At 45.0% G+C, this 116,319-nt stretch overlaps 5 protein-coding genes across 11 annotated transcripts in view; 1 reads left to right on the top strand and 4 right to left on the bottom strand.

The window, feature by feature from the left end:
• Positions 1-7,781: 7,781 nt before the first annotated feature.
• LOC106560230 (phospholipid phosphatase 3) lies at positions 7,782-51,852 on the bottom strand. 2 transcript variants are annotated; one of them, XM_014122871.3, is made up of 7 exons: positions 51,214-51,852; positions 33,676-33,830; positions 29,548-29,640; positions 29,243-29,430; positions 29,013-29,070; positions 19,904-20,080; positions 7,782-10,330 (listed from the first exon to the last, which is right to left on the bottom strand). In XM_014122871.3, exons 1-7 carry the CDS (start codon positions 51,317-51,319, stop codon positions 10,202-10,204), a joined length of 906 nt encoding a protein of 301 aa, XP_013978346.2. In that variant the 5' UTR covers positions 51,320-51,852; the 3' UTR covers positions 7,782-10,201. The 2 variants fall into 2 exon arrangements, with proteins under 2 accessions (XP_013978346.2, XP_013978344.2); XM_014122869.3 differs by lacking the exon at positions 33,676-33,830 and adding an exon at positions 33,026-33,183 and having other exon boundaries at positions 51,214-51,850.
• A 9,954-nt stretch (positions 51,853-61,806) lies between these two features.
• LOC106560227 (5'-AMP-activated protein kinase catalytic subunit alpha-2) lies at positions 61,807-82,770 on the top strand. Of its 2 annotated transcripts, XM_014122865.3 has the most exons (11): positions 61,824-62,035; positions 64,763-64,904; positions 67,113-67,206; positions 69,908-70,052; positions 70,613-70,700; positions 74,886-75,110; positions 75,335-75,497; positions 76,468-76,650; positions 76,929-77,084; positions 80,265-80,391; positions 80,637-82,770. In XM_014122865.3, the coding sequence occupies exons 1-11, from the start codon at positions 61,936-61,938 to the stop codon at positions 80,903-80,905; spliced, it is 1,692 nt and encodes a 563-aa protein (XP_013978340.1). In that variant the 5' UTR covers positions 61,824-61,935; the 3' UTR covers positions 80,906-82,770. The 2 variants fall into 2 exon arrangements, with proteins under 2 accessions (XP_045543594.1, XP_013978340.1); XM_045687638.2 differs by lacking the exons at positions 74,886-75,110; positions 75,335-75,497; positions 76,468-76,650; ... (1 more) ...; positions 80,265-80,391; positions 80,637-82,770 and adding an exon at positions 74,116-74,197 and having other exon boundaries at positions 61,807-62,035.
• A 906-nt stretch (positions 82,771-83,676) lies between these two features.
• On the bottom strand, positions 83,677-106,717 carry LOC106560229 (uncharacterized). 3 transcript variants are annotated; one of them, XM_045687635.2, is made up of 19 exons: positions 106,213-106,717; positions 105,976-106,076; positions 102,692-104,154; positions 102,374-102,564; positions 101,317-101,490; positions 100,716-101,106; positions 100,437-100,573; positions 94,231-94,256; positions 93,860-94,042; positions 93,164-93,323; positions 91,070-91,252; positions 90,489-90,570; positions 90,224-90,258; positions 87,932-88,001; positions 87,773-87,844; positions 85,492-85,523; positions 84,711-84,744; positions 84,448-84,553; positions 83,677-84,325 (listed from the first exon to the last, which is right to left on the bottom strand). In XM_045687635.2, exons 2-18 carry the CDS (start codon positions 105,982-105,984, stop codon positions 84,469-84,471), a joined length of 3,327 nt encoding a protein of 1,108 aa, XP_045543591.1. In that variant the 5' UTR covers positions 105,985-106,076; positions 106,213-106,717; the 3' UTR covers positions 83,677-84,325; positions 84,448-84,468. The 3 variants fall into 3 exon arrangements, with proteins under 3 accessions (XP_045543591.1, XP_013978342.2, XP_082813031.1); XM_014122867.3 differs by having other exon boundaries at positions 105,976-106,717; XM_082956905.1 differs by having other exon boundaries at positions 85,492-85,520; positions 105,976-106,717.
• Positions 106,718-109,897: 3,180 nt separating this feature from the next.
• Positions 109,898-116,319, bottom strand: part of LOC106560226 (disabled homolog 1) — a 108,857-nt gene continuing 102,435 nt past the window's right edge. For 2 of the 3 annotated variants that reach the window (XM_014122857.3, XM_014122864.3), the window contains 2 exons: positions 115,295-115,397; positions 109,898-113,042 (listed from right to left, as the gene is read on the bottom strand). In XM_014122857.3, coding sequence (XP_013978332.1) covers positions 115,317-115,397 — 81 coding nt within the window. In that variant the 3' untranslated portion in view covers positions 109,898-113,042; positions 115,295-115,316. The remainder of the gene's footprint in view (positions 113,043-115,294; positions 115,398-116,319) is intronic. The other variant, XM_014122862.3, reaches the window with a different exon arrangement.
• On the bottom strand, positions 109,899-111,061 carry dyhc (Dynein heavy chain). Its single transcript, NM_001141150.1, is given in 1 exon segment — positions 109,899-111,061. A coding segment is annotated over 1 exon segment (555 nt). The 5' UTR covers positions 110,893-111,061; the 3' UTR covers positions 109,899-110,337.

Below are 116,319 nucleotides of genomic sequence, written 5' to 3'. Positions count from 1 at the left end.
AAGGCGGAGGGGGGTCTGGTGGTGTGTAATGGATTGAGAGGAAATCCATGTGGAATTCCTGGTCTCTGGTAGTGTTTGGAACTGCTGGTCTGCGGTCAAGAACGTTGAGTTCATCTCAGCCTATGCTGCCCTTCAGTCCTTTGACTTTTTGGCCCTGATGGAGACATAGATCACCCCAGAGAGAACTGCTACTCCAGCTGCTCTCTCTTCATCCAACAATGTTTTCTCTCATAGTCCAAGAGCATCTGGCCATTGCGGTGTTGGCACAGGGCTACTCATTTCTCCTAACTCGAGATTTTCTATTTTCTCCCTCACTCACCTGTCCATCTGTTCATTTTAATTCCATGCTGTCACTGTCAATTGTTCCCTCAAGCTTAACATTGTTGTCATCTATCGCCCACCAGGTGCCCTTGGAGAGTTCCTCAATGAGCTTGACACCTTGATAAGCTCATTTCCTGATGATGGTTCACCGCTCTTCGTACTTGGCGACTTTAATCTCCTGAGTTCTGCCTTCGATTCATTTCTTTCTAACTCTCTCTTTCCCCTCCTTGCCTCTTTTGACCTCACCCTTTCCCAATCCCCTCCAATTTACAAGGCAGGCAATACACTTGACCTCACTAGAGGCTGTTTGTATACTAATCTCACTGCAACCCCCTCCAGGTCTCTGATCACTACTTTGTTTCCTTGTCTGTCTCCCTTTCCTCCAACGCGGGCAGTTGAGTGAAAATGGAGGAAAACTAAACTTCCGAAGGACCTATTATCCTTTCACTCCCTCCTCTCTACCTTCTCTTCCTCTGCATCCACTGCTAATTCACATTTCTATCACTTTAGGCTTCTTCCTCTAACTCTATGAATTTATTTTCCACCGTCTACCCTCCTTAATCCTCCACTCCCCCACTCCCTCTCTGTGAACAACTTTGTCAACAACTTTGAAAAGAAGGTTGACAACATCCGCTCCTCACTCACACAGAACTACCCTACACCTTGTCCTCTTTCTTCAGATAAAATCCTGCTACTATTGAGATCTGGTCGCCACACAACCTGCTCTCTCGACCCCATCCCCTCCTCCCTTTCTACAGACCTCCCTCTCTACAGACCTTTTCCCATTCCTAACTTTCCTCATCAACTCATCCCTGACCGCTGGCTGCGTCCCCTCTGACTTCAAAATGGCTCGAGTTGCTCCCCTCTTTAAGAAACCAATACTTGACTTATCTGATGTCAAAAACTATAGACCTGTATCCCTTCTTTCTTTTCTTTCAAAAATACTTGAGCGTGCTGTCTCTGATCAACTGTCTAACAATCTCTCTCAGAACGATCTTCTTGACCCTAACCAGTCAGGCTTCAAGACGGGTCACTCAACCAAGACTGTTCTTCTCTGTGTCAGAGGCTCTCTGCACTGCCAAAACTGACTCTCTTCTGTTTTCATCCTCCTAAATCTATCCGCTGCCTTCGACACTGTGAACCATCAGATCCTCCTCTCCACCCTCAGGGCTGGGCGTCTCAGGCTCTGCACACTTTTGGATTACGTCCTACCAGGCAGGCCGCTCCTACCTGGTGACATGGAGAGGATCTGTGTCTGCACCACATACTCTGCTTACTTCTGGTGTCCTCCAGGGCTCAGTTCTAGGCACTCTCTTCTCTCTATACACCAAGTCCCTCGGCTCTGTCATATCATCACATGGTTTCTTCTATCATTGCTATGCGGGTGGCACTCACCTACTTTCCTCCTTCCCCCCCTTCTGACACCCATGTGGCAAAATGCATCTCTGCGTGCCTGGCAGATATCTCAGCTTGGATGTCGGCCCACCACCTCAAATATATACAGATTAAAAAAAAAAAAAATGTTTTAAACTAGACAAGATTAAGCTGCTCTTCTTCCCATCACGGTTGACAACTCCACAGTGTTGCCCTCCCAGAGTCTAAAGAACCTTGGCGTGACACTGGACAACACCCTGTCGTTCTTTACAAACATCAAAGCAGTGACTGACTCCTGCAGGTCCATGCTCTACAACATTCTTAGAGTATGACCCTAAATCAAACAGGAAGTGGCGCAGGTCCTAATCCAGGCACTTGTCATCTCCCGTCTGGACTACTGCAACTCGCTGTTGACTGGTCTCCACGCTTGTGCCATAAAAGCCCTGCAACTTATCCAGAATGCTGCAGCCCACCTGTTTTTCAACCTTCCCAAGTTCTTCCATGTCACCCACTCCTCCGCACACTCCACTGGCTTCCAGTCGGAGCTCACATCCATTACAAGACCATGGTGCTTATCTACAGAACAGCAAGAGGAACTGCCCCTCCCTACCTTCAGGCTATGCTCAACCCCTACACTCCAACTCGAGCACTCTGTTCTGCCACCTCTGGTCTCCTGGCCCTCCCGCTCAGCCCAATTCAAGATCTTCTCTATCCTGGCACCCCAATGCTGGAACCCTGAAGCTAGGACAGCAGAGTTCCTGCCCATCTTCCAAAAGCACCTGAAACCCTACCTCTTCTAAGAGTATCTTAAATAATACCCCTCCTCACTTCGACCCCCCCCCCCCAAAAAAAAATTGTTGTGTTACTACCCTTTTTTGGTTACAACATGATTCCATATGTGTTATTTCATAGTGTTGATGTCTTCACTATTATTCTACAATGTAGAAAATAGTAAAAATAAATTAAAACCCTTGAATGAGTAGGTGTGTCTAAACTTTTGACTGGTACTGTATCTGCGTGAAAGCCACTCAAACCCGCCCACCTCCCCACACACACACAAACACTACATACTCCTGAATAATGCAGCTCATATGACAGCCTGAAAATGAGCCTATAGACATTGTTGAGTCATTTAAAAATGAATTAACCCAGTGGAACCTCAGAACCTCAATCTCATTCTCCAGCTGGGCCGTCTCACAGAATGTTCCCTGTGAACACTGACAATAACATGGGACTCTATAGTCATATACTGCAAATATAGATGCATATACCTACACAGCTTATTGTGAATCCGCTGAATCAAATTCAATGTTTGTCTGTACAGTGGAGTAGGGTTGCAGTCTGTGTGTATGATGGTGTACGGCCCAGTGTGTGTGTGTCCACTCAGCAAATTCCTGCAGGGGAGGAGTACCCCCCCATAGGACCTACTGCAGGGACACTACATAAAACAGACTACACGCGCATACGCACGTACACACGCACATACCACTTAATCTGGGACATCATAGGAGGAGGACTGTATTTCAAGGGCCTTGTGGGGGTCTAATATAATACTAAATCTACTGTGATTTCCAGAAGCGCAACTTTGGTTTTAGAAGTGGGGGGGAGATAACCTGGCAGGGGGTCTGGGGGTCCTCCCCTATTATTGTAATGGTGTCTCAGCCACTTTTTCTTTCACAATGCAATTGTAATGGTGGGGGGGGGGGATACAATTTGAGAATGTGGGGGACTCAAGTTTCACCATTGTCATGCTGGAGGGTCATGTCAGGATGAGCCTGCAGGAAGGGTACCACATGAGGGAGGAGGATGTCTTCCCTGTAATGCACAGCGTTGAGATTGCCTGCAACGACAACAAGCTCAGTCCGATGATGCTGTGACACACTGCCCCAGACCATGACGGACCCTCCACGTCCAAATCGATCCTGCTCCAGAGTACAGGCCTCGGTGTAATGCTCATTCCTTCGACGATAAACGACAATCTGACCATCTCCCCTGTTGAGACAAAACCGCGACTTGTCAGTGAAGAGCACTTTTTGCCAGTCCTGTCTGATCCAGCGGCAGTGGGCCGGTGATGTCTGGTGAGGACCTGCCTTACAACAGGCCTACAAGCCCTCAGTGCAGCCTCTCTCAGCCTATTGCGGACAGTCTGAGCACTGATGGAGGGATTGTGCGTTCCTGGTGTAACTCGGGCAGTTGCTGTTGCCATCCTGTACCTGTCCCGCAGGTGTGATGTTCGGATGTACTGATCCTGTGCAGGTGTTGTTACATGTGGTCTGCTACTGCGAGGACGATCAGCTGTCTGTCCTGTCTCCCTGTTGCGCTGTCTTAGGCGTCTCACAGTTTGGACATTGCAATTTATTGCCCTGGCCACATCTGGAGTCCTCATGCCTCCTTGCAGCATGCCTAAGGCACGTTCACGCAGATGAGCAGGGACCCTGGGCACCTTTCTATTGGTGTTTTTCAGAGTCAGTAGAAAGGCCTCTTTAGTGTCCTAAGTTTTCATAACTGTGACCTTAATTGCCTACCTTCTGTAAGCTGTTAGTGACTTAATGACCATTCCACAGGTGCATGTTCATTAATTGTTTATGGTTCACTGAACAAGCAGGGGAAACAGTGTTTAAACCCTTTACAATGAAGATCTGTGAAGTTATTTGGATTTTACAAATTATCTTTGAAAGACAGGGTCCTGAAAAAGGGAAGTTTCTTTTTTTGCTGAGATTATTAGGTCTGCCTACTGCACAAACCTCATTCCTACAGAATTGTTTTTATTAGGTTAATGTTACATTTGTCATGTTTTGAGCGGTAGACCTCGGCTTGCTTTTTGACTGCGAAAGTGATCTTTACTCAGAAAAGGTTTGTGACCACTGCTCTATAGCAACATCCAGGGAATAATTGAGTATAGAAGGTTTCTGTGTCAAAATCTTAGGAGACTTTGCTCAAAGATTTACTTTACTGAATATAGCCACGGCTACTGTAACTCAGGGGAGAGAGAGAGGGGGGTGAGAGAGAGAGAGAGAGAGAGAGAGAGAGAGAGAAGGAGTGTGTATATAGGTGGGCACAAAGAGGCTGGTGTGGGTGTGTGTGGTTGTGGGTGTGTAAAGGGGTGTGTAGGTGGACACAGAGAGTCCATTTACATGGAGATGACATAATCACCTGTTGACCCCTTGTACTGCCAACATCTGCTTTATTAAATACCCTCCTCTCTCTTTTTCCCTCCTTCCCTCTAAGAAATCGGAATACCATTCATGCTTGCTTTGTGCATCTGTGGATGTGTTTGCATTTGTGCTTGTTTGTGCATGTTTAATATTCATGTATTTCCTATGTCTGCCTGATGACAAGAATTACATCCAACAGCAGTTACAGTCCATCAGTAGATTTCTCCAAAGTGATGTTGAACTTAATAGTAAGGAGATCATCTCTCCTATTCTGTTCTCTAACTTCTTGGCCTGCTGGATGGTGTGAATGTGTGTGTGTTCCTGTGTGTGTACAGTATGTGTTGTCTCTGTCAATCCTCTTCATGTCTGTTTCAGATAACAGGATGTTTTCAGATTTATGTCTGAAAATATCCATCGCTGATTAGAAATGATAGAATATAATTTATAACCAAACCCACTGTGCTTTTTTTATTAATAAAATATTTTATATATTAGATTAAGAAAACAACTCTATTTAATGTATTTTGGGAAAGCAGAAGATTTAATTTCCCCACAAAGATCCTCCATTTGGAACAGCATCTAGGCTAAACCAGATTATTATTAATCCTTCATGTTATTGTTAATCACAGATCTCCCCCCTACGCATCCAGTCTGTCAGAGAACGGAATGAGAGCATGGAAACAATTCAACTGTCTTCATTATTATCTAACACCTCCACATATCGGATTTACTAAAACTAGCTTAGGACCTTCTAATACCCTGTACATTTCATCATGAATATGCCTGTGGAAGTAGATCAGCCAGGTCACCCGTGATACAAGTCAGTATTTGACGTTCATCCATGTCTGAGGAATCGTCCACTAGAGGCAACAGTGAGTGTTTATACCATCAAGTAGGCTTGGGTTTTGCTTTGGGCATTGTTGACGGGGATGGCGGATTGGCGCAAGCATCTGCCTCTGAGAATCTGCCTTTTAATCATCATCTGCCTATGATTCCAAAGGTTGCAAGTTAGAATCCAGCGTTAGACAGTTGTTTTTGTTATTTTTGTTTTACAGCTATCCCAAACCTTAACCATTACTTTATTCATTCAGCATTAATGCCTAACCTTAAGAATTTGGACTTAATGCCTGAACTTAACCCTAACCTTAAAAATTCAGACTTAATGCTTAAACTTCACTTTGAAATTGACGTTTGGAACAACCTCGAAATTTGACGTTTGAGAAACGTGGATGAACGTCTAATTCTGATGTGAGACTGTGAGAGCTGGTAGATTAGATGTGTTTAGACTGGTGTTGTCTTCTGTCTGGTCTGAAAAAAACCATGTTAGATGGATGCAGGTGAGTGGTGGAAGGTTATGGTACAATGTCCTCTCAGAACCTGGGTTCTAACACCACACTGTCCTCTCAGAACCTGGGTTCTAATACCGCACTGTCCTCTCAGAACCTGGGTTCTAATACCACACTCTCCTCTCAGAACATGGGTTCTAATACCACACTGTCCTCTCAGAACCTGGGTTCTAACACCGCACTGTCCTCTCAGAACCTGGGTTCTAATACAACACTGTCCTCTCAGAACCTGGGTTCTAACACCGCACTGTCCTCTCAGAACCTGGGTTCTAACACCACACTGTCCTCTCAGAACCTGGGTTCTAACACCGCACTGTCCTCTCAGAACCTGGGTTCTAATACCACACTGTCCTCTCAGAACCTGGGTTCTAACACCACACTGTCCTCTCAGAACCTGGGTTCTAATACCACACTGTCCTCTCAGAACCTGGGTTCTAACACCACACTGTCCTCTCAGAACCTGGGTTCTAATACCACACTGTCCTCTCAGAACCTGGGTTCTAACACCACACTGTCCTCTCAGAACCTGGGTTCTAACACCACACTGTCCTCTCAGAACCTGGGTTCTAACACCACACTGTCCTCTCAGAACCTGGGTTCTAACACCACACTGTCCTCTCAGAACCTGGGTTCTAATACCGCACTGTCCTCTTAGAACCTGGGTTCTAATACCACTCTGTCCTCTCAGAACCTGGGTTCTAATACTGCACTGTTCTCTCAGAACCTGGGTTCTAATACCGCACTGTCCTCTCAGAACCTGGGTTCTAATACCACTCTGTCCTCTCAGAACCTGGGTTCTAATACATCTATTTAGTTATTTTCAGTTGTCTTCAGAGAACTCTCTCGTCAGCTGAAAACAGACTTTACTGCAGAGAAAATGACATTGCCTGTTACTGACTCAGTCACACATGCTGCCGTCTCCTCAAACACACATGCTCTGCCAAAGTGTGATGTCAACTCCTCTGAGCCCTGTCGAGTTCACTGTGTATGTGTGAGTGCAAGTTACACCCATATGACCTAAACATCCATATGACCTAAATACTTACAATTACAGTACTTGAGGCCTGTTCGCCAGGGTGTCTGTGTCTGAATGAAACTGATGGTGGTGTCTGTACTAAGACATTTTCCCTTCAAGAAAAGTATAAACACTGTCTTTGAAAATGGGAGGTTCTTCACTTGAGTCCAGCTCCTGTGCCAAGTTAGATGTGCGTGGAATACTGTACTACTTTCGGTAACACGTCACTTAATGTTGTTCAATCATGACACATCCATAACAGTGTTGTCAATATCTTACCACACTATGTCATAATGTTAAGAAATATATAGGTCATGACAGGCAAATATACTTTTTAAGTTGCTCCAATTGACCTAAGCTTTTATAACATTGTGGTCAAGTTTTGAAACGTGTTATGACACTTAAAGATGCTCTTTAGACACTGTTATGGAGTTGTCATGAACAACACTGTGTTACCCTATTACCTTATATGTTACCCTATTTTCCTGAGACCCAGTTGAGACATGAAACTAACACTACAGATCATCAATATACTGTAAAACCATAGAGTCAAGACAGGACTCCACACAGTTGTGTTCATAATGGGCTTTTTATTTAGAACCACATCTAGTAGAGCTAAGTACATTTAGCAGGACATTTTTTTTGCTAATATTTATTTTATACAAAATGAGACAATACAAAAATACTGATAGTGAATTTTAAGAAACTTGTAGGTGTGTTTGTTTTCAATGTGTATTAAAAAACATACTATCACAAATCTACAATATTTTAGTTAACTAAATACAAAAATCTGTCAATCAATGCTTTTTAAGCAGCACTTGGTAGATAACACAGGTTGTGGTTTCATAGTGGACAATAGCTAAACATAAGAAATTATATCTTATACAGTTAATTTTAGTGAACTATACATTATTTATATATTTATAAAATGAAAAGGGTTTTCTTAAATGATAGGACGGACTAAACGTGATTAGAAAGTGGTGATGCTGAGAAGATGTCTTAGGTTCTGTCCAAAATGGCACCCTATTCCGTATCTAGTGCACTTATTTTAGCAAGAAGAGCATTCTACAGGGCAGGGTTTCCCAAACTCTAGCTCTAGCACTACACAGCTGATTCAAATAAATCAAAGTTAGATGATGAGTTGGTTATTTGAATCAGCTGTGTAGTGCTAGAGCAAAAACCAGAACGTGCACCCGGGTGGGGGGCCCAGGACCGAGTTTGGGGAACCCTGCCATAGGCAATAGTGGGCCACTTGAGATTTCCCCTAAGTAAACTGAGCTGTAAAATAAAATGGCTGATGGGGATAGGTTTGTTAATTACATCACTGGACTAGCACTGAACATGTTAAAGATCCATCATAGCAGAAAATAAAAATATTCAATCCACAGTTTTCTAATATTCTCCGGACAGGGTCTCATCCCTCCATCCCTGGCCCTCTCTGACACACACGTACGCAAACATAGTGGTACACACTCTTGGCACAGACAGTGGTGTGTGTGAGGGGGGTTCATGCTATACACACTACCAGGAGGATTAATTAAAACAAACACAGACACAGACATAATCACACAAGACATGCAAACCCTCACACACACACACAAAACACAGTGACACACAGGACACATACTGCCAATGAGTGATTGGGTGGGCCAGAGCCCCTCCCTGCCAGCGGAAAGAGCCCCTATCCCATAATAATGTGACAGCTTAGCTGTCAATCAACCCTACGTCCATGGCAACAGACCACACCTCCACCTATGCAGCTAATCAGATGGCAGCGTGGCACAGCCACACCCCCACACCGAGTGACAGGTGGCTGAGAGATATTTACCTCCCCCTCCCTCCATTCTTCCCCACCTCCCCCAAACTAATACTAATCAATATCTCTCCTTTACCCTCCATCGTTCATGAAACCCTTCTTCATCTCACCCCCTCTTTCAGAAAACATCATCTCAGGTTAGGCTACTCAAAGGGGCAGTTATAAGAGGCTTGTTGAGCGGACAACTAGACTAGTCTAAACTTCTATACCTGGAGTTAGAAGCTAGAGGTGGATTTCATTAGATTTTTATAAGGATCTTTTTTTGTCCTCATTTGGACTAATATTCCAAGAGTCCTTAAATGTGTCTGGTTCCTCTCCAGGTCTCTTCCTTCTGTTGTAGTAGTCAGTAGCTGGCATTGGACAAGTTAACTAGTTATAGGTTAACTTCAACCTTCTACGTAAGCATCAACAAGCGTTCTTATAGCTGGTCCATCTGGTGATGAGTGGTGATAATCGACAGTAAACTGGATTCTAGTGCTGTAAGTTATTCTACTCTATATTGTTACTCACATACTAGATGTGTCATGTGCTAGTAATATTGCAGTAATATAGTTCCTATTACTAAGGAAGTTGTTATCCTATGTCAAGGCCTCAGACAGAGACAGCTAATATGTCTGTCTTTTTCTCCTTCATTCATTCATTCATTCATTTATTTATTTAATTTTTTTTCCCTTTGTGTGGATACATTGTGTTCCGTTTCAACAGCTCTGCACGTCTGTCTGTCTGTCTGTCTGTCTGTCTGTCTGTCTGTCTGTCTGTCTGTCTGTCTGTCTGTCTGTCTGTCTGTCTGTCTGTCTGTCTGTCTGTCTGTCTGTCTGTCTGTCTGTCTGTCTGTCTGTCTGTCTGTCTGTCTGTCTGTCTGTCTCTAACTTCTTGTCTTTTAGCTTTTGATTCTTTTCTTTTTTCTCTAACTTGGGCTCAAATCAGAATAGTAGTAATAACAATAGTAGTAAAGAGTCTGGATAGTGGTTTCTGCAGGGCAGGACTCAAATAAAGCACTACTCCCTAAGTAGTGCACTACTTTGCACCAGCGGGTGTGATAAGTAGTGCACTATATAAGGAGCAGAGTGTGATTTGAGATGCGACCATAGTCTCTCTGGTCGCTACATTCTACTGTCCAATGGGCGGTGAGAAGCGCTGTGATAGGCTCCTCGGTCAGGGGAAGGGGCCTGTCTCACACCATGTTGTGGTGGTTGTTCCGCTCGATGATGTCAGCAGGGGGGAGGAGCTCCTTCTTGATGGGGGAGGGAGGGGGCGAGGCAGGCTTCTCCTGCGGCTTGAACAGGTCAGATACATAGAACACCTGGGTGGGGGAGAGAGAAATGTTAAAGTACTATACCTACACATAATAAGCAGCTAGAGTGAGTAATTTGACCAGAGGAAATTACTGACTATGGCTCACAGTGACAGCCCTACATCATCATCACCATCATCATCATTATTAGGACGAGAACAAAGGGAGCCAGGCTTAAGATGGGTCTCCTTTACTCACCCCTTTCCTCAGCCCTCTTTCCAACCTCTTCCTCCCACTGTCTCCCCCTGTCTCCCCCTCAGGTAGTGAGCTCACTGTACACTAGCGTGGGACTTGAAAGGCAGAGGGAGGAAGAGAAACCGAATGCCAGCTTCTTCCTGAGGTCATCGCTCTCTCCTCTCTCTTCAGCCCTCTGCTCCCTCCCCCCTCACTCCACCCTCTGCCTCCTCCTGAGTCTCCCGAGAGGGAAGGAAGAGATATGGGACTCCTGATGACGTCATTGGCCAAACAGGAAAGCGGACAGGTTGGGCAGGAAGTGGGCCTATGGAAAAGGCTCTTAACAACAGCATAGTCTCTTCCCCTCTCATTCTCTCTCTAATTCTTCCCCTCTCTCCTCTCCCTCTTTCCCCCTCCTTCTCTCCTTCTCTCCCCCTTCCTTCTCTACACCTGCATTGCTTGCTGTTTGGGTTTTAGGCTGGGTTTCTGTACAGCACTTTGAGATATAAGCTGATCTAAGAAGGGCTATATAAATACATTTGATTTGATTTGACATCCAAACAGGCTGAGCTGATGGGGACAGATATAGAGGTCATGGGACAGATTCCAGACAGCCTGCTGTCAGAGCATGACCTTTAATGACCTTTACTAATGACCTTTGACTGAGTCATGCCATCATTATAGGGAGACCCATAATAGACCCTGTCAGCTCAATAAAACATAAAGATCACTAGAACAACAGGCCCTGTGTGTGTCTGTGTGTCTGTGTGTGTCTGTATGTGTGCGTGAGTAAGTTCGTGCATACAAATGTGAATTCATATATGCAGTGTGTGTAGCAGTGTTGTGAGCAGAGTGGTGAATGCTATCATACAGTGTTTCTGACCACTACAGTTAAAGATGTGGGCAGCATTCCAAACCGCTGTTCTCACAAGGACGTAGGCATCCAATCACAGCAGGCCTTGTCCACCTGCTGACCTCTAACCCCTGACCCCTGGCTGGCTGAGGCCTCTCAGCACGAGGCTTCCTGTGCACACACTCACACACAAGCACGCACGCACACAAACACACCACCTCCCAGCATATTGTGTAAGAAATGCAGACTCAGCAACAGACACCAGGGGAGGGAGGACTGTGCGCTCCTTAATGTGGCCCTACTGTAAACATGCCAGTGGAACATTTAAAGGGGGGATACTGTCTCAGGGAAGTCCTCCCTTCATCAGATCCCTCCATCACTGAGTACAGCCTGGGACAGGTATGTATTTTCCCTACAGAGATTGCCATCATACTATAGTTTTTAAGAACACTACCAGTCATATTTAGAGTCCTCTGTCACACAATGTGACTCATGAATACACTGAGTCAGACAGGACATTACATCGTGATATGGCAGGAAGTAGGTGAGTGTGCCTAAACCTAACAGGCACGGCTCGACCTCTGGCTACTGGTGTACAGAGAACACAGTGCCCCACACAAACTACCTGCCCTCCAGGACACCTACAGCACCCGATGTCACAGGAAGGCCAAAAAGATCATCAAGGACAACAACCACCCGAGCCACTGCATGTTCACCTCGCTATCATCCAGAAGGTGAGGTCAGTACAGGTGCATCAAAGCTGGAACCGAGAGACTGAAAAACAGCTTCTATCTCAAGGCCATCAGACTGTTAAACAGCCATCACTAACACAGAGAGGCTGCTGCTTACATACAGACTTGAAATCATTGGCCACTTTAATAAATGGATCACTAGTCACTTTAATAATGGCACTTTAATAATGTTAACATATCTTGCATTACCCATCTCACATGTATATACTGCATTTTATACCATCTATTGCATCTTGCCTATGCCGCTCTGTCATTGCTCATCCATATAAACTCAACAAAAAAAGAAACGTCCTCTCACTGTCAACTGCGTTTATTTTCAGCAAACTTAACCTGTTGGGGCTAGGGGGCAGTATTTGCACGTCTGGATAAAAAAAATTACCCGATTTAATCTGGTTACTAATCCTACCCAGTAACTAGAATATGCATATACTTATTATATATGGATAGAAAACACCCTAAAGTTTCTAAAACTGTTTGAATGGTGTCTGTGAGTATAACAGAACTCATTTGGCAGGCAAAACCCTGAGACATTTTCTGACAGGAAGTGGATACCTGATGTGTTGTATTACCTTTAAACCTATGCCATTGAAAAACACAGGGGCTGAGGAATATTTTGGCACTTCCTATTGCTTCCACTAGATGTCACCAGCCTTTACAAAGTGTTTTGAGTCTTCTGGAGGGAGATCTGACCGAACAAGAGCCATGGAACGATGATGGCCCATTAGACACCTGGCGCGCGAGTTCATGTTGGGTACCCTCGTTCCAATACGTTATAAAAGAGAATGCATTCGTCCACCTTGAATATTATTCATGTTCTGGTTAAAAAAGGCCCTAATGATTTATGCTATACAACGTTTGACATGTTTGAACGAACGTAAATATATTTTTACCCCTCGTTCATGAAGTGAAGTCCGGCGGGCTTAGATCATGTGCTAACAAGACGGAGATTTTTGGACATAAATGATGAGCTTTTTTGAACAAAACTACATTCGTTATGGACCTGTGATACCTGGAAGTGACATCTGATGAAGAGAATCAAAGGTAATGGATTATTTACATAGTGTTTTCGATTTTAGATCTCCCCAACATGGCGGCTAGTCTGTATCGCAACGCGTATTTTTCTGGGCGCAGTGCTCAGATTATTGCAAAGTGTGATTTCCCAGTAAGGTTATTTTTAAATCTGGCAAGTTGATTGCGTTCAAGAGATGTAAATCTATAATTCTTTAAATGACAATATAATATTTTACCAATGTTTTCTAATTTTAATTATTTAATTTGTGGTGCTGACTTGAATGCCGGTTATTGGAGGGAAACGATTTCCTGAACATCAACGCCACAGTAAAACGCTGTTTTTGGATATAAATATGAACTTGATAGAACTAAAAATGCATGCATTGTCTAACACAATGTCCTAGGAGTGTCATCTGTTGGAGATTGTAAAAGGTTAGTGCATAATTTTAGCTGATTTATGGTTTTGGTGACGCCTGTCTTTGAATTGGCACAACATTACACACAACTCTTGTAAATGTACTGTCCTAACATACTCTAAATTTATGCTTTCGCCGTAAAACCTTTTTGAAATCGTAAAACGTGGTTAGATTAAGGAGATGTTTATCTTTCAAAGGGTGTAAAATAGTTGTATGTTTGAAAAATTTGAATTTTGACATTTATTTGGATTCAAATTTGCCGCTCTTGAAATGCACCTGCTGTTGATGGAGTGCACCACGGGTGGGACGCTTGCGTCCCACCTAGCCCATAGAGGTTAACATGTGTAAATATTTGTATGAACATAACAAGATTTAACAACTGAGACATAAACTGAACAAGTTCCACAGACATGTGACTAACAGAAATTGAATAATGTGTCCCTGAACAAAGGGGGGGTCAAAATCAAAAGTAACAGTCAGTATCTGGTGTGGCCACCAGCTGCATTAAGTACTGCAGTGCATCTCCTCCTCATGGACTGCACCAGATTTGCCAGTTCTTGCTGTGAGATGTTACCCCACTCTTCCACCAAGGCACCTGCAAGTTCCCGGACATTTCTGGGGGGAATGGCCCTAGCCCTCACCCTCCGATCCAACAGGTCCCAGACGTGCTCAATGGGATTGAGATCCGGGATCTTCGCTGGCCATGACAGAACACTGACATTCCTGTCTTGCAGGAAATCACGCACAGAACGAGCAGTATGGCTGGTGGCATTGTCATGCTGGAGGGTCATGTCAGGATGAGCCTGCAGGAAGGGTACCACATGAGCGAGGATGTCTTCCCTGTAACGCACAGCTTTGAGATTGCCTGCAATGACAACAAGCTCTGTCCGATGATGCTGTGACACTCCGCCCCAGACCATGACGGACTCTCCACCTCCAAATCGATCCCGCTCCAGAGTACAGGCCTCGGTGTAACGCTCATTCCTACGACGATAAATGCGAATCCGACCATCACCCAAGGTGAGACAAAACCGCGACTCGTCAGTGATAAGCACTTTTTGCCAGTCGTGTCTAATCCAGCGACGGTGTGTTTGTGCCCATCGGCGACGTTGTTGCCGGTGATGTCTGGTGAGGACCTGCCTTACAACAGGCCTACAAGCCCTCAGTCCAGCCTCTCTCAGCCTATTGCGGACAGTCTGAGCACTGATGGAGGGATTGTGCGTTCCTGGTGTAACTCGGGCAGTTGTTGTTGCCATCCTGTACCTGTCCCGCAGGTGTGATGTTCGGATGTACCGATCCTGTGCAGGTGTTGTTACACGTGGTCTGCCACTGCGAGAACGATCAGCTGTCTGTCCTGTCTCCCTGTTGCGCTGTCTTAGGCGTCTCACAGTACGGATATTGCAATTTATTGCCCTGGCCACATCTGCAGTCCTCATGCCTCCTTGCAGCATGCCTAAGGCATGTTCACGCAGATGAGCAGGGACCCAGGGCATCTTTCTTTTGGTGTTTTCAGAGTCAGTAGAAAGGCCTCTTTAGTGTCCTAAGTTTTCATAACTGTGACCTTAATTGCCTACCGTCTGTAAGCTGTTAGTGTCTTAGTGACCGTTCCACAGATGCATGTTCATTAATTGTTTATGGTTCATTGAACAATCATGGAAAACAGTGTTTAATAAACCCTTTACAATGAAGATCTGTGAAGTTATTTGGATTATTATCGTGTAGTGGAGCTGCAGAAGTGTTGATCTCCACTTTCTGGAGGATCGAGTTTTGAAATCAGTGGTATTAGAGTATGATAGCTAAATAGATGGAGAAAACACCTGTTTACAGATTACATCTTCAAACTAAGGGCAACCATGGCATGGCATCCATGACAGGGAGACTCATCCATCATGCATGTTGATGTATACAGGTAAGATAGTCTAACGTTAGCTAGCTACATTTTCAGATCTTACACGTTTCTCATTTTGACAGAAAGTGGTTTCAGTCAACCTAAAGTGTACTGTTAGCTAGCTATCTAACGTTAGCTGGCTGGCTCCCTAGCTAACGTTACGTGTATGACGTTATTACTTGTATCCCAGAACCGTTTGCTTTGCAAGTTAGAGCCTAATGTTAGATAGCTAACATTGAACCTGGTTGGTTAGCTCCCAGCAGATTCATGCAGGGTAGTAATGACATGATTTGACACTATGTTCATTGTTGTTTAACTAGATAACGTTAGCTGGCTGGCTCGTTAGCTAACGTGACATGTGTGATCTAATACATTGTTTAGCTAGTTAGGTTCATTGTATTAAGATAAAGTGTACAACACCCGTTGAATATGGCTGGTGTCAGTAAATGTCAGCAAAAAAGTGTAATGAAATTGTTGCCAGCAGAGCTGGTAAGGCTGTTTTCATGTAATTCAGAGGTAAACAAAACATTGGCCAGAGCGTCAACTGTGCGCTCTGAACGCTCAGAGAGCCAAAATGAGATGGGTGGGGCTAAACATAATGTTAAATTTCACTGCTATGCGGACGACACACAGCTGACAATTAATCTGGATGCTTGTACAGTCGTCTCAAATAAAACTGTGAAGGACCTCGGCGTTACTCTGGACCCTGATCTCTCTTTTGAAGAACATATCAAGACTGTTTCAAGGACAGCTTTTTTCCATCTACGTAACATTGCAAAAATCAGAAACTTTATGTCCAAAAATGACGCAGGAAAATTAATCCATGCTTTTGTTACTTCTAGGCTGGACTACTGCAATGCTCTACTTTACGGCTACCCGGATAAAGCACTAAACAAACTTCAGTTAGTGCTAAATACGGCTGCTAGAATCCTGACTAGAACCAAAAAATTGGATCATATTACTCCAGTGCTAGCCTCCCTACACTGGCTTCCTGTTAAGGCAAGGGCTGATTTCAAGGTTTTACTGATAACCTACAAAGCATTACATGGGCTTGCTCCTACCTATCTTTCCGATTTGGTCCTGCCGTACATACCTACACGTACGCTACGGTCACAAGACGCAGGCCTCCTAATTGTCCCTAGAATTTCTAAGCAAACGGCTGGAGGTAGGGCTTTCTCCTATAGAGCTCCATTTTTATGGAATGGTCTGCCTACCAATGTGAGAGACACAGACTCAGTCTCAACCTTTAAGTCTTTACTGAAGACTTATCTCTTCAGTAGGTCCTATGATTAAGTATAGTCTGGCCCAGGAGTGTGAAGGTGAACGGAAAGGCTGGAGCAACGAACCGCCCTTGCTGTCTCTGCCTTGCCGGTTCCCCTCTTTCCACTGGGATTCTCTGCCTCTAACCCTTTTACAGGGGCTGAGTCACTGGCTTACTGGTGTTCTTCCATGCCGTCCATGGGAGGGGTGCGTCACTTGAGTGGGTTGAGTCACTGACGTGGTCTTCCTGTCTGGGTTGGCGCCCCCCCTTGGGTTGTGCCATGGCGGAGATCGTTGTGGGCTATACTCGGCCTTGTCTTAGGACGGTAAGTTGGTGGTTGGAGACATACCTCTAGTGGTGTAGGGGCTGTGCTTTGGCAAAGTGGGTGGGGTTATATCCTGCCTGTTTGGCCCTGTCCGGGGGTATCATCGGATGGGGCCACAGTGTCTTCTGATCCCTCCTGTCTCAGCCTCCAGTATTTATGCTGCAGTAGTTTATGTGTCGGGGGGCTAGGGTCAGTCTGTTACATCTGGAGTATTTCTCTTGTCTTATCCGGTGTCCTGTGTGAATTTAAATATGCTCTCTCTAATTCTCTCTTTCTGTCTTTCTGTCTTTCTCTCGGAGGACCTGAGCCCTAGGACCATGCCTCAGGACTACCTGGTATGATGACTCCTTGCTGTCCCCAGTCCACCTGGCCGTGCTGCTGCTCCAGTTTCAACTGTTCTGCCTGCGGCTATGGAACCCTGACCTGTTCACCGGACGTGCTTGTTGCATCCTCGACAACTACTATGATTATTATTATTTGACCATGCTGGTCATTTATGAACATTTTAACATCTTGACCATGTTCTGTTATAATATCCACCCTGCACAGCCAGAAGAGGACTGGCCACCCCTCATAGCCTGGTTCCTCTCTAGGTTTCTTCCTAGGTTTTTGGCCTTTCTAGGGAGTTTTTCCTAGGGAGTTTTTCCTAGCCACCGTGCTTCTTTCACATGCATTGCTTGCTGTTTGGGGTTTTAGGCTGGGTTTCTGTACAGCACTTTGAGATATCAGCTGATGTACGAAGGGCTATATAAATACATTTGATTTGATTTGATTTGCTAAAGCTTAAGAAGGTGTGAACGATGCTGAATGGGTGTAGACAAAGAAGAGTTCTTCAATATATACCAAAACATTCAAAGGCCATTTTCACAAAAGTGAGTTTACAAGTTTATCAACTTTCAAAGCAGAATTACTTTCCTTTTGTTACTCAAAAATGCAGTGTATGATATACCATTTTGTAGCTCTGAGTCTCTACTTTTATCCAATGTAAAAAACGAAATTTCAAATTTTGCTACATAAGACCGAAACCAGGTGGTGAGTCACATTTTCTTAGCTTACAGCTTATTTGAAAATGTATTAAATTGTTTTTTTCCCTCAGCAAGCTACACACAATACCCTATAATTACAAAGTTTTAGAAATGTTTGCTAAATTATTTAAAAATTAAAACAGAAATATCACATTATTCAGACCCTAGGTACTTTGTTGAAGCACCTTTGGCAGCAATTACAGTTTTGAGTCTTCTTGGGTATGACACTACAAGTTGGCCAACCTGTATTTTGGGGAGTTTCTCCCATTCTTCTCTGAAGATCCTCTCTAGCTCTGTCAAGTTGGATGGGGACGGTTGCTGCACAGCTATTTTCAGGTCTCTCCAGAGATGTTCGATTGGGTTCAAATCCGGGCTCTGGCTGGGCCACTCAAGGATATTCAGAGACTTGTCCCAAAGCCACTCCTGCGTTGTCTTGGCTGTGTGCTTAGGGTTGTCGTCCTGTTGGAAGATGAAGATGACCCCAGTCTGAGGTCCTGAGCGCTCTGGAGCAGGTTTTCATCAAGAATCTCTCTGTACTTTGCCCTCGTTCATCTTTGCCTCGATCCTGACTAGTCTCCCAGTCCCTGCCACTGAAAAACATCCACACAGCATGATGCTGCCACCACCATGCTTCACCATAGGGATGGTGCCAGGTTTCCTCCAGACTTAACGCTTGGCATTCAGGCCAAATAATTCAATCTTGGTTTCATCAGACCAGAGAATCTTGTTTCTCATGGTCTGAGAGTCTAGGTGCCTTTTTGGCAAACTCCAAGCGGGCCGTCATGTGCCTTTTACTGAGGAGTGGCTTCCATTGGTTGAGTGCTGCAGAGATGGTTGTCCTTCTGGAAGGTTCTCCCATCTCCACAGAGGATCTCTGGAGCTCTGTCAGAGTGACCATTGGGATCTTGGTCACCTCCCTGACCAAGGTCCTTCTCTCCCGATTGCTCAGTTTGGCTGAGCAGCCAAATCTAGGGAGAGTCTTGGTGGTTGCAAACTTCTTCCATGTAAGAATGATGGAGGCCACTGTGTTCTTGGGGACCTTCAATGCTGCAGAAATGTTTTGGTACCCTTCCCCAGATCTTCCCCAGATCTCCCCCTCAACACAGTCCTGTCTCGGAGCTCTACGGACAATTACTTTGAACTCATGGCTTTGTTTTTACTCTGACATGCACTATCAACTGTGGGATCTTATATAGACAAGTGTGTGCCTTTCCAAATCATGTCCAATCAATTGAATTTACTTCAGGGGGACTCCAATCAAGTTGTAGAAACATCTCAAGGATGATGCACCTGAGCTCAATATCGAGTCTCAGATCAAAGGGTCTGAATATTTATGTAAATAAGGTATTTCTGTTTTTTATTTTTAATAAATTAGCAAAAACATCTAAAAACCTGTTGTCGTTTTGTCATTATGTGGTATTGTGTGTAGATTGATGATGATTTTTATTTAATTAATCAATTTTAGAATAAGGCTGTAACGTAACAAAATGTGAAAAAAGTCAAGGGGTCAGAACACTTTCCAATGGCACTGTATATATATATATATATATATAACTGCAATACTGCTTGGTTTTTAACTCTCAACAGTTTCTCGTGTGTATCAAGAATGGTCTACCACCCAAAGGACATCTAGCCAACTTGACACTGTGGGAAGCATTGGAGTCAACATGGGCCAGCATCCATTTGAAACGCTTTCGACACCTTGTAAAGTCTATGCCCTGACAAATTAAAGCTGTTCTGAGGGAAAAAGGGGGGAGGGTTGCAACTCAATATTAGGAAGGTGTTCTTAATGTTTTGTACACTCTGTGTGTGTGTGTGTGTGTGTGTGTGTGTGTGTGTGTGTGTGTGTGTGTGTGTGTGTGTGTGTGTGTACTCACTATGCAGTAGGCCACCAGGGCGCCCTGTACAAAGCCGGCCAGTACGTCTGTGGGGTGGTGCTTGTGGTCGGAGACGCGTGATAGGCCGGTGTAGAATGCCATCATCAGCAGCGTGAACTGGAGGAGGGGGCGGAGCAAACGGGCACCTCGCCAGGTGAACCTGGACTGGAGATAAAACTGATGGAGGGATGGAAAGAGGTTGAAAGAGAGAGAAAAAGGGATTATTATTTTAATGCATGACCACAGAAAGACATTGAGCAGTAGGCGTTTGATCTTACACAGACAGATTTATAGTAAACATCTGAAGCTGATATGTATATCTGTATACCATCAGGAGAAATGATTTTGTAAAAGTGAATAAGTGTGAACTATATTGTGGTATATTACTGAGATGAGTGTCTTTAGGAAGTAGTATGACAGATGACAGGGACTGTGTTCTCTCCTCTCCTCTCTTCTCCTCTACTCTCTTCCCTTCTCCTCCACTCTCTTCTCCACCCATCTCTTCTCCTCTACTCTCTTCCCTTCTCCTCCCCTCTCTTCTCTTCTCCACCCATCTCTTCTCCTCTACTCTCATCTCTTCTCCTCTACTCTCTTCCCTTCTCCTCCCCTCTCTTCTCTTCTCCACCCATCTCTTCTCCTCTACTCTCTTCCCTTCTCCTCCCCTCTCTTCTCTTCTCCACCCATCTCTTCTCCTCTACTCTCATCTCTTCTCCTCTACTCTCTTCTCTTCTCCACCCATCTCTTCTCCTCTACTCTCTTCCCTTCTCCTCCCCTCTCTTCTCTTCTCCACCCATCTCTTCTCCTCTACTCTCATCTCTTCTCCTCTACTCTCTTCCCTTCTCCACCCATCTCTTCTCTTCTCCACCCATCTCTTCTCCTCTACTCTCTTCCCTTCTCCTCCCCTCTCTTCTCTTCTCCACCCATCTCTTCTCCTCTACTCTCATCTCTTCTCCTCTACTCTCTTCCCTTCTCCACCCATCTCTTCTCTTCTCCACCCATCTCTTCTCCTCTACTCTCATCTCTTCTCCTCTACTCTCTTCCCTTCTCCTCCCCTCTCTTCTCTTCTCCACCCATCTCTTCTCCTCTACTCTCTTCCCTTCTCCTCCCCTCTCTTCTCTTCTCCACCCATCTCTTCTCCTCTACTCTCTTCCCTTCTCCTCCCCTCTCTTCTCTTCTCCACCCATCTCTTCTCCTCTACTCTCATCTCTTCTCCTCTACTCTCATCTCTTATCCTCTACTCTACTCTCATCTTCTCTCTTCCCCTCTACACGCATCTCTTCTCCTCTACTCTCATCTCTTCCCTTCTCCACTTCTCTCCTCCCCTCTCTTCTCTTCTCTTCTCTTCTCCCCTTCCCCTTCTCGCTCCATGTTACAAACACCTTTAAATGTGTGAGTGTGTATTATTCTGTGTGTATTATTCTTGTCCTGATCACACAGACCAGACTGTGTTCTGATAAATGTTCCTCCTTCAGCTGTAAAAAAACCCATGACCACTGACTAAACCCAACAGAAACGCACACGCACTCCGGTCCATGTTCAACACCCGTTCAGAGTGAACTCTCTCCCCCCATTAGAATAAACAGCAGACAAGCGGATGTGCCCTCTGACTCAGTCAGCTTAGCTGGGTTATATTTTACACCAAAGCACAACCAAAACAGGAATGCAAACGGCCAAGGCCATTCTCAATCACACACACACACACACACACACCACACACACACACACACACACACACACACACACACACACACACACACACACACACACACACACACACACACACACACACACACACACACACACACACACACACACACACAAAGTGAGTTCAGGCCTGGACCCTTGGACTTCCTGTGTTTCTTCATCTCCCCTCAGACTCAGACCTGTACTTCCTGCTTCATATGGCCAGAGACTGGGTGGGGCAGTCTCCGGCAAGGTCTCTCTCACTCCCTTCCTCACCCCCTCTCTCACCTCTCCACTCAATTCAATTCAATTCAAGGGGCTTTATTGGCATGGGAAACATATGTTAACATTGCCAAAGCAAGTGAGGTAGATAATATACAAAAGTGAAATAAACAATAAAAGATTAACAGTAAACATTACACTCACAGAAGTTCCAAAAGAATAAAGACATTACAAATGTCATATTATGTATATATACAGTGTTGTAATGATGTACAAATGGTTAAAGTACAAAAGGGAAAATAAATAAGCATAAATATGGGTTGTATTTACAATAGTGTTTGTTCTTCACTGGTTGACCTTTTCTTGTGGCAACAGGTCACAAATCTTGCTGCTGTGATGGCACACTGTGGTATTTCACCCAGTAGATATGGGAGTTTATCAAAATCTGGCTTGTTTTTTAATTCTAATCGGGTTTGTTTTTTAATTCTACTCTCACCAAGTTCCACTCTCACCAAGTCCTAATTAGCTGACCTAACAATAGCCCAGTCAAACCCCCCTCCTCCCCATAAGGCTGTAAAATTCCCAGCGGAGGTATGGAGTAGGCTGACTGGCTCTTCCTGGAAGACAAGCTCATCATCATTGTTGCTCATCATTGTTGTCCTCGAGGAAGGAGAGGAAGGTACCCTCCCATCCCTCTCTCCCATCTCTCCCACACTCTTTCTCTTTCTCTCAGGGATGTTTATAGTTCGGGGGGAGGGTAAGGTGAAGGAGGGAAAAGGTATTGAGCTACTGGCTGTAGTTCCAGTTCTGGTCCTGGAGAGCTGCTGGCTGTAGTTCCAGTCCTGGTCCTATAGAGCTACTGGCTGTAGTTCCAGTCTTGGTCCTGGAGAGCTGCTGGCTGTAGTTACAGTCCTGGTCCTATAGAGCTACTGGCTGTTGTTCTAGTCCTGGTCCTATAGAGCTACTGGCTGTAGTTCCAGTCCTGGTCCTATAGAGCTATTGGCTGTTGTTCCAGTCCTGGTCCTATAGAGCTGCTGGCTGTAGTTCTAGTCCTGGAGAGCTGCTGGCTGTAGTTACAGTCCTGGTCCTATAGAGCTACTGGCTGTTGTTCTAGTCCTGGTCCTATAGAGCTACTGGCTGTAGTTCTAGTCCTGGTCCTATAGAGCTACTGGCTGTAGTTCCAGTCCTGGTCCTATAGAGCTGCTGGCTGTAGTTCCAGTCCTGGTCCTATAGAGCTACTGGCTGTAGTTCCAGTCCTGGTCCTATAGAGCTACTGGCTGTAGTTCCAGTCCTGGTCCTATAGAGCTACTGGCTGTAGTTCCAGTCCTGGTCCTATAGAGCTGCTGGCTGTAGTTCCAGTCCTGGTCCTATAGAGCTACTGGCTGTAGTTCCAGTCCTGGTCCTATAGAGCTGCTGGCTGTAGTTCCAGTCCTGGTCCTATAGAGCTACTGGCTGTAGTTCTGGTCCTGGTCCTATAGAGCTACTGGCTGTAGTTCTGGTCCTGGAGAGCTACTGGCTGTTGTTCTAGTCCTGGTCCTGGTCCTGGAGAGCTGCTGGCTGTTGTTCTAGTCCTGGTCCTGGAGAGCTACTGGCTGTTGTTCTAGTCCTGGTCCTATAGAGCTACTGGCTGTTGTTCCAGTCCTGGTCCTGGAGAGCTGCTGGCTGTGGTTCCAGTCCTGGTCCTGGAGAGCTGCTGGCTGTTGTTCTAGTCCTGGTCCTATAGAGCTACGGGCTGTTGTTCCAGTCCTGGTCCTATAGAGCTGCTGGCTGTAGTTCCAGTCCTGGTCCTATAGAGCTACGGGCTGTTGTTCCAGTCCGGGTCCTATAGAGCTGCTGGCTGTAGTTCCAGTCCTGGTCCTGGAGAGCTGCTGGCTGTAGTTCCAGTCATGGTCCTGGAGAGCTGCTGGCTGCTGTTCTAGTCCTGGTCCTATAGAGCTACGGGCTGTTGTTCCAGTCCTGGTCCTATAGAGCTGCTGGCTGTAGTTCTAGTCCTGGTCCTATAGAGCTACTGGCTGTAGTTCTAGTCCTGGTCCTATAGAGCTACTGGCTGTAGTTCTAGTCCTGGTCCTATAGAGCTACTGGCTGTAGTTCCAGTCCTGGTCCTGGAGAGCTGCTGGCTGTAGTTCCAGTCCTGGTCCTATAGAGCTGCTGGCTGTTGTTCCAGTCCTGGTCCTATAGAGCTACTGGCTGTAGTTCCAGTCCTGGTCCTATAGAGCTGCTGGCTGTAGTTCCAGTCCTGGTCCTGGAGAGCTCTGGCTGTAGTTCCAGTCCTGGTCCTGGAGAGCTGCTGGCTGTAGTTCCAGTCCTGGTCCTGGAGAGCTGCTGGCTGTAGTTCCAGTCCTGGTCCTGGAGAGCTACTGGCTGTAGTTCCAGTCCTGGTCCTGGAGAGCTGCTGGCTGTAGTGCCAGTCCTGGTCCTGGAGAGCTGCTGGCTGTAGTGCCAGTCCTGGTCCTGGAGAGCTACTGGCTGTAGTGCCAGTCCTGGTCTTACTCACACTACAGCCAGTAGCACTGCACGAGAGAAATGTTCTTACCACAGACTGAGGAATGTCTCACTAACACTCATCCATCAGAAGACTATTGTGTTTCTGCCCTGAGAAAAACTACTATAAAAAAACCACTAAAGATTTTTTCTAAACTCCATGACTGACTGAGAAGACATGAAGCCACAGTTTAGTGGTTTCTTACAGAAGAATTCTACTCAAGAAGAGAGACTGCTTTCTCTGACTAACTTAATCACTCTGGGACAGATATAAAACACAACTAGGAAATAGAGAGAGATAAAGAGATGTCCTGCCATCATTCCACACCACAACAGAATGTCTGTAATATTGTTGTTTACTAGCCCTCAATTATAAAAAAAAAAAGGATCCCTGGGCTGTGTGCTGATGTGTGTGTCGCTGTTTGTGTGAATGTGTGTGTCACTGTCTGTGTGAATACTGTACAAACTGCCTGGTCAGTTTATATTCCCTAGGAAAGTTGGCTCTTATCTCCTCGCTCTCTTCTTGCTCTCTCTGTGACTTCACCACTAGATCCACCTCCCAGAAAACGTGTTTGTGGTTTGAATGTCAAGCCTGCGGTCTGGAGGCACACCTCTCTTCTTCCATCCCTCCTCTCTTTTAGACTCCCTCTCACCATTCTAACAGAGGCTGTCAGAGAGAGGCAGGGAAATACCCAGTACTCACCACAAAATACCGCACAATACTCTAGGAAGCATAGGCCAACAGTACACACCCAAAAGCTTGACAACCCAGCTCAGCCAAGCTCAGCCTTTCCAAGCCCAAAACACTGAGCATAGTTGTGGAAATATCTGCAGACTTAATAGAGTGGAAGAGGAGATGGGGGGATAAAGAGGGGAGGTAGAGACAAAGAAAGAGAGGGGGGGAGCTGGGGGGTCAGTGTATGTAATTAGTGTGTTGGAAGCGTGGAGGCCCGCTGGGGTACGAAGACAGACCAATAGACCACAACAGGTGGAGATAGGGAGAGAGAGAGAAAGAGAGGAGAGAGAAGGAGAGAGAGAAGGACAGAGGAAGTGTGTTCAGCTGTTAAGAGGAAAACAGGTGGAGTACATCCATCCATCCCTCTAGGGAGAGGCGGAAAGAAAAGAACTCTTCAGAATGTCTGATTAAACTATGAGCAGGAAGGAGGGAGGGAAGGAGGAGGGGTTAGTGGGGGAGTCGGGATGATGAGGGGATAGAGGGGAACAAAGATCTTTTTCATCAGGCAGATGAATCCTGAAGCTCATTAACCCTTTACACTCGTGGGAATTGGCCTACATGGATAGGGCTAAATTGAAATGTTTAAATTTTTTTACAGAAGGAATATGAAATGCATAACCATGGTAGCAATTTTACATCTACTGTACTTTTTGCTGCATTTGTTGATAACGAAATCTGAAAAAAACTCTTCATACATTCAGTAAGATGATAAGAATATTCCTGGATAATGTGGGGTAGGATAAGTGAGAGGACTAACTGGTGTCTCCAAGTGGTCACACACCTCTCCAAAGTGTACACAGTTCCTAATCAATTTCTATGCACTTTTATGACTCAAGAGTCTTCAATTATAAGGTGCTTTTTTATTATTTTTTGCTCTCCTAGCTGTTCCGTTGAGGAACTAGAACAAGCACACTTGTAGTTGTTTTGGTTGGAACACAGCCCTGCATCACACAATTACTGTTGTTGTTTACACAATCCACAAACGGTCCATTATAAATTGCTGGGTCAGGAGGTGTCAAAATGAGTAGACCAAGGTGCAGCGTGGAATATGTTCATCTTGTATTTTAATGCCCAAAAATGAACACTTTACAAATAAACAAAAATGACAGCCGTCAGGTACTTACAACAAAACAGAAAGCAACTACCAACAAAAAATCAAAGGAAAAACAGGCTGCCTAAGTATGGCTTCCAATCAGAGACAACAATAAACACCTGCCTCTGATTGGAAACCATACCCGGCCAAAACATAGAACACAAAACATAGAATGCCCACCCACCTATCACACCCTGGCCTAGCTAAACAGAGAAAACACAGCTCTCCTAGGTCAGAGCGTTACAGTACCCCCCCCCCCCCCCCAAAGGTGCGGACTCCCGGCCGCAAACCTGAACCTATTGGGGAGGGTCCGGGTGGGCATCTATAATTGGCGGCAGCTCTGGTTCGGGGCGTAGCCCCCACACCGCCCGCTGATTCCCCCGCTTCTGTGTCGCCGGAGGAACCAGACCGTGGATCAACGCTGGAGGCTCTGAACTGCAGACCGCCGCTGAAGACTCGGGGCTGCAGACCGTCGCTGAAGACTCGGGGGCTGCAGACCGTTGCTGAAGACTCAGGGCTGCAGACCGTCGCTGGAGGCTCTGGACTGAGGAGTGTTGCTGGAGGCTCCGGACTGGGGAGCGTCGCTGGAGGCTCCGGGCTGAGGAGAGTCTCTGTAGGTTCCGGACTGGGGACCTTCGCTGCAGGCTCCGAGCCATGGATCATCACTGCTGGTTCCGCGCCATGGATCATCACTGGAGGCTTTGTGCCATGGATCATCACTGGAGGCTCCGGGCCATGGATTATCACTGGAGGCTTTGTGCCATGGATCATCCCTACAGGCTCCGGGCCATGGATCATCACTGGAGGCTTCGTGCCATGGATCATCCCTACAGGCTCCGGGCCATGGATCATCACTGGAGGCTTTGTGCCATGGATCATCCCTACAGGCTCCGGGCCATGGATCATCACTATTGGCTTCGTGCCATGGATTATTACTGGAGGCTTCGGACCATTGATTATCACTGGAGGCTTCCGACCATTGATTATCACTGGAGGCTTCCTACAGGGAGCTGGAACCGGTCTCACCAGACTGGGGAGACGCACTGAGGACCGCGTGCTCAAAGCAGGCACCGGCCATACTGGGCTATGGAGGCGTACTGGAGGAAGAGTGCGCGGAGCAGGCACAGGACGTACTGGGCTATGGTGGCGCACTGGAGGAAGAGTGCGCGGAGCAGGCACAGGGTCCACTGGGCCTTGGAGACACACTGGAGGTCTGGCGCTTAGGGCTGGCACAACCCGTCCTGGCTCGATGTTGACTATAGCCCGGCAAGGGCGGAGTGCTGGTACAGGACGAACTGGGCTGTGCTGGTGAATGAGGGGTACCGTGCGTAGAGCAGGTGCAGGATAACCTGGGCCGAAGAGACGCACTGGAGGCCAGATACGTTGAGCCGGTGCACTTCTCCCTGGCTGCCGGCCAACTCTAGCACCGGGCTGTGAGTACGCACTGGCAACACAGTGCATATCACCGCATAACACGGTGCTTGCTCGGTCACTCGCTCCCCACGGTAAGCACGAGGAGTTGGCTCAGGTCTTAACCTCGCCTTAGCCAATCTACCCGTGTGCCCCCCCAAAACATTTTTTTGCCGCTGCCTCTCGGCCTCCTGTTGCTTGCCTAGCCGTTCCTCCCAGTATCGTCGTTCCGCCTTCGCTGCCTCTATCTCCCATTGCGGACGGCGATACTCCCCAGGCCTTGTCCAGGGTCCTGCCCCATCTAGGATCTCCTCCCAGGTCCACTCCTCTGAGCCATACTGCTTGGTCCCGCTCCTCCTCCTGGAGAGTGCACGCTGCTTGGTCTTCTTGTGGTGGGTAGTTCTGTCACAGGCATCAAAATGAGTAGACCAAGGTGCAGTGTGGAATATGTTCATCTTGTATTTTAATGCCCAAAAATTAACACTTTACAAATAAACAAAAATGACAGCTGACAGTTCCGTCAGGTACTTACAACAAAACAGAAAGCAACTACCCACAAAAAAACAAAGGAAAAACAGGCTGCCTAAGTATGGCTTCCAATCAGAGACAACTATAAACACCTGCCTCTGATTGGAAACCATACCCGGCCAAAACATAGAACACAAAACATAGAATGCCCACCCACCTATTACACCCTGGCCTAGCTAAACAGAGAAAACACAGCTCTCCTAGGTCAGAGCGTGACAGAAGGGCATCATTTCAAAGCTTGTTCTATTGCTAACATGACTAGCTAAGTTATAAAATACAATATTACAGTGTTAGGCTTTCACAAGACAATTCAGGGAAACAGATCGTAATTTTGTGGCGAATAGAAAGGAGTCATGAGTGAATTCAGGTGTTTCTGCCGTGACAAATTTTCTTCACAGTAGACAAACATAGGCTCATTCTGTTCAGAACAACCCAGGGAATGAAACCATGTCATTACTGAACATCAAACATAGTGATCATAAACATTGATATGAAATTTGTTTTATGACATGGAAATGTGAAGGGCACATTTGGACTCAAAGCAGTATTTATTATAATCATCGTCTCATCTTTACAAATACATTGAGTCCTCTTAACTTACAGCTTTTCCCTCACTCAGACAACAACACAATGTGCTATAGCTGCCCAATATGCTAGAGGAATAGAGGAAACTTCTTGTCGCGTCCAGTGCTAAAGTTCAGAACAGCCAGTCAAACCCATACAGAGCTGTGAAGCGCAGAACCTGAGGTCTGACGTCATGTTTTACTATACAGCCACTGTGTTCCAATTAAGTCAGTGCCAAAATCTGCAATTTTCAACCCGTATACAGATATGAGTGTAAAGGGCTACACCTACTTCCCATGATGCCCTCTGTCATCTGCACCACTCCATTGTTTCTGTGTACCACAGTGTGCGTGTCTAATGTATGTGTGTGTGTATGTATGTGTGTTACTCACAGCCAGGTAGAGCATAGTAAACATGGAGAAGGAGGCATGTCCTGAGAAGAATGATTTCCTGGTAAAACAAACAAGCAAACATGAGTTGTGTGTGTGTGTGTGTGTGTGTGTGTGTGTGTGTGTGTGTGTGTGTGGTGTGTGGTGTGTGGTGCGTGCGTGTCTGTATGTGTGTGTGTGCCTCTGTGCACGTGTTTGTGTGCATGCATACGTGTTTTGGTATGTGTACTGACCTGGCTTCCTGTACTTTGCTCTCAGGGCCATTACAGGTGTATGAGGTGATGTATCCGAGGGAACAGTTGATGGCTGACCAGTCAGGGTTACACACGTCCAGGAAGTGCGGTCTCATCCTGCCCACTGACACCTTGGCGATGTCTGTGAACGACTGACTAATGGCACAGCCAAATATAAACACTCCAACCTAGAGATGCATTACAACCATTAGTACCATATAACCTTCATATTAAAACAAGAATATTCTTGAAATGTATAATTTATTGTCCAGTCTCTACCCACCCAGACCTCTACTAGTACTCACCTGTTTGTAGAGAGATGAGACATAAGGGTTCCCAATGAAAGACCTAGATCCCTCCCTCAGATGGTGAATCCTGTAACACTCTCCTATAACAATCTGTAGAGGAGAGGAGAGGAGAGGAGAGGAGAGGAGAGGAGAGGAGAGGAGAGGAGGATTTGAGATGAAGAGGTGAAAGGAATTGAACATTACAAACAAACTCTTGATCGGGTTCTGATGAGTGATTTTATCAACTATCATGCAGTTAGGTCAAACACATGCACACACACACAGTGACAATGTGTAACTAAGCATGCACATGTTGATTAAGTGAAGACAGGGATAAAACATGGAGGATGAAGACAAGATGGAGAGAAAGACATTGAGGATAATGAATGAATAATGGAGAGATGGACACATTGAGCATGGCCTGCCGTTCCCTGGGGCACGACTGATATGATGTCTTTAATGATGCGTTATGACAGAGGAGCTGATGGAAGGATGGAGGAGGGGATGAGATGGACAGATGACACCTCTAACAAAGACAGAGAGATATCAGAGATTCTATCTATGGCTCTGGGTTAACATTGTCACACGTCATGTAGCGCAACGGCCGTATGTACTGATCTGGCACCGATCTGTCTGATAACTCACAAACAACAAGCAGACAAACTAGCTACCGTATGGCTTGCACTAGGCTGGAACAAGTTTGCTCAGCTGATCGAGCATGGTTTGTAGTAGCTAGTGCATCATAACTACCGAGAGCAGAGTGATTTTCAGAATAAGGAACTAGTGTTAGGTGTTAGTGTTAGGCGATTAACACTGTCTCAGAGTCCTGCAGTGATGTTGTAACACTGTCACGATCGTCATAAGAACTGGACCAAGGCGCAGCGTACGTAGCGTTCCACATGTTTATTAAGTGAAACTCAAAAAAAAAAACTATAAATGAACACGTGAAGCTATGGAGTGCTCACAGGCAACTACACATAAACAAAACAAGATCCCACAAAACACAGTGGGGAAATGGCTGCCTAAATATGATCCCCAATCAGAGACAACAATAAACAGCTGCCTCTGATTGGGAACCATACCAGGCCAACATAGAAATAGAACAACCTAGATTACCCACCCTAGTCACACCCCAACCTAACCAACATAGAGAATAAAAGACTCTCTATGGTCAGGGCGTGACAAACACTAGAGTTCTGGCCTTAGCTTAGTGGGTTAACACTGTCTCAGAGTCCTGCAGTGATGTTGTAACACTAGAGTTCTGGCCTTAGCTTAGTGGGTTAACACTGTCTCAGAGTCCTGCAGTGATGTTGTAACACTAGAGTTCTGGCATAGCGTAGTGGGTTAACACTGTCTCAGAGTCCTGCAGTGATGTTTTAACACTAGAGTTCTGGCCTTAGCGTAGTGGGTTAACACTGTCTCAGAGTCCTGCAGTGATGTTTTAACACTAGAGTTCTGGCCTTAGCGTAGTGGGTTAACACTGTCTCAGAGTCCTGCAGTGATGTTTTAACACTAGAGTTCTGGCATAGCGTAGTGGGTTAACACTGTCTCAGAGTCCTGCAGTGATGTTTTAACACTAGAGTTCTGGCCTTAGCGTAGTGGGTTAACACTGTCTCAGAGTCCTGCAGTGATGTTTTAACACTAGAGTTCTGGCCTTAGCGTAGTGGGTTAACACTGTCTCAGAGTCCTGCAGTGATGTTTTAACACTAGAGTTCTGGCCTTAGCGTAGTGGGTTAACACTGTCTCAGAGTCCTGCAGTGATGTTTTAACACTAGAGTTCTGGCCTTAGCGTAGTGGGTTAACACTGTCTCAGAGTCCTGCAGTGATGTTTTAACACTAGAGTTCTGGCATAGTGTAGTGGGTTAACACTGTCTCAGAGTCCTGCAGTGATGTTGTAACACTAGAGTTCTGGCCTTAGCGTAGTGGGTTAACACTGTCTCAGAGTCCTGCAGTGATGTTTTAACACTAGAGTTCTGGCCTTAGCGTAGTGGGTTAACACTGTCTCAGAGTCCTGCAGTGATGTTTTAACACTAGAGTTCTGGCCTTAGCGTAGTGGGTTAACACTGTCTCAGAGTCCTGCAGTGATGTTGTAACACTAGAGTTCTGGCCTTAGCGTAGTGGGTTAACACTGTCTCAGAGTCCTGCAGTGATGTTGTAACACTAGAGTTCTGGCCTTAGCGTAGTGGGTTAACACTGTCTCAGAGTCCTGCAGTGATGTTGTAACACTAGAGCTGAACGTTTCTAGCAGGGGGCGGGGTGGGGTACAGCCTCCCAAGAGACACGGTGGTACGCCATCTCATTGCGGACCCCCTGGAACTCTGAATGCCCACACACAGCCCTCTATGTAACGCCCACCCACCCTCTCCTCTCTCTGCCTCTCCTCTCTCACTATATTGCTCCTCAGATATTGACTTGCCCTCCTGTCAGCCTGCTAGAGATATACTGCACCTCTAACATTCTCCATATATACCTATATCTATTCTCTCTCCATCTCCCTCCACACTGCCTATCTCATCCCATAGTGTAGACAGAGTCTGTCAGGGAGAGAAGGGGAGGAGTGTGTGTGTGTGTGTGTGTGTGTGTGTGTGTGTGTGTGTGTGTGTGTGTGTGTGTGTGTGTGTGTGTGTGTGTGTGTGTGTGTGTGTGTGTGTGTGTCTGTCAGAGTGGGACTGTGCCAGAATCCCAGAAGACACCACTAATGATATACAGATGTGTAAAACACTCCAATTTGCCCACACCATGAGCTGTGAGAACACACACACATACCCACACACATATACTCCTGGTTTGAAAAAGCAGAAGTGCTGAGCTGGTAGCTAGAGTGTACCACCATCAGGATAGACTCCAACAGAGCACAGCCTGGGGTCTCATATAGTAGAGGGGGCTAGCACTTGGGGTGTGTCTGGTGTGTGTGTGTGTGTGTGTGTGTGTGTGTGTGTGTGTGTGTGTGTGTGTGTGTGTGTGTGTGTGTGTGTGTGTGTGTGTGTGTGTGTGTGTGTGGGGAAAGGGCACTGGGGCACCAAGCCTAGAGGGCAGGCAACAGGCAACAGGTAATGTAATGTATCGCATCAACAGCTCAAACCAGGTGTGTGGTTCACATACACACACACACACAAACGCACACATGTACACACACCCTCCCTTGATCATCAGAAGAATGGAAATTGGTCTATATTCAGTGTGGAGCGAGTCAATGCTGTTATGGCGATGGAAAATGACTTCACACAGAGCAGACAACATATGAAAATCACACACACACACAAACAGAGACAGGAAGGGATGAGTATAGAGTATGAAGTGAGGGATTAGAAGAGATACTCAGAGAGGTAGACAGGAAAGGATGAGTATGAAGTGAGGGACTAGAAGAGATACTCAGAGAGGTAGACAGGAAGGGATGAGTATGAAGTGAGGGACTAGAAGAGATACTCAGAGAGGTAGACAGGAAGGGATGAGTATGAAGTGATGGACTAGAAGAGATACTCAGAGGTAGACTTACAGAGAGGATGGCAATAAGAATGCCAGCAGCACAGAGCACAGCATCGCTGATAGTGTCTCCATTTTTATATGGGTACCGGATGGACTCATCAGAACAGTAAAAACCTCTCTGGTACGGCTGTATGGTGCTAGTCTCTATTATCAGGAAGGGCAGGCCAGCTGCACAGGGAGAGATAGATAGAGAGAGAGTGGGGGCAAAGGGAGAGAGGGGGAGGGAGAAAGAGTGATAGAGAGAAGGGAGAGAGAGAGGGAGAGAGCATGGAAGAGAGAGAGGGAGGGGGAGAGATTGGAAGAGAGAGAGGGGGAGAGAGTGGAAGAGACAAAGACAGTAGGTCAGTGACTTGGACACAAACAGGAGGTTGAGAGAGGGGGCGTGCGGGTTTCACCACGGGAACATGGGATAGCATAGGAGGAGAGAGAAACGGAGGTTGGTCCAACATGGTTGTCTGAGTGTAGAAGAGTGACGGTCAGAGATAGTCACAGAATCACCACCCAGTTAACTCCAACCCTAACCCACTGTTTTAATCTTTCATCTAATATGGTCACTCTGTCTGACTCAGTTGACCATGCAGACCTCTAGACCTCCAGGCTTACCCCCTCTCTCCTCCCAGCCTTCTCCAAGCAGAGAGCTCCATGGTAGGTCTGACTTACGGCCATACTGGGCAGAGTGAGCCCCACACCAGTGAGGACAGAGGAGGGGATGGTGGAGCTCTTGTAGGAGTAACGCAGACTGACGTCGCTGCAGTAGAATCCACGCTGGTACGGATGCACTGAGGTGCGGTGGATTGCAAGGCTGGGCAGCATGACTGAACACATGCATACATTCACAGGTCAACACACACCTAGGACAACTTTCAGACACGCAAATGAGCACTCAACACACACAGTTAACTCACCTGTGACCTGTGGAGAGAAGCCTAGTCTACCTGGGCGTGGTAAACGGCGTGTGTGGTTAATAGTGGTTATCAGGGCATTAAACCCCTTGTTTACATTGTCAACAACCTCCTGCTGATTCTATTTACAGTGTTTGGATTGAACTAATCCCATTAGGAGGAGTGGAGAGGAGTGCTACTAAACTTGTAGTACAGTTAGCTCATTTAGAAAACGTAGAGTTGCAGTCTACTCTGTCGGTTATAGTGTATGTGTGTGAGTTTGCGCGCGTGCGTTGTGTGTATGTTTCAGTCTGTCAGTCTGTTCTGGCTCATAACCATGTCACACACACACACACACACACACACACACACACACACACACACACACACACACACACACACACACACACACACACACACACACACACACACACACACACACACACACACACACACACACACACACACACACACACACCAGTGCCAGGGAAAATAATTCCATATCTCCAAATCAAAGCAGTAGAACCACTGGCCTGTTAACTGTAGCTGGAGGATTACAGTCAGCCCTGAAGGGTTGTAAAACCTGTGGAAAATAACAATAACATGGCAAAGTTTTCAAGCTTTTAACGCTCTGGAACATTTTTCTAATAAAAAGGTGTGTGTGTTGGAGGTGAGGGGGGGGGGGGGGGGGGGGACAGTGGCTTGAGACTATTGCTCAGACCTCTCAAACACTCAGACATAACATTTGCTATCTCACATCTCAGATGTCCTGTGATCAATCAGAAACCACTCTACTCAATTCAAAGGGCTTTACTGGCATGGGAAACATATGTTTACATTGCCAAAGCAAATGGAATAGTTAATAAAATGAACAAAATGTGCAATTATCTCTCTATCCCTCTTCTTCCTCTTTCTCTCCCTCTCCTCCTCTCTGTTACATCAAATTTCTCTCTCACTCAGCTCTCTCTTTCCGTCCTTCTCCTTCTTTCTCTCCCTCTCCCTCTTCTCTTTCTCTGTAGCCATCTGAATGGTCCAGGGCGGTAGACAGGGAGTTCACTGCAGACACCTGTACAAACACACACCAACCATGGCTGGAGCTGGAGAGAGAGACTTGAAACGGGTCTCTCTGACACTTGTACATAGTTATTTTAATGTACTGTTGAGTTTACTGTCAATACACACACTCTGTGAGACTTCCAGTGATCCGTATGATAAACAGCCAAGCCCATTTGAAGGACCAGAACCACCTCTCTCTATCTCTCTCTATCTCTCTCTCTCTCTTCATACTGGCCTGGTCCTTGGTGGGAGGTGGGATTTACTTACTAATCAAAAGGAGTGAAAGGAGGTCATGGATTTAACACACGTGGGAAACACACACACACACACACACACACACACACACACACACACACACACAACACACACACACACACACACACACACACACACACACACACACACACACACACACACACACACACACACACACACTGTCCTCCACTAACTGGCATAAACCATTCAAAGAGCAGGGAAGCTCAAGAGTGTGACACAGAAAACAGAAGGGGTGAGGGTGGGGGGCAGCGGACCCTCTCTGATGTCGGACCCTCTCCTCTCTGCCTTGACTGCCTGTTTATAAAAGGCTCTCTGTCCTTGCTGAATTCTCTCGCTCTCTCTCTCCCCTCCCCATCTCTCTGCCCAGTAGATGCCAGGGCTCTGTTCACAAACACAAACAGACCACACATAGCCCCAAGCCAGCAACATAATTAGACCCAACCAAATTATGAGTAAGCAAAAAGATAACTATTTGAGACACTGGAAAGAATCAACCAGCAAATTGGAATGCTATCTGGTGCTAAACAGAGAGTACACAGTGGCAGAATACTTGACCACTGTGACTGACTCAAAATTAAGGAAATTCTTGACTATGTACAGACTCAGGGAGCATAGCCTTGTTATTGAGAGAGGCCGCCATAGGCAGACCTGGCTCTCAAATGAAGACAGGATACTGTATGTGCCCACTGTCCACAAAATGAGGTGGAAACTGAGCTGCACTTCCTAACCTCCGGCCAAATGTAAGACCACATTAGAGATCACACAGAATCTTTTTTAAATCCAACATTGATAAACTCCCATATCTGTTAGGCGAAATACCACAATGTGCAATCACAGCAGCAATATTTCACAGCCGCAGGATTTGTGGCCTGTTGTAATGAGAAAAGCAGTGGAGCACAAACAACATTGTAAATACCACCATTACTTATCTGTTTATCTTCTTGCACACTGCTAAAACACTTAGCTGAGAATATAACACTTGAAATCTTAATATTTTTGTTAACTGTTCATTTATAATATTAATATTATAAAGCCCCTTTGAATTGAGAGAGAGAGAGAGAGAGAGTTGAAAAGAAAGAAGTAAATAAAGACTCAGTAAAAAGGTCTTTCACTGGGTCCCATTCACAGACGACCAGGAATAGCAGAGATACAGGAGAAGGAGAGAGAGAAAGACAGAGGAGAGAACGGAGGGAAGAGGGACGTGGGTGGTTTTAGGAACAGAGTGGTCTTTGCTCTGGGGAAGGTTTCTATTAGTCTTATCAGATTCTGTTATGCACTTGTCTCCTCTAGACTGAGAGAGAAACCACAGAACACTCGTCAGAGAGAGAGAGAGAGAGAGAGAGAGAGTAGGGGACGGGAGAGAGGGGTGTTGAGAAAAAAAAGCTGTTTATACAGATTTATGTTTCGATTATCCAGCTTTAAATCTACTGACTACGATATGGACTACTGCCAACCACAAGTTGTTGTGTGTGTGTGTGTGTGTGTATGTGTGCGTGCGTGAGCGAGCATGTATGAGAGGGATTAGCGCCGGGCGCCTGTTTGATTGGCTTTGGAGTTCATTTTGGGGTTGCGCTCAAGAGGATGGATTCCTCTCTGAACTTCTAGTGGCACAATACATGGCTTTAGACCCAGGCAGCATTAGAACTATACCCCGCTCACTGCTCAATGACTAAAATGTAAACTAGGGGAGGGAGGGGAGGATGGGGGTGAATGGCCAGAGTTGTAGAGAAGAGGAATAGGCATTGTGATCTGTTCTAAACAGAGGATTTCCTCTCTGTCTCTCTGTCACACAGACCATGGTCAACCCTGACCGTGGAGACAGAAGGACAGGGGCCAAGGATAGAGGGAAGGAGGGAGGGGGGGGGGGGCTAAAGGGTTTGACCCTGTTCGCCCTGCTAGTCTATTAAAGTTACACTCCTCCTCCTCCTTTTCTGTCTCTCCTCCGCATGAAGATACTGTAGATCAGCTCAGTATTAGTGTGCATGCAACTGTGTGTGTGTGTGTGTGTGTGTGTGTGTGTGTGTGTGTGTGTGTGTGTGTGTGTGCGTGTGCGTGTGCGTGTGCGTGTGCGCGTGCGCGTGCGCATGCGCGTGTGTGTGGTCATGACAAGGCCTTTTGTGAAAAAGCTGGAGAAACTGGAGGGAAAATGAGGGAATAGGAGGGAGAGTTCAGTAGGGTACCTGACACCTTTTTATTTTATTTTATTTCACCTTTATTTAACCAGGTAGGCCAGTTGAGAACAAGTTGTCATTTACAACTGGCCAAGAGAAAGCAAAGCAGTGCGACAAAAACAACAACATAGAGTTACACATAAACAAACGTAAAGTCAATAACACAAAATAAAATTAAAATAGAAAAATCTATGTACAGTGAGGCGTACACCTTTCTGAGGAACTGAACTTTGTATCTGGTCCTAATTGATGACGTTCATTAGCTGAGCCCTAGTTCCACTATAGAACACTGTGTGTGACATTCAGCCATGTGTGGACCCTGAGGAACTATTGAACTTTGCAAGGTTAGGGATTAATGGTCAGGGGTCAGAGAGTGACCTCACATGAGATCAGTGCTAGCCTGAAATATTGTAGGCCTAACAATGACTTGAACATCTTCTCTCCTCCCTTCTTTCTTTCTTTCTTTAACTAGGGAAGTCAGTTAAGAACAAATTCTTACAATTGACGTTGGGCCAATTGTGCACCGCCCTATGGGATTCCCAATCACAGCCGGATGTGATACAGCCTTGATTTGAACCAGAGACTGTAGTGATGCCTCTTACACTGAGATGCAGTGCCTTAGACCGCTGTGCCACTCAGGAGCCCTTCTCATCCTTTCAATTCCTCTGTTCTCCTCTCCTCTCTGCTAGCATTTTCAATTCTACACCACAGCTGATCTGTGTATGAGTGTGTTTGAGAGAGCTTTGTCACACACACACACACACACACACACACACACACACACACACACACACACACACACACACACACACACACACACACACACACACACACACACACACACACACACACCACACACACACAGAGAGACAAGCTGCTGTGTCAGCAGAGCAGTGTACAGAATGAATGGCCTCTTTAATGCTGCAGTGAAAGGGCAGCCAGCTAGCCAGGGCTAGGCAGGGTAGGGGGTGCGGCTCAAACGTGCTTACTCTGAGAGATTTTATTCACACCAATAAACAACCAGCTTTTTACACACAGGCACCTGATAGGACAACCTCTGGGCCAAGGGTCTTTACAGACAGGCACCTGCAAAGGAGAGCCTCTGGGGTCCTTGTTCCAACCCCCCCCCCCCCCCCCCCCCCCCCCCCCCTCCCATAGAGATGGAAAGAGGCCTCATCATTGTATCTGTGCTATTATGGCATCTGTGACAACATGGGCAGCGCCATTGAGGCAATCTCCATTTTGAAGTAGTCCATTTTCTTCTTCACAGTAGGTTGATCCCTCCTGATGACCCGGTTGGAGTCACTAGGAGGGATCAGCCAATGAAGTTGGAAGTCCCATCCAGTTGAACTACATTTAAATGGTGGAAGCCCTCAATGGCACTGCCCACGCTAATACTGCCTTTTGGCCACTATAGGTCTCTATCATTCTCTATGAGCTCCCCCTACCCTCTACCCCTAGCACTTAGGTGTTTTTAGATCTGAAGGAAGAGAGTAGCTGTTACATAACTCAACGTTCCCCCTAGTCTTTTCTTTATAAGGGGAAAAACAGCTGCTTTCCATAGGATGGGGATGCTGTGCCCAGCATGGCACTTTTGAGGCAGTGCTGCTGTGCTCAAAGTTCAAACGATTTGATCTTCCACCTGCTCCTGTGCCTGACCCCATGGGGACTGGGGTGTCCAGCACATTTCTGCCATCATGTGAAATCTGCTTTAGGAGGGAAACCCGAGACCCCATATGACTCCAGCAGCACACACACTCCCAGAGCTATATAGAGTATAGACTATAGAGTATGGAGCCGTCTGTCAGGCCCGCTGGGCGTTTCTCTATTGTTGCTATAATGGTGTTATTACAAAGACCTGGTCTGGAGAGGAGGGCTGGATGCCCTTTGAAAACTGATGACTCTCCTCTCCTCTACCCCTCCATCTCTCTACCTCTACTCATTCCCCTGTCCTCCTCCCCTTCTCCACCCATCCTTACCCCGAGGCCCTGATATCAGAGCACCAGAGTTCCAGCTGTCACTAAGGGTAGAGTGGACTGTAATAGTGACTAGGGTGTCTCTGTCTGGGCTAGAGATCAGGGCTGGTTTCCCAAAAAGCATAGTAGCACTAAAATCATCTTAATTCCGTTTAAACTAAATGGATGAAAGATTATCTTAGTGCTACCATGATTTTGGGAAACCCAGCCCAGACCTGCTACCCCTGCCATGGAGTTGTGTGTGTGTGTTTCTAAATCAAGACAATGGGTGTTAAATCGTGGCTAGGCTGTGAATGTTCTCGGTATTGTTCTCCAGTGAAGCTGTGAGCCTGTGAGCCTCTCCTCTACAGCCCTCTGTATGTAAACAGGATAGAGAGAGATAGAGATAAGGATAAGAACTAAAAGCTGGATAAGACCACAGCCAAACAACAGTCTTACACAGTGTAATATACAGCCACATATCAACTAGCTCTCAGTCTCACTGCAGAATCAGACGTTTGTCCATAAAAGTCAAATTTGGAAGGTTAAGTTTAGGCACTACTTACGAATGGTTAAGGTAAGGGTTAAGGTTTTGGATAGGGTTAAAACATTACCTGGATGGATGTCAAATTACACAGTGGATCTTGAGTGACCTGGCTGCCCATACAGCCACCTCTGTAAGTCAGTCTCCTGTCAACTAAATGACCAGCCAATCACACTGAGGGAGGGGAGGACTAGCTGAGGAACTCTCTCTCAATTCAATTCAAAGGGCTTTATTGGCATGGGAAACATATGTTTACACTGCCAAAGCAAGTGAAATAGATAAACAATCTCTCTCTCCCTCCCGCTCTCCCTTTATCTCTCCCTTCCTTCTATCTCTCCCCCTCCATCCCTCGCTATACTAGAGGACTATTAGTGCTCATTAGCGATATGATACAAAGAGTCCAGACGCATCAAAAGAACCATTGTTCCTCTAAACAGTGAATATCTCCCCACCCCCAGAGAGAGCGAGATAGTTAGTACTGAGGACAGAGGGGCCGGTGTGACATTGAAGAGAAGAGATGGAGAGATGAGGCCCTATCAGGGAAGGTAAGGACAGAGAGAAGGGAGAGACCAGAGGAAGAGACCAGAGAGAGAGACCAGAGAGAGAAACAGAAGGGTTGGTCAGATGTTTATGTGTGATTCCCACACACAGAATTCCACTTAACACACACTTGAAACCCAAACTTTAAACCCACACTTAGAACATACTGCTAAACACCCTAAAATTATAATCAAGAGTTCAACACCATTCTAAAACAGTTTGTGGAGGAAAGACACATGCAGGATCACACACACACAGGAGAGAAAGATGAGCGGAGGAGAGGACAGTTACAGTGAGACCTCATCCCAATTCCTATCACTCAACCTGCTGCTGACAGCACGCACAAGGGGACCGCATATGGCAAGTAAACACACACACACACACACACACACACACACACACACACACACACACACACACACACACACACACACACACACACACACACAGTCCAGTCTGTCACACTAACATATCTAATGACAGCCCTGAGGTCTCAGAAACCTCAGGAGTGTATCATTATCATCTAGCCATACAACCCATAGTCTCACACACCAACTGTGTGTAAATGTATTTAACTAGTCAGCCAAGTCAGCCAAGAACAAATTCTTATTTACAATGACAGCCTAACCCTAACACAATTGTGCACCACCCTATGGGACTTCCAATCACAGCTGGTTGTGATACAGCCCGGAATCGAACCAGGGTCTGTAGTGACACCTCTAGCACTGAGATGCAGTGCCTTAGAACGCTGCGTCACTCGGGAGCCCTAAAAGTGGTAGTTCCACTGGAGCCATTATGCCCAGTAGTCAGAGACCAACTGTCTGTTTAAGGGACACACATCAGCCTGGGCATGGTGCCACAGTAGCTTATTATCATGCACACAGTCCGGGTGCCCTGTATGAAGGTTGGTGTAGTCAACATGCAAGGGTCTCAAACTACTGTAGTTATGCAACCCAGTACATTTCTGGAGCTAAAGCCTCAGGAGCAGCCTCACCTTTGTAGCTCAGTTGGTAGAGCATGGCGATTGTAACGCCAGGGTAGTGGGTTTGATTCCCGCGACCACCCATACATAAAATGTATGCACGCATGACTGTAAGTGGCTTCGGATAAAAGCATCTGCTAAATGGCATATATTACACAACACAGGGTCTGAATAGAGAAGCAATCCACACCCATAGGCCTAACCATATAGCAACTATCCCATGATATCACAATACCAAACCAGAAATGCCCTATACATGATATGAACCATGTTCACATGCCTGACTGTATCAATGCACAGAACTGTAAATGAATGGAGCAAGGGGAGTATGTGTGCACAATGTGTGTATACAGTAAATGTCAGGCATAGTACTGCAGACCTCTCTCACCATAACCTTTGCAGCATAATACAGCTATGGCAGAGGAGAAATGAGTGGGGGTGTATATATAATTATCTCTAGATGATATATTAGATTACATATAATCTTGTCAATCCAATAATGGTTTATCTCTTCTCTCCTGAAGTATACAGCCCTGTAAACATATCGGTAGTCTGTGTCCCTGTGAATATAAACACAGCTCCTCTTCCCATATTAGCCTAATGATTCCCACTCCAACTGCTGTCTGTCTGTAGTGTGGGGGCCGGGGTCATTGTGTATGAAGTCTGGCCCCGTAAAGGGCTATAATACTGTCTGGAGCTGTAAGAATGGGGTTGTAACACTTCACTGTAAACACAACTGTGTTTGGTCTACAGGAGAATAAACAGCACCGGACACAACAATTAACCCTAAGTATGTGTTTGTTTTTTTGTGTTTCTCTATGTCTCTCTGTGTGTGTGTGTGTGTGTGTGTGTGTGTGTGTGTGTGTGTGTGTGTGTGTGTGTGTGTGTGTGTGTGTGTGTGGTGTGTGTGTGTGTGTGTGTGTATGTGACCTAACTGTGTGTGTGTGTGTGTGTGTGTGTGTGTGTGTGTGTGTGTGTGTGTGTGTGTGTGTGTGTGTGTGTGTGTGTGTGTGTGTGTGTGTGTGTGTGTGTGTGTGTGTGTGTGTGCAATAAGCTCTCACAGTCTCACTGCACAAATCAGATGTTTGCCCATAAACGTCTAATTTCGAAGGTTAAGTTTAGGCATTAATCCCAAATGGTTAAATTAAGGGTTTGGGATAGGGTTAAAAGCCCAGTGCAGTCAAAAAATCGGGATATCTCCCTGTGTTTTATATACAGTATTTGCACACTATGAGGTAAAATAATACTGTGAAATCGTGAAAATTAAGAAGTCATTCCCCCCTCCATCCTTGACTTATTCTAAATAAGTCTATATAACATACTGTCGTCGTTAGAATTTTAATATCACAAACAGAACTGGAGTTATAACCAGTTTTAGGAGGAAATGTCATTTTTTGAATGTTTTCCACGTTGCCTCTCCTTCTCCCAACATTTGAAGGTGCCGTGCCCAATTGATAATCACCCCGATAATTGCCTCAAAACTGAACCTAAACTATACCGAAACTAATTTCACAGATATAACAACAGATGAAATAAATGAAGAATGATGGGAGAGAATGGGTGAGTTGATGAGCGAGTAACAGCGAACAATGCATAATTATGTAATCACCAATTGTGAATGAAGAACAGGGCAGGCCATTCTACTGTATTGATCTACTAATTATAATCTCTAAATGATATGTACCCTATATCAGTCCACTAAATCCAAGCAGTCTTATCAGTCCACTCTGGCCTACTTGTAGTAACAGTGAGAGCGTGCACAATTTACAATGGCATGAAGACCAAGACGAATGGATGCACATGCTGTGTTAGCGTTGCTGCAAAATCTGAATGAAAACGACTCAGATGGTGGGGACGTTGCACACTGATCAGGTGTCCGTGCCTCCACCTAATGAAAAGGTGAGACAGCAGAGAGGAAGGGACGGCATGGTTTGGATAGAACAAGCCGGTGACAATGCTACGGGAAAATGATCAGACCAAAATGTCATCACTGACTGTGCATCTTGGTGGTTGGGGTATTTCTTTGTATTTGGTTGTTATAAAGAGAAGCTGTTACCGCCTTCCAACACGACTTTCTGTTTCATAGTTGTAACAAAGGCACTCCATGAATAACATTTATTAAACACTTGAAGTTGTGTTTTTCCTTTTTACATATAGCCTACAGAACCATAAACTAAAGAAAATGCTGTTATTTGATTATTAATTTAAAAAATCGTCATATTCTAATGTTACCTAAGACCTTCATAAATACAACCAAATCATTTTTTTGCCAATATAAAATGTATTAATTAAACTGTTAGAATGTTGCATTCAGAATGACTGCTCGTTAGCTCGAAGGGGGGTTCCTTGAGGGCCAGGGGTTCTAGTGTTAAAACCCCCAAAATAAAAAATGTGTGTCTAGCACTGGGATTGAACACGCGACCCTCAGCTCATGGCTTACCCCCATCCGCCATCCCCATCCACAATGCCTTAGCAAAACCCAAGCCTACTTGATGGTAATAGCGCTCACCGTTGCCCTTAGTGGCATATTTTGAAGTCACCTTCTGACATCCTGCTTACCTGGACGGACGTCTAATTTCGCAGTGGATCTTGCGCGACCTGGCTGGTGTGTGTGTATGTGTGTGTGTGTGTGTGTGTGTGTGTGTGTGTGTGTGTGTGTGTGTGTGTGTGTGTGTGTGTGTGTGTGTGTGTGTGTGTGTGTGTGTGTGTGTGTTTACAGTTGCCATGTGAGCCACCTATGGTTAGATTAGTCATCCATCCAACAGGCGCCTGACAAACACTAGCCCTAACAGCCTGCCTGTAAACCACTCACGCTAGGCCCAGTGACATCTATAACTCATTACTACCACAGACCCAACATATTCCTCCCTCTACAGGGTCCCACTCGCACCATCACTCCACTGATTGGAGGAAGAGGGAGGAGGGGAGGAGGGAGATGGCAGAGTGGAAATGGGGTTACAGGGAGGTAGAGGCAGGGAGAGGGAAGAGGGGGGAGCCGGAGGTAGTGGGATGTGAAGAGGAGGGGGGAAGGGCTGGAAAGTGGACGGTATAGTGAGCCACACCTACGTCCGACCAACACTACCTTTCCGTTTCCCACCCTTTCCTGAGTGCCCCCTACACACACACACACACACACACACACACACACACACACACACACACACACACACACACACACACACACACACAATTACACCAGATGTCACTTCAAGAGAGCTCGGTACTGCTGGCTGATGGGGAATGTAAGAAATTCTGGAAAATATTTATAGAGCCGGTTAGTCAGTCAGAGTAAAGTGGCTGGGGAAGTAGATGTACAGGTAACTGCCAAATTAAAGGAAACACCAACATAAAGTGTATTAATAGGGTTTGGGCCACCACGAGCCAGAATAGCTTCAATACATCTTGGCATAGATTCTACAAGTGTTTAGAACTCTATTGAAGGAATGCGACACCATTCTTCCACAATAAATTCCACAATTTTCTGTTTTGTTGATGGTGGTGGAAAACGCTGTGTTAGGCGCCGCTCCAGAATCTCCCATAAGTGTTCAATTGGGTTGAGATCTGGTGACTGAGACGGCCATAGCATATGGTTTACATTGTTTTCATGCTTATCAAACCATTCAGTGACCACTCGTGCCCTGTGGATGGAGGCATTGTCATCCTATGGGAGCATAGACACAGTAGCCAAAATTATGGCCTGCCCAACATTTTTATACATGACCCTTAGCATGATGGGATGTTAATTGCTTAATTAACTCAGGAACCACACCTGTGTGAAAGCACCTGCTTTCAATATACCTGGAATCCCTCACTTTCTCAAGTGTTTCCATTATCTGTACCTTATACCGGAGGAGGTGGAGTATTATGTTAACGAGATGCATGTAACTGAATGGGTTAAAGGTAAAAGGTGAAACTGCTGTAATATAATGTAATGCTATAGGTCTTAATGGGAGGTAGAGACTAGGGTTAATGCTAACAGCAGCTATAGGAGTATAACACTAGCATAGGGCGATTCCCCCGGGCTGTAAGGCTACTCTCTCATCTCCCTCAGAGACTGACTTCAGGTCAGACTGCACATAAAAACGCACATTACCTCAATTCTCATGTTCAGCTAATGGTAACACGGTAACAGGGCCGATATCTCACTCAGATGCATTACGGAATGAACAGGAGATGTGTCTCTGCTCAGATTAATAAGATTGGCCGCTATAGAGACATTTACTTAGCATTGACTTTCACTGTTTGTTGCTTTCTGAGCAGCCAACTGGATAACAAGTCAGAGTGGAGAGGAGAGAGGGGGGGACTTGAATTTATATTCTGAGAAAGACGCCAACCTTGAATAGCTTCCCAGCTCTAGTCCGAACACGAACACACAGACACACAGACACACACAGACACACACAGCACTCCAGTCCCATTGTGCAGCTGTAGAGCAGGGCTGAGGTGAGGTCTGTTTTTAGAAGTGTTGTTTCCTAAAGAGCACAGCGTCTCTCCACATAAAACATGTCTTCTAAAAAACATCCGCAATCTCCACTCTCCCACAGCCCCGGGACGCTGTGTGTGTGTGTGTGTGTGTGTGTGTGTGTGTGTGTGTGTGGTGTGTGTGTGTGTGTGTGTGTGTGTGTGTGTGTGTGTGTGTGTGTGTGTGTGTGTGTGTGTGTGTGTGTGTGTGTGTGTGTGTTATGCTAATCAGCAGACACTGTTTGTGTCCAACTGCCAGTATGGGATTAACTCTCCATAGTAAATCTGTCTGTCTCAATTCCTCTATGGGCTGCTGTTCTCTCTGGCAGTATGGGATTAACTCTCCATAGTAAATCTGTCTGTCTCAATTCCTCTCTGGGCTGCTGTTCTCTCTGGCAGTATGGGATTAACTCTCCATAGTAAATCTGTCTGTCTCAAATCCTCTATGGGCTGCTGTTCTCTCTGGCAGTATGGGATTAACTCTCCATAGTAAATCTGTCTGTCTCAATTCCTCTCTGGGCTGCTGTTCTCTCTGGCAGTATGGGATTAACTCTCCATAGTAAATCTGTCTGTCTCAATTCCTCTCTGGGCTGCTGTTCTCTCTGGCAGTATGGGATTAACTCTCCATAGTAAATCTGTCTGTCTCAATTCCTCTATGGGCTGCTGTTCTCTCTGGCAGTATGGGATTAACTCTCCATAGTAAATCTGTCTGTCTCAATTCCTCTATGGGCTGCTGTTCTCTCTGGCAGTATGGGATTAACTCTCCATAGTAAATCTGTCTGTCTCAATTCCTCTATGGGCTGCTGTTCTCTCTGGCAGTATGGGATTAACTCTCCATAGTAAATCTGTCTGTCTCAATTCCTCTCTGGGCTGCTGTTCTCTCTGGCAGTATGGGATTAACTCTCCATAGTAAATCTGTCTGTCTCAATTCCTCTCTGGGCTGCTGTTCTCTCTGGCAGTATGGGATTAACTCTCCATAGTAAATCTGTCTGTCTCAATTCCTCTCTGGGCTGCTGTTCTCTCTGGCAGTATGGGATTAACTCTCCATAGTAAATCTGTCTGTCTCAATTCCTCTCTGGGCTGCTGTTCTCTCTGGCAGTATGGGATTAACTCTCCATAGTAAATCTGTCTGTCTCAATTCCTCTCTGGGCTGCTGTTCTCTCTGGCAGTATGGGATTAACTCTCCATAGTAAATCTGTCTGTCTCAATTCCTCTCTGGGCTGCTGTTCTCTCTGGCAGTATGGGATTAACTCTCCATAGTAAATCTGTCTGTCTCAATTCCTCTCTGGGCTGCTGTTCTCTCTGGCAGTATGGGATTAAGTCTCCATAGTAAATCTGTCTGTCTCAATTCCTCTCTGGGCTGCTGTTCTCTCTGGCAGTATGGGATTAACTCTCCATAGTAAATCTGTCTGTCTCAATTCCTCTCTGGGTTGCTGTTCTCTCTGGCAGTATGGGATTAACTCTCCATAGTAAATCTGTCTGTCTCAATTCCTCTCTGGGCTGCTGTTCTCTCTGGCAGTATGGGATTAACTCTCCATAGTAAATCTGTCTGTCTCAATTCCTCTCTGGGCTGCTGTTCTCTCTGGCAGTATGGGAATAACTCTCCATAGTAAATCTGTCTGTCTCAAATCCTCTATGGGCTGCTGTTCTCTCTGGCAGTATGGGATTAACTCTCCATAGTAAATCTGTCTGTCTCAATTCCTCTCTGGGCTGCTGTTCTCTCTGGCAGTATGGGATTAACTCTCCATAGTAAATCTGTCTGTCTCAATTCCTCTCTGGGCTGCTGTTCTCTCTGGCAGTATGGGATTAACTCTCCATAGTAAATCTGTCTGTCTCAATTCCTCTCTGGGCTGCTGTTCTCTCTGGCAGTATGGGATTAACTCTCCATAGTAAATCTGTCTGTCTCAATTCCTCTCTGGGCTGCTGTTCTCTCTGGCAGTATGGGATTAACTCTCCATAGTAAATCTGTCTGTCTCAAATCCTCTATGGGCTGCTGTTCTCTCTGGCAGTATGGGATTAACTCTCCATAGTAAATCTGTCTGTCTCAATTCCTCTCTGGGCTGCTGTTCTCTCTGGCAGTATGGGATTAACTCTCCATAGTAAATCTGTCTGTCTCAATTCCTCTCTGGGCTGCTGTTCTCTCTGGCAGTATGGGATTAACTCTCCATAGTAAATCTGTCTGTCTCAAATCCTCTATGGGCTGCTGTTCTCTCTGGCAGTATGGGATTAACTCTCCATAGTAAATCTGTCTGTCTCAATTCCTCTCTGGGCTGCTGTTCTCTCTGGCAGTATGGGATTAACTCTCCATAGTAAATCTGTCTGTCTCAATTCCTCTCTGGGCTGCTGTTCTCTCTGGCAGTATGGGATTAACTCTCCATAGTAAATCTGTCTGTCTCAAATCCTCTATGGGCTGCTGTTCTCTCTGGCAGTATGGGATTAACTCTCCATAGTAAATCTGTCTGTCTCAATTCCTCTCTGGGCTGCTGTTCTCTCTGGCAGTATGGGATTAACTCTCCATAGTAAATCTGTCTGTCTCAAATCCTCTATGGGCTGCTGTTCTCTCTGGCAGTATTGAAGCTGATGTATTATCTTAGATTTACCCAAGAGTAACAGGAGGGTCTATAGACTGTCTGCCTAGATGGTGTTCACCAGCAGACTTCATGTGTTGGAGGAGTGGTAGGTACTCTGTCAGATCCCTGAAGTTCTCCTGCCACGAACCACACACACACACACACACACACACACACACACACACACACACACACACACACACACACACACACACACACACACACACACGGGTGAGGACAAAGTCCATTCATAATCACACATTCTTCAAGTTCTCTGCAAACGCGCATTCCTCCTTACCCCTTTCATTCCCCCTGATAGCCCCCCTCTATCTCCTCTCCTTAGTCACTAGATCCATCCCCCTCTACACCTCTCCCTCCCTTACCCACACTAAACCAGGCCATCGAATCAATAAAAGACAGCTTGTCTGTGTTTAGAATCACAAAGAGAGTATGTGTATGAGTGTGTGTGTGTGTTGACAACAAGCACAATGCGCCCAGGCCTGTGTTTGTAAAGTGGAGGAAGTTGGTTTGTGGAGGAAATCTACTCCACATGGATTCAAAGACTGTCACAGAGTTTATATGAAACAGTGTTTCTGTTTCGGAGTTTATATGCTAGAGATGAAACACTGTACTGTATGTGTGTCTGAGACGTTTTAATAAGCACACTAATAGAAATATAAACTCGCTGGGAAATGGTGTCTGACATTTGTAGCTGTTTCTAGACAGGGTGATGCTTGTGAAGAAACCGGGACTTTATCTCTACTATATATGATCAAGCTTGTCTTTTGAGGGCAAAAACTATAGAACTGTTACTGTTATTTTGCCTCCCCTAATCTCTCTCTCTGTTGCTCTTTCTCTCTCCCTCTCTCTCTCGCTCTCTCTCAGAGCACAGCGCTGGGCTTACAGTGAAGAGGCATTCCCCCTGCCTCGAACATAAATGTTTAAGCAATTACTCCACGCATTCCCCGTAGAGAGAGAGAGAGATGGTTTGGCATTGTTCAAACGAGCCATCATCACCTCAGACAAACAAACACAAACACACCCTATTGCCTTGCCTGCGTCAATGCTGCATGTCCTATAATGGATGTCTGACATTTGTAGCTGTTTCTAGACAGAGTGATGCTTGTGAAGAAACCGGGACTTTATCTCTCCTATATCAGATTGTCTTGTGAGGGCAAACACTATAGAACTGTTATTGTTCTCTTTCACCTTTTGCTTTCCCTAATCTCTCTCTCCTCTCTCTCTCTCTCTCTCTCTCTTGCTCTTTTTTCTCTCTCTCTCTCTTTGCACACCGCTGGGTTTACAGTGAAGAGGCATTCCCCCACCTCACAACACAAATGTTTAAGCAATTACTCCACGCAGATAGACAGAGAGAGAGAGAGAGAGAGAGAGAGAGAGAGAGAGAGAGAGAGAGAGAGAGAGAGAGAGAGAGAGAGAGAGAGAGAGAGAGAGAGAGAGAGAGAGAGAGAGAGTTGATCTGGGAGGCAGCTGAAGGAGATTTGCTGTAGGGTTGTGGGAGAGAACGTGTAAAGAAAGAGAGAAAAGGGGGGAACGAGAGATAAAGAGAGAAGGAGATGGCTGGCACTGTTCAAACAAGCCATCATCACCTCAGTCAAACAAACACAAACACACACCACTGCCTTGCCTGACCTGCGTCAATGCTGCATGTCCTAAAATGAATGTCCTATTGGAATAGCACTCCAGAGCATAATCACATTCCATGTTCCATTTATATTTATATTCCAATTCCACAGCATTCCATTTGTATTCCAATTCCAATTCCACACCATTCCAAAGCTCTAGTCCTGTTTCATACCATTTCTGTTCTCTAGATGGAAAGGCAGCTCAAGAGGGTAATAGAAGTAATAGGGGTAACGGAGGATGATGGTAAGGGAAAAGGTTGTGGAGAGGGGCTGGCAGACTATTTAAGGGGCAGTAAAATGGTAAAGTTGCAGCACTTCAAAACATCTCCAACATCTCTCACCCCTGGACACACGCACATCAACATAAACACACACACACACACACACAGCAGGGACCTGTCCCACTGTTAATTGGGATAATATAATATCCAATTATAGAAACATTTATGAACAATTTGACTTAATCGCAACTAAATACATTGAGTAGGTTCATTCTCATAGAGTATTTTTCAGTCAGACAGTGGTCTTTAGGCAACCATAATAACCTGTTTGACCACTTCACATCACGTCAACCACAGTGTTCTCTCACTCTCTCAGCGGCACTTAAAACAGAGTCCCGTGGTCCTGGTTCTCACCGTCTCACATATTTTACGGTCTGATCACGTTAACGATAAGCGTGTTAGGTGGACATGTTGCCGGTTGTTAACATATTCAATTATTTGTAATATTGTAGACCTAACCTGTCCCTCTGTGTAAATGTTGGCGTTGTGTCCTCTCTGACACCCGCTCTCTCTCTGCTCAGCGCGGCGCATCCACTCCAGCCGCCTCTCCATCTCTCTCTGTTGTAACAGTCTGCAGAGTGGTTCTGTTTTTATGTTTTACTAATAACACACTACCGCACCATGATGGTGAGCGCCATGGTATACATTCTGGCCACACCCTTTAAAGTGTTAAATATGTTATGTAGCCTAATTGTCCAGTGTATTATAGGCCACACTTTCCCCGATGCCATTACAGTGTGACAGTATTGGAATGTTATTGTCATGTTATAGGGTATTCAATGCTGTCATGTAATTTCATTTGTTTACAGTATAGGCCGAATATGTTTTTGAAACTCACCTAGTAGCAGGCAGAAGAGATCCAGTCCTGTCAACAGTTTCCTCTTGGTGATATCGGTGCCGTTGTTGTTCAATGAGGTCCCTCCGTTTCTGGTCTGTTGTGCCATGGCTTACTCGTACAAAATAGCCAACTGTTGCATGGAAGAACTCCGTCTCCAGTTAAAATTCCACCAGCGCTCCAAACTATCTAAATCACGTTATTTAGTCTTTCAAGGATTCCAGCCGAGAAGAAGCAGAGGTCACTCAGAAGCCAACTATGGGAAACGAACTTCCCAACTAAGTAGAGGACCTGCAAACTTTGTATCAGCGCTGCAACGATGCGATGCCTCGTCTGTCCAAATATTTTACTTTAGAAAAGCATACTTTTCACCATAAATCGCCTCTTCAGATCCTGGATTAAAACCTTTCGTCTGTCCGGTTCACGATTTGGGATGGTAAACTTCTGTAAAGGCGCTATGATGAACGAATCGTGCTTCTGTCTCCTCTCTCTCTGTCAGCTTCAAAGCCTGGCAGAGAATAGCGCTCTGAGCGCAGAGAGAGAGAGATGGTAGTTTTATCAACCCTTCCTCTTCTCCTCCTCCTCCTCCTCACCCTCCTTCTCAGCAGTCTCAGGCTCAGCCTTCTTCTCTTCTCTCTGCTACGGCTCAGTAATTAGCTCCATACCTCATGCTAGTAAACGTTCTCTGGACCTGGATAAGAGCAGTCTGACACTGCTCCCAGCGGCGGGTACTGGGGAGGCCAACACAGAACACAGAGCGCACAGGGCGCACCATAAAGCGGCGTCCGTGGGCGGTGGGCCCCCTGTCACTACTACCAACCTGGTCTCCGAGCATTTCGTATTATTCTGTACGTAAATCCGGGACCATACATTTACCATGATATGTTATGTTTCGTATGGTATGTAATAATTTGTGGAATTCAATCATCGATTTCGTATGATATGTTACGAATATCAATTCGTATGATGTTACAAATTGCAATTCGTACAATATGTTATGAATTTTACATACATATGATATGTTACGAATTCCCATTTGTTTTGGATAAAGTTAGCCAGGTGGCTAGGTCTCTAACGCTAACTGGGTGGCAAACGTTAGCTAGGCTAGGATTTAGAGTTAAGGATTAAGTTTAGGGTTAAGGTTGGAAGTTAGGTTAAAGGGTTAGGGGAAGGGTTAGCTGACATGCTAAGTAGTTGAAAAGTAGAAAAACATGTGTAAGTAGTTGCAAAGTTGCTAATTAGCTCAAATGCTAAAGTTGTCCATGATGAGATTCGACACGCAACATTTTGGTTGCTTGGTGTTCGCGTTATAGTAACCTGTCTTATGTAACCATACCAAACATATCATACTAATTTCAGATCCCGGATTTAATTTACTATGTTAAGTCGAGTCTATGAGACCAGGCTGCAACTATAGTAGGCCTTCATTACTGCATTACTGATGGCGAAACCAAATATCTGAGTCATGTACAGTTGGCATGAAACAGAAGAAAACGCTAAGAAATTGAATGAAATTAAAAGGTATCTGAATGTGTCCAAAGAAAGCTTGTTTAAATGTCACTTTGCCAAACGTTTTAAAAACGTTTTGGTACAGTGTGCCTTAATGAACACGACCTTGTACTCACACGTAACTGGTCACTGAACGTATGGGCATTCAATTTACAGAGTTTACCAAACGGGATTTAAACCAGCAACCTTTTGTCTGTTAGTCCAACACCTCTCCTAAATGCCATTGCCAAAATATCTGAAACTCTTGATGAGATTAATAGTGGCTAACATAGTCAAAAGTTCCTGATATCCACTCTAGCACAGGTGGGATTGAAAATATTCAGAAATATTCCAGATTTAGATGAGATCCATGGGGCTTTTCCCCATTTATTAGCAGCAAAGATAAAAAATACAGCAAGAATTCCATACAGGCACATACAGGCCGTAGGCACATTTCATAGTTCCAAGGTGTGGATGGTGAGCACGGTAACTGTATAGCAGAGAGATAGTTAGTGCACACAGCATTGTATCTCAAATCCAATACATTTTTATTTGTCACATACTTCGTAAACAACAGTTGTAGACTAACAGTGAAATGTTTACTTACTGGCCCTTCCCAACAATGCAGAGAGAGAAAATGATAGAAAAGTCATAATAAAAGTCATAATAAATACACAAGAGTAACGATAACTTGGCTATACCAGTACCGAGTTGATGTGCAGGGGTACAAGGTAATTGAGGTAGATATGTACAGTACCAGTCAAAAGTTTGGACACACCTACTCATTCAAGGGTTTTTATTTATTTGTACTATTTTCTACATTGTCGAATAATAGTGAAGACATCAAATCCATGAAATAACACATATGGAATCATGTAGTAACCATAAAAGCGTTAACCTGTTAGGGCTAGGGGGCAGCATTGACACGGCTGGATAAAAAACATACCCGATTTAATCTGGTTACCACTCCTACCCAGTAACTAGAATATGCATATACTTATTACATATGGATAGAAAACACCCTAAATTTTCTAAAACTGTTTGAATGGTGTCTGTGAGTATAACAGAACTCAAATGGCAGGTCAAAACCTGAGAGATTCCTTTACAGGAAGTGGCCTGTCTGACCATTTGTTGAACTTCTTTTCCATCTCTATCATTTACTAAGGATCTCTGCTCTAACGTGACACTTCCCACGTCTTCCATAGGCTCTCAGAGCCCGGGAAAAAACAGAATGTCGTCATTCCAGCCCCAGGCTGAAACACATTATCGCCTTTCTCAAGTGGCCGATCAAGAGACACTGGCTTATGCGCATGACCCCGACCGCCCCCGCCTTTGGGATTTTTTTCCTCTGTTTGCCGAAAAGGAGATTCCCTGTCGGAATATTATCGCTTTTCTATGAGAAAAATGTAGTAAAAATTGATTTTAAACAGCGGTTGACATGCTTCGAAGTACGGTAATGGAATACTTAGAATTTTATTGTCACGAATTGCGCCATGCGCGTGACACTTCTTTACTATTTCGGATAGTGTCTGGAACGCACGAACAAAACGCCGCTATTCGGATATAACGATGGATTATTTTGGACCAAACCAACATTTGTTATTGAAGTAGCAGTCCTGGGTGTGTATTCTGACGAAGACAACAAAAGGTAATGAAACTTTTATAATAGTAAATATGATTATGGTGAGTGCTAAACTTGCCGGGTGTCTAAATAGCGAGCCCGTGATGCCTGGGCTATGTACTTAGAATATTGCAAAATGTGCTTTCACCAAAAAGCTATTTTAAAATCGGACATATCGAGTGCATAGAGGAGGTCTGTATCTATAATTCTTAAAATAATTGTTATGCTTTTTGTGAACGTTTATCGTGAGTAATTTAGTAAAATGTTAGCGAATTCCCCGGAAGTTTGCGGGGGGTATGCTAGTTCTGAACGTCACATGCTAATGTAAAAAGCTGGTTTTTGATATAAATATGAACTTGATTGAACAAAACATGCATGTATTGTATAACATAATGTCCTAGGGTTGTCATCTGATGAAGATCATCAAAGGTGAGTGCTGCATTTAGCTGTCTTCTGGGTTTTGGTGACATTATATGCTGGCTTGAAAAATGGGTGTCTGATTATTTCTGGCTTGGTACTCTGCTGACATAATCTAATGTTTTGCTTTCGTTGTAAAGCCTTTTTGAAATCGGACAGTGTGGTTAGATTAACGAGAGTCTTGTCTTTAAATGGCGGTAAAATAGTCATATGTTTGAGAAATTGAAGTAATAGGATTTTTAAGGTTTTGAAAATCGCGCCACAGGCTGGCAGTGGCTGTTACGTAGGTGGGACGAATTCGTCCCGCCTAGCCTAGAGAGGTTAACCTGTTTAGGATAGGGGGCAGTATTGACACGGCTGGATAAAAAACGTACCCGATTTAATCTGGTTACCACTCCTACCCAGTAACTAGAATATGCATATACTTATTACATATGGATAGAAAACACCCTAAAGTTTCTAAAACTGTTTGAATGGTGTCTGTGAGTATAACAGAACTCATTTGGCAGGCAAAAACCTGACAAGGTTTCAGGCAGGAAGTGGCCTGTCTGACAAGGTGTCGTTATTCTTGTCTCTGTTTATTGAAGAGTGAGGATCTTAGCTGTCCCGTGACACTTCCTACGGCTGCCATAGGGTCTCAGAAGGCGGCAAAAAGCTGAATCGTGGCTTTGCAGGCTCTGGCTGAAACAAAGTAGCGCGTTTGGGTAGTGGCTGGTTACAGTACTGTGAGACTCAGGCGCGTGCCCGCGTCGACCGAAAGCTTTGTTTACTTTCCTCAGTTTAGCTAAATGGACATTCCCGGTCGGAATATTATCGCTTTTTTTACGAGAAAAATGGCATAAAAATGGATTTTAAACAGCGGTTGACATGCCTCGAAGTACGGTAATGGAATATTTAGATTTTTTTTGTCACGAATTGCGCCATGCGCGCGACCCTGATTTACCATTTCAGATAGTGTCTGGGACGCACGAACAAAACGCCGCTATTCGGATATAACGATGGATTATTTTGGACCAAACCAACATTTGTTATTGAAGTAGCAGTCCTGGGAGTGCATTCTGACGAAGACAACAAAAGGTAATCAAACTTTTATAATAGTAAATATGATTATGGTGAGTGCTAAACTTGCCGGGTGTCTAAATAGCTAGCCCGTGATGCCTGGGCTATGTACTTAGAATATTGCAAAATGTTCTTTCACCAAAAAGCTATTTTAAAATCGGACATATCGAGTGCATAGAGGAGGTCTGTATCTATAATTCTTAAAATAATTGTTATGCTTTTTGTGAACGTTTATCGTGAGTAATTTAGTAAAATGTTAGCGAATTCCTCCGGAAGTTTGCGGGGGGTATGCTAGTTCTGAACGTCACATGCTAATGTAAAAAGCTGGTTTTTGATATAAATATGAACTTGATTGAACAAAACATGCATGTATTGTATAACATAATGTCCTAGGGTTGTCATCTGATGAAGATCATCAAAGGTTAGTACTGCATTTAGCTGTCTTCTGGGTTTATGTGACATTATATGCTAGCTTGAAAAATGGGTGTCTGATTATTTCTGGCTTGGTACTCTGCTGACATAATCTAATGTTTTGCTTTCGTTGTAAAGCCTTTTTGAAATCGGACAGTGTGGTTAGATTAACGAGAGTCTTGTCTTTAAATAGCTGTAAAATAGTCATATGTTTGAGAAATTGAAGTAATAGGATTTTTAAGGTTTTGAAAATCGCGCCACAGGCTTCAAGTGGCTGTTACGTAGGTTGGACGAATTCGTCCCGCCTAGCCCATAGAGGTTAACAGCCTCAGAAATTGCAGCCCAAATAAATGCTTCACAGAGTTCAAGTAACAGACACATCTCAACATCAACTATTCAGAAGAGACTGCGTGAATCAGGCCTTCATGGTCAAATTGCTGCAAAGAAACCACTACTAAAGGACACCAAAAAAGAAGACAAGACTTGCTTAGGCCAAGAAATACGATTAATGGAAATTTGACGGGTGGAAATCTGTCCTTTGGTCTGATGAGTCCAGATTTGAAATTTTTGTTTCCAACCGCCGTGTCTTTGTGAGACGCAGAGTAGGTGAACAGATGATCTCCACATGTGTAGTTCCCACCGTGAAGCATGGAGGAGGAGGTGTGATGGTGTGGGGGTGCTTTGCTGGTGACACTGTCTATGATTTATTTAGAATTCAAGGCACACTTAACCAGCATGGCTACCACAGCATTCTGCAACGATAGGCCATCCCATCTGGTTTGTGCTTAGTGGGACTATCATTTGTTTTTCAACAGGACAATGACCCAAAACACACCTCCAGGCTGTGTAAGGGCTATTTGACCAAAGAAGGAGAGTGATGGAGTGCTGCATCAGATGACCTGGTCTCCACAATCACCCGACCTCAACCCAATTGAGATGGTTTGGGATGAGTTGGACCACAGAGTGAAGGAAAAGCAGCCAACAAGTGCTCAGCATATGTGGGAACTCTTTCAAGACTGTAGTAAAAGGATTCCAGGTGAAGCTGGTTGAGAGAATGCCAAGAGTGTGCAAAGCTGTCATCAAGGCAAAGGGTGGCTACTTTGAAGAATATAAAATATACAATATTTTAATTTAACTTTTTATGGATAGGGGGCAGTATTTTCACGGCCGGATAAAAAACGTACCCGATTTAATCTGATTATTACTCCTGCCCAGAAACTAGAATATGCATATAATTATTAGCTTTGGATAGAAAACACTCCAAAGTTTCTAAAACTGTTTGAATGGTGTCTGTGAGTATAACAGAACTCATTTGGCAGGCCAAAACCTGAGAAGATTCCAAACAGGAAGCGCCCTCTCTGACCATTTCTTGGCCTTCTTGATCATCTCTATCCAAAACAGGGGATCTCTGCTGTAACGTGACATTTTCTAACGCTCCCATAGGCTCTCAGAAGGCACCAGAACGGGGAATGATGACTCTGCAGGCCATGGCTGAAAAACAGTAGCGCATTTGGATAGTGGTCGATCAGAGAACAATGAGACTGGGGGCACGAGCCGACACCATGTTTTTATTTTTTCATCTTTGAATGAAAACAGGGTTTCCCGGTCGGAATATTATCGCTTTTTTACGAGAAAAATCGCATAAAAATTGATTTTAAACAGCGGTTGACATGCTTCGAAGTACGGTAATGGAATATTTCGCACGAACAAAACGCCGCTATTTGGATATAACTATGGATTATTTGGACCCAAACCAACATTTGTTATTGAAGTAGAAGTCCTGGGAGTGCATTCTGACGAAGAACAGCAAAGGTAATCCAATTTTTCTTATAGTAAATCTGAGTTTGGTGAGGGCCAAACTTGGTGGGTGTCAAAATAGCTAGCCCGTGATGGCGAGCTATCTACTCAGAATATTGCAAAATGTGCTTTCACCGAAAAGCTATTTTAAAATCAGACACCTCGATTGCATAAAGGAGTTCTGTATCTATAATTCTTAAAATAATTGTTATGTTTTTTGTGAACGTTTATCGTGAGTAATTTAGTAAATTCACCGGAAGTTTTCGGTGGGTTTGCTAGTTCTGAACATCACATGCTAATGTAAAAAGCAGTTTTTTTATATAAATATGAACTTGATTGAACAAAACATGCATGTATTGTATAACATAATGTCCTAGGAGTGTCATCTGATGAAGATCATCAAAGGTTAGTGCATTTAGCTGTGGTTTTGTTTTTTGTGACATTATATGCTAGCTTGAAAAATGGGTGTCTGATTATTTCTGTCTGGGTACTCTGCTGACATAATCTAATGTTTTGCTTTCGTTGTAAAGCCTTTTTGAAATCGGACAGTGTGGTTAGATAAAGGAGAGTCTTGTCTTTAAAATGGTGTAAAATAGTCATATGTTTGAAAAATGGAAGTTTTCGGATTTTCAAGGACTTTGTATTTCGCGCCACGCCCATCATTGGATATTGGAGTAGGTGTTCCGCTAGCGGAACGTCTAGATGTAAGAGGTTAACACTTTTTTGGTTACTACATGATTCCATATGTCATTTCATAGTTTTGATGTCTTCACTATTATTCTACAATGTAGAAAATAGTCAAAATAAAGACAAACCCTTGAATGAGTCGGTGTGTCCAAACTTTTGACTGGTACCGTACATATAACTAGGAATAGAGTGACTAGGCAATAGGATAGATAATAAACAGTAGCAGTGTATGAGAGGAGTCAAAAAAGTTAGTTCAAAAAGGGTCAACGCAGGTAGCTGTTTGGTTAACTATATAAATAACTATCAGCAGTCTTATGGCTTGGGGGTAGAAGCTGTTCAGGGTCCTGTTGGTTCCAGCCTTGGTGCATCGGTACCACTTGTCGTGCGGTAGCAGAGAGAACAGCCTATGACTTGGGTGGTTGGTGTTTTAGGGCCATCCTCTGACACCGCCTGGTATAGAGGTCCTGGATGGAAGGAAGCTCGACCCCAGTGATGTACTTGGCCATAAGCACTACCCTCTGTAGCGCCTTGCAGTCAGATGCCAAGAAGTTGCCATACCAAGCTGTGATCCATTATGCCAAGAGGTTCAAACCTGATGACAAGGTCTCTGGTGTCATACTGCAATATTCTTGAAGCCACTGCACTCAACATGTCCTGCCTAGACTCAAATTAAAACACCAGCAGTCATCTGCATATTAAGGGTTTCGCCTGTCTGTCTGCCTGTCTGTTATTGAGAGTTAAAAGTACAGTCGTGGCCAAAAGTTTTGAGAATGACACAAATATTAATTTCCACAAAGTTTGCTGCTTCAGTGTCTTTAGATATTTTTTGTCAGATGTTACTATGGAATACTGAAGTATAATTACAAGCATTTCACAAGTGTCAAAGGCTTTTATTGACAATTACATGAAGTTGATGCAAAGAGTCAATATTTACAGTGTTGACCCTTCTTTTTTAAGACCTCTGCAATCCGCCCTGGCATGTTGTCAATTAACTTCTGAGCCACATCCTGACTGATGGCAGCCCATTCTTGCATAATCAATGCTTGGAGTTTGTCCGAATTTGTGGGTTTTTGTTTGTTTACCCGCCTCTTGAGGATTGACCACAAGTTCTCAATGGGATTAAGGTCTGGGGAGTTTCCTGGCCATGGACCCAAAATATCGATGCTTTGTTCCCCGTGCCACTTAGTTATCACTTTTGCCTTATGGCAAGGTGCTCCATCATGCTGGAAAAGGCATTGTTTGTCACCAAACTGTTCCTGGATGGTTGGGAGAAGTTGCTCTCGGAGGATGTGTTGGTACCATTCTTTATTCATGGCTGTGTTCTTAGGCAAAATTGTGAGTGAGCCCACTCCCTTGGCTGAGAAGCAACCCCACACATGAATGGTCTCAGGATGCTTTACTGTTGGCATGACACAGGACTGATGGTAGCGCTCACCTTGTCTTCTCTGGACAAGCTTTTTTCCGGATGCCCCAAACAATCGGAAACGGGATTCATCAGAGAAAATGACTTTACCCCAGTCCTTAGCAGTCCAATCCCTGTACCTTTTGCAGAATATCAGTCTGTCCCTGATGTTTTTCCTGGAGAGAAGTGGCTTCTTTGCTGCCCTTCTTGACACCAGGCCATCCTCCAAAAGTCTTTGCCTCACTGTGCGTGCAGATGCACTCACACCTGCCTGCTGCCATTTCTGAGCAAGCTCTATACTGGTGGTGCCCCGATCCCGCAGCTGAATCAACTTTAGGAGACGGTCCTGGCGCTTGCTGGACTTTCTTGGGCGCCATGAAGCCTTCTTCACAACAATTAAACCACTCTCCTTGAAGTTCTTGATGATCCGATAAATGGTTGATTTAGGTGCAATCTTACTGGCAGCAATATCCTTGCCTGTGAGGCTCTTTTTGTGCAAAGCAATGATGACGGCACGTGTTTCCTTGCAGGTAACCACGGTTGACAGAGGAAGAACAATGGTTCCAAGCACCACCCTCTTTTGAAGCTTCCAGTCTGTTATTCGAACTCAATCAGCATGACAGAGTGATCTCAAGCTTTGTCCTCGTCAACACTCACACCTGTGTTAACGAGAGAATCACTGACATGATGTCAGCTGGTCCTTTTGTGGCAGGGCTGAAATGCAGTGGACATGTTTTTTGGGGATTCAGTTAATTTGCATGGCAAAGAGGGACTTTGCAATTAATTGCAATTCATCTGATCACTCTTCATAACATTCTGGAGTATATGCAAATAGCCATCATACAAACTGAGGCAGCAGACTTTGTGAAAATGAATATTTGTGTCATTCTCAAAACTTTTGGCCACGACTGTAGTGTTGTCTTCTGTCTGTCAGTGCGCCTCATAGACATAGGGAGGAGCAGTGGTCCCAGGCACAAAAGTGTGACTGATCAGCACCAATGAGTATAGGAGGCCAGGGGATCAACACTGAGCTCTGTCTGACATCTAGTGGTAGAAACACTCAACTGTGTCCTTGTTTAGAAAAAAAAGAACTGTGCATTATTCAGAAACAACCCCTCTTTTCTAAACTGGACAAATTAGTGATGTTTTTCTCCCTGAGTTAATTGATTGGCCAGAGAGTCCACTCACTGGTGCCCCAGGTCTGATTTGATTAGAGAGGAAACATCAGTAGCCTGGGCCTACTGCTGGCCTTAAAGGCCAGATGTCAGCATTCCTGGACTAGCGTTTCTTGATAGGCCCTGAGTTTATGGGAACGTAAATGTAACCACGGTGAGAGAACCAGGGCAACAACAATACTGTAGTATAGGACAGTATACAGGCTACATAGCTTCCCCGTGGCTCAGTTGGTAGAGCATGGTGTTTGCAACGCCAGCATGGTGTGTGCAACGCCAGGGTTGTGGATTCGCTTCCCACGGGGGGCAGTATTAAAAAAAAAATGCATGAAATGAAATGTATACATTCACTACTGTAAGTCGATCTGGATAAGAGCGTCTGCTAAATGACTAAAATGTACATTCATTATCTTACATTATGCCTAGAATAAATTACATGATCTGTAATTGATTTCTGACCCAATATTTGATAAGGCCCAGGCATATTTAACAAAAATATCTCTAGGCTTCTCCTCCCCTCGCGCAATAGAGCTCCACCGTAGAGCGCTGTTGCTATTCGAGATGAGTGTTGTTGGCTTGTCCAGTGTCCGGCGGACTCACCTCCTCCGCACGTCGCGCCCCACAGCCAGCGCACGGAGCAGAGAGCTCAAGCCTACCGGAGCCGTTTAAAGATGGCAGAACGACAGCAGAAACACGAAGGCGGCCGAGTGAAGATCGGACATTATCTTCTCGGAGACACTCTGGGCGTCGGCACCTTCGGCAAAGTAAAGAGTTAAGTCGCGTGCTTGTCAACGGTCATGTCGCGGGGACGTTTGCTGTTATTGAGTGTAAATGATCGTAGCCTGTGTTTTCGCCCCCAACTCTGTGGTGGGCTATTTAGAAAGCTAGGCGAAGTACGTAGCTTTGGCTGCGTGGTTACGAATAGGCTAGAATATATTAACGTGGTCTCCGTTTATGTGTAGAGAATGTGATTTGTTGAAGGTGAATTCTTCCAGCAGCATAGCTAGCTAGGTCTACCCTGACCAGTCGCTCATCAGTAATGATAGGCTTTATATGGATCATTAGGCTACCTTCGGCAACAATGACGGTGTAAACAAACAACTCGCACGTAACCGTCAGTGAATGTCGGCGGTTGACTTTGCTAGTGGCAGTAGACCTTTAAACTTGTCCTATGTGGCTATGGACATTTAGGACATTTTAAAAGAAACATAAACCGTAACGTTATAGCTAAATAGTGCTCATCATCACCAGTATTCCTCAATCAAACCATGGTGTTAATTATCCCATGGCATGGACAGAATGAGAATTTAGAACGCCTCATCAAATTACCTCATGTCCTCAGCGGTCTCAACCTGACCTTGTTGCGCTGCAGGTGGTGTGTTAGATTTGAGACATTAGTAGGAGAGTGTAACCAGCTACTAGCCAACAATAACAGTGTTTATTCATTGTTACAGACAGACAATATTGTTACAGACGGGCAATAACCATGTGGCTACAGACAGACTATAATAATGTTAATACAACGTGACAGATCGAGACAGACAGGTCGCACTTGACTTATTCACCTTGTAGTTAATGTGTGTAGGCTTTAGGCTTACTGTAATTGGTGTGTTGTCTTTAACCTGTTTAACTGTTTGTTATGTATGTTACTTACTGTTGTGAACAGATATAGCTAGTCCAGTAATGTGGAAATAGAGATGTTCTGAATCTAAATCATGTCAAGTTGACTACTATGAAACAGCCACGATTCTGTTCTTTATCAGGCAATAAATGTTTAGCTGAGTAGTATACACATTACAGCACACATTTCCCTAGCTGTCGAAAAAAATCACTTATATGTCCGTATGCAGTGTTTTCAGCGGTTACATTCGCCCACATTTGGCTCCATGTGAACTACAATTTCAACTCTGTGTTTTAATGTTTCGAAAAGTTAATAATCATCGCTTTCAAACAGGTTCTCGAAACATTCTCTGATATGTCCCTTATCTTTCATATCAGAGAGAAAGAATCCAGTGCCTCGTTAGTTTACACACGTGTTCAGAGCGCGCTAGATAGCTAATTACACAGGTTTTTACACTGAACAAAAATATAAACGCAACAATTTCAAATATTTGACTGATTTACAGTTCATATGTCAATCAGTCAATTGAAATAAATTCATTAGGCCCTAATCTATGGATTTCACATAACTGGGAATACAGATATGCATCTGTTGGTCACAGATACCTTAAACAAAGAGGTAGGGCTGTGGATCAGAAAACCAGTCAGTATCTGGTGTGACCACCATTTGTCGTGCGCGGCACATCTCCTTGTCATATAGTTGATCAGGCATTAATTGTGTCCTGTGGAATGTTGTCCGACTTCTCTTAAGGAAAAGCACCTTTAGTCAATCTGCTTTCAGTGTGAGAGCTTCCCATGTCTGGAATACCCTGCCATTAGACACACACAACTGTGATTCATGTGCACTGTCCCTGTACAAATTTTAATTAACTCAAACTGCAATCCACTTTAAATGGCATCCCGAATATGCTCAATAGGTGACATGTCTGGTGAGTTTGCAGGCCATGGAAGAACTGGAACTTTTTCAGCTTCCAGGAATTGTGTACAGATCCTTGCGACATGGGACCGTGCATTATCATGCTGAAACATGAGGTGATGACGATGGATTAATGGCACGACAATAGGCCTCCTGATCTCATCACAGTATCTCTGTGCATTGAAATTACCATCGATAAAATGCAATTATGTTCGCTGTCCATAGCTTATTGCCTGCCCATACCATAACCCCACCGCAACCATGGCGCACTCTGTTCATAACGTTGACATTAGAAAACCGGTCGCCCACACGATACAGTTGAAACTGGGATTTATTCGTGAAGAGCACACTTCTCCAGTTTGCAAGTGGCCATCGAATGTGAGCATTTGTCCACTGAAGTCGGTTACGACACCGAACTGCAGTCAGGTCAAGACCCTGGTGAGGACAACAAGCCCGCAGATGAGCTTCCCTGAGACGGTTTCTGACCGTTTGTGCAGAAATTCTTTGGTTGTGCAAACTCATAGTTTCATCAGCAGTGACAAAACTGCACATTTTAGAGTAGCCTTTTATTGTCCCCCAGCACAAGTTGAACCTGTATAATGATCATGCTGTTTAATCAGCTTCTTGATATGTCACACCTTTCAGGTGGATGGATTATCTTGACAAAGGAGAAATGCTCACTAACAGGGATGTAAACACATTTGTGCAAAACATTTGAGAGAAATAAGCTTTTTCTGCATATGGAACATTTCTGGGATCTTTTATTTCAGCTCATGAAACATGGGCCCAACACTTTACATGTTGCGTTTATATTTTTGTTCAGTGTATATGTGTCCCATCAGCACAAGTTGTGCCTTTATAGCCTACATTGCAGCAGTTGAACAGAAACATTCCAGTTGGTTCATGTGTGTGTGTGTGTGTGTGTGTGTGTGTGTGTGTGTGTGTGTGTGTGTGTGTGGTAGTTGGAGAGCACCAGTTGACAGGTCATAAGGTGGCAGTGAAGATCCTGAACAGACAGAAGATCAGGAGTCTGGACGTGGTGGGCAAGATCAAACGAGAGATACAGAACCTCAAACTATTCAGACACCCTCACATCATCAAACTGTGAGTACAACATACATACACATAGACTCAGTGTTTGTTTAGGGGGGTGATATATTAGCCTAAATATATACTGACAAAAGCACATATCACAGCATATTACAGGTCGCAGAGGGATCTACCATTTTTGGGGGGAGAATGACTGTGAGAAGGTCAGTTCTGGTGACTTATTAAAAGGATATCTTACTCCAAAAGGAATGAAAATTATACAGTTGAGGTCGGAAGTTTACATACACCTTAGCCAAATACATTTAAACTCAGTTTTTCACAATTCCTGACATTTAATCCTAGTAAAAATTCCATGTCTTAGGTCAGTTAGGATCACCACTTTATTTTAAGAATGTGAAATGTCAGAATAATAGTTGAGAGAATGATTTATTTCTGCTTTTATTTCTTTCATCACATTCCCAGTGGGTCAGAAGTTTACATACACTCAATTAGTATTTGGTAGCATTGCCTTTAAATTGTTTACCTTGGGTCAAACGTTTCGGGTAGCCTTCCACAAGCTTCCCACAATAAGTTGGGTGAATTTTGGCCCATTCCTCCTGACAGAGCTGGTGTAACTGAGTCAGGTTTGTAGGCCTCCTTGCTTGAACACGTTTTTTCAGTTCTGTCCACACATTTTCTGTAGGATTGAGGTCAGGGCTTTGTGATGGCCACTCCAATACCTTGAATTTGTTGTCCATAAGCCATTTTGCCACAACTTTGGAAGTATGCTTGGGGTCATTGTGCATTTGGAAGACCCATTTGCGACCAAGCTTTAACTTCCTGACTGATGTCTTGAGATGTTACTTCAATATATCCACATAATATTCCTTCCTCATGATGCCATCTATTTTGTGAAGTACACCAGTCCCTCCTGCAGCAAAGCACCCCTACAACATGATGCTGCCACCCCCGTGCTTCACGGTTGGGATGGTGTTCTTCGGCTTGCAAGCATTCCCCTTTTTTAATTTTAGTTATTTTTGTTTGAGTGTTTTTTGGTGAAAATGCCTATATTTTATTTTTAGGGGGTAGATCAGCTTTAATACTGCAGATAGATTGTGGCTTCCATCAATGTAGTTGTCTGCATAATTTCCAATCCCCTATATATTTTTTTTGTAAATATATACTGTACATATACACTACCCCGTTCAAAAGTTTGGGGTCACTTAGAAATGTCCTTGTTTTTGAAAGAAAAGCACTTTTTTTTGTCTATTAAAATAACATAAAATTGATCAGAAATACAATGTAGACATTGTTAATGTTGTAAATGACTATTGTAGCTGGAAACGGCTGATTTTTAATAGAATATCTACATAGGCGTACAGCATTACTTGGATTTGAGAAATAAGTATAGCCTAGTAACACTAGAAAACTCAGTGATCCTCTTAACAGTGGCCCATCAAGACTGCTTTAAAAGGTGTTTCCCGCAACTGCAATAATTATGTTGTAGGCTACAATGACTGGGCATGCACATCTCTCTCCCTGTAAGGCACGCCTCAAGAGGAATATTATTTTCTCGCATAGAATGTGAAAGTCTCTCGCTCTCCCTCTCTCCAGCTCCCTCTCTCCAGCTCCCTCTCTCCTGCTCCCTCTCTCCAGCTCTCCCTCTCTCCAGCTCTCCCTCTCTCCAGCTCCCTCTCTCCTGCTCCCTCTCTCCAGCTCTCCCTCTCTCCAGCTCTCCCTCTCTCCAGCTCCCTCTCTCCTGCTCCCTCTCTCCAGCTCCCTCTCTCCAGCTCCCTCTCTCCAGCTCCCTCTCTCCTGCTCCCTCTCTCCAGCTCTCCCTCTCTCCAGCTCTCCCTCTCTCCAGCTCTCTCTTTCTCCAGCTCTCTCTTTCTCCAGCTCCCTCTCTCCTGCTCTCCCTCTCTCCTGCTCTCCCTCTCTCCTGCTCTCCCTCTCTCCATCTTTCTCCAGCTTTCTCTCTTCTCCTCTGTGAGTGTTAATTTTAGGGTTAGGCCACAGTGACAGTGTGAGCTATGGTAGACATTTGTTGGCTGCTCTCAGAACAGTGTAATGAAATGACAGACTTTCAGCCTTTCCCAATGTATTCAGCACAATAGCCCTGTCTGTGTGAGAGAAGGAAGGAAACGAAAGAGAACAAGTATATTTCTGACATTTCTCCTGAGTATTTAAGAGTCTGTCTACCTCCCTGTGTGTGTGTGTGTGTGTGTGTGTGTGTGTGTGTGTGTGTGTGTGTGTGTGTGTGTGTGTGTGTGTGTATGTGTGTAGGTACCAGGTGATCAGTACTCCTACAGATTTCTTCATGGTGATGGAGTATGTCTCAGGAGGAGAGCTGTTTGACTACATCTGCAAACACGGACGGGTGATATATCAAATCAAATTGTATTTGTCACATCTGCCAAATTTGTATTTATTATGGATCCCCGTTAGCTGCATTCACAGATTTCACAACACACTGTGTGCCCTCAGGCCCCTACTCCACCACTACCACATATCTACATTACTAAATCCGTGTGTGTGTGTGTGTCTGTGCCAATGTTTGTGTTGCTTCACAGTCCCCGCTGTTCCATAAGGTGTTTTTTTATCTGTTTTTTAAATCAAATTTTACTGCTTGCGTCAGTTACTTGATGTGGAACAGAGTTCCATGTAGTCATGGCTCTATGTAGTACTGTGCGCCTCCCATAGTCTGTTCTGGACTAGGGGACTGTGAAGAGACCTCTTGTGGCATGTCTTGTGGGGTATGCATGGGTGTCCGAGCTGTGTGCCAGTAGTTCGCATTGAACATGTCAATACCTCTTTATAAATAAAAGTAGTGATGAAGTCAATCTCTCCTCCACTTTCAGCCAGGAGAGATTGACATGCATATTATTAATATTAGCTCTCTGTGTGCATCCAAGGGCCAGCCGTGCTGCCCTGTTCTGAGCTAATTTGAATTTTCTTAAGTCCTTTTTTGTGGCAACTGACAACACGACTAAACAGTAGTCAAGGTGTGACAAAACTAGGGCCTGTAGGACCTGCCTTGTTGATGGTGTTGTTAAGAAGGCAGAGCATCGCTTTATTATAGACAGACTTCTCCCCATCTTAGCTACTACTGCATCAATATCTTTTGACCATGACAGTTTACAATCTAGTGTTACAAAAATCAGTTTAGTCATCTCAACTTGCTCAATTTCCACATTATTTATTACAAGATTTAGTTGAGGTTTACGGTTTAGTGAGAGTTTTGTTCCAAATACAATGCTTTTAGTTTTAGAGCTGAAATACAACAGGTGTAGATGAAATGCTTACTTACAAGCCCTTAACCAACAATACAGTTTTAAGAAAAAATAGGTATTAAGAAAGTATTTACTAAATAAACTGAAGTAAACAAATAAAAAATAAAATAATTAAAGAGCAACAACAAAATAACAGTAATGGCACTATATACAGGGGGTACCGGTACAGAGTCTGTGTGGAGACTATATACAGGGGGTACCGGTACAGAGTCTGTGTGGAGACTATATACAGGGGGTACCGGTACAGAGTCTGTGTGGAGACTATATACAGGGGGTACCGGTACAGAGTCTGTGTGGAGACTATATACAGGGGGTACCGGTACAGAGTCTGTGTGGAGACTATATACAGGGGGTACCGGTACAGAGTCTGTGTGGAGACTATATACAGGGGGTACCGGTACAGAGTCTGTGTGGAGACTATATACAGGGGGTACCGGTACAGAGTATGTGTGGAGACTATATACAGGGGGTACCGGTAGAGAGTATGTGTGGAGACTATATACAGGGGGTACCGGTACAGAGTCTGTGTGGAGACTATATACAGGGGGTACCGGTACAGAGTCTGTGTGGAGACTATATACAGGGGGTACCGGTACAGAGTCTGTGTGGAGACTATATACAGGGGGTACCGGTACAGAGTCTGTGTGGAGACTATATACAGGGGGTACCGGTACAGAGTCTGTGTGGAGACTATATACAGGGGGTACCGGTACAGAGTCTGTGTGGAGACTATATACAGGGGGTACCGGTACAGAGTCTGTGTGGAGACTATATATAGGGGGTACCGGTAGAGAGTATGTGTGGAGACTATATACAGGGGGTACCGGTACAGAGTCTGTGTGGAGACTATATACAGGGGGTACCGGTACAGAGTCTGTGTGGAGACTATATACAGGGGGTACCGGTACAGAGTCTGTGTGGAGACTATATACAGGGGCTACCGGTACAGAGTCTGGTTGGAGACTATATACAGGGGGTACCGGTACAGAGTCTGTGCCGGGGCACAGGTTAGTTGAGGTAATTGAGGTAATATGTACATGTTGGTAGAGGTAAAGTGACTATACAGAGATAATAAACAGAGTAGCAGGAGCGTAAAAATGGGGGTGGGGGAGTCAATGCAAATAGTCTGGGTAGCCATTTCATTAGCTGTTCAGGAGTCTTATGGCTTGGGGGTAGAAGCTGTTAAGAAGCCTTTTGAACCTAGACTTGGCGCTCTGGTACCGCTTGCCGTGTGGTAGCAGAGAGAACAGTCTATGACTGGGGTGGCTGGGGTCTTTGGCAATTTTTAGGGCCTTCCTCTGATACCGCCTGGTGTAAAGGTCCTGGGTGGCAGGAAGCTTGGCCCCAGTGATGTACTGGGCCGTACGCACTGTCCTCTGTAATGTCCTGCGGTCGGAGACCGGGTAGTTGCCATACCAGGCGGTGATGCAACCAGTCAGGATGCTCTCGATGGTGCAGCTGTAGAACTTTTTGAGGATCTGAGGACCCATGACAAATCTTTTCAGTCTCCTGAATAGGTGTTGTCGTGCCCTCTTCACGACTGCCTTGGTTTGTTTGGACCATGACAGTTCGTTGGTGATGTGAACGCCAAGGAACTTGAAGCTCTCAACCTTCTCCACTACAGCCCCGTCGATGAGATATACCACTGAATGACTGACTGACTGTCTGGATTGATTGATAGATATTGACAGAGGCCATTATATGGTGACATTTGTCATAGTGACAACATGTAGTAACATTAGAATAGAATAAACTACTAACCTCCTACTCTTTACCTTGTGTGTTTAGGTAGAAGACAAAGAGGCTCGTCGGTTGTTCCAACAGATCATCTCAGGGGTAGACTACTGCCACAGACACATGGTGGTTCACAGAGACCTCAAACCTGAGAATGTTCTGCTGGACCATTCCAAGAACGCCAAGATAGCTGACTTTGGTATGCTACACACACTCATGCATGCACATAACAAATTGAGTTATCCAAAAAGATAGCCATAGCTACTATATTAGCAGTAGCAAATGTCAAACAAAACCACTTGTCTTTTAGAATATACCGACGCCTATATGACTCTGATTACTCTGGACAGGGGGCTTGGGTGGGGTGCATGTGTGAGGAGGAGGGGGGTTGTTGCTTAGCAAAAGGCAGGTCTGATATCCACTCTGGCAACGAGCCCTGTCAGACCCTGTGTCACTTGATCATAGAGAGAGAAGGGGAGAAAGAGGGGAAGAGCGAGAGAGAGGAGGGTGAGGGAAGAGAGAAGATCCTTGGAGGGTTAGTTAAGGTGAGATAAGGTTAGGGAGAAGTTGATCCGATCAGCACAGCATGTGTGGAGCTTAGAGGACTGGGTTAGTAAAGCAGAATAAAAACATTACACCGCCCTAGAGACCTAACCATGGCACAACCTAACACTAACCCTCTCTTAACATAGTTCCAAGATAGCGTCAGGAACTTGAGATTGAAGATAATGTTGTTAAGAAATGTGCTCTGGTCAACAGGGTTGTCAAACATGATGTCAGACGGGGAGTTCCTGAGGACCAGCTGTGGATCTCCCAACTACGCTGCTCCTGAAGTCATCTCTGGAAGGTGTGCGTTTAATTTTTTTCTTTCAGCTTTATTTAACCAGGTAAGCTAGTTGAGAACAAGTTCTCATTTACAATATAGCAATATTACAATATAGCAATTAAACACTGGAGTGATAGATGTGCAGAAGATGAATGTGCAAGTAGAGATACTGGGGTGCAAAGGAGCAAAATAAATAACAGTATGGGGATGAGGTAGTTGGATGGGCTATTTACAGATGGGCTATGTACAGGTGCAGTGATCTGGTGAGCTTCTCTGACAGCTGGTGCTTAAAGTTAGTGAGGGAGATATGGGTATCCAGCTTCAGTGATTTTTGCAGTTCGTTCCAGTCATTGGCAGCAGAGAACTGGAAGGAAAGGCGGCCAAAGGAGGAATTGGCTTTGGGGGTGACCAGTGAAATATACCTGCTGGAGCGCGTGCTACGGGTGGGTGCTGCTATGGTGACCAGTGAGCTGAGATAAGGCGGGGCTTTACCTAGCAAAGACTTATAGATGACCTGGAGCCAGTGGGTTTGGCGACGAATATGAATCGAGGGCCAGCCAACGAGAGCATACAGGTCGCAGTGGTGGGAAGTATATGGGGCTTTGGTGACAAAACGGATGGCACTGTGATAGACTGCATCCATTTTGCTGAGTAGAGTGTTGGTGGCTATTTTGTAAATTACATCGCCGAAGTCAAGGATCGGTAGGATAGTCAGTTTTACGAGGGTATGTTTGGCAGCATGAGTGAAGGATGCTTTGTTGCGAAATAGGAAGCCGATTCTAGATTTAATTTTGGATTGGAGATGCTTAATGTGAGTCTGGAAGGAGAGTTTACAGTCTAACCAGACACCTAGGTATTTGTAGTTGTCCACATATTCTAAGTCAGAACCGTCCAGAGTAGTGATGCTGGACGGGTGGGCAGGTGCGGGCAGGGATCGTTTGAAGAGCATGCATTTAGTTTTACTTGTATTTAAGAGCAGTTGGAGGCCACGGAAGGAGTGTTGTATGGCATTGAAGCTCGTCTGGAGGTTAGTTAACACAGTGTCTAAAGAAGGGCCAGAAGTATACAGAATGGTGTCGTTTGCGTAGAGGTGGATCAGGGAATCGCCAGCAGCAAGAGCGACATCATTGATGTATACAGAGAAGCGAGTCGGCCCAAGAATTGAACCCTGTGGCACCCCCATAGAGACTACCAGAGGTCCGGACAACAGGCCCTCCAATTGTGTGTTTAGGTTGTATGTATGCAGGTCCTAAGGTTGATACTGTAGGTCAGGGGTATTCAAATACTATTTGAGAATGTCCGTTCACAAAAATGGCCTAGGTGGCAAAAGTCTGGATGGATATATTGTCATTTATTGACATAGTAACAAACACCCACCTCGCGACCCATGTGATCTCTACAAGAATAATCGAACCCTCAGCAACCTGCACCATGTCTATTTCTAACAAACACACACATCCATGCGTACTGTCCATGACACAAACTGTTCAGACCTTTCTTGTTGGGAGAGTGAAAAGTTGTAGTTCAAAGCTATTTTCATGCAATTCGACACATTTTGCCATGTCTTATGCGTGTTCATATTATACAAGCTGCTAATGCACTACCAAATTTAGAAATGGCACATTCTGCATTCTACTATTACAACCTGACCGAGTTCCTTAAAGCTGCAATATGTAACGTTTTGGGTGACCTGATCAAATTTACATAGAACAGATCTACCTTTTATATTTCTATGTGCTTCTATGCTTCCCTTTCTTAAGTTTCGTTTTTGAGTCTTTTACTTTCGGTTTTGTACACCAGCTTCAAACAGCTGAAGTACAATAGTTTTGGTTATGGAAAATATATTTCCCAACAGTTTAGATGGTACAATGATTCTCTACACTATACATGCTTGTTCAAGTGAAATCAAATGGTATTTGTCACATATACATGGTTAGCAGATGTTAATGCGAGTGTAGCGAAATGCTTCTGCTTCTGGTTCCGACATTGCAGTAATATCTAACAAGTAATCTAATAGTTCCCCAACAACTACCTAATACACACAAATCTAAAAGGGATGATTGAGAATATATACATATAAATATATGGAAGAGCGATGGCCCAGCGGCATTGGCAAGGTGCAATAGATGGTATAAAATACAGTATATACATATGAGATGAGTAATGTAAGATATGTTAACATTATTTAAAGTGGCATTGTTTAAAGTGACTAGTGATCCATTTGTTAAAGTGACCAGTGATTGGGTCTCCATGTAGACAGCAGCTTCTCTGAGTTAGTGATTGCTGTTTAGCAGTCTGATGGCCTTGAGATAGAAGCTGTTTTTCAGTCTCTTGGTCCCAGCTTTGATGCACCTGTACTGACCTCGCCTTCTGGATGTTAGTGAGGTGAACAGGCAGTGGCTCGGGTGGTTGTTGTCCTTGATTATGTTTTTGGCCTTCCTGTGACATCGGGTGCTGTAGGTATCCTGGAGGGCAGGTAGTTTGCCCCCGGTGATGTGTTGTGCAGACCGCACCACCCTCTGGAGAGCCTGGCGGTTGAGGGTGGTGCAGTTGCTGTACCAGGCAGTGATACAGACCGACAGGATGCTCTCAATTGTGGATCCGTAAAAGTTAGTCAGGGTTTTTGATAACAGGCCAAATTTCTTCTGCCTCCTGTGTGGGTGGAACTTTCTCCACTGCGGTCCCGTTGATGTGGATAGGGGGGTGCTCCCTCTGCTGTTTCCTGAAGTCCACGATCATCTCCTTTGTTTTGTTGACGTTGAGTGAGAGGTTGTTTTCCTGACACCACACTCCGAGTGCCCTCACCTCCCTGTAGACTGTCTCGTCGTTGTTGGTAATTAAGCCCACTACTGTTGTGTCATCTGCAAACTTGATGATTGAGTTGGAGGCGTGCATGGCCACGCGGTTGTGGGTGAACAGGGAGTACAGGAGGGGACTGAGCACGCACCTGTGTGGGGCCCCAGTGTTGAGGATCAGCGAGGTGGAGATGTTGTTTCCTACCTTCACCACATGGGGACGGCCCATCAGAAAGTCTAGGACCCAATTGCACAGGGCGGGGTTGAGGCCCAGGGCCTCCAGCTTGATGATGAGTTTGTATGGTGTTTTGTCACATAAATTGAAATTAAGCGAACTATTAGAATTTTTGTTACCAGGAAATGGCGCCATAGCCACGGGAAGTAGTGGTGCTAAGCACCCCCCTGAACAATATGAATAAAAAAAAAATATATAGGATTTTTTTTTAAACAACATAAAAAAAACATAATAATCACAAAAGTAGTGCACTGGGCCTTTACTAGTCCAGTATTACCAGACCGATATGCCGTCTGTAGCATGGGCAAAAGAACAATTCCGGGTTCGGATCTGGACCCCGCGGTCTGTGAGTATGGTTGCTCTAGGATGTTGTTGTGTGATCCTGTCTGCGTTGCTTTGGTAACAGGTTATATGCTGGCCCTGAGGTGGATATATGGAGCTGTGGGGTGATCCTGTATGCGTTGCTTTGGTAACAGGTTATATGCTGGCCCTGAGGTGGATATATGGAGCTGTGGGGTGATCCTGTATGCGTTGCTTTGGTAACAGGTTATATGCTGGCCCTGAGGTGGATATATGGAGCTGTGGGGTGATCCTGTATGCGTTGCTTTGGTAACAGGTTATATGCTGGCCCTGAGGTGGATATATGGAGCTGTGGGGTGATCCTGTATGCGTTGCTTTGGTAACAGGTTATATGCTGGCCCTGAGGTGGATATATGGAGCTGTGGGGTGATCCTGTATGCGTTGCTTTGGTAACAGGTTATATGCTGGCCCTGAGGTGGATATATGGAGCTGTGGGGTGATCCTGTATGCGTTGCTTTGGTAACAGGTTATATGCTGGCCCTGAGGTGGATATATGGAGCTGTGGGGTGATCCTGTATGCGTTGCTTTGGTAACAGGTTATATGCTGGCCCTGAGGTGGATATATGGAGCTGTGGGGTGATCCTGTCTGCGTTGCTTTGGTAACAGGTTATATGCTGGCCCTGAGGTGGATATATGGAGCTGTGGGGTGATCCTGTCTGCGTTGCTTTGGTAACAGGTTATTTGCTGGCCCTGAGGTGGATATATGGAGCTGTGGGGTGATCCTGTCTGCGTTGCTTTGGTAACAGGTTATATGCTGGCCCTGAGGTGGATATATGGAGCTGTGGGGTGATCCTGTCTGCGTTGCTTTGGTAACAGGTTATATGCTGGCCCTGAGGTGGATATATGGAGCTGTGGGGTGATCCTGTATGCCTTGCTGTGTGGGACTCTGCCCTTTGATGACGAACATGTTCCCACACTGTTTAAGAAGATCAGAGGGGGCGTGTTCTATATGCCAGAATACCTCACTCGCCCCGTCGCCTCCCTGCTGCTGCTCATGCTGCAGGTCGACCCATTGAAGAGAGCCACCATTAAAGACATTAGGTAACCCCTGACCTCTAACTTCTAACCTTCCCTACTGTTGATGATGCTGATGTTTTTAATGGGATAAAACTGGTAAACCTAGCCAAATGCTGGTTTGTGGTGGTTCAAGGTTGGTCCGGAGCGAAAGAATAGAAGAATCATGGACAGTAACTGTTATTTTGTGTGTGTGTGTGTGTGTGTGTGTGTGTGTGTGTGTGTGTGTGTGTGTGTGTGTGTGTGTGTAGGGAACATGAGTGGTTTAAGCAGGACCTGCCAGGCTACCTGTTTCCTGAGGACCTGTCTTATGACTCCACAGTTCTGGACGAGGAGGCCGTCAGGGAGGTGTGCGACAAGTTTGAGAGCACCGAGTCTGAGGTGATGTCCAGCCTGTACAGCGGAGACCCCCAGGTACATACTGGACATGTGCACACACACATGCTTAGTCATACAGTACACAGACAAACACACTCCCCCTCTATCGCTCTCTCTCGTTTCCTCTCTCTCCTTCTCTCTCCTTCTCTCTCTCTCAACTCTCCTTCGCTCTCACCCTCCTCTCTCCTTCTCTCTCTCCCTCCTCTCTCCTTCTCTCTCCCTCCTCCCTCCTTCTCTCTCCCTCCTCTCTCCCTCAACTCTCCTTCTCTCTCTCCCTCCTCTTTCTTGCTCTCTCCCTCCTCTCTCCTTCCTTCTCTCTCCCCCCTCTCTCCTTCCCTCTCTCCCTCCTCTCCTTCTCTCTCTCATTCTCTCTCCCTCCTCTCTCCTTCTCTCGCTCTCCTTCTCTCTCTCCCTCAACTCTCCTTCTCTCTCCCTCAACTCTTCTCTCTCTCAACTCTCCCCCTCAACTCTCCTTCTCTCACTCCCTCAACTCTCCTTCTCTCTCTCCATCCCACCTCTCTCTCCCTCCTCTTTCTTGCTCTCTCCCTCCTCTCTCCTTCCCTCTCTCCCTCCTCTCTCCTTCTCTCTCTCATTCCCTCTCTCCCTCCTCTCCTTCTCTCTCTCATTCTCTCTCCCTCCTCTCTCATTCTCTCGCTCTCCTTCTCTCTCTCCCTCAACTCTCCTTCTCTCTCTCTCCCTCATCTCTCCTTCTCTCTCCCTCATCTCTCCTCTCTCTCTCTCATCTCTCCTTCTCTCTCCCTCCTCTCTCCCTCATCTCTCCTCTCTCTCATCTCTCCTTCTCTCTCCCTCCCCTCTCCCTCATCTCTCCTCTCTCTCTCTCTCTCATCTCTCCTTCTCTCTCCCTCCTCTCTCCCTCATCTCTCCTCTCTCTCTCCTTCTCTCTCCCTCATCTCTCCTCTCTCTCATCTCTCCTTCTCTCTCCCTCCTCTCTCCCTCATCTCTCCTCTCTATCTCTCCCTCATCTCTCCTGTCTCTCTCTCTGCAGGACCAGCTGGCGGTAGCATACCATCTGATTATAGACAACCGTCGTATCATGACCCAGGCCAGTGAGTTCTACCTGGCCTCCAGCCCTCCCCAGGGCTCCTTCATGGAGGATGGCATGCCCCTGCCTCCCGGGGTCAAACCACACCCAGAGAGGATGCCCCCCCTGCTGGTAGACAGCCCTAAGGCAAGCAGCTGTACCTGGTTCTATTCTATGAACTAATTAAACCGACTATCGTTGTATCTGTAATGTTTATATCAAATCAGATACAATACCTCTAAAGTGTAAACACTTGATGAAGTGCTTCTTCTGTAATACCAGTCTAGCAGTCAAAAACAACACTGTTGGAATGCAAATGAAACATTGGCAGTATAGTATAGTTGCGTGCGGTCTTCTTGTCATCATGTATTTGTTGCTGCTTGTTGGGGAAAATGAAAGATTCTCTCCTCTCTGTCTGTCTGCAGGCGCGCTGCCCGCTGGATGCCCTCAACACCACCAGAGCCAAACCCCTGGCAGTGAAGAAAGCCAAGTGGCACCTGGGCATCAGGAGTCAGAGCAGACCCTATGACATCATGGCTGAGGTCTACAGGGCTATGAGACAGCTACAGTATGACTGGAAGGTGAGGCGCGGTGTGTGTGTATACGGTACATGTTAAGGTGTGTGTGTGTATACGGTACATGTTAAGGTGTGTGTGCGTGTTGTGTGTGTGTGTATACGGTACATGTTAAGGTGTGTGTGCGTGTTGTGTGTGTATACGGTACATGTTAAGGTGTGTGTGCGTGTTGTGTGTGTGTATACGGTACATGTTAAGGTGTGTGTGTGTTGTGTGTGTGTATACGGTACATGTTAAGGTGTGGGTGTATACGGTACATGTTAAGGTGTGTGTGTGTGTGTGTATACGGTACATGTTAAGGTGTGTGTGTGTGTGTATATGGTACATGTTAAGGTGTGTGTGTGTGTGTGTGTGTGTGTGTATACGGTACATGTTAAGGTGTGTGGGTGTTGTGTGTGTATACGGTACATGTTAAGGTGTGTGTGTATACGGTACATGTTAAGGTTTGTGTGTGTGTTGTGTGTGTATACGGTACATGTTAAGGTGTGTGTGTGTATACGGTACATGTTAAGGTGTGTGTGCGTGTTGTGTGTGTATTTACGGTACATGTTAAGGTGTGTGTGCGTGTTGTGTGTGTATACGGTACATGTTAAGGTGTGTGTGCGTGTTGTGTGTGTATACGGTACATGTTAAGGTGTGTGTGCATGTTGTGTGTGTATACGGTACATGTTAAGGTGTGTGTGCGTGTTGTGTGTGTATACGGTACATGTTAAGGTGTGTGTGTGTGTATACGGTACATGTTAAGGTGTGTGTGGGTGTTGTGTGTGTATACGGTACATGTTAAGGTGTGTGCGTGTTGTGTGTGTGTATACGGTACATGTTAAGGTGTGTGCGTGTGTATACGGTACATGTTAAGGTGTGTGTGCGTGTTGTGTGTGTATATGGTACATGTTAAGGTGTGTGTGTGTGTTGTGTGTGTATACGGTACATGTTAAGGTGTGTGCGTGTTGTGTGTGTATACGGTACATGTTAAGGTGTGTGCGTGTGTATATGGTACATGTTAAGGTGTGTGTGTGTTGTGTGTGTATACGGTACATGTTAAGGTGTGTGTGTGTGTTGTGTGTGTGTATACGGTACATGTTAAGGTGTGTGTGTGTGTGTTGTGTGTGTGTATACGGTACATGTTAAGGTGTGTGTGTGTATACGGTACATGTTAAGGTGTGGGTGTATACGGTACATGTTAAGGTGTGTGTGTGTGTGTGTATACGGTACATGTTAAGGTGTGTGTGTGTGTGTATATGGTACATGTTAAGGTGTGTGTGTGTGTGTGTGTGTATACGGTACATGTTAAGGTGTGTGGGTGTTGTGTGTGTATACGGTACATGTTAAGGTGTGTGTGTATACGGTACATGTTAAGGTGTGTGTGTGTGTTGTGTGTGTATACGGTACATGTTAAGGTGTGTTTGTGTATACGGTACATGTTAAGGTGTGTGTGCGTGTTGTGTGTGTATTTACGGTACATGTTAAGGTGTGTGTGCGTGTTGTGTGTGTATACGGTACATGTTAAGGTGTGTGTGCGTGTTGTGTGTGTATACGGTACATGTTAAGGTGTGTGTGCGCGTTGTGTGTGTATACGGTACATGTTAAGGTGTGTGTGCGTGTTGTGTGTGTATACGGTACATGTTAAGGTGTGTGTGTGTGTATACGGTACATGTTAAGGTGTGTGTGCGTGTTGTGTGTGTATACGGTACATGTTAAGGTGTGTGCGTGTTGTGTGTGTGTATACGGTACATGTTAAGGTGTGTGCGTGTGTATACGGTACATGTTAAGGTGTGTGTGCGTGTTGTGTGTGTATATGGTACATGTTAAGGTGTGTGTGTGTGTTGTGTGTGTATACGGTACATGTTAAGGTGTGTGCGTGTTGTGTGTGTATACGGTACATGTTAAGGTGTGTGCGTGTGTATATGGTACATGTTAAGGTGTGTGTGTGTTGTGTGTGTATACGGTACATGTTAAGGTGTGTGTGTGTGTTGTGTGTGTATACGGTACATGTTAAGGTGTGTGTGTGTATACGGTACATGTTAAGGTGTGTGTGTATACGGTACATGTTAAGGTGTGTGTGCGTGTTGTGTGTGTATATACGGTACATGTTAAGGTGTGTGTGCGTGTTGTGTGTGTATACGGTACATGTTAAGGTGTGTGTGCGTGTTGTGTGTGTATACGGTACATGTTAAGGTGTGTGTGCGTGTTGTGTGTGTATACGGTACATGTTAAGGTGTGTGTGTATACGGTACATGTTAAGGTGTGTGTGTATACGGTACATGTTAAGGTGTGTATGTATACGGTACATGTTAAGGTGTGTGTGTATACGGTACATGTTAAGGTGTGTGTGCGTGTTGTGTGTGTGTATACGGTACATGTTAAGGTGTGTGTGTGTATACGGTACATGTTAAGGTGTGTGTGTATACGGTACATGTTAAGGTGTGTGTGCGTGTTGTGTGTGTATACGGTACATGTTAAGGTGTGTGTGCGTGTTGTGTGTGTGTATACGGTACATGTTAAGGTGTGTGTGTATACGGTACATGTTAAGGTGTGTGTGCGTGTTGTGTGTGTGTATACGGTACATGTTAAGGTGTGTGTGTATACGGTACATGTTAAGGTGTGTGTGTGTGTGTGTGTTGTGTGTGTGTATACGGTACATGTTAAGGTGTGTGTGCGTGTTGTGTGTGTATACGGTACATGTTAAGGTGTGTGTGTGTATACGGTACATGTTAAGGTGTGTGTGCGTGTTGTGTGTGTATACAGTACATGTTAAGGTGTGTGTGTATACTGTACATGTTAAGGTGTGTGTGCGTGTTGTGTGTGTATATGGTACATGTTAAGGTGTGTGTGCGTGTTGTGTGTGTATATGGTACATGTTAAGGTGTGTGTGCGTGTTGTGTGTGTGTATACGGTACATGTTAAGGTGTGTGTGTGTGTTATGTGTGTATACGGTACATGTTAAGGTGTGTGTGCGTGTTGTGTGTGTATACGGTACATGTTAAGGTGTGTGTGTGTGTATACGGTACATGTTAAGGTGTGTGTGTGTATATGGTACATGTTAAGGTGTGTGTGCGTGTTGTGTGTGTAAATGGTACATGTTAAGGTGTGTGTGCGTGTTGTGTGTGTATATGGTACATGTTAAGGTGTGTGTGTGTGTTGTGTGTGTATACGGTACATGTTAAGGTGTGTGTGTGTTATGTGCAGGTGGTGAACCCATACCACCTGCGTGTTCGGAGTAAGAACCCAGTAACAGATAACCTGGTGAAGATGAGTCTCCAGCTGTACCAGGTGGACAACAGATCCTACCTGCTGGACTTCAAGAGCATCGATGGTACGACAGCTCTAAAACATGAAATATGTTGTAATATACACCAAAGCAAACTGTCCTTAGATACCTGGGTAAACCGTAGTAACTGTACTTTTAAACTTATTTGAAACAGCATTTAGATTTTCCTCTTATTACAATTGTAAAACAATTACTGAGTACAGATGAGTAGCTACAAAAACAAACACTAACCTTTCCTGTCCTTTCCTGTCCTCTCCTGTCCTCTCCTGACCACTCCTTCCCCTCTCCAGATGACATCATGGAGGCAGTAGGGTTTAAGTCGGGTTCTTCCACCCCTCAGAGGTCAGGCTCCACAGCAGGGCTCCATAGACCCAGACTCAGTGTGGACTCAGCCTTACCTGCCGTGGATCTCCCCCAGCTCAGCTCCTCCCTGCCTGGGTCGCTGTGCTTCAGCGCTGCCCTCCTCACCTCCACCCCCACCTCCACCCCGCGCCGGGGCAGCCACACCATGGACTTCTTTGAGATGTGTGCAAGTCTCATCACCACACTGGCCCGCTAGAGAAGGTTAACCCCGCTGGATAACGTGAAGTCAGGAAAACTCCAGGTCCTACTTGCATAACCTCTAAAACAGAACCCTGCCCTGAGCCTTGTAGTTAGACACTTTGATATCGGTGTGATCCTGGCCTAAGTTTAGTAGAGCACTGTCCGCTGCAGGACAGATGTGCCTCTAACCACATATCTAGGGTCAGTTGTGTGTTGTTACCTCCCTATGTTATAGGTTTGGGCTGGGTATGGGAAACTGATTCTAGATCTGTGGTTAGGCTTCCTGTCTGTCTAGAGCCAGTCTTGCCATGGGAAAGGTTAGGGGTTAGAGATCAAACTTGCTGGGGCAAGGTCATGTTAGGTCAAATCTACTGTATCCCATAGACTGTACAAAGATGGGCAGCTCCTCCCACATTACTCTCAACCTCCAATCAGCTGCTGAATAGCCATCACCATAGAACTAGCCTTAACGGAATTGCAAACAATTTTATGCATCCGGTTTTCAGGGATACAGTTAATTCAACTTAGCTTTCTTTTCCGCTGAAAACCGGATGTGTGAACTCCGCTAAGACGTTTTGTTTTATGCCTACTACGTTAGGTTACCATAGATCAAACACATTTCAGTTTTAATTTTAAATGGTTTTTATAACGACACAGATTTTGTTATCCATATCATATATTTATATTGCTATCATTTTGAGTAGATGTTGATTGAATGACATACCAAAACAAATTGTTTCTATATACAAAGAGGATTGTTATTATTTAGATACCAGATTCTTATTTATTTTTAGAGATTGTTTTAAAGACTGTGTGTGGTTACTGATTATTGAAGCACTGCTGATGTTTGAGAATTCCAAGCTGAGTTTGAAGAGATTTTAGGTGATGAGAGGTCGTAGAGAGAGGAGGCTAGCTGACTGGCAATATAGTTCTGTGGATTAGTTGGCACTGATGCTAACGTGGCTAGCTGACGGAGGAGGAGGTGGAGGGAGGGAGGGAAGCGTGTCTGTAGCCAGCCTCAGAGGACTCTACGGCACGGAACCTTTCTCCAGGTGCCTTAAAAACACAAATGTTGCTTCTAGCTTGGTGGCCATGTTGTTTTGTTTGTAGAAACAGAATGGAAACCATACGTGTGTGTGTGTGCGTGTGTGTGTGTGTGCGTGCGTAAGTACGTACAGGAGAGGAGTGACAGACAGGAGCTTGCCATTGATTGGTCATGAGGAGAAGACATACTGTAGTTTATGTGCCAATGAGATTTGAGATCTGACTAATATAACTATAGGTAGAGCAAGAGAAGGGGAGAGATAATAGATATGCGAGACCACTGACTGATTAGAAGTCATATAAAATGATTGCATATATAGCTCTCTGGTCTTTATTTAAGCAATACGGCATGAGGAGGTGTGGTATATGGCCAAAGGACTGTTCTTAAGCACGATGCAGCGCGGAGTGCCTGGATACAGCCCTTAGCCGTGGTATATTGGCCATATACCACAAACCCCCGAGGCGCCTTATTGCTATTACAAACTGGTTACCAATGTCATTAGAGCAGTAAAAATACATGTTTTGTCATACCTATGGTATACGGTCTGATATAACATGTCAGCCAATCAGCATTCAGGGCTCGAACCACCCAGTTTATAAAATGGAACAAATCTCCCTTTACTATTTGTCCGATGGTTTACAGTATACAGTCTTCCAGACTCCTGTCTGTCCTGTTCTGCTGGAGCCAGTGAGGACTGAGCTCTGGCTGATCTGATTCATGCTAGTGTGTGTTTCTGTTGTGTTCTGGTACCATGAAGGTGATCTGTTCTGTGTTCGCTTTGTTAGCGTGTGTTTTGAGCCACAGAGATACTAAACCTCTCTTCTATCCTTCTGTTACCTTGTTTCCTGTTACCTTATTTCCTTGTAATTTGTCCGAAGTAGCAGTGAGTGCAGTCTGTTTTCTCTCTGTATGAGACTATACATTCAATATGGAACCCAGACCTATCTATATAATATAGATATAGAGCAGTGTTTCCTAAACTCGGTCCTGGGGACCCAAAAGGGAGCACGTTTAGTTTTTTGCCCTAGCGCTAAACAGCTGAATCAAATACTCAAAGCTTGATAATCAGTTGATTATTTGGATCAGCTGTGTAGTGCTAAGGCAAAAAACTAAACGTGCACCCCTTGGGGTCGCCAGGACCGAGTTTAGGAAACACTGATATAGAGAGATATGTCACTTCAGAGCCTGGTTCGATCCCAGGCTGTATCACAACTGGCTGTGATCGGGAGTCCCATAGGGCGGCGCACAATCAGCCCAGCGTCATTCGGGTTATGCCAGGGTAGGCTGTCATTGTAAAATAAGAATTTGTTATTAACTGACTTGCCTAGTTAAATAAAGACTGTAGCCATTACAGGGCCAGGGAGAAACTCTGCCCCCTGCTGCAAGACTCATGCAATTACCCACAGCAACACCCCTGTTCTCTGCTCATACAAGGGGAAGATATTTACACACCCACTCTACCATTGTAAGGTTTACCTCTTGCCAAGGGTTAAGGTGTGTTGTCACTGCATCCAGACTTCTGCAACCAAAGTGTTCTTCAGTGTGTGAGTGAAATGTACCTTTCCCTCAGTCTCTCAGTCTGACGTGGGGTTTCTGTTTTATATGCACTGCATGGTGTTGAGGTTCTGATTTGCACTTTACTGAGAATTTGTCAAACACAATAAACTGCCCTATACAGTAGACCACTGCTTTGAGTTATGAATCACCAGATCACACCGAGCTGGACGCTAAATGAGCATGACTTTAACTGGTACATCTCTTTAATACTTCATGGGAATATAAAAAAACAACAGACAGACAAGTCTCATATGGCAGGCATCCTATTCCCTGTGCAGTGCACTACTTTTGACTGAGTGGCAAACCCTCTGTCACTTAGTGTATGACACAGGGAATAGGGTGTCATTTGAGACACAGAAGTAGCTGGATACAGTGTTGAGTCGTCGTAGCCATTTCCAACGTAAACACTTGTAAAGATACACTACACAGTGGAACCTCAACCAATACATGTATGGTGTCGCATAATTGTCTTTCTATAAAACATTCTGTATAATGCCCTTCATCTCATCCTCCATAACCCTGGATGGACATCAATACAAGAGATCCGAGCTATAGCGTCGTTGACATTTAACAGTCATTTCAAATTATAAGGTAATTGCCGACAACTGCAGCATTTATCTTGAATGCGATCTCTGAACACGGTTACCTTAAAAAGCTGCTTTGTCGACTAGAGCGCTCGGATTGAATCCCAGCCAAAACAATATTATAACAGAAATAGTCCATCCGATTGCAGGTTGTCCAGACAGATTCTACAAGCCTCCGTCATCTGAGTGATTGTCATGGCGATGACTGGCAGTTGACGACAGACATTGCCGTTCTTCCTGTGTTCACCAGCTGCTCATAGAAGAGAGAACAGACCCAGACATCAATGCATTATCAATAGCCTTGTTATTGACTGATCAACGGTTCTGCTCAGTGGTGACAATTGGAGCTGTAAAGTAAAGCAACTTTCTCACCTGTAGGTAGTTTGTAGTCTACTAAGCGTCACTGGTGTCTGCATACAGGTCAGGAGGAGGAAGAACCACCATATCTGGAAGCGTCAAATCTGCTTCCTCTTTACACCTATAGAGAAACACACAGATGCCTGTCACACACACACACTCTAATGCTTTAAGACACACACCCACTCAGTGACACAGCTCAATAACATTCACAACCCAAGCCAAGAAAACCTGTCTGATAAATTACACAATGTGGCATTTCTTTCTATCCAACTTACAGGTACACTGTCTCTGGTCCTATGTCCATAGGGCCTGGAAATGAAACAAGAAAGATGTTTTAAAAGGTATTTTCCCACTGTCATCTGAGTGTCAGATTCAAAAGTAGAAAGTTAATTCCTTTCATTGAACTCATGAATTCCAACAACATTATTTCAACCATTATGAGCTGGTTTCCTGGACCCAGATTAAACCCTACTGAGGGGTATACTACAAACTAGGACCAATGAATTAGCCAGCTAACTTTGATAAACCAGAAATAACTTACGTTTTTGATTCAATAAGAAAGCTAAAGTTGAATATATGTTTTGGTTGTTGAGTCAATTAGACCATGCCAACTTCAAGCTCATCTTTCTAAAAAAAGTAAAGGTTATTTCAGAATATTTAGGCAAGTTAGCTGACTAACTCCTCGCGATACCCCTCGGGACTATTACAGATGTAGGATTTTCATTTGAGCCAGTTTGCTACAGCAGGAAAATAATCCTGCAGAAAAAGGAAATGTGAATTATAATTAATGGAGATTTCTGTAGGGGTTGATACATTTTTCATAAGGGAAATTTAAAATCAAGTCATATGTCAATGTGGAAATTACAAACTTCAGAAGCCTTTTTTGCATTACAGGAAAGTTCTCCTGCAACAGGGTGATCAAATTAAGATCCTACGTCTGTATTAAAGAAAGGCATGCACAATGGATAATTTGGGTCTAGGTAACCAGCCCAAGGACAATATACCTAATGTGTGGAATGTGTAGGACACAGAATCCACCCATAGCGCGTTACTTACTGATCGGTTCTTCTTCAGGTTCTTCAGGTCTTCTTAGAGGGAGACAGTAGGGAAAGCGAGAGATGGTTGAGTAAGGAGAGGAGAAGAAAGAGAAGAAAAAAAACAAGAGAAGCTGCTGAAGAAAATGTAGCCTATTTCAGAAGAACAGAATAGCATACTCTGAGTTGTCCTTATGTTAGGCCCTGATCTGGCTATTCCATATGGCTGTGGGCTACACTAGTTAATTTAGCAGACAAGATTTGCTTAGAATTCCGTGGCATTATTTTATAGTATGAAGAATTCAATTGAATATAGCTGAATAAAACAATTTGAGGGAGTGCGCACATGAAGGTATTCTGTGTTGAGCGGTTAACAAAGAAACAGGTCCTCCTATATGCTTCATTGAGTTATGTAACTTTAGTTGTGAAAGAAATGTTGGGCTATATGTTTTGATTTTTAATACATTCTAAGGCTGCATAATGCGACTAATGATGATTTGAAAAAAGTTGCATGAAAGGCATGAGCTCTGCTTTGTTTGTTGCGCAGGCTGTACACACTTCATCAGTCCCTCCACAATTTCCCAGCTGCATCCCCTTCGTGTGGCCGAAGGGGATGCAGAAGAAAAGAAAAAAAATCCATGCCTTTGCGGCCAGTGGCTGTTGTGCCCTTGAGCTGAATATAAGCATTATAATTCCCTTCTCCCGGCTGCATGCTGAAGCACCTCTCACTCACATGGCTCTCAGTTATGTGATTGGGTCTTTCTCACAGGCTACAAATGAAGACAGACACATCAGGGACGCAACTGCTCGCATCCTTATCCAATTCCGAAGTGCATATTGAAGATATTTGAAGAACTGTCCACATTTACTTTTCGTCAGCCAACAAGATGAGTAGGCCTAACGAACAGCAAAAGCACTAGCCTATATCAATCTACTATCCCCCATAGTACACAAGTTGACCTATTCTATTCTGTGTGAGAAATAAATATTGAAAACATAGCCTGGGACAGTTGTGAGATGCGATAGATCACAAATTAATACAACCACTAGCATCAAAAAACCTGATTTAAGCAATGACCCTGACGCAACAGGTGAGAACGTTTAGCTTAACATTTTTATAAACTATTAGGCCATTTCTTCACATAAGCGCAGCAGTCCTCACACGGCAGTAGGCTACTGTATATGCGCGAATGTTCCATTAGCAGGAAAACTCAAAAGTGACCACAAATGTGATTATGTATGTAATGGTTATATTATAAAGGTGCATTTTTATGGTGAAAATGATCTTCCCCAAACTTGAAACTCACTCACTGCGTATGCATGTTAAACTCTACACCCGTTGTAAAGCGGATTAATGTGCTTCATTTTAAGAAGTTATTTGGCCACTTCAGTTGTGATACAAACCTATAGGTCTATGGGCTAGGCTACATGAGGTGTGAGACTATGATTTGAAAAAGTCGCAAAAAGAAAAGAATGCGCTGTTTGCCTTAAGCTGGATAATATATCATTCACAATATAATATTGTCACCCATCACACTATTCTTTATTTTATCTTGTCTTTACATATACTAAATAATATATGTGTGAAATTAGTTTTGATTTAGAATGGACCATTATCATGCACCTGTCTTGAAACGGGCAGCGAAAAAAAATACGTCTTCTATGCACTTAAATAGCAAATGCAGGACGTTTTTCCAGTGGTTCATTTTCATGCCAGCCAGGTAGGCCATACCCCTGTTGTAAAGAGAATCAATGTGTTTAATATTAGGAAAGTTGAGAAATAAATATAGTAGGTCTAGCCTATAGAAAGCTGATTTTTAATAGAGGCCATCAACTCTGTTTTCTCACTCTCATGCAGTTGCATAGCCTATAGAAATGTTGCACAACATGAGCTCATGGGCTCTCATGAAGTGTTTGATTAGATTTTAAATTACATTTACATTGATGTCAGAGTGATTAGAGTGCGGAGGTGATGTCGAGTCAGGGTGTCCAAACCGAAGCTACCTGGGAGGCCTCAGGTTCCCCTGCTTCAGCTGGCCCGACGGGTTTCCATACTTCAGCGGGTTTGATAGGCTTCCCTGCCTCAGCGGGCAGTTAGCATGTTTGTTAGGCTACTAATGACCAGCAGCAGCATCAGAGCTTGGAGAAGCCTAATTACCGTGACTAAGATGGTCACGTGGAATTTGACTGCCGTTATGACTCGTGACTGATTGTGTGGCGGTAATACGGTCACCGTAACAGCCCTAGAGAAGCATCATTGGAAACATTCACCTTCACCTCTGTGTGTGCGTGCGTGTGTGTACCTCATGATGGGTTCCTCTACAACTGGTTTGTGGAAGAAAGTGGCCAGCTTCTGAAGTGCTTCATGTCTCGCCCTGCAGAATAGACAGACATCAGAATGGAGGCTATTGGACAGAATGTTGTTAATAGTATTAAAATCATTATCTGTGTGTGTGACTCACTGCATGTCAATGCCATCTATGCTGGCATCACTGAGTGTGTGTTGGTGGTGGATGCTAGGCTCTCTGCTTCCTGGAGGAAGAACAAGCACACAATAGTAGCCAACAACAAGCAATAGTTAGCCATAGATATTTGAGGTATTTCATAAGGAACAAAAAAATGTAAGAAAAACAGGAATTGAAGAAGGTTAGTGTAAAGCTGTTCACTGATAGTCGGGACGCAAGTTCAGGGAGTGAATACATTTAATAAATAAATGAACAAAACACGAAACAAACAGCGCACCGACATGAAACAGCAACAATGATGACTGGGGAATAAACCAAAGGGAGTGACATATGAAGGGCAGATGCCGACCAAGATGATCCCGGGGATCAGGAGCGGACTGGTCACCTCTGCTAAGGCGCGGGAACCTGTCGATCCGGCTGAGGTGTGGGAGCATGAAGACCTAGAGCGCCGGAGAGAGCACATACGTGACAGTATCCCCTCGCCGGCGTGTTCGGCTCCAGCCGCAGGACGCCAACCAAAGGGACGATCCCGGGCATGCTGAGTGGACCAGTCACCTCCGCTGAGGCGAAGAAACCTGACGAACCGGCTGAGACCTCCCCGGTTGCGGCACGGGAACCTGTCCATCAGCTGAGACACGGGAGCCTGTTCATCAGCTGAGGCACGGGAACCTGTCCATCAGCTGAGGCACGGGAACCTGTCCATCAGTTGAGGCACGGGAGCCTGTCCATCAGCTGAGGCACGGGAGCCTGTCCATCAGTTGAAGCACGGGAACCTGTCCATCATCTGAGGCACGGGAACCTGTCCATCAGTTGAGGCATGGGAGCCTGTCCATCAGCTGAGGCACGGGAGCCTGTCCATCAGTTGAAGCACGGGAACCTGTCCATCAGCTGAGGCACGGGAGCCTGTTCATCAGCTGAGGCACGGGAACCTGTCCATCAGTTGAGGCACGGGAGCCTGTCCATCAGCTGAGGCACGGGAGCCTGTCCATCAGTTGAAGCACGGGAACCTGTCCATCAGCTGAGGCACGGGAGCCTGTTCATCAGCTGAGGCACGGGAGCCTGTTCATCAGCTGAGGCATGGGAGCCTGTCCATCAGCTGAGGCACGGGAACCTGTCCATCAGTTGAAGCACGGGAACCTGTCCATCAGCTGAGGCACGGGAACCTGTCCATCAGCTGAGGCACGGGAACCTGTTCATCAGCTGAGGCACGGGAACCTGTCTTGAAGCACGGGAACCTGTCCATCAGCTGAGGCACGGGAACCTGTCCATCAGTTGAGGCACGGGAACCTGTCCATCAGTTGAGGCACGGGAGCCTGTCCATCAGCTGAGGCACGGGAGCCTGTCCATCAGTTGAAGCACGGGAACCTGTCCATCAGCTGAGGCACGGGAACCTGTCCATCAGCTGAGGCACGGGAACCTGTCCATCAGCTGAGGCACGGGAACCTGTTCATCAGCTGAGGCACGGGAACCTGTCCATCAGCTGAGGCACGGGAACCTGTCCATCAGCTGAGGCACGGGAACCTGTTCATCAGTTGAAGCACGGGAACCTGTACATCAGCTGAGGCACGGGAACCTGTCCATCAGCTGAGGCACGGGAACCTGTCCATCAGCTGAGGCACGGGAACCTGTTCATCAGCTGAGGCACGGGAACCTGTTCATCAGCTGAGGCACGGGAGCCTGTTCATCAGCTGAGGCACGGGAGCCTATCGAGCCCGCTGAGGCAGGGAAGCCTGTCAAACCCGCTGAGTCATGGCAGCCTGTCGAGCCAGCTGAGGCATGGGAGCCTATCAATCCCGCTGAAGTATGGAAACCCGTCGGGCCAGCTGAAGCAGGGGAACCTGAGGCCTCCCAGGTAGCTCCGGTTTGGACACCCTGACTCGACATCACCTCCAACACCAAAACAAACAAAAGAAACACTTCCTGATGGTTCCCTTAGTTGAGTCGTCATTCTGTAATGCTGAGAGTCAGGAAGCAAGTTCAGGGAGGGAAGACGTTTCATAAATAAATGAACAAAACAAGAACCACGAACAGTGCACCGACATGAACAGCAACAATGACGACTGGGGAAGAAACCAAAGGGAGTGACATATAAAGGGCAGGTAATCAAGGAGGTGATGGGAGTCCAGGTGAGTGTCATTATGCGCGTAACGCTAGTGACAGGTGTGAGCCATAACGAGCAGCCTGGTGACCTAGAGGCCGGAGAAGGAGCACACGTGACAGTTAGGCCAGTCACGGCTCATTGATAGTTAGATAGATCATTGTGTGGTTTGACTGTGGTGTTTCACTCACCCATCTCCGGCATGGACATTGTTTGGATGTGGTCTCTGTAGAAGAGAATGGAGAACATTCATAGGTCAAACCTGCATGGATTTTGGACGCAGCTGTAATCAGACATAGCACCCTCAACCTCACGTATATACCTTGTCTATACATATTCCATAATGCCCCTTCGTTAAAAGTTCTTCCAATTAAAGTCCATATACTCTAACAGTCCCCACTTCTAAATGACACTGTTAAAATAGTCAATATTGTAATTTCTGTGTTATGGACTGACCTCTCTGTTGGCTCTTCCTCAGTGAGGGAGGAGAGAGGTTCATCATCATCATCATGTGCCCACTCCTCGCTGTCGTCTGTGACTGGGGGGAGAACACACACAGAGTTTAATAGTTTATTTGGCTCCACAATATGGCATGTGTGCATGTTGTGACGACCCTCCCACTCTGTCTGCCGTATTCTTTCTCTTCGCTCTCGTTTTCCTTATTTGGTTGCCGGTGGGCGGAGCCGGGAGGTTCGTCAGCGACATGGGACATACCTGGGCCGGGTGTGTCCCAGGATAAATACACCACTTCCCCATTCATGGAGGAGAATCTCTCCATGCAGACACCTTTATAGATTTTGTTGTGGTATTTTGTTTGTTTGCTTTGGCACCAACACCCTGCATTATCACATTTATGCATGCAAACACTCACTTACACTACTGATTACATACACCATTGTTAATTGTATTTAGTTTACTTTATTTAATACATATATTTTGTTATTCCTTGTCTCCACGTTGTCTCCCTTTTGTTACGAACTTCGAGCCGGTTCGTGACAATGCACTAAATTATTGACTGTAAACAGTGAAGTACTTACAGCTGCCTGTATCTTCCTGAAGTGGGTAGTGATTGGATATCCTGCTGTCCATACTGGCCACCTCTCCTCCCTGTTCTACCATAGTGGTAATGTTTTTACAGCTGATGGCGCGAGGAGCCGTCTTCCCCATTTCCAACATCTCCTTAATGTCCAGCTCCACGTCGCTCACTGAGATGTATCCATCTACATACACACATACAGTACGTGTCAAAAGTTTGGACACAGTCATTCAAGGGTTTTTCTTAATTTTTTACTATTTTCTACATTGTAGAATAATAGTGAAGACATCAAAACTATGAAATAACATATGGAAAAATGTAGTAACCAAAAACGTTTAAACAAATCAAAACATATTTTAGATTCTTCAAAATAGCCACCCTTTGCCTTGATGACAGCTTTGCACACTCTTGGCATTCTTTCAACCAGCTTCATGAGGAATGCTTTTCCAACAGTTTTGAAGGAGTTCCCACATATGCTGAGCACTTGTTGGCTGCTTTTCCTTCACTCTGCAGTCTAACTCATGCCAAACCATCTCAATTGGGTTGAGGTCACATGATTGTGGAGGCCAGGTCATCTGATGCAGCACTCCATCACTCTCCTTGGTCAAATAGCCCTTACACAGCCTGGAGGTGTGTTTTGGGTCATTGTCCTGTTGAAAAACATGATAATCCCACTAAGTGCAAACCAAATGGGATGGCGTATCGCTGCAGAATTCCGTGGTAGCCATGCTGGTTAAGTTTGCCTTCTAAATAAATCACATTAATGTCCATTGCTCGTGTTTCTTGGCCCAAGCAAGTCTCTTCTTCTTATTGGTGTCCTTTATTAGTGGTTTCTTTGCAGCAATTGACCATGCAGGCCTGATTCACGCAGTCTTCTCTGAACTGTTTATGTTGAGATGTGTCTGTTACTTGAACTCCATGAAGCTTTTATTTGGGCTGCAATTTCTGAGTCTGGTAACTCTAATGAACTTATCCTCTGCAGCAGAGGTAACTTTTGGTCTTCCTTTCCTGTGTCGGTCCTCACGAGAGCCAGTTTCATCATCGCGCTTGATGGTTTTTGCAACTGCACTTGAAGAAACTTTCAAAGTTTTTGAAATTTTCCGGATTGACTGACCTTCATGTCTTAAAGTAATGATGGACTGTCATTTCTTGTTGCTTATTTGATCTGTTCTTGCCATAATATGGACTTGGTCTTTTACCAAATAGCGCTATCTTCTGTATACCACCCCTACCTTGTCACAACACAACTGATTGGCTCAAACGCATTAAGAAGGAAAGAAATTCCACAAATTTACTTTTAACAAGGCACACCTGTTAATTGAAATGCATTCCAGGTGACTACCTCATGAAGCTGGTTGAGAGAATGCCAAGAGTGTGCAAAGCTGTCATCAAGGCAAAGGGTGGTTACTTTGAAGAATCTCAAATATAAAATATATTTTGATTTGTTTAACACTTTTTTGGTTACTACATGATTCCATATGTGTTATTTCATAGTTTTGATGTCTTCAATATTATTCTACAAAGTAGAAAATAGTAAAAAATAATGAAAAACCCTTGAATGAGTAGGTGTGTCCAAACTTTGACTGGTACTGTACGTATAACATATACAGATGTAGGATCTTAATTTGAGCCAGTTTTCTACAGCAGGATAATAATCCTGAAGCATCATGAAATGTGAATTATTATATGTGGACATTTATGTAGGGTTTGATACATTTTTCGTTAGGGCAAATCAAGTCTGACATTTCAAATGGGAAATTACAAGCTTTAGAAACCTTTTTGAAAGTCAAATACACTACAAGTTTGAATTTCCTACTGTGCACCTGTTATAACCCAGGTTAGGGATTGGCCGGGGCAGGCCGTCATTGTAAATAACAGTGTGTGCTTAACTGACTTGCTTAGTTAAATAAAGGTTAAATAAAATACAAAATAAATAAAAATAACTGAGATGTACCTGTCTATGCACACACATAGATATGTAAACCTATATTCAAACAACTACTCCAGATTTTGAGCCATTCATTTGACAGATTTTATGCACATCTGTATTTGTGTAGAGGTCAGAGGTCAGGGGTTAGGGAGGTGTGTAACCTACATGTATTAGTGCTGTCCCTGGCCAGCCATTTTCCTTTCGGGCAGTTTGTGGTCCGTATGATGCTGACTATGTCCCCATTCTTCACAGTCAGGTCGTTCTTATGTCCTTTAGACGCTACCATCACTGTAGCCTGGTAAATAGCCTCCTTCTGATCTGTTATCTACACACACACACACACACACACACACACACACACACACACACACAAGTAAATATACTCTCAGCAGCCCATACTGTATTTACTGATGAGGAGCGTGATTAATGTAATGTAAGTCTGTTAATCCATTAACGGCATAAACTGCTAGTGGGGCTGCTACTGTTGATATTACCTTGTGTATTAATCTGTGTATAACAGAGCGTATTAGTGTAGTGTGCAGTGTGTGCAGTGTATGTCGTGTGTGTACTTCTCCCATCGCTAGTATTCAGATTTCAGATCCAAAATCATTAATTTACATCATTGGGAGACTTGCTCAAAAGTTCAAGTTAACCCTGTAAATCTCAAGTCAAAATACATCTCTCTGTGATATAAGTTATTACCATGTTAACATGTTGTTCAGATAATCTGCCATCCTGAGGAATGAAATCACACTGATTTCTACTGCCGAGAATACTATTTCACCCTCCTCTCCTCTCCTCTCCCTCCCCTCAACTCCCCTCTCCTGTCCTCTCCTCTCCTCTCCCCTTAAGGTTACTTACCTTAAACGTCTTCATCTCATTTTCTTTCTTCTCTCTCTCTTTCTGCTCTTTCCTCTCTCTTTCTTTCTGTTCTTTCTTCTCCTTCTCCAGACGTTGTTTTTCTTTCTTTTTCAATTGTTTCTCATCTGGGGTTTCCGAGGCAGGCTTCTTCAAGAACCAACCAGTCTTGGGTGTTTCTTCAGTCTGTAAACAATTGGTAGATGAAGGACATGTCTGTCCAGATCTTTACTGGGTCATTAGATTTACACAGGATAGATGCAGAGAAGTACCTGAGCGATAGATCAGGCTTTACTGTGTGTAATACAGACCTGGGTCAAATACCTTCAAATACTGAGCTATCAACCAATCAAAACACCTAGAATATTCCTTACCGGAAGCTGAGTCTCAGCATATGGGTCTGTGAAAGATGAAAGGAAGAGAAATAGTTAAGAAAACATGATGACATCTGAGCCCATCATTTATGTTAATTTATTTTATTGGCTGCAGTTATGGCTAGATAAGATCCAATCATGAGTGAGAAAGCAATGTCAGTCTGTTAAGGGTGATAGGAGAAAAGAGTAAAGGAGACAGACATCTCCGTTCAGACATAAAAACACATTAGCCTCACTGCCTGGACTACATTACATTACATACAGTACATACACACACACACATCTGACCTCATCTCTCATACCCACAGCTGGAAAGTGTCATATGGTGGACAGCATCTAAGGTTCTTTCTGATGCAACATGGCGGCGACAGAGATGGTCGCCTCGCTTCGCGTTCTTAGGACACTATGCAGTATTTTGTTTTTTTATGTGTCATTTCTTACACTGTTACCCCAGGAAATCTTAAGTCTTATTACATACAGCCGGGAAGAACTATTGGATATAAGAGCAACATCAACTTACCAACATTACGACCAGGAATACGACTTTCCCGAAGCGGATCCTCTGTTTGGACCACCACCCAGGACAATGGATCGAATCCTAGTAGGTGACGCAAAACATCGGTGCCGCAGAAGGCGCAAACGGAGCGGTTTTCTGGTCAGGCTCCGTAGACGGGCACATCGCTCACCGCCCCCGAGTATACTACTCACCAACGTCCAGTCTCTTGACAACAAGGTAGACGAAATTCGAGCAAGGGTTGCCTTCCAAAGAAACATCAGAGATTGTAACATTCTTTGTTTCACGGAAACATGGCTCACTCGGGATATGTTATCAGAGTCGGTACAGCCACCCGGTTTCTTCACGCATCGCGCCGACAGAAACAAACATCTCTCTGGTAAGGAGAATGGCGGGGGTGTATGCCTTATGATTAACGAGTCGTGGTGTGATCATAAAAACATACAGGAAGTCCTTTTGTTCACCTGGCCTAGAATTCCTTACAATCAAATGCCGACCGCATTATCTACCAAGAGAATTCTCTTCGAATATAATCACAGCCGTGTATATCCCACCCAAGCAGATACCTCGACGGCCCTGAAAGAACTTCATAGGACTCTATGTAAACTGGAAACTACATATCCTGAGGCTGCATTTATTGTAGCTGGGGATTTTAACAAAGCTAATCTGAAAACAAGGCTCCCTAAATGTTATCAGCATATCGAATGCGTGACCCGGGCTGGCAGCATTCTGGATCATTGCTACTCTAACTTCCGCGATACATACAAAGCCCTCCCTCGCCCTCCTTTCGACAAATCTGACCACAACTCCATGTTGTTGCTCCCAACCTATAGACAGAAACTAAAACAGGAAACACCTGTGCTCAGGTCTGTTCAATGCTGGTCCGACCAATCTGATTTCACGCTTCAAGATTGCTTCGATCACGTAGAATGGGATATGTTCCGGATAGCCTCAGACAACAACATTGATGTATACGCTGATTCGGTGGGCGAGTTTATTAGCAAGTGCATCGGTGATGTTGTATCCACGGTGACTATTAAAACCTTCCCCAACCAGAAACCGTGGATTGATGGCAGCATTCGCGCAAAACTGAAAGCGCAAACCACTGCTTTTAATCATGGCAAGGCGACCGGAAACATGACCGAATACAAACAGTGTAGCTATTCCCTCCGCAAGGCAATCAAACAAGCTAAGCGTCAGTATAGAGACAAAGTAGAGTCGCAATTCAACGGCTCAGACACGAGACGTACAGTGCCTTGCGAAAGTATTCGGCCCCCTTGAACTTTTCGACCTTTTGCCACATTTCAGGCTTCAAACATAAAGATATAAAACTGTAATTTTTGTGAAGAATCAACAACAAGTGGGACACAATTATGAAGTGGAACGAAATTTATTGGATATTTCAAACTTTTTTAACAAATAAAAAACTGAAATATTGGCCGTGCAAAATTATTCAGCCCCTTTACTTTCAGTGCAGCAAACTCTCTCCAGAAGTTCAGTGAGGATCTCTGAATGATCCAATGTTGACCTAAATGACTAATGATGATAAATAGAATCCACCTGTGTGTAATCAAGTCTCCGTATAAATGCACCTGCTCTGTGATAGTCTCAGAGGTCCGTTTAAAGCGCAGAGAGCATCATGAAGAACAAGGAACACTCCAGGCAGGTCCGAGATACTGTTGTGGAGAAGTTTAAAGCCGGATTTGGATACAAAAAGATTTCCCAAGCTTTAAACATCCCAAGGAGCACTGTGCAAGCGATAATATTGAAATGGAAGGAGTATCAGACCACTGCAAATCTACGAAGACCCGGCCGTCCCTCTAAACTTTCAGCTCATACAAGGAGAAGACTGATCAGAGATGCAGCCAAGAGGCCCATGATCACTCTGGATGAACTGCAGAGATCTACAGCTGAGGTGGGAGACTCTGTCCATAGGACAACAATCAGTCGTATACTGCACAAATCTGGCCTTTATGGAAGAGTGGCAAGAAGAAAGCCATTTCTTAAAGATATCCATAAAAAGTGTTGTTTAAAGTTTGCCACTAGCCACCTGGGAGACACACCAAACATGTGGAAGAAGGTGCTCTGGTCAGATGAAACCAAAATCAAACTTTTTGGCAACAATGCAAAACGTTATGTTTGGCGTAAAATCAACACAGCTCATCACCCTGAACACACCATCCCCACTGTCAAACATGGTGGTGGCAGCATCATGGTTTGGGCCTGCTTTTCTTCAGCAGGGGCAGGGAAGATGGTTAAAATTGATGGGAAGATGGATGGAGCCAAATACAGGACCATTCTGGAAGAAAACCTGATGGAGTCTGCAAAAGACCTGAGACTGGGACGGAGATTTGTCTTCCAACAAGACAATGATCCAAAACATAAAGCAAAATCTACAATGGAATGGTTCACAAATAAACATATCCAGGTGTTAGAATGGCCAAGTCAAAGTCCAGACCTGAATCCAATTGAGAATCTGTGGAAAGAACTGAAAACTGCTGTTCACAAACGCTCTCCATCCAACCTCACTGAGCTCGAGCTGTTTTGCAAGGAGGAATGGGCAAAAATGTCAGTCTCTCGATGTGCAAAACTGATAGAGACATACCCCAAGCGACTTACAGCTGTAATCGCAGCAAAAGGTGGCGCTACAAAGTATTAACTTAAGGGAGCTGAATAATTTTGCACGCCCAATTTTTCAGTTTTTTATTTGTTAAAAAAGTTTGAAATATCCAATAAATTTCGTTCCATTTCATGATTGTGTCCCACTTGTTGTTGATTCTTCACAAAAAATTACAGTTTTATATCTTTATGTTTGAAGCCTGAAATGTGGCAAAAGGTCGAAAAGTTCAAGGGGGCCGAATACTTTCGCAAGGCACTGTATGTGGCAGGGTCTACAGACAATCACGCATTACAAAAAGAAAACCAGCCCCGTCGCGGACATCGACATATTGCTCCCAGACAAACTAAACAACTTCTTTGCTCGCTTTGAGGACAATACAGTGCCACTGACACGGCCCGCTACCAAAACCTGCGGGCTCTCCTTCACCGCAGCCAACGTGAGTAAAACGTTTAAACGTGTTAACCCTCGCAAGGCTGCCGGCCCAGACGGCATCCCTAGCCGCATCCTCAGAGCATGCGCAGACCAGCTGGCTGGTGTGTTTACGGACATATTCAATCAATCCCTATCCCAGTCTGCTGTTCCCACATGCTTCAAGAGGGCCACCATTGTTCCTGTTCCCAAGAAAGCTAAGGTAACTGAGCTAAACGACTATCGCCCCGTAGCACTCTCTCTCTTTCTGCTCTTTCCTCTCTCTTTCTTTCTGTTCTTTCTTCTCCTTCTCCAGACTTGTTTTTGACCCTGGGTCTCGACCCCGCCCTGTGCAACTGGGTCCTGGACTTTCTGACGGGCCGCCCCCAGGTGGTGAGGGTAGGAAACAACATCTCCACCCCGCTGATCCTCAACACTGGGACCCCACAAGGGTGCGTTCGCAGCCCTCTCCTGTACTCCCTGTTCACCCATGACTGCGTGGCCATGCATGCCTCCAACTCAATCATCAAGTTTGCAGACGACACTACAGTGGTAGGCTTGATTACCAACAATGATGAGACGGCCTACAGGGAGGAGGTGAGGGCCCTCGGACTGTGGTGTCAGGAAAATAACCTCACACTCAATGTCAACAAAACAAAGGAGATGATCGTGGATTTCAGGAAACAGCAGAGGGAGCACCCCCCTATCCACATCGACGGGACAGTAGTGGAGAAGGTGGAAAGTTTTAAGTTCCTCAGCGTACACATCACGGACAAACTGAAATGGTCCACCCACACAGACAGCGTGGTGAAGAAGGCGCAACAGCGCCTCTTCAACCTCAGGAGGCTGAAGAAATTTGGCTTGTCACCGAAAACACTCACAAACTTTTACAGATGCACAATCGAGAGCATCCTGTCGGGCTGTATCACCGCCTGGTACGGCAACTGCTCCGCCCACAACCATAAGGCTCTCCAGAGGGTAGTGAGGTCTGCACAACGCATCACCGGGGGCAAACTACCTGCCCTCCAGGACACCTACACCACCCGATGTCACAGGAAGGCCAAAAAGATCATCAAGGACAACAACCACCCGAGCCACTGCCTGTGCACCCTGCTATCATCCAGAAGGTGAGGTCAGTACAGGTGCATCAAAGCTGAGACCGAGAGACTGAAAAACAGCTTCTATCTCAAGGCCATCAGACTGCTAAACAGCAATCACTAACTCAGAGAGGCTGCTGCCTACATGGATACCCAATCACTGGCCACTTTAACAAATGGATCACTAGTCACTTTAAACAATGCCACTTTAAATAAAGCCACTTGAATAATGTTCACATATCTTACATTACTCATCTTTGGTCCTGCCGTACATACCTACACGTACGCTATGGTCACAAGACGCAGGCCTCCTAATTGTCCCTAGAATTTCTAAGCAAACGGCTGGAGGTAGGGCTTTCTCCTATAGAGCTCCATTTTTATGGAATGGTCTGCCTACCAATGTGAGAGACGCAGACTCAGTCTCAACCTTTAAGTCTTTACTGAAGACTTATCTCTTCAGTAGGTCCTATGATTAAGTATAGTCTGGCCCAGGAGTGTGAAGGTGAACGGAAAGGCTGGAGCAACGAACCGCCCTTGCTGTCTCTGCCTTGCCGGTTCCCCTCTTTCCACTGGGATTCTCTGCCTCTAACCCTTTTACAGGGGCTGAGTCACTGGCTTACTGGTGTTCTTCCATGCCGTCCATGGGAGGGGTGCGTCACTTGAGTGGGTTGAGTCACTGACGTGGTCTTCCTGTCTGGGTTGGCGCCCCCCCTTGGGTTGTGCCATGGCGGAGATCGTTGTGGGCTATACTCGGCCTTGTCTTAGGATGGTAAGTTGGTGGTTGGAGACATCCCTCTAGTGGTGTGGGGGCTGTGCTTTGGCAAAGTGGGTGGGGTTATATCCTGCCTGTTTTGGCCCTGTCCGGGGGTATCATCGGATGGGGCCACAGTGTCTTCTGATCCCTCCTGTCTCAGCCTCCAGTATTTATGCTGCAGTAGTTTATGTGTCGGGGGGGCTAGGGTCAGTCTTTTACATCTGGAGTATTTCTCTTGTCTTATTCGGTGTCCTGTGTGAATTTAAATATGCTCTCTCTAATTCTCTCTTTCTGTCTTTCTCTCGGAGGACCTGAGCCCTAGGACCATGCCTCAGGACTACCTGGTATGATGACTCCTTGCTGTCCCCAGTCCACCTGGCCGTGCTGCTGCTCCAGTTTCAACTGTCTGCCTGCGGCTATGGAACCCTGACCTGTTCACCGGACGTGCTTGTTGCACCCTCGACAACTACTATGATTATTATTATTTGACAATGCTGGTCATTTATGAACATTTTAACATCTTGACCATGTTCTGTTATAATATCCACCCTGCGCAGCCAGAAGAGGACTGGCCACCCCTCATAGCCTGGTTCCTCTCTAGGTTTCTTCCTAGGTTTTTGGCCTTTCTAGGGAGTTTTTCCTAGGGAGTTTTTCCTAGCCACCGTGCTTCTTTCACATGCATTGCTTGCTGTTTGGGGTTTTAGGCTGGGTTTCTGTACAGCACTTTGAGATATCAGCTGATGTACGAAGGGCTATATAAATAAATTTGATTTGATCTCATATGTATATACTGTACTCTATAGTAGAACTTACTGTAAGGTGCCTGTGTCTTACTCTTCGCTGATCCTTTATTTTTCTTGGTGGGTTGACCCTTGACCTTCTGCTTGGCTGAGGGCATGTCCTCATAGGCATTGCCACAGCTCTCATAGGTGCTGTCTTCTGCCTGGGCTCTGGAGAGTTGGGGGTGGGAGAACAGTCAGTCGGTGACAACAACATGACATAGAGCACTATTCTAGTGGAGAACAAGAGCTGGATATATTCTTGAGAACTAGGTACGTTTGAGAGAGAGTAAGAGATAGCTGGTTGTGTTACCCTGCAGCTGGCTGGGGGTCCTGGCTGAAAGGGGAGGCATGGACAGTGTCCTGAAGAACCTCCATGGGAACCTCCACCCCCGGTTCTGATTCTGGAATCTCTCTGAATTCAACTCCAAACTCTGGAACTCCCTGGTCCTCAACTTCCGGAAGCTCCTCACCCTCTTCCAGAATCTTCTGTTCTAGAGGCATTGTCTCTGGAATGTTGTCTGCGCTTAGTGGGACAAACTCAGGGTCACCATAATCTCCGTACCCCCACTTAGACACCTCTAATTCCACTAAGTCTGCAGGCTGGAACTCCGGGGCTTCCAATTCCAGAACATCCGATCCTACATCCTCAAACTCAGGAATGTTGAGAGCAGAATCAGCTGAAGGAACAGGAATCTCCACAGCTGTGAGGAGAGACAGATAGTTACTCAACAAGAACAACCACACACTGATAACAATACACTATCCTTTCCATTTTAGCGTGTGCGTCTGGGAATGTGAGATATGCTTGTATATGTGTAATGTGGTTTGGTTCTGTGGTTTGTGAACACAATGCTGTAGAGCTCTTTAGAAACAGAACATGTCCAGTGTGAGGAGAAGTTGGTGGGATGTACCATAGGCAGTCAGGTCCAAGGAGGGGAGTTGGGGGGGTTTCTCTGGCGGGAATCCTCGGGTGGAGGCCTCTGGGAGGCGCTTTCTCGGGGGAGGAGGGGGCACCACAAACAGGTCTGGTAGGACGTCCCTTGCCCCCTCCTCTGCTATCCCCTCCAACATAGGAGACGCCTGCCCTAAAGAGAGGGAGGGCGGGGGAGAGAGAGAGAGAGAGAGAGAGGGAGAGAGAGAGAGAGAGAGAGGGAGAGAGAGAGAGAGGTTCAATACTAAGAAAGCTAAAGCAGTGAAACCTACAGTGTAGGTTATAGTGTTGTGAAGTGTAACGCTGTGAAGCGAAAAGACTTCAGTCAACACCTATGGCCTCTCTAAAAGGCTTTGTTAAAGTTGAAAACAATGACAGCAGCACCCAATCATGGCAGACACGCTGTTCCTCTACACCACAGTGACAGTTTAAATACCTTCTCTACTCCGCCCTACTCTTCCTCCACCTTTCCTCCTCTACTCCGCCCTACATTCCCCCTCTCCCGTTCTCCCGTTCTCCTCCTCTACTCCGCCCTACTCTTCTCCTCTCTTCCTCCCCCTTTCCTCCTCTACTCCGCCCTACATTCCCCCACTCCCGTTCTCCTCCTCTACTCCGCCCTACTCTCCTCCTCTCTTCCTCCCCCTTTCCTCCTCATCCACCCTACTCTCCCCCTCTGCCCTCCTCAGGACAGAGTTGTTTTTGGCTCTGAGAGGTAGAGAGGTATTTTACCTGCTCTGCTTTTTAGTGTCTGCAGCTTTGCAACAACACCCATTGTCTTACCTGGGGTGTAAGGGATGAGCTGCACTCCTGTGTACTTCAGAGTACAAAGAAACTGAGAAAAAAATTTATGAAATGTATGCATTCACTACTGTAAGTCACTCTGGATAAGAGCGTCTGCTAAATGACTAAAATGTAAATGTAAAATGTACAAAAGCAGGGTGAACAGAAGATGGAAAGAGAGAGAGAGAGAGGAAGAGGGAGAACAGGGGTCTCAGGAAGAGAGATGTACAGAGAAAGAGAGGGAGAGAGACACTTACTAATGTCAATACCGTTGACTAAGGCCGGTTTCAGGGGTGTAGGGGCCGCCGCCCCTGCCTGGTCATCGTAGTCGATTGGTGGGAGCTCAGGTAGGGATTTCACCGGGGTGGGGCTTGGGCTGTGGGGGGGTGGGGGTAGGTCCTCTATGGTGGGCGTGACAGGTCTGGAGGGGGTGGGGGTCGTAAGAGGGCTGGGGGGGGGGGGGAATGGAGTTAACAATAACATAATAATAACAATATGGTCATTTATTGGACTCTTTCATCCAAAGCGACTGGGGGATAGTGTTAATGTGTATGTACTGAAGGTATATTGTGTACCTGGCGAGCTTCCTCTTAGCTTTCTCCAGAGCATTGAAGATTACCTCTGATCCTCTTTTTTTTGGTGGACTCATCTCTTCTGCTCGTCCTAAAGCGAACAGGGCTGAGAGTGGCCGTTCCTGGACCCCCACAGGCCTCTCAGGCTGGAGGGATGGGGGTGCGATTGAGGGGTCACCAGCCGGGGGAGGGGGGGTGTGAGAGGGAAGTGGAGAGGCAGAGGTCTCGACTATAACAGCAATATCCACTACAACAGACTCAGGTTCAAGTTCAGCAGCTGGAGGTGTAGGGGGAGGAGAGGGGGTAGGGTCAGGGGGTGGGGATGGGGATGGAGTGGCGATAACAGGTGGAGGTGGGGAGGGGATAGCAGGGAGTATATGGGTGACTGGGGGAGCTGGCATTGGGCTGGGTGGGGCAGGAACAGGGGAAGGGGTAGGGCTGGGGCGGACTGATACTGGCAGGGTGGGGGCTGGGATGGTTTCAGCTGGGGTTTCAGGGATGTGATCAATGATAGGAGGGTCAGGGATCACTAGGATGGGGTTAGGTGGTGTAACAACTGTAATGGCTTCAGCTGCTGGTGCAGGTTTCAGGGTGGGGGGTAACAGGGTAAATACTGGGTTATGAGTCAGCTCCAGGGGTAAGGGGGAATCTCGTACTGGGGCAGGTATCGATGCAGGGGGTAAGTGAACAATGTGTACTGCTGGGGAAGGTGGGATAATGACAGTACGTATAGGTATATCACCAGGGGGGGCTGGGGTTCCGAAGGTGGTTAGAGGCATGAGAGGTTCAGGGTCAGCCAGGTCTGGGCTGGCTATGTCCAGTATGGGGAAAGGAAGAAGCTCAACTTTCCCCTTCTTCCCTGTTTTCACTGACTTCCCGATACCCAGAAAACCCTTCTTCTTTGTTGTGTTTATGGGCGGTGGTGACATGTCTACCAGCTCAACAATACCCCTCTTAGACCCCCCAGGGGACAGCAGGGACACTTTCTTGTTCTTCATGGCCTTCATGACCAGGTCTGCTTCTTTCTTCTGTTTCTGGTCCAGCAGATCCGACCTCACCGCTACTTCTACAATATCTTTCCCTCCATTCATCATTTCATCCGCCTTCCCTTTATCAGCCTTCGCCTCTGCCTTCTTTTTACCTAGTAATTTCACCTTCCCCTCATCCTTGTCTTTGCCCTTCACCATCTCCTCCTCCTCCTTGACGATGACTCTGGATGCGATGCCACCTGGCCCCTGGAGGGAGGAGAGGAGGGAGGGTCGAGCACCGCGCGGTAGGGAGTGTGAGTTGGAGGGTGTGTGTGATGTGGAGCTGAGGGAAGGAAGGCAGTTTGTAGGGCTGTGAGGAGGAGGCAGGACTTTAGCTTTCTCAGGGAGAGCAGGTTTGGTCCTGGGCTGCTTCAGCAGCAACACTTCCTCATCCTGGAACTTTGCCCTCAAGGACTTGAAGTCCAGAAAGTCTTCTTCCTATCAGACAGAGAAAGGAGGGGAGGACATTTCAAACTTGTAGTGTATTTGAGGTTTAAAAAGGCTTCTGAAGTTTGTGATTTCCACTTTGAATTTATTTTGACTTGATTTTGTATCAACCACTACAAAAATGTAATTCATATAATCAACATAATAATTCACATTTCCTGTTGCTGCAGGATTATTTTCAAGGTGGGGTGCACAACCCCCAAAGCATCTTCCAGACGCTCTGACAGCAAAACTGCCAATAGAAACCCATAGAAGCCTAATTCCTTTAGGTGAGAGCCTGGGGGCAATAGAACTATAGGTCAGGGGCCCTGGGCTTGTGTGTGTGTGTGTGTGTGTGTGTGTGTGTGTGTGTGTGTGTGTGTGTGTGTGTGTGTGTGTGTGTGTGTGTGTGTGTGGTTGTGTGTGTGGATGTGTGTGTGTGCGCGCTGATGGACCAGTCAGGCTGCTATACCACATGATGACTCTTCCATCTATCTATCCATCCATCCATTCATTCACACACACACACACACACACACACACACACACACACACACACACACACACACACACACACACACACACACACACACACACACACAGAGAGATAAAGCCAGATATTTTATATCAAATCTGAAGTTATTACAAAGCTACATATAGCAATAAACAAGAGAGAAGAACCACCTAATAGATGTTGAGACAAGCAAAATGGGCATCATGCCAACTACCCATCTGACTAAAACTGTATTCATGGTAACAACCTTCATTATGGGTGATCGGGGTTGGTTGTCACGCTTTGTACTCTTGTGTGTATTTCTCATCACCAGTCTATCTTAGAAGACTCTTTTCAATATTAATAGGAAGTCCAAGGTCTTGGGTTAAAATAGGGACCCATTTTATCCTCCTCTATGGGGTTGGTTGTCACAATGTTTGCTACTAGTTTATTCCTTTTGTAACAGGAAATTAAGCAATATAGTATACTTATGCAATAAGGACCGAGGGGGTGTGGTATATCGCCAATATACCACGCTTAGGGTTGTTCTTAGGCATGACGCAACATGTTTATAAACTGGTTACCAACATAATTAGAGCAGTAAAAATAAATGTTTTGTCCTCCCGTGGTATACGGTCTGATATACCATGGGTGTCAGCCAATCAGCATTCAGGGCTCGAACCACCCAGTTTATAAAGAGTCTTTGAAATCGTCTTTCTTTGATGGGTGATATTCCCAACAAAATTCTGCATTTTATGCCTTGAGAACAACATATGACATTTTGAGTAAATGTGTGTGTATGCGTGCGTTTGCAAACGCATGTGTAGATTGAGGGTGTGTGACAGAAAATATATGTTTGTGAGAGAGGCAACAAACCCAGATAGCACAGATACCTCGGCCCAACGGATGTACCGTACATGATGCTTTGGGACGATGCAGTTTAAGACATTGTTTGCCAATTTGCCAGACGTCTCACAGATGTTTGCAGAATAGCTACATTCGACATGCTACAGTTCTACATCGTTTATAGTCGGCCAGGCATCAACATTCTTCCCAATGTCCAATCGCTCTCCACACTACATATACCACCCCCACATTTTTGTATTTTTTACTTTGAAACACAAATGCCCCTCACCTCAATGTTTTGTCATGCTGACATTAATTGTCCAGGTGGATGAGTTCTTTCAAAGAATTCACACATTTGAATTGTACAGTTATCACACAGCACCCTGTAGATTGGGAGTAGTAAAGCACTATGACAACCAACCCAGGTCTTCGCTATACCGGGACGGCGCTGTGTGCGTGCAAGGAGAGAGAAAATGACAAGATAAAAGTATTACCTGGTCCATCGTGCGTAATTCCACCAGGCAGACAGCTATGGGTAGCCTTGTTCCACCTCTCTTGTATTTCTCCAGGTGTCACCTTCTGCCTCTCTTTCTGGCTATTACATGTAGCGTCATTACACCAAGCAGTTACACAAAACAATCAACGCAATAACTCTGAATAACAGTCCAGGAGGCTACCGGTAAATGTTACTGTTGTCATTAACTAATAGAGGATTGGGCTAGTCTACATACCTTTACACTCTCTCTCCTTAGCTTCAGGGATGGATGGTTTCGGTCTCGGAAGAGAGTCAGGTGGAATTATCTCTCTCGCTCTCATATAATTATTCACGCTCACATCGCAGAAACGGTCCGTCCAGCTAAACGGGTCAGCTAGCCAGCGGGTATCGTGGTGTCTGTCGAGAACGCAAGGCATTTCAACGCAACGTGCATGATGAACTTTCTGACAGCTTTCATCAAACAGGAATGCCGTCTGACAGGTGTGCGTGTCATGACTCGCAGCTGGTGCCATAGAAGCGCGATTGTTGACAAACCACAATGAAATGCTCATTAAACGTGTTCCCCCTTCCTTTACCAAGGTAGGCTATACACATTGCTCATATGACACATGTTGGGCAAACAGGTACATTCCAGATGTGATAGCCTACATCCTATTGTGTGTGTCTATGGCAGTGATACAGAGTATTTGGGCTAGAACCATGTTGCCTAAAGCTGTATTACATATTCTAGACCAGTGGTTCCCAAACTTTTTATAGTCCTGTACCCCTTCAAACATTCAACCTCCAGCTGCGTACCCCCTCTAGCACAAGGGTCAGCGCACTCTGTTTGCCATCATTGTAAGCCTGCCACACACACACTATATGATACATTTATTAAAACCTCTACAGGATCAGTGGATCCCCCACTGGATGGTTGAGCTAACGTAGGCTAATGCGATTAGCATGAGGTTGTAAGTAACAATAACATTTCCCAGGACATATCTGATATTGGCAGAATGCTTACATTTTTTTGTTAGCTACTGTAAATTGGACAGTGCAGTTATTACAGTGAAAGAATACCATGCTATTGTTTGAGGAGAGTGCACAGTTATGAACTTGAAAAGTTATTAATAAACCAATTAGGCACATTTGGGCAGTCTTGATACAACATTTTGAACAGAAATGTAATGGTTCATTAGATCAGTCTTAAACTTTGCAGATACACTGCTGCCATCTAGTGGCCAAAATCTAAATTGCTCCTGGGCTGGAAAAATACATTATGGCCTTTCTGTTGCATTTCAAAGATGGTACAAAAAAAAACATGTTTTTTTCCTGGAATTATCTTTTACCAGATCTAATGTGTTATATTCTCTTACATTCATTTCAAATTTCCACAAACTTCAAAGTGTTTCCTTTCAAATGGTATCAAGATTATGCATATCCTTGCTTCAGGTCCTGAGCTACAGACAGTTATATTTGAGTAAAACCAAAAATTTTTTTTTTAGTACCATCATATTTGAAATGCAAGAGAATGACCATAATGAATTATTCTAGCCCAGGCACAATTTAGACTTTGGCCACTAGATGGCAGCACTATATGTGCAACGTTTTAGAGTGATCCAGTGAACTCTTGCATGTCTATTCAAAATGTTGTATCAAGACTGCCCAAATGTGCCTAATTGGTTTATTCATACATTTTCTAGTTCATAACTGTGCACTCTCCTCAAACAATAGCATGGAATTCTTTCACTGTAATAGCTACTGTAAATTGAACAGTGCAGTTAGATTAACAAGAATTTAAGCTTTCTGCCCGTATCGGATATGTCTATGTCCTGGGATTTTTTTGTTTCTTACAACCTCATGCTAATCACATTAGCCTACGTTAGCTCAATGGTCCCGCAGACGGAACACCAACCTTGAAGAAGTTAAATAATTTTCCACACACAGTCTGTGCCTGTATTTAGTTTTCATGCAAGTGAGGCCGAGAATCCACTCTCACATAGGTACGTGGTTGCAAAGGGCATCAGTGTCTTAACAGCGCAATTTGCCAAGGGAAGAAACTCTGAGTGCAACCCTATCCAGAAATCTGGCAGTGGCTTCTGATTAAATTACATTTTCACAGAACATTTGACATTGTCCGTAAGCTTGAGTTCATTTGCACACAAAAATCATACAATGATGGAAAGACCTGTGTGTTGTCCTTGTTAATGCAGACAGAAAAGAGCTCCTACTTCTTAATCATAGCCTCAATTTTGTCCCACACATTGAATATAGTTGCTGAGAGTCCCTGTAATCCTAGATTCAGATCATTCAGGCGAGAAAAAAACGCCCAGATAGGCCAGTCATGTGAGAAACTTGTCATCATGCAAGCGGTCAGACAAGTGAAAATGATGGTCAGTAAAGAAAACTTTAAGTTCATCTCTCAATTAAAAAAAAACGTGTCAATACTTGCCCCTTGATAACCAGTGCACTTCTGTATGTTGTGAAAGCGTTACATGGTCGCTGCCCATATCATTGCATAATGCAGAAAATACACAAGAGTTCAGGGGCCTTGCTTTAACAAAGTTAACCATTGTCACTGTAGTGTCCAGAACATCTTTCAAGCTGTCAGGCATTCCCATGGCAGCAAGAGTCTCTCGGTGGATGCTGCAGTGTACCCAAGAGGCATCGGGAGCAACTACTTGCACGCACGTTACCACTCCACTATGTCTCCCTGTCATGGCTTTGGCACCATCAGTACAGATACCAACACATCTTAACCACCAAAGTCCATTTGATGTCACAAAGCTGTCCAGTACTTTAAAAATATCCTCTCATGTTGTCCTGGTTTCCAGTGGTTTGCAGAAGAGGATGTCTTCTTTAGTTGACCCCCCATAAACATAACGAACATATACCAGGAGCTGTGCCAGTCCCGCCACATCTGTTGACTCAGTCAGCTGTAATGCATAGAATTCACTGGCTTGTATGCGAAGCAGTAATTCTTTCAAAACATCTCCTGCCATGTCACTAAGTCATTAAGTCCTCCACAACAGTACGGGGCTTGCCTGTCCTAGCCACTCGGTAGCTCACCATATAAGACGCTTCTAGCCCCTTCTTATTAATGGTATCTGTTGCTTTTATACATGTCTGACTAGTCGAAAATCGTCTTAATTCTCGCTCAAAAATCTCCTGTGGCTTATTTTTCAAATTGTCATGTTTCGTTTCTAAATGTCTGTGCAAGAGTGAAGGTTTCCCGCTAGAGAGTAATGGTTAATGTGATTGGATGTTAATTATTTGACTAGGCTACCTGTATTTGACATTGGGTTGTTATTTCGCTGAACACTAGATTATTTAATTTTCTTTTGGACAGTGAAACGAGGCTACTCAGGTGAGAAAAAAACCTCACCCAAATGTATAGCCCCGTTGGAAAATATAAATGGACTGTTTGTAAATGTGAAGAAAATGTAAAAAAAAAAAATGTGTATCACATTTTATTTTGCGTACCCCCGATGGCATTGCACGTACCCCTGGGTGTACGCCTACCCCAGTTTGGGACTACCTGTACTAGACAAACAGAGACAGAGAAAAGGGACACCGCTTGGGGAGTCTGTCAGCATTCCAAAGTAGAGAACAGGGGTATTTAAACTGAATTCCAAAGACGCAGCGATTTAAGAGATGGAAACGGACATGTAAATAGACATGTAAAAACTTAATAATACATGTTATGTTTCCATAATGATATGGCTATTTAGAGAAACATATGTATGTCATACTGTAGGATATTATTCATACAATTGGTCTACTAAATCATCATTAAAGCCATCCTTTCTTGACAGATGTGTGTCAGTGTGTCAGGCAGGTGAGAGAAGGGGCACACACACACACACACACACACACACACACACACACACACACACACACACACACACACACACACACACACACGATCACCCAGACCCAGCTGGCATTGGGATGTGTTTAATAGTAACAGTAATACATGGTGGAGACGTAAATCAACAGAAAATAAATAAGTATTCTAAAAATCCACTGTAGAATGCTATCGTATTCATTAAGATAAAAATAATGTGTCAATTTACATTAAGAAAACGTTATCTGCGGTAAGCATAAAATATGTCTAGAAATATTATGTAATCAAACAGCATGTTTCCCTTTTACTCCACTTCCTAATGTTCTTCTTCTTCGTCTTTTTCTATTGTCCAAAGAGTTATTCAAGGTGTCAGTCCAGATGAGTCTAATTACACATAGACTTTGGCCATAAAATAGGGAGTCATTGGCATCAGAGTTGATGTAGTACTAGCAGTAGCACAGACAGACAGGTTAGGGGTCGATGACAGCCAGCTGTGAGTGTCTGGTGTGGTTGTGATGATGGGTAAGGGTCCTATCACTCAGACTGAGGGATGATATGAAGCATGGAGGTGGTGATAGTATGACTGTAAGAGGTTACAGGGTACATCAGTGGGAACATGTTATTGGCACATAGATATTGATAAACATGGATTTTGATAAACAGATATTGATAAACATGGATTTTGATCAACAGATATTGATAAACATGGATTTTGATCAACAGATATTGATAAGCATGGATGTTGATAAACATGGATGTTGATAAACATGGATATTGATAAGCATGGATGTTGATAAGCATGGATGTTGATAAGCATGGATGTTGATAAACATGGACGTTGATAAACATGGATGTTGATAAACATGGATGTTGATAAGCATGGATGTTGATAAGCATGGACGTTGATAAACATGGACGTTGATAAGCATGGATGTTGATAAACATGGATGTTGATAAACATGGATGTTGATAAGCATGGATGTTGATAAGCATGGACGTTGATAAGCATGGATGTTGATAAACATGGATGTTGATAAACATGGACGTTGATAAGCATGGATGTTGATAAACATGGCTGTTGATAAGCATGGATATTGATAATAAAGGGCTGCAGTATAGACAAGGGCTGTGTTAGGGAAAGACACTTATAGGATCATAGACAGAACAACAGAGGTTGAGAGAGAGCAACAGAAACCTAGACATACAGACATGTTGGTATTGCTTGATACCTTCTGGTTGCATAACTGAAGCCTGCCTATTTTATGGCACAGAAGTCTGTGGACAGAATGATCATTGTTATTATAATTTACAAAATTAGTTTGGCAAATCGACAATCAGGTCTCTTAAAGCCTTGTGACTGTATAACTCCAGGAGAGCTGACTCCAGCGGCTTGATTGACTTATAAAATAAACATTTCCGTTTGTCTGTTTTAATCCATATTGTACAAAAGCTATTATAGAGAATGAGCAATTCATTCACAGAATCAGTTAGTTTGGCAACATACATCCGAAGTCCGGCACTATCCGATAGTTTGGCAATGTTCGTTCATGCCAGGCGATGCCTGTTAGGTTGGCAACATCCATGCCTCAGTGTCCATTCACTTTGAAGCCTTCCCATTCCCTCTGAGAAGAGACATTTGGAAAAACACTGTGTGTGAGAGCAGCTCCCAGAGAGTCTGTTTCTGCATAGTGATCCAGCAGACACTCACATAAAGGCAAAACACCCAAATAGCCAATCAGATGTCAAGATCCCAATAAACCAGCCAATCAGAAATAAGGATCTCAGCATACCAGTCCATACCAGGATCCACTTGCTACAGACACTAATTCTGTCCATGTCTGATACCGCTGTGTGTGTGTTGGGAAAGGAGACAACGCTTGGCCTAGTCACCCTTTGGCAGCATAGTCTCTAGCAATGTTTGATGGAGAGAAAGAGAGAGAGAATGAAAGGCGAGTAGAGGGAGGAGATGGCGCATTCCATCCTTTGTAAGAGGGGATGCCAGGCTGCTGCTTGAGATGAGACACACACACACACACACACACACACACACACACACACACACACACACACACACACACACACACACACACACACACACACACACACACACACACACACACACACACACACACACACACACACACACACACACACAAGCCCAGGTCCCCTGACCTATAGTTCTATTGCCCCCAGGCTCTCACCTAAAGGAATTAGGCTTCTATGTGTTTCTATTGGCAGTTTTGCTGCCAGAGCGTCTGGAAGATGCTTTGGGGGTTGTGCACCCCACCTTGAAAATAATGATACGGTCACTTAGTTTGTTTTATCTCATGTTGAATTAGACTGTGAAAAGAGAGAGAGATACAGATGTAAGATCTTAATTTGAGCCAGTTTGCTACAGCAGGAAAATAAACCTGCAACAACAGGAAATGTGAATTATTATGTGGATTATAATGAATTACATTTTTGTAGAGGTTGATACATTTTTCGTGAGGGAAAATCAAGTCAAAATTCAAAGTGGAAATCACAAACTTCAGAAGCCTTTTTAAACCTCAAAAACACTACAAGTTTAAAATGCCCTGCATTGCAGGAAAGTTCTCCTGCAACAGGGTGATCCTACATCTGTAGAGTGGGCTCAATGATAACCTGTGATTTGAAATTCTATTAATATCCTTTAGTCTTTTTCAGGTATGAGGTACCTGTTTTCAACCTATCTCTCCCCCCTCCCCTCCTTTCTCTGTCTGATAGGAAGAAGACTCTCTGGACTTCAAGTCCTTGAGGGCAAAGTTCCAGGATGAGGAAGTTCTGCTGCTGAAGCAGCCCAGGACCAAATCTGCTCTCCCTGAGAAACCTAAAGTCCTGACTCCTCCTCACAGCCCTACAAACTGCCTTCCTTCCCTCAGCTCCACATCACACACACCCTCCAACTCACACTGGAGGGTGTGTGTAGCTTGAACCTCCCTCCTCTCCTCCCTCCAGGGGCCAGGTGGCATCGCATCCAGAGTCATCGTCAAGGAGGAGGAGGAGATGGTGAAGGGCAAAGACAAGGATGAGGGGAAGGTGAAATTACTAGGTAAAAAGAAGGCAGAGGCGAAGGCTGATAAAGAGAACGTGCGTGCACACACACATGGGGTTGGCTTGTCAGCGTTGGTAGGTCAGTCCAGTGTTCAGTCTCTTTATTTCCTCCCTTTGTTGATCTGGGCATAGAGAGGATCCTTCCCCTGCAGACAGAGATCCTTCCCCTAGGCAGACAGAGAGGAGACACAGTTAGCATGTTAGTATTAGCATGACCCACTGGGACTGAACACAGGTCAGCTACTCCCTAGACTCACAGACCCGTTCTCCAGCTGCAACACATGCAGTTCCTGTTGTCAACACCAGATGGCAGTAGCACCCTGCTGCAGACAGAGAGACCAGTCATAGTGCAGAGGCTGAGGGTATTGTTGCATAGAGAGTGTGTAGCCCAATCCCAAATGGACCCCTAAACCCTACACCCTATGCACTTGTGAAGAGCTTAGAGGATTTTATTGGTCTAAGCAATATGGTGAAACTTCCACCTAGACTATTAGAGGGCAAGTTGAAGCAACTACACCTGTCAAATCCTCTCCACAAGTGCGTAGGGCGTAGAGTTTAGGGGTCCATTTGGGTTAGGGCCCTCTTTTGTGTGTGTTCTCTCTCTCTCTCTCTCCCACCCACCTCAGCCTGTCAGATCCTAACTTTGAACAATGGATCTATCACTGTCTGAGTGTGTGTGTGCACGTGCATGTGTGTGTCTGACACACTGCTGTCTGCCTTCCTCCTACAGCAGCGTGTGAGTATGTGTGGAAACATATCACAGCAGGTTTGATGGGGATGTCCACAGACTACAACAGTCAGAAGAGGCCTGTGTTATTATCATACACATTATTACACTGCAGTCAGCCTGTCAGCAGGGAGTTACATAGGTTCACTCTGACACGTGATTGGCTGATTGGTCCAGCACTTCCATATCTGACTCCTAGTCCATATTTGAGAATTCTATTGTATGCAGATGGAACCTTTGAGTGTGTGAGTCAAATACATGTACATTTGTGTGTATGTCAGTATGTGGCCGAGTGATTAGACCACAAACATAGCTCTGGCCTCTCTCCTCCTACTCCCCCCCCTCTGGCTCCTCAGTGATTGGGTTTAGGGTTCTTCCTAGATATAAACTAATGCTAATTCATATCACCTAGTTATTAGTGGTGGCTGCCCAGTATTACTGATAAAAACACTGTCATTACATAGTTCCCTGTGTGTGGGCCTGACTGAAACCACCTATCATTACACCCACACTATAAGAAGTGTGTGTGTGTGTGTGTGTGTGTGTGTGTGTGTGTGTGTGTGTGTGTGTGTGTGTGTGTGTGTGTGTGTGTGTGTGTGTGTGTGTGTGTGTGATAAAGGGAAGCCACTGCCATAGGAGGAAAGTCTCTACAATACAACACTGACTATCTCCAACCCTGAACTGCAGTCCAGGACATATACATTTGACATCATATTACATTTGACATCACATAACATCATGTACAGTACAGTATATACACTGAGTGTACAAAACATTTAGGACACCTTCCTAATATTGAGTTCCACCCCCCCCCCTTTGCGCTCATAACAGCCTCAATTCGTTGGTGCGTGGACTCCACAAGGTGTCGAAAGAGTTCCACAGGGATGCTGGGTGGTGGACCATTCTTGATACACGCAGGAAACTGTTGAGTGTGAAAAACCCAGCAGCATTGCAGTTCTTGGCACAAACCGGTGCGCCTGGCACCTACTACCATACCCATTCAAAGGCACTTAAATATTTTGTCTTGCCATTCACCTTCTGAATGGCACACATACACAATCCATGTCTCAATTGTCTCAAGGCTTAAAAATCCTTCTTTAACCTGTCTCCTCCCCTTCATCTACACTGATTGAAGTGGATTTAACAAGTGACATCAATAAGGGATCATAGCTTTCACCTGGATTCACCTGGTCAGTCTGTGTCGTGGAAAGAGAAAGGTGTCCTTAATGTTTTTTACACTCAGTGGACATTGAACATCAAGATGTAGAAAATGCATCCGAGACAAACAGAATTACATCATGACAGCGTGCCCATGCATGGTGAGTTTTAAACACACACATCCTTTATTGAGATACTCACACACCTCTGGTGGCTATAGGGAGAGAGAACACAGACACAACAAGACGCAACACACACAACAAGTACACACACAGAAGCACACACATGCGCAGTTGCATAATCACACAAGCCAACCACAGGCAGTCAGACACACCATGCTATCATCAGAGGATGCAGCAGACAGGATAAGTGAGGGGACAAGAAAAAGGGAAGGCTGGAGAGAAAGAGAAAGAGAGAATAGAGAGGGTGAACAGAAGATCAGTAAAGGTAAGGTGTGTGTGGAGAAGGCAGGCTTACAGAAAGCAAAGGAAGGAGGGAGGAGAAGGAGGAGAGGAAGGTTGGATAGATACCTACCCAGCACCCAGCCAGCGTCTATCTAGCTGTTGGCAGGTGGACTGGTTTGGGCTGGACTAGAAACTGCTGTCTCACTGGGACAAGGAGACCCAGACCGACACGCCTGGAGAGGGAGGAGGGAGAGGAGAGGAGAGGAGAGGAGAGGAGAGGAGAGGAGAGGAGAGGAGAGGAGAGGAGAGGAGAGGAGAGGAGGGAGAGGAGAGAGGAGGGGAAGGAGAAGGAAGGAGAGGAGAAGAGATGGAAGGAGGGAAGGAAGGAGAAGAGAAGAGAAAGAAGGAGAAGAGAAAGAAGGAGAAGAGAAGAGAAAGAAGGAGAAGAGAAGGAAGGAGAAGAGAAAGAAGGAGAAGAGAAGAGAAAGAAGGAGAAGAGAAGGAAGGAGAAGAGAAGGAAGGAGAAGAGAAAGAAGGAGAAGAGAAGAGAAGGGAGAAGAGAAGGAAGGAGAAGAGAAGGAAGGAGAAGAGAAAGAAGGAGAAGAGAAGAGAAAGAAGGAGAAGAGAAGGAAGGAGTAGAGAAGAGAAAGAAGGAGAAGAGAAGGAAGGAGTAGAGAAGAGAAAGAAGGAGAAGAGAAGGAAGGAGAAGAGAAGGAAGGAGAAGAGAAAGAAGGAGAAGAGAAGAGAAAGAAGGAGAAGAGAAGGAAGTAGAGAAGAGAAGGAAGGAGTAGAGAAGAGAAGGAAGAAAGAAGAGCAGGAAAGTAAGGGAATATAGAAAAAGATAAATAGTTGTAGTTGAAAGCAGGATATAAAAAGAGGAGATTATAGGCAGTGACAGAGCAGCAATGTACTAAAGGAGAGAAAGGACACACGCACACACTGAGGACTTCTAAAAACTTTTTTAGAGTGCACTCTATTGATCCCTGAAACGCTCTTTACACCTCCCTCACCACAGAGAGAGTGGGAGGATGTTTCTCTCTCTCTTGCTCTCCTTCTCTCTATACAGGCCTGTTTCATTAGGTTGCGTAAAGCGTAATGTTGACTGTTGCTGTCGAGAGCACTCAACTGACATCTCTAATGCTGAGAATGCCCTAC

The sequence above is a fragment of the Salmo salar genome, chromosome 10, assembly GCF_965601325.2.
Source record: "Salmo salar chromosome 10, fSalSal1, whole genome shotgun sequence".
In the NCBI taxonomy this organism is placed as follows: domain Eukaryota; kingdom Metazoa; phylum Chordata; class Actinopteri; order Salmoniformes; family Salmonidae; genus Salmo; species Salmo salar.
This window is presented reverse-complemented; position numbering and strand designations above follow the sequence as displayed.

Excerpts from the sequence above, each read along its gene's own strand:
- LOC106560229 (XM_014122867.3), bottom strand. Across the intron at positions 100,574-100,715 it reads GACCCCCAGCCAGCTGCAGG|AGCCCAGGCAGAAGACAGCA; the intron begins GTAACACAACCA and ends CCAACTCTCCAG. Across the intron at positions 88,002-90,223 it reads AATGTCCATGCCGGAGATGG|GAAGCAGAGAGCCTAGCATC; the intron begins GTGAGTGAAACA and ends TTCTTCCTCCAG.
- LOC106560227 (XM_014122865.3), top strand. The coding sequence starts at position 61,936 with ATGGCAGAACGACAGCAGAAACACGAAGGCGGCCGAGTGAAGATCGGA. Across the intron at positions 75,498-76,467 it reads TGTACAGCGGAGACCCCCAG|GACCAGCTGGCGGTAGCATA; the intron begins GTACATACTGGA and ends CTCTCTCTGCAG. Across the intron at positions 76,651-76,928 it reads TGCTGGTAGACAGCCCTAAG|GCGCGCTGCCCGCTGGATGC; the intron begins GCAAGCAGCTGT and ends GTCTGTCTGCAG.
- LOC106560230 (XM_014122869.3), bottom strand. The coding sequence starts at position 51,319 with ATGGCACAACAGACCAGAAACGGAGGGACCTCATTGAACAACAACGGC. Across the intron at positions 29,431-29,547 it reads TCTCATCTCTCTACAAACAG|GTTGGAGTGTTTATATTTGG; the intron begins GTGAGTACTAGT and ends ATGCATCTCTAG. Across the intron at positions 10,331-19,903 it reads CCCTGGTGGCCTACTGCATA|GTGTTCTATGTATCTGACCT; the intron begins GTGAGTACACAC and ends TCCCCCACCCAG.